Below are 143,735 nucleotides of genomic sequence, written 5' to 3'. Positions count from 1 at the left end.
GGCTTACAAACTTGGGGTGAAGCTCCATGATGGCAGGGGAAAATGGTGGTATAATCAGAGGATGGACATCACCTATTGGCCAACAGCATGGGGACCATAGCAACAGGAGAGTGTGCAGAACACTAGCAAGGGGAAGCTGGATATAACACCCATAAACCTGCCCTAACAATACAGTAGCTCCAGGATGCTCCAATTCCCAAACCTCTACCAGCTATTCCTATTCCTTTCCTTGCTCTTCCCCTAGAAGTAACTTTTCTTGATGGTTGTTGTAGTTAGCTCTGCCTTGAGGAAGTGAACTTCCAAACAGATGCAGTTCATGGGAGGAAGGGATTTATTTCAAGCTTACTGATCCTGGGGAAGTTACATCAACGGTGGAGGAAGCTGCTTAGTTCCATCCATCCAGACAGAGAAAAAACAGCTGCAGCAAGCAAAACACAACACCAGCAGCAACACACAGCATGAATCCCGCCAGAGGTCAAACTGCTCTTTCCATACTGGTGGTATGCCACCTCCAGCAGGTGGTTGGAGACTTAATCAGGAAGTTTAACCTTAATCAAAAAATAGCTGAGGTTATGGGGGATGTACATTCACATGTAAGCTATCATATTTTGCTCCCAGCCCCCATAGACTTATAACCATCCCACACTGCAAATTGCATTCAGTACAACTTCAAAGGTACCCATAACCTTCACTAACTTTAAGACTGTTCTAGTGCCCAAAGTCTCATCTGACATTTAAGACTGTCTCTTAACTGTGAGTCCTGTGAAATAAAAACAACTTACATACTTTTACTACATAATGGCACAAAGTAAACATTCCCAATGCAAAAAGTCATAACAAGGAGATAATGGACCAATACAAAATCAATAACTATCAGGTAAACATCAAACATCTATAGTTCAAGTTCAACATCTAGAACCAGTGAAGACGGTCTCTGGATTTCCAATTTCCATCTCTGACTGTGTTGAATAGACAGGGGAAAAACGTCAATCCCAAGCCAACAGTGCTCTGTGGTAGCTTTTGTACAGCCCTGGTGTATCCAAAACATCTTTGAATCTCCACTGCAAACCACAGTCCATTTTAAAATGGCCTTTGTAGACTTCAATACAATATAATTCTTCTTCTTGTGCCATATCTCAGCAGCAGCTCCTGGAGTGGTGTGTACTTTGCAACATACTTCCATGCATTTTTCATGCTTCTGAAACCAATACCAGGTGTACAGTGACACAGGCATTTTATTAGTCCCTGAAGAGCAGGTTTCTTCCTTTTATTCATCTCCTTTCAAAAGAGATTGCTCATTCAGCCTTTCCTTGGTTGACTTCACTGTAAGACATCTTTTCCATTGTTTGAATGTCAAGCAGTTGGCCCCACCTTCATGGTGGTAATCTGTTTAACAATAGCAGCTTTAGCAATCTAAAAATCAGACTCTGTGCTAGTAACTTTAAACTTGCTTGAAGTTTTCCAACTTTAAGTTATACATATTTCAGTTCTATATCTTCTGCCAAGCATACATCTATTACATTTAAATTCAACCTTGATCAAGCTCTCTGAGCATGGGCAGTAGAATGCAGCCAGCCTTTATGCCAGTAGCCCAGTTCCAACAAAGTTCTCTGTTCTCTCCCGCCCCCCCCCCTTTGAAAGTTTACAAGCCAACACAATTCCCTCTGCACTTAACATTTCCAAACTCTGACCAGAACAGCCCTCCAAATTTGGCTTACTGATCTATAAGGCTTCTGCAGTCACAAGTACTACCAAGTCCATGCACATTCCTCTACTACACAAGTTATAAATGACCACAATTCACATGGTCAGATTCATCTGCAGAACTACCTCACCTCTCCGTTACCAAAGCCTATTGTAGTCTGTTCTATGTTTCTGGGATAGACTTCCAAACAGACACAGTTTACAAGAGGAAGGAATTTATTTCAGGCTTATAGATCCAGGCAAAGTTCCATCAATGGAACTGCTTACTACCATACATCCTCACAGAGAGAAAACAATAGTAGCAAGTGAAACCTAATACCAACACACAACATGAATCCTGACAGAGCTCAAACTGCTCTCTCCACAACTTTGGGCTGGAATCACACCCTCCCCCCGTGACATGCCTCTTCTAGTTGGCTGCTGGAGACTTAGACAGGAGGTTTAACCTTAATAAAAAAATATTTGAGGCTATGGGGGACATAAATTAACATTCAAGTTACTACTGTGGTAAATGTGAGACGGTTACTAGGTAAGGCCAATTCTATCTTTTGGAGGGAACTGGAAGCAATTTCTGTTCTGTTACCCATGGGGAGTTATCCCCAGCAGCCTCAGTTCCACTGTTCCTGGGACTGTCCTAAGCCTCAGTTCCACTGTTCCTGGGACTGTCCTAAGCTTGAAGTTGTCTCAAGTACCAAGCTGCCTTTTGTCTGGAGCTGCCTCAGGTGCGGCACTGGACAAGCTGGTTTCTTGATCTGTCTCTGGTCTAGAGAAGTCTCCTTGGCTTTCTCTGTGAGACACATCTGCCAACTGGGCCTCTCCTGCAAATATAAATGATACCTTTGGGAGCATTTGACATATCTGTGTTTTATGTCTCAATCTGATTTTAAGTTGCCTTCCATGCCTCAGGTAAGAGCAGAAAGAATGGAGGGAAAGACATTATGAATTACAGAAAGTGAGAGAGAACCCACAAAGCAGTCAGACTTCTCCTGAGCATTGATGAGGGGCAATTATTTTCATTTTAGCACTTTCCCTACCAACTGCTTACTCAGCACAGCGGGATCATGAAGGTGCTGAGCTCTGGAAGTTGGCTTCCCCAGCATCTTTCCAAAAGACACTATTTGAGAATGTTCCCCCCAGAGAGAAGAGTGTAGAACAAGAAGGAGGTGGGTCTGGACTCTAGAGGATGATGTGTTCAGTGGCAAAAGCATGAGGCTAAGTGGGAGGGAGGCAGTGGAGCAGGCCTGGGCAAAGCTGGCAGACAAAGTTGTAAGAGGAAGTCTCCAGGGCAGGAGTGATCACGTGGTAAAACAGAGGAGTAACCGAGGTTCTGGGCATCCCGGGGATGACAAGGCGCTCGTGCAGCGTGCAGAGGTCCAAGCCACATTGAGAGGTTTTCCATTTGTATTGTCGGCCCTCCAGAGAAGCAAGGACAGTCCCAGCTCACTCCCGGCCTCTATGCAGGGACGTGTTAGCGCGCACGCACGTGTGTGTATCTGTGTACCCATTATGAGAACTAACTGTTAGACTGAATTTCTTTCTTTTTTATAATTAACAACTTCCATGATTGTAAACAATGCCCCATGATAATTCCCCCCCCCACTTTCCCCTTTGAAACTCCACTCTCCACAGCCCCTCCCCCTCTCAGTCTCTCTTTTATTTTGATGTCATCATCTTTTCCTCCTATTATGATGGTTTTGTGTACGTAGAGACAGGCACTGTGAAGTCATGATTTACTCAATATAGATAGAAGACTACCTATTAATATTATAGATAGGAAGGCGCAGGATTAAAGTCTTCTCACCGAGTGGGGAGTCAGAAGACAAGGGGGCACAGCAAAGGTGGGTTGTTTCCCATTGACTTAGTTGCTTGATTCTGAACAGTTTGCTTATATTCGTGTTTTCATGACGTCCTATCTCCACGTCAAAGCGTCTGTGAGCAGTGCTGCTTTCCCAGTCTATATTTACTCTTCCGTTGCATATTCCACTTACTTTTGTTCTGATTTCTTGGAGATTTTCTCAGTGATGTGGTCTGTCCCTTTTGCTGTTCTGTTCTGACTTTTGTATTTCTGACCGGCAAGGTGGCAATGAAATGTTCTGCTTTGAAATTTTATTTATTTTTTGTTTTTGAATGATTTTATTTTTTCTAATTTTGTAATTTTAATTTCCCATAGCACCTTGGCAATATTAAAAACAAATACAAATACAGGATGTTCAAACATTTTATGCATGGGCATGTGCTACACCATTCATCGGGGGACAGTTGTGACAACAGGAACAAATCTAAGCTATGGACAAAATAGAAGCCAGGTAACTGGTTCTGGCATCCTCAACCCCAACACTTAAGAGATGACACTCAAGGGACACCTGAATTGGTTTAAAAAATAAGAACAAATCAACATTGATGTGAATATTTCTTTGTATTACTCATCAGCGTTCTGTGCTGTAAAACTAAAAATGAAACCATTTCATAATACAGATAACTGAGTTTTACCTTTGGGAAGTATCTACTCAAGGATTCATAAAAAGTTGATATTTTTAAAAATAAACATTAAGCTATTAAATAATGAGGTGAACTCTAAAGCAGAATTTAAAATGTCCTCATTCAGCTACTGAAAACTGAGATGTCCACATATCTTCTTGAAAGCTCAGATTAACTATGAAGCATATGCCAAGTCTAATGAAATGTTCTGCTTTGAAATTTTAAAACAACTTCTTGCTCTTGTATAAAACATATGTCATTTTGTCGCATTTTTTTCTAAGGTTACGGCATAATTTCTCTGAAGTTGTATTGGTCCTCCTCATTGTTGGCCTTAACTCCATGTTCCTCCTACTCCATCATTTATTGACGGCCCGTGGCCTTTGACGTTCAGGTCAGACCTGAAAGCTTGGGGCCCTGGGCTGATGGTGGGATGGTTCTAGGTGAGAGTGACTTGGGCTATACCACAGAATGACCTGGACGCCAGCTGGTACACTCGTTAGAGACTTGCAGCAGGTAGTTTCTGTGGGTCTTTCCCCTGGGGCTGGCTGGTTTCCAGCTGTCCATGTGACTTGGATAGGGATGCTGGTGTGCTGGGTTTGGAAGCAGGACTGGAGAGCTCTGTCCAGAGCGCACGTCTGCTTTGGTTGCTCTTTAGTCTGGCCTTATCTGCTCTTCTCCCTGACCCTTGTCCCTGGGGTTTTGGTCTTTGGGGTTTAATTTGCCCAAAGAATAAGGCATCTGTGTCCTAGGTGTGGGTGGGGTGGGCCAGGGGTGGCTCCTTGTGCAGACTGTGCGTCACACCCTGGTTGCAGGAACGCTGGCCTTGCCACGGCGGCAGAGGATCCCACGGTCACCGTTGGCTTCAGTTCCCAAGGCTTCCCAGGTGCTGCGGTGGCCAGACATCTGCTCACTGCTCTGCGTCCTCAGGGCCTAGATGTCACCACTTTCCATGCCTTCTCCCGGCCTCTTCTTTCATACTGTGATTTGGGGTTAAAAAAATCTCTCGGTCTCACTGTTAAAAGTGAGACCTGCTCTTCTTGTTAAAAGGTGCTTTTTGTTGTTGTTGTTGAGGAGATGGGAATGGAAAAGTTTCGGCTCCAGATATTTAAAACTGGAGCTCCTCTATTTTTTTTTTTCTTTTAGTTTAAAAAGTGTAATAAGGCATTCATTCCTTGGGCTCCTCCATGCTTCTGAGTAATTCTCCTGTTCCTATCTCCCTTTTTCCTGAGGTGCTCTGGGACTTCACATGTTTGCACCATAGCATCCAGCTTTATGTGTAATCTGGGGATCCAAACCCAGGTACTCAGCTTGTATAGCAAACACTTTGTCCACTGAGCCATCTCCCCAGCCCCAGCATCTAACTTTCTTCACACAAGGTCTCTCAATGGCCCAGAACTAGCTAGGCTGGTTGACTGGTTGACCAGCAAGTCCTAAGAGTTCCCCTGTCTCTACCTGCCCCGAGCTGAGATTCTAAGCACATGCCACCATGTCTAGCTTTCTTCTTTTATGTGGGTTCTGAGGATTGAACTTGGGTTCTCAGGCTCATTATGCAAGAACTTTACTGGCTAAGCCATCTCCTCAGCCCAGCACAGAGGCTGCTGGGATGCCCATCTTGACTTCACTTTGGATGACATTGATGCCTGAGTGAAGCTCTCAAGTAACTTGTAGACCCTCCGTTGGACCCTGACATTCTGGTCTTCCTCCGAGGTTGACCAATTGCCTACCACTGATATCTCTCCTAATCTCTTGCTAAAACCAATATAACAGCTGTCTCTGGAGCACCCAGCCCCTCAGGATGAAGGGGGATCTGTTTCTTTTCCCACTGGGCATTTCCACAGGACATAGCCCTGCTCTAAGGAAGGGGCCAGCAAATTAGTGTTAGGCAGTGAGGTGACTCAGAAAGGACTATTTCAAGGGGGTGGATACTACTTAACTATCGTAATAAAAATGTACTCGAACACTTAAAGTAAAAAGTAATGGCAAAAATAAAACAGCGAAGAAACTGGATCCAGGAAAGCAGTGGAGGGAGAGGGGGCCAAAAAACCCTGTTTGTCCTCAGAAGTGAGAGCTTGTTCTGTTTGGAGCCTGTTGCCTAGTGAAATTCCACAACGGGAGCGTCACTTCTGCTGGACTTGGACTTGTCCAAACCTCAGGAGACCAAAGGCTTCTACTATTTTAATATATGGGTCAGTGGAAAACAGTCGGAAATCTGGTAGTTGGTTAATTTTTTTACTGGCTAGCCCTTGTTTGAATAGACACATTTATAATTCAGTTAGTGCTCTAATAAAACTATACTGAGTGGGGCTAGAAAATTTAAGCCCATATACTTTGGGGGCAGGGAGGAGAAGCAGATAGGTCAGAAATGTGTATCTGGGAGAGAGCTGAATGATCCCGTGGCCTTACCCCTTCCTTGCTGGTGATCAGGTGACAGACTCCAGACCAGCCTTTAGGTCTTTGGACTCCAGCTGTCACCTTTCTCTGGCATAAGTCACAACTGGAGGTCTGTAGGATGTGTTTGTTTTAAAGAAAATTCCCTGCAAGATTTTAAAATTCGGATTTTGGTAACTAAGTGATATTTCTGTCTTTTTCTGAAATGCTGAGAAAGCTGCCTGCCTTGGGCAATGAGGCGTTCTCTTGTGGACCATGAAGTTCCCACCTGAAATGATGAAGGAGAGGGGTGGGTCCTGAGAGGTGAAGGCTGTCATGAGAAACCCCGGACTTCCTATAGGAGATGGAGGTACACACACCTGTTCACCCACCCACCCACCCGCAACCACCCACGAGGTGAGAAGGTGTGAATGGCTAGAGGGGCAACTAGTGGCCTCGGCTTGGTTATCACAGGGACACCGTAGGGATGAGTAGAATGATGGTTGGCCTTGTTGATCCCCTGGAGTGACAGATGTTGGAGCTTTGGGGAAGAAGGGAAAGACATGGCCCATCCTGAACTACCAGACCTTGGATATACTCCTGAACACTCCTAAGGTTCCGGGAAGCTACAAGACACGTACCTCTGCTCCGTTAATGAGGAAACAGTGAGGAAAGACTACTTAGAGAAAACTTATAATGTGCTCAATTAACGAATAAACTGATTAATAAAAAAATCCATAATCTAGCTGGACATGGTGGCGCAAGCCTTTAATCCCAGCACTTGGGAGGCAGAGATAGGAGGATCACTGTGAGTTCGAGGCCACCCTGAGACTACATATTCAATTCCAGGTCAGCCTGAGCCAGAGTGAAACCCTACCTCGAAAAACCAAAAAAGAAAAAAAAAATCATAATCTTTCTTTTCTACAGTGATTTGCAATTCCTTACTATTCTAGCTATACACACAGCACTGTGCAAAGAGTCATTCAGAAGAGAAACTGGCGAAGTGTTCTGTGGACGGCTTGGGTCAGGAGAGGCAGCCACCTCTGAGAGGAGCAGCGGCGTGGCGGGAGGAATTAGCGCATGGCTTCTAAGGCGAGTGCTTGTCCGGAAGGGTCAGTCTGTGGAGAATGGCCTTTGGCTAGGCCTTTCTACAGTCTCAACAGGTTAAAGTCTGACAGGAAGGCACTTCTGTAGGGTGATCTAGTAGGGTTCCTCACATCTTTTACAGTGTGTGTGCATGCGTGCCTGCACAGATGTGCAAGTGCACGTGGAAGTCATCTTTAGGAGAGTTTGAGCCGGCCTCCCTCGCTGGCTTGGAGCTCACCCACTAGGTGGCCAGCAAGCCCCTGTGGTCCTCCTGCGTCTGCCTCCCCAGTGCTGGGCTTATGGGTGTGCATGTCCACATTCAGCAACTCTCCAGACCAGCCTAGAGTTTTCTGTTTTTTTTAGAGATGGCGTTGGGAGTGTGAGGAGTGTCAGATGTGACCTTTCTCCTGAGAAGTGACTCTGAAATCTCCAGGCAGTGTGAAGAATCAGAAGATAGTCACGTAGGAGATTTCAAATTCCTTTATCAGGCTGAGATGTTAAAACTGATTTGTGGGCTGGAGAGATGGCTCAGGTGGTTAAGGCACTTGTCTGCAAAGCCTAAGGACCCAGGTTCATTTCTCCAGGACCCACGTAAAGCCAGATGCACAAGGTGGTGCATGCATCTGGGGTTTGTTTGCAGTGGCTAGAAGCCCCGGCATGCCCATTCTTCCTCCCTCTCTCTCTCATAAATAAACACATGAATAAATATTTTTAACGAAGTGATTTGTAAAAGGTATGTGTACTTCATCAATGCCCCGCCCCCAAGGTAAGTTTCCTGCCTGTCCTCTTCCTGTAGCACTGAGCGGAACTCATAGTCCAGCACTCCCTCGGCTGTTGCGCTTGTCAGGGGGGTGGGGAAGCTGATCTGGGGCGGGCTGTGAACTTTGCAGGGGAAAGCTCTGTCTGTGTCACAGCACTGTGATGACAAGGAGCAGAACAGCACGTTAATGGTGACAGGGAGGCCTGCTGCCTCCATGTTTTGCTGGGCTATCCGGCCCTCTTGTAACCATGAGGCTCCTGGGAGAGAACAGCCCCAGCCTGGGCAGAGGAGTTCTCTTGAGTGAGGGCTGCCCTCCCTCCTAGCCTTAGCTCTTGTAGGATTTTCATGAAACACAGGTGACGTGGGTCAATTCCCATCTCTTTAGCTATGGCTAAAGTGGGATGGAGATAGCAATGACCCTGATTGCAGTCTCCCCCTTTCTGGCTCTCCCTGGGCTTCATGCTGCTTTCACTTCCCAGGGCTGGGGTCTGTTGTATGCTTAGCTCTGTTTGGAGCTGCCTCATAGCAGATGCCTGTATTTAAGAATTAGGGCCCACCTGGCCCATAGGGGAGAACTCCAGCCAGTGTGACTGGTGGACGGCAGACCCCAGTGCTAATATAAGCCAATGAAGGAAAAAACCCCAGTATGGGGTCCCCACGCTCTGCCCGGATATGGTGACACCCCAGATCACTCACGAGAAGTGGTCTTGATGCAAACTGCAAGAGGATTTTATTCCAAGCGCGCAGGGGCCCACAGTCGTACACCTCACAGGGGTAGAGGACTGCAGAGAGCCCCGAATGCAGGAACAGGACAGTTTTTATAGGGTTTCTAACAAAGCCTGTGCATTGGACCAATCATTTTTTAATATCAGGAGCCCACAAGGTGTTAGCCAGTCAGTTTGTGCCACCCCATAGTTTCTAAGCCAATTAGTTTAATTTGTTCAAGCCCCTCGTGGACCAATCATTCTCTTATGACCTTGGTGGTCAGCATTTGCGCAGGTCCTTGGGTGGGAGTAGCAGAGTGTGGTACCAGTCTCCTATGACCTTGGAGGCCAGCCTTTGCACAATTCCTTAGGTGGGGGTAGCAGAGTATGGTATCAGCCTCCTATGACCTTGGTGGTCTGAGGCAGGCTGCTACAGCTTATGGTGCGAGCTACTAAGGCTTACAGTGTGGGCTATTAAGGATTATAGTGTAAGGCTTATAGTGCAGGCTATTTACAGAAACCAAATAAGTGGTTCACTTCATTACTCATTTCCCATCCTTGAGGGCTATCTCATGCCCTTTTTACCTAGTTTTATATTAGGAGTGGGCTCTGATATAATGAGAAGAGGGATTCTTTACTTGCTTCCAACAGAGAGTAAAGCCTGGAGTTTGAGGTATGCAGGGGCTCGCTTAAGCTCCCCTTGGAGCGTGATAGTATTTCTGAGCTTCTGAATTCTTGGGCCTTTCACCAACATCCATCTTCCACCTGTCAGCTTCACCCAAGGTCACAAATGTAATACAAAAAGGCTCATCTATAGGCAGGTGCAACCAGGTTGACTGAAATAAGATGAGGACTACTGTGACTCAGCTAACTGGCTGTGAGAAACACAGTCCCTCATGAAATAGCCTATAGGAGGCCCCACAGAAGACGACAACAAAACGAACAATTACGCCTCAACTAGCACTGGAAAGAGCGGGGAATTAACTCTGGACCAGATGCAACACCTTCAGCCAAATTGAAGGACACATAACACACAAAAATCATCAGCAGCTTTCATATACTCCAACAATGAAGTTACTAAGAAAGAAATCAGGAAAAAGTATCCAATTCACACTAGGTTTCTCGCTGAAATAAAGAACACAGGAATCAGCCTCACTAATGATGTGAAAACCCTGTATAAAAAACTTTACGACATTGAAAAAGAAAAAGAATTAAAAGACGATACCAGATGTTGGAGAGGCCTTCCATGTCCCTGGACTGGCAGAATCAATATTATGAAAATGGTTCTATTACCAAAAGCAATCTACAGCTTCAGTCCAATTCTCATCAGAGTCCCAATGACATTCTTCTCAGAACTAGATAAAAAGATCCAATGATTCACAAGATCATGCACAGCTAAAGCAAACCTCAGCAGAAAGAATATAGTTGGAGGTATCACAATTTCTGATCTGAAATATAATACAGAGCCACAGTGACAAACACACTAGGGTACTGGCATGAAGACAGACAGACAGACAGACAGACAGACAGACAGACAGTCCATACCTTCCATCTGCACATGTCCTGGGATCTGAATCCAGCTGTCTCTAGCTCCTGGGATTACAGGCACATGCCGCCATGCTGCCTGACAGACCTGCCCATGGTGCTGGGATCTCAATTCAGCTGTCATGCTTGTTTTGTAGGCACTCACCATTTGAACATCTCCCCAGCCTGGAGCCAACTTTTTTTTTTTTTTTTTTTTTGATTTTTGAGGTAGGGTCTCACTCTAGTTCAGGCTGACCTGGACTTCTATATGTAGTCTCAGGTTGGCCTCGAACTCACAGTGATTCTCCTACCTCTGCCTCCCAAGTGTTGGAATTAAAGGCATGAACCACCATACCCGGGTCTCAATTTTTTTACTAACAACTTATATGATTATAAAAAAATATCCCCTGGTAATGCCCTCCCTTCCCCCACTTTCCCCTTTGAAACTCCATTCTTCATCATATCACCTCCCTCTCTCAATCAGTCTGGCTTTTATTTTGATGTCATGATCTTTTCCTCCTATTATGATGGTCTTGTGTAGGTAGCATCAGGCACTATGAGGTGGATCTTAAATTCTTTCTGCCCCCTCTTTCACACTGTGCCCTGAGTCTTGGAGGGCATGTTATAAGTCTACTTTAGTGTTGAGCTCTCAGCAGTCTCTGAATTTCTGCTTTGATGAGTTCTCATCAAAGTCTCCTTAGTGTTGACCAGTATCTCCTTGGAGGAAGTTGTCAGGCTAGCAGTAGGGGCAGCACTCATGTTTATCCCATAACTTCCTCTGAAGTGTTTCTGGGACCTGGCAGTTGTGACTTAAATGCTTGTCTCATGCTAGGAAGCTGGCTTTCTCTTCTTTTCTGTACTGATGAGGCTTGGGTCTCCCTGGTACTCACTGCCATTTGTAAAAAGAAAAAATGAAAAAAAAAAACAAACAAAAAAACAAAACAAAATCAAAAGGCAGATTCTCTAGCTGAGACTGAGAGAACAGCAAGGGCTGAAGAGGATAAACATAAACATTCAGAGGACGCTTAGCAGGGCCTGCCTTCTCCCTTCAGCCTAAGAACAATGGTAGCATCCCTCTAGGGTCTGTGACCTTCCCAACCATGGGTTTCTGACTTCTTTCTCAGGCCCAGGTATAGAAATGCAGCTTTGGTATTCCATATCACTCTGGTCAGAATGGCTATCATCAAAAATCAAGTGACCACAAGTGTGGGTGAGGGTGTGGGGAAAGAAGAGCCTTCATGCACTGTTGGTGGGAGCTCAAACTGGTGTAGCCACCTGGGATGTCAGTGTGGAGGTTCCTCAAAACTGTAAAAAAAAAAAAAAATCTACCATTTGAGTCAGCTATACCACTCCTGGGAATACACCCTTAAACTCTTTACTACAGAGATACTTGCTCAGCCATGTTTGTTGCTGTTCTATTCACAATAGCCAGGAAATGGAATCAGCCCAGATGCCCATCAACTGATGAGTGGATAATGAAGATGTGGTACATTTACACAATGGAGTTCTACTCTGCAGTAAGGAATAATTAAATCACGAAATTTGCAGGAAAAATGGATGGATCTTGAAAAAAAAATCATACTAAGTGAGGTCACACAGGCTCAGAGAAGAAAAAGCATTGAATGTTCTCTCTCATACATAGACCCTAACATAGAATGGTTTGATTTGCTTCCAACTTGTGGTAAGTAAGCACCAGCAGTATCAGTAAGGAAGGTAGAATGAGACTTGGCAGAAGAGGAGCAGGGAGGGGTGAGGGGAGGAAGACTTGACAGGAAAGTGGAAGAGTGGAGTACAGGGTGTGGAAGGGCTTTAGGGGGACTGGGGTAAGGGAGGGAAGGGGGAGGGAATACAGAGAACCAGTGATGGCATGAATCTGTATCATAGAAACCTTTCTCTTGATTAGCTAAGTGAAAGATATGACTCTTCTTTTTTTCCTTTTTTTTTTGCTTTAGAGAGAAAGAGAAAGAGAAAGAGAGAAAGAGAGAAGAGAGAGAGAGAGAGAGAGAGAGAGAGAGAGAGAGAGAGAGAGGGAGGGAGGGAGCAAATTGGCATGCCAGGGCCTCAGCCACTGCAATTGAACTCCAGACACTTGCGCCACCTAGTTGGGCATGTGCAACCTTGCACTTGACTCACCTTTATGGGTCTGGCTTATGTGGGACCTGAAGAGTTGAACATGGGTCTTTAGGCTTCACAGGCAAGCACCTTAACTGCTAAGCCATCTCTCCAGCTCAAAAGATATAATATTTTCTACTTTTCTTTTTAAAATTTTTATTAGATATGGACATATTTAGTTTGTAAACAACACATGTCGGCACCATCTTTTCCCTCCTCCCTGCCCCTGTTCTGAAGAGGCATTCCTTGTTGGGGATGAAGGTCAATCCGATGAGGATTGTGGGTCATGAATTATGGGGGTGGAGGAGAGGGAATGTCTCTGTGCAAAACGTCTCAACTTGTGGCTCTAACAATCTTTCCACTCCCTCTTCCACAAAATTCCCTGAGCCACGGTGGGAGCATTTTTAGTCTACTTCAGTTATGGGTACTTAGGAGCCTCTGGATCTCTGTTTTGGTAGGTGTTGAGTGTTCTCAGTGTCTATCTCCTTCCCCTTTGGGCTGATATCAGATTCACTAAGAAAGCAGCATTCTTGCTCATTTCTTCCTCTGTAGTTTCAGCTGGGACAGGGGTGGAGTGCGCTGGGTCGTTTGTCTCCTCAGGTTCAGCTCCTGTCTGATAAAGAGAAGCAGATTCTCCAATGAAGAGTGAAGTCAGCACTGGTTAAATGGGATAACCATTATTAATTTAGAGAGAATTAAAAGGGTGTAGATCCTCTTATAGCCAAAGGTTAGTGGGAGCTTTGCAATGGAAAGCAGAATCACTATCTGGATATGATTCTGACTTGTTTTCTAGTTTCAGATATGATTTTCTTTCTACTGAGCAGAGCTGTTAGCCAATCTAAGAGCAGTTGGTTACCCACCATACCATGGCTGTGTGCCACTATAGCACTTGTGTGAGCATCACATCAGGTTGGTTGCTTCTGAGTTCACTTAGATTTTGAGTTGCTTGGATAGATGTTGACCACCTGAAAGATATAACTCTTTTTTTTTTTTTAATATTTTTTGTTTCTTTCTTTCTTTATTTGAAAGTGACAGAGAGAGAGGGAGAGAAAGAGACATATATAGAGAGAATGGGCGCGCCAGGGCTTCCAGCCACTGCAAACGAACTCCAGATGCATGTGCCCCCTTGTGCATCTGGCTAACGTGGGTCCTGGGGAAACGAGCCTCAAACCAGGGTCCTTAGGCTTCACAGGCAAGCGCTTAACCGCTAAGCCATCTCTCCAGCCCAGATATAACTCTTAATAAGAGAGAGAAGGGAGATAGTTTGGACAGAAGTACCCTGCCAAAGTGGAGAAAACCTTACCCTTGAACCATAGGCTGTTGCTGGTAAGTACCAGTGTCAGAATTGTGTTACCTCCACCTGGGAACTCTTGGTCAGGGAGGCCCATGAAGCAGGTCATCACCAAAGCACTTGGTTACCCATAGGATCTAACTAGAAAGACCATGTTGCTGAAGACACCACAGGCTGCAGACACAGGACACTGAGCAACTACAGATCATACTGGAACTTAGATGGAAGCCAGCTCCTTGCTGGCTAGATCTCATCATGCTGAAATGCTATAGGAGCTGCTGGGGGATAAATGCCACCAGCAGTGTAAATAAGCCATGGATCCTGTAAGCTACAAAATCAGCCAGCCAGGCAAGGTGTACACATTTGTACAATAGTGTCACAGAAGCTACGGGGGTGATCAGTTGCTCTCTGATTGGATATAAGGGCTGCACAGTGGGAAGGAGCAAGCATATTTTTTATTTTATTTTTTACTTTTTATTGACAACTTCCATACATATAGACAATATACCGTGATGATGATCCCCTCCAACCACCCTCCTTTTTCCCCATCAAAAATACCCCTCCTATATTGCAGGTATTAGGTAGGTATTGCCTCCTATATTGCAGGTATTATGTAGGTAGCATCAATTACTATGAGGTCATGAATATCAACGTTACTTTGTGTCTGGAAGTCAGTATTGTAAGCACTCGTTTCCTTTCTTTGACTCTTACATTCTTTCTGCCACCTCTTCTGCAATGGACCCTGAGCTTTGGAGAGTGTGACAGAGATGTCTCAGTGCTAAACAGTTCACTATCACTTATCAGCACTTTGGGGAGTTTTGAGTCACCCCAGTGGTTACCACCATGTGAAAAGAGAAGTTTCTCTAACCAAAGTTGAGAGCAGCATTAATATATAGATATAAACATAAGTATTTAGAAGGCAGTTTGGTGGGCATATTTAGCCAAACAACAGTAGTAGTTTCCTCCCTAGGGCTTATGACCTTCCAAGTCATAGGTTTTTGACTAGGTTTTCAGTACCAGGCAGGAATTCTCTCCCATGAAGCTGGCTTCAGGTCCAATCAGAGATCAGCTGGTTTCCCCCATAATAGACATGCTACCATTGCTCCAGTTGGTACAGTTCCCCTGGCTGGCCAGCTATAAAGCTTGCAGGGTCCACTGCTGGTTAAGACCATTGATGCCTTTTCTCTCCAAACAGGCTGCATAGCTCTTTCTGGCATCATGACAGCTAGTCAACAGGGAGGAGGTTTCCAGCTCAGCTCCAGCTTGATGTTTCAGTGTCCTGCAGCCCAAGCATGTGGAGGCTGTAGAAAGAGGGTCTCACCATCTAGTTGTAATGGCAAGTAGGAGCCTTGGCAATAGCCTGTAATGTGTTGCATATATCAGGGACTCCCTTGTCCAGCAACTTGCTGGAAGCGGCATTTAAAAAATTTTATTTTTGAGAGAGACAAAGAGGGAGGGAAGAAGGGAGAGAGAGAGGGAGAGAGAGAATGTGTCTCCAGGGCCTTTCAGCCAGTGTGAATGAACTCCAGACACGTGTGCCTCCTTGTGCACATGTATGACCTTGCACACTTGTATTACTTTTGCCTCTGGCTATGTTCAAGCATGCATTCTTAGGCTTTGTAGGCAAGCCATCTTTCCAGGCCAGAAGCTGGCACTTCTAATGTGCTCTCAGGCAATGCTGGAATGTGGCTGTGAAGGGAGGGAAAGTCTCAGTCAGATCAGCTTCTTAAGACCCTCCCCCTAAAGTGCTGAGCGGACAGGGGAAAGAGAGGCTTAGCAGCCAGGGAGACTTAAGGAGAATGCCCCTGCTCCTGGGAGCTATAGGGTTAACTGCAGTGACAAGACCAGGCTCCCAATGGCACAGACAGGCTGGAGTCAGCATGACAGGGGGCCATAAACTATATAGATAAGTTTGAATAATAGTAGTCATCCCAAGGACTAGTGACCATCTCTCTTAGTTAGATTCTTAATAAATAACCAGGGACAATCTTAACTCCCCCTTTAAGCTTATTTGTTTGTAATCTGCCCATTACTAACAAATTTCATGACTAAACATGTTTTCAAAACTTGTAGCCCACCAAAAATGTAAAAGACTCAAGGTGACATCTGTCTGCCTGCCAAACAACCTATGAAAAACACCAACTTATCATAATTGGGGGCGGGAGACATTGTAGAGCTTGGAGCTCACGTCAGTCCACTGGTGTGAATAAATTAACTCTCCATCTCTTCCAGTAATGCTTGGATTCCTTGCTGACTTGAACCCAGATTTTTTGCAACATGGCCAGCTGGAAGTTGCCACTCTGCTCAAGGCCTCCTTAGATATTATTTAACTCTGAAGTCTCATCAGTTCCTCAAGCTTTTTCCCTGCAAAGGCTCTTTCCACTCCAGAATCTGGATGCTACATCACAGTGAACCAGCACGTCAGAATGTGGGACGTGGCTGGGTCTAACCACACTGGTCTCTAGAAGTTGAGTGGATGGGCATCACGGGTCTGATAGGTAGCACAGAGCTGACCCCTGCCTACCAGTGTGCTAGGCAATATGAAGCATCTTAAATTGAGGGTCTGGGAAACACTCACGGGCAAGTGCCACTGTTGTGCTTATTTTACACACTTCCCAGACTGGGTGAGGTTGAATACCTGGCCGGGTTACTGCGGTTTTGATTCAGATCTTCTTGCTCACACCTACCTTAGTTTGGCTCTCTAGAAGCAGAGGGAGGGTTGAGTTCTCCTGCAAGTGGCTGATCCAAGGTTGCCCTGGGAGACCTGACAAGGAGTAGACCACGGAAAAGGCAAAGTGTCCAAAGTGTGAAGGGGTTCAGGTGGAGTGCAGCTCAATAGAGCTCTGGAGCACACACCTGCACCCCAGTCCCAGGAGCTCTGAGCCTAGCCAGGACAGTCCTTCAACAGGGATGCTCCTGGACTTCCTCTGGCCTCCAGAACCCTGAGTGACAGCCAAGGATAGGCATGGCCACCAGGTGTCTCTCTCCAAGCTACCTGGAGGTCCATTCCTTGGAGTCTGAAGAGTGCAAGGGACGTCCTGAGACTCTGAAAAGCCCTTCCCCCACATGGAGGACCACTTTGTGTTTGTTGAGGATCTTTTGTTTATGCCTGGTGTCTTTCACCCCTGATAGGGTCTGGCATGTGTAACTCTCAGGTATGGCTTGGTTGTATGAATGAATGAATGAATAGCCACCCTTATTACTACCAGGTTCCTGGTCATACTGCTGCCTGGAAAGTCTATTAGGAAAGATAGGGTTCCTTACCTACTTCTCAGTCTCTCTAGGAAATGGGCTGCACCTCTACTCTTCCAGAATTGGGGTGGGGGGAGATCTGATGCTTATCTTGTATGTCTTCTCAAGTGGGGGTGTAAGCAGTACAGGTGAGAAGCATTGGGGCAGTTTTTTGGGTGCTCAATGACCCTGCCCAGGGCTGGAGGGTGACTCGAGACTTCACAGGGAAGCTCACCATTGGTGACAGTTGCTGTTTGTAGCTTCTTAGCCATCCGTGACTGCAGCCAGTGGAAAAAGGACTTCATCCTGAATCAGTGGCAACTCTTGCGAACAGCTTTCACGAGCATCTCATTCACTTTGCCCTAAGGGAGGGTGGAAGTGGAGCTGGAACATGGCACATCTATGCCATTTCCTAGGCACAGTGCCCAGCCCTCTCTACTCATCTCAGGATGCCTCATCGACCCCCAACTCAAGGCTGCAGCCCCTCCCTGTCTGCGGCCACCGTGGGCGACTGGGAGGTGAGCCTGGCTCCACACTTACTCAGTGCCGTGTCATCCACCGGGGCATGTCCCCACCCGCCTATTGATGGTCCTCCTGTCCTGGGATAGCCTTTGAGGGAACCCAGGTTCTTACCTTTCTATCCCCCCAGAGGCTTCATCTATTGCCTCCCCAGGGTGCCAGACATTCTCTCCCATGTGTACTTGACTCCCCCGCCCCAGTCCTGTTTATTATCCCAGTGGGCACTATGTGTAAATGGTGTCTGTCCTGTCCAGGAGCCATAGTGCACAGGGTGGAGACACATGGGAGTGCCTCGCTGACCTCCTGCAGTCTTGGTGGGAGGGACTCGCCCTGCCCAGCTTACCAGGGAGGTGACAGTGGAAAGTGTTCCCAGCAGAGAGCAGCATGGGTGGCTCCGTGTAAGTTACATGTGCCGGAACGTCCTGTGGTCTTGGAAGCTCTTCTACCTAACTACTTTCTCTACTCCTCTCCATGACAACCCTGTGAAACCTCCTTTTCCTGTAAGAATGCAGGTCGAGTGACCAACTTGGAATGCCATGGCCCATCACTGGGAGAGCTCTGTCTGCAGTTCTTTCCTCCAGTTCCTGACCCCTGTCCTGCCCCTGCCTGGGTGTCCCATTGCCTGGTCGCCGCATGTCATCACCGCTACCTCATGTCGTTTTGCTCCATCTCGTCACAGTTCGTGTTAATCTCCTCACTTCCCAGCTTTTTGTAGTATTTTTCTCGAATCTCTGATCTCTTTCTCTGTAGAGTTGTCTTCTCAGACGGAGTGTGTACATGGGGTCTCATGTGACCTCTTGTGCCTGCATCTCTCTCTTAGCGTGAGGTTTTCAAGGCCCAGGTTGTAGCATTCTTTTCCCTTCTTTTTATAAGCATTACTGTTTACTTATCTATTTGTTTAATGTGCGTGTATGTGTGTGTGTGTTCATGTGTGAGTGTGGGCAGGCATGTGCCATCGTGCGCATGTGGAGGTCAGAGGAAAATTAATTTTGGGGGTGTTGGCTCTCATTTACCTCATGTTGGAGGCAGGTTTCTCTCTTTCTCTTTAAGACATTTATTTATTTATTGGCAAGCAGAGAGAGATAGAGAGGAGAGACAGAGAGAATGGATGCTCCGGGACCTCCAGCTGTTGCAGACGAACTCCAGGTGCATGCACCACCTGCGCATCTTCCTCTATGTGTGTACTAGGGAACGGAGCCCTGCTCACTAGGCTTTGTGGGCAAGCGCCTTGGCTGCTGAGCCCTCTCTCCAGCCCCGAGGCAGGTCTCCCGCATGCCCTTGCGGTTGTCACGGCCGCGCTGGCCAGGGTAGCTGGCCTGGGAGGCTCTGAGCTCTGAGACAGCCTCTGCCTGTCAGTGTCAGCACGCTGGGATCACAGATGCCCCCATAGATTCTGGCTGTTGGGGATCACACTTGGGTGCTCAGCCTCATGCAGCGAGTGCTTTCTCCACGGACTCGCTTTCCTAGCTCCGTGTTGCGTTTTGGTGGGTGACTGATAATCCCTTGTGCAGCTCCCACACCTGTGTTTATTCACGCATCACTTGCTCACACTGATGTTACTTCCTCTCTGGGCTCTTACTAATAAAGCCATCACGAGCATCCGTGAACATACTTTGTGTGGACATCTGCTTGTGAGCCGAGTTGTCAAAAGGTATATTGAGGAGCTGCCAGGCTGTGTTTTGAAGTGGCTACCCCCTTTCCCTTCCCACCCACAGTGCATGGGAATTCAAATTTAGCACATTCTTGCTGGTACTGACCATGTGAGCTGCGCAGGTGCACAAACAGGAGCTTCTCACTGTGGAGTCACCGTGCTTCCTCACGCCTCATGGCTGTTTTCATATCCTCCTTGAGAAGTGCCTATATAGGCCCATTCCCCACCTTTTAAATTGGGTTGTCTTTTTAATTGAATCACAAGAGGTTCATGATATATTCCAGCTATAATTTCTTTATCAGATATATAATTTGAAATGTTCTAACTCTATAAGGTGTATTTTCATTTCCTTAAAAATTTCTTTTGAAATCTGTTGAAATACAATTTTTTATGTTTTTTCTTTTGTTGACTTTTGGGGGTATGTGTGTATATGTTATATAAGTGCCCATGTGCTAATCTTAAGTTGTGAAGACTTACCCTGTGTTATTTTTTTATTTTTTTTAATTTTTATGAACATTTTCCATGATTATAAAATATATCCCATGGTAATTCCCTCCCTCCCCACCCCCACACTTTCCCGTTTGAAATTCCATTCTCCATCATATTACCTCCCCATTACAATCATTGTAATTACATATATACAATATCAACCTATTAAGTAGCCTCCTCCCTTCCTTTCTCCACCCTTTATGTCTCCTTTTCAACTTACTGGCCTCTGCTACTAAGTATTTTCATTCTCACGCAGAAGCCCAGTCATCTGTAGCTAGGATCCACATATGAGAGAGAACATGTGGCGCTTGGCTTTCTGGGCCTGGGTTACCTGACTTAGTATAATACTTTCCAGGTCCATCCATTTTTCTGCAAATTTCATAACTTCATTTTTCTTTACCGCTGAGTAGAACTCCATTGTATAAATGTACCACATCTTCATTATCCACTCATCTGTTGAGGGACATCTAGGCTGGTTCCATTTCCCAGCTATTATAAATTGAGCAGCAATAAACATGGTTGAGCATGTACTTCTAAGGAAATGAGATGAGTCCTTTGGATATATGCCTAGGAGTGCTATAGCTGGGTCATATGGTAGATCAATCTCTAGCTGCTTTAGGAACCTCCACACTGTTTTCCACAATGGCTGGACCAGATTGCATTCCCACCAGCAGTACAGAAGGGTTCCTTTTTTTCCACATCCCCGCCAACATTTATGATCATTTGTTTTCATGATGGTGGCCAATCTGACAGGAGTGAGATGGAATCTCAATGTAGTTTTAATCTGCATTTCCCTGATGACTAGTGACGTAGAACATTTTTTAAGATGCTTATATGCCATTCGTATTTCTTCCTTTGAGAACTCTCTATTTAGCTCCATAGCCCATTTTTTGACTGGCTTGTTTGATTCCTTATTATTTAACTTTTTGAGTTCTTTGTATATCCTAGATATTAATCCTCTATCAGATATATAGCTGGCGAAGATTTTTTCCCATTCTGTAGGTTGCCTCTTTGCTTTTTTCACTGTGTCCTTTGCGGTGCAAAATCTTTGTAATTTCATTAGGTCCCAGTGGTTAATCTGTGGTTTTATTGCCTGAGCAATTGGGGTTGTATTCAGAAAGTCTTTGCCAAGACCAATATGTTGAAGGGTTTCCCCTACTTTTTCCTCTAGCAGTTTCAAAGTTTCCGGTCTGATGTTAAGGTCTTTAATCCATTTGGACTTAATTCTTGTGCATGGCAAGAGAGAAGAATCTATTTTCATCCTTCTGCAGATATTTATCCAGTTTTCAAAACACCATTTGCTGAAGAGGCTGTCTCTTCTCCAATGAGTATTTTTGGCATTTTTATCGAATATCAGGTGGCTATAGCTACTTGGGCTTACATCTGGGTCCTCTATTCTGTTCCACTGATCTACATGTCTGTTTTTGTGCCAGTACCATGCTGTTTTTGTTACTATGGCTCTGTAGTATAGGGTAAAATCAGGTATGGTGATACCACCAGCCTCTTTTTTGTTGCTCAGTATTATTTTAGATATTCGAGGTTTTTTGTGATTCCAAATGAATTTTTGGATTATTTTTTCTATTTCCATGAAGAAAGCCTTTGGAATTTTGATAGGGATTGCATTAAATGTGTAGATTGCTTTAGGTAAGATTGCCATTTTCACGATATTGATTCTTCCAATCCAGGAACAAGGGATATTTCTCCACTTTCTAGTGTCTTCTGCAATTTCTCGCTTGAGCGTTTTAAAGTTCTCATTGTATAGATTCTTTACTTCCTTGGTTAGGTTTATTCCAAGGTATTTTATTTTTTTTGATGCAATTGTGAATGGGAGTGATTCTCTGATTTCATCCTCTGTGTGTTTGTTGTTAGCATATATGAAGGCTACTGATTTCTGTGTATTTATTTTGTATCCTGCTGCATTGCTGTAGGTTTTGATCAGCTCTAACAGCTTGCTAGTAGAGTCTTTAGGGTCCTTTATGTATAGAATCATGTCATCTGCAAATAATGATAACTTGATTTCTTCCTTTCCAATTTGTATCCCTTTTATGTGTGTCTCTTGCCTTATTGCTATGGCCAAGACTTCCAAAACTATATTAAATAGAAGTGGGGACAGTGGACACCCTTGTCTTGTTCCTGATTTTAGTGGAAAAGCTTCCAGTTTTTCCCCATTTAGTAATATGTTGGCTGTAGGCTTGTCATAAATAGCCTTTATTATATTGAGATATGTTCCTTCTATTCCCAGTCTCTGTAGGACTTTTATCATGAAGGGATGTTGGATTTTGTCAAATGCTTTCTCTGCATCTAATGAGATGATCATGCGATTTTTGTCCTTCAACCCGTTTATGTAATTTACATTTATAGATTTGCGCATGTTGAACCATCCCTGCATCTCTGGGATAAAGCCTACTTGGTCAGGGTGAATGATCTTTTTGATATAATCTTGTATTCTGTTTGCCAATATTTTGTTGAGAATTTTTGCATCTATGTTCATGAGGGAGATTGGTCTGTAATTTTCTTTTTTGTTCTATCTTTGCCTGGTTTTGGTATCAGGGTGATGCTGGCCTCATAGAAGGAGTTTGGTAGAATTCCTTCTTTTTCTATTTCCTGGAAAAGCTTAAGAAGCAATGGTGTTAGCTCTTCCTTAAAAGTCTGGTAAAATTCAGCAGTGAATCCATCCGGGCCTGGGCTTTTTTTAGTTGGGAGATTATTGATAACTGTTCGGATCTCCATGTTTGTTATAGGTCTATTTAAGTGATTAATCTCATTTTGATTTAATTTAGGTAGGTCATATAGATCAAGGAAATCATCCATTTCTTTCAGATTTTCATACTTTGTGGAGTATATGCTTTTATAGTATGTCCCTATGATTTTTTGAATTTCTCTGGAATCTGTTGTGATGTTACCTTGTTCATCTCTGATTTTATTAATTTGTGTCTCTTCTCTCTTTCTTTTGGTCAGATTTGCTAAGGGTTTATCAATCTTGTTTATCCTTTCAAAGAACCAACTCTTTGTTTCATTAATTCTTTGGATTGTTCTTTTTGTTTCTATCTCATTAATTTCTGCCCTAATCTTTATTATTTCTTCCCGTCTACTAATTTTTGGTTTGCCTTGTTCTTCTTTTTCCAAGGCTTTAAGGCGAAGCATTAGGTCATTTACTTGCGACCTTTCTAATTTCTTAATATAGGCACTTAAGGCTATAAATTTACCTCTTAGAACTGCCTTCATTGTGTCCCAGAGATTTTGGTATGTTGTGTTCTCATTATCATTTGACTCTATAAATTTTTTGATTTCCTTTTTGATTTCTTCATTGACCCACTCATCATTTAGTAGTGTATTGTTTAGTTTCCATGATTTTGTGTATGCTCTATAGCCTTTCTTGCTACTGATTTGTAGTTTAATTCCATTGTGGTCAGATAGAATGCAAGGAATTATTTCAATTTTCCTGATTTTGTTAAGATTTGCTTTGTGTCCTAATATATGGTCTATTTTAGAGAATGTTCCATGTGCTGCTGAAAAGAATGTATATTCTGCAGCCTTTGGATGAAATGTCCTGTATATATCTGTTAGGTCCATTCCTTCTATGACCTCATTTAGTCCAGATGCCTCACTGTTTATTCTTTCCCTGGATGACCTGTCAATTGATGAGAGTGGGGTGTTAAAGTCACCCACCACCACTGTGTTTGGTGTTATCTGTGACCTTAGTTCTAATAGTGTTTGTTTGACGAATTTGGGAGCCCCCATGTTAGGTGCATATATGTTTAGGATTGTAATGTCCTCCTGTTGGAGTGTGCCCTTAATCAATATAAAGTGACCTTCCTTATCTTTCTTGACTAACGTCGGACTAAAGTCTACCCTGTCTGATATTAGGATAGCAACCCCTGCTTGTTTTCTAGGCCCATTTGCTTGAAACACTGTCTTCCAACCTTTCACCCTAAGATAATGTCTATCCTTTGTAGAATGGTGAGTTTCTTGGAGACAACAAATTGTAGGATCCTGCTTTTTAACCCAGTCTGCAAATCTATGTCTTTTCGTTGGGGCATTGAGACTGTTGATATTAAGAGATATTATTGAAAGGTGTGTATTTATGTTTGCCATTTGTGTGTGTGTGTGTGTGTGTGTGTGTGTTACTGGTTCTACCTGTGCTCTCTTCTGTTAACTGGTATTTGAGTATAGCTTGTTTTTTCTAGGTTCCTTATATGTGTGCTTTTCCTTTTGTTCAGCATGGAGGATTCTATCAAGTATTTTCTGTAGAGCTGGTTTTGTCTTCAAATACTCCTTTAACCTGCTTTTGTCATGGAATGTCTTTATTTCTCCATCTATTTGAATGGATAACTTTGCAGGATAAAGTAACCTTGGTTGACAGTTGTTATCTTTCAGAACTTGGAATATATCACTCCAAGCCCTTCTGGCTTTAAAAGTTTGTGTTGAATAATCTGCTGTAATCCTGATGGGCTTGCTTTTGTAGGTAACTTGATTTTTCTCTCTAACTGCTTTCAATATGTTTTCTTTGGTTTGTGTGTTTGGAAGTTTGATTATAATATGGCGAGGGGAGGTTCTTTCTGGGTTTTGTCTGGCTGGGGTTCTAAAGGCTTCCTGTATCTGTATTGGCACCTCTTTCCCAACTTGGGGGAAATTTTCCTCTATGATTTTGTTGAAGATGCCTACTATGCCTCTGGAGTGGAGTTCTTCTCCTTCTACTATGCCCTGAATTCTTATATTGGATCTTTTCATAGTGTCCCGAATATCTTGAAATTCCCACTCATACTTTTCTATAAGTTTGTCTTTCTCTTTGTTGGACTGCATTAGGTCTGCCACCTGGTCTTCTAGCTTATATATTCTGTCCTCTCCCTCATCCATCCTACTGGTGAGATTTTCTACAGAGTTTTTTATTTCATTAACTGTGTTCTTCATTGCTAGTAATTCTGACTGGTTTTTTTTTTATTATTTCTATTTCCCTATTTATGTCTTGTATTGCCTTCTTTATTTCATTAAATTGGTGTCCTGCCTCTTCTTTGATTCCTTTGATTTCCTCTTTGATTTCTTCTTTGATTGTTTTCATGTGTTCTTTGACCTCTTTGTACATATTTATAATTATTCTTTTGAACTCTTTCTCAGGCATTTCCTCTAACTCTTTCTCACTGGAGGACATTTCTGATGCATTAATACTTTTAGGTGGATTTATATCGTCTTGCTTTTTAGTGTTTCTTGTGTTATAATGTATATATTTTTGCATCTTGGATTAAGTTAATGCTTGGATTTTCTAGCTAGCTGTGTATTCTTAGCTGTATCAATTGATTTGATGTAATATATTTTCAGGGTAGGACCTTAAGGTATTAGGTGTGGCTCTTAAGACTCTCAGAGTATCTACAAAGATGTTCTTAGGGGTTGAGTTTCCCTGCTTTAGGAGTATTCAAGCAGGCTGAGTGGAATAAAATACAGGTAGATTCTAAAATTTAACTAAACACTGTACACATTCAATCAAAAACAGCCCCGAGTATGTATGCAAGAGTAGTTATTATAATGACCAGATCTTCTATCAACAAAGAGGTTTAGATTTCTGGTCTGTTGAGGGATCCAAGTCAGCTTGTGACCAAGTGAGACCCTTCCCTGGTGCAATCCCAGTTACCTTGGGTGATTTTGGTCTCAGTCAAGTTGCTGCCTGGGTCGTAGGGCTGCTGTTCTGATTTCTGGAGCTGGGCACTTGCTTTTCCTACGGGGCAAACCGAGTCGCTGCTGCTGCCCCTGCTGCTGCCGTAGCTGCCACCACCGGAGCCACCACCGCTGCTGAAGCTGCCGCTGCCGTGTCCACCGCCGTTGCTCCCCCCAAAGCCGCTGCTGCGGGATCTGCCACCGCTGCCGCTCCTGGGTCCGCTGCTGCTGGGGCCGCTGGTACCGGTGCTGGAGCCGCTGAAGTTGCTGCCGAACTCTGCTCCTGCTTGGGTCCCGCTGTCAGCCCAAGTTGGCGTGGCCAGGTCCCTGGCTGCTGCTGTGTTCGCTGGAGCTGGGCTCAGGCGGTGGGGGAGGGGAGGGAGCCGCGGCTGCTCTGGTTCTCTCGCTGCTCCACGTGTTCTTCTACCTCGCGGTCTTCTCCTCCGCCGCTCGCTGCCGCTCTCCCCTCACGTTTCCCGAGTTGCGGAGAGCGCGGTGTGAGGGGAAAATCCCGCAGCTGGCTTCTCCTGCGGCTCGAGCCGAGAGTGTGGCGGTTTTCTGCTGCGCCACGGCTGCGGCGGTTGGCCGAGCTGCCGGAGCCGCTTTTCCGCCTGTGCAGGCTCTGGATGCTCTATAACTCTTCTACTTCTCCGCTGCCGCCTCAATTTCCTATACACCTCACTTTTTAGTAAAAGTGTGTATTTTGCTGAGTTTTTTTGGTCTTTTTCCCCCCTAGGCTGCTTTGGCGTGGTACCTACGCCACCATATTAACCGGAAGTCCCCACCCTGTGTTATTTTTAAGAGTCTTCTGATTTTAGAGTTTATATTTAGGTCTTTGATTAGTTTTAAATTAATTTTTGTATATGATGTGAGGTAGGGGTCTATTTTTGTCTTTATTTTGGCTGTACGTATCCACTTATCCTATTCTTCCCCCTTGGAATTGTTTTGGCACCATTGTTGAATGAGGATGTGAGACTGATTTCTAAATTGAACATAAACAGGGTTTATTTCTAGACCCTTTGGGACTCACTGAGTCCATATGTCTATTACAATACAAATTCCTACTTTATCACTGTTGCTTTTTGGTAAGCTTTGAAACCAGAAAGGTTCTTTCTAAAAATATTTGGGATCCTTTGAAATCCTTATGAATTGTGGAATTAATTTAGCAATTTCTACAAGAAGTTAGCTCTTCCTTTTGTTATTTTAAAATATTTGTGTGTGTATCTATGCATACGTGTGTATCTAGGCATATGTGTGTGTGTCTATGCATACATGTGTATCTATGCATATGTGTGTGTGTCTATGCATACGTGTGTATCTATGCATATGTGTGTGTGTCTATGCATACATGTATATCTATGCATACGTGTGTATCTATGCATACGTGTGTGTCTATGCATACGTGTGTATCTATGCATACGTGTGTGTATGGGTGTGCATGAGCCATGGCTCACATGTGGGAGTCAGAGAACAACCTGAGGGTATTGGTCTTCTCCTTCCACCTTTTCAACTTTCATGACTATACATAACATGCCATGATCATAATACCCTCCAACCACTCTCCCTTTTGCCCCATTGTTAACTGCCTTCTTTACAACTAGCCTCTCTTCTATTTTGAAGTCATTATTTTTTTCCTCCTATTATTGCAGGTAATGAATACTGCAGCCACTTTGTATCTGGAAAACAATATTGCTAAGCACTCCTCCCCTTCTTTTGGCTTTTACATTCCTTTTTTAATATTTTTATTTATGAGAGAGAGAGGCAGATGAGAGAGAGAAGGAAACGGCTCACTAGGGCCTCCAGCCACTGCAAACAAACTCCAGATGAATGTTCCACCTTGTGCGACTGGTTAACGTGGGTATTGGGGAATTGAACCTGGGTCCTTAGGCTTCATAGGAAAGAGCCTTAACCACTAAGCAATCTCTCCAGCCCTCCCCTTTCTTTCCTTGCTGTCTTGCCTCACACTTTTTAAATCAGGTTGATTTTTAAAAAATATTTTATTATTTATTTATTTGACAGAGAAAGAGGGAGAGAGACAATGGGTGCACCAGGGACTCCAGCCACTACAAACAAACTCTAGATGCATGCGCCCTCCCCTTGTGCATCTGGCTAACGTGCATCCTGGGGAATCGAGCCTGGGTCCTTTGGCTTTGCTGGCAAATGCCTTTACCACTAAGCCATCCCTCCAGCCCGGCTTTTACATTTTTTTCTGCCACCTCTTTTGCAATGGTCCGTGAGCCTTGGTGTGTGTGATAGAGATGTCTCCTTTAGTGCTGAACACTCTACTGTCACTTCTTCTCAGCACTTTGGTGAGTCTTGAGTCATCTCAGTGGTCACCACTATCTGAAAAGAGAAGTTTCTCTAACCAAAGGCGAGAGTTGCGTTAATATATAGGTGTAAACACAAGTATTTTGGGGGGGGGCAGTTCGGTGGACATAATATGTTTTTAATAGTAGTTCCCCTTTAGGCCTTATTACCTCTCAAGCTATAAGTTTTTGATTAGGTTTTTAGAATTTCAGGCAGGAATTTCCTCCCATGGAGTGGGCCTCAAGTCCAATCAGACAGCAGTTAGCTTTCCCCATAGCAAACATGCCACCCTTGCACAGTTGGTGCTTTTGGCCTGGCTGGCTAGCTGGAGAGCTTGTAGGATGCACTGGTGGTTCAGACCATTGGTGACTTTTCTTCCCTCACAGCCTGCATCAGTCTTTCTAGTGTCCTGTCCTTCCACCACCTCTGAGACAGAGTCTCTCTTGTTTTGCTGCTGTGGAGATTGAGAGCAGCTGGCCCGTGAGCTTTGGGATTCTCCTTGTTCCGCCTGCCATTGCCCTTAGCGTGTTGTGAGCACAGATGTGTGCGCTGCTTTGTGTCTGGCTTTACATGGCGCTGGGTGGTGAATTCAGGTCAGTGGACTTGAAAAGCAAATGCTTTTAACTGCTGAATCATCTCCTCAGCCCCTCTTCCTTCTATTATGTGGATCCAAGCTTCTCATACTCTGGGCTTTCTTACCACCATAAGACAGCTCAGGCTGCCAATGGGAGAAGTGTTAAGGACCTCAGATGCTTTGGAGGCCAAGAAATGAAGAACAAGGGCAAGGGTTAAGGGAGTGGCCCATGATGACAGACTCCAGTGGTGTCCAGGGCACAAGCTTACTTTGGCTGGGTGCCTCTCCAGGGACATGGATTAAAGGTCAGAAGCCCCAGAGCCTTATGGGGCTGTTCAATATACTTTGCCACAAGTTCTCACAGAACTGTGGACAAAACTGTGCTTATTTGGGGGCTAACAGGAGAAAATATTTGTTCCCTGCCCTGAACTTATTTTACCATTTTAGATAGGGTCTCATATATTCTAGGCTGGCCTCAAACTTGTTACTTGTACTTGAGAATGAACTTCCAGCTCATGATCCTCCTGCCTGCATCTCCTGAATGCTGGGATTACGAATATCCGTCACCACATCCAGCTTGTGAACTGCTGGGGGTTGAATCCAGGACTTCATCCTCTCACATGCCCTGCTTTTAAAGCTTCTATGCCCTACTTGAGTTCCACACGTTTATTCTTGTGAAGTCTTGTAATCCCAAACAAGGTTCTGAAAAAAATGTGTACAGTGCTCTCTGATCTTGTATGGACCCAGTGGTTGGATGTGCCCTGTGACCCAGTGTCCTTGTAATGACGAGGATGTCACGGGGCTGTCACCCAGCATCCTTGTGATGACAGGATGGTGTGAGGGAACAGCTGGGGCTGATATGTCTCATGGAAGAAAGATCTACCCCTGGTGTCTTCTCACAGAGACCTAAAATGTTAAATACAGTCTCACTTTGAGGCTAAAAGCAAGCAGACTAGAGTGAAGCTCAAGTGTTCTTTTCAGGGAGTTTGTGTCCAAGGATGAGAGCAGAGCAACCCACGGAGAACCACAGAAGCAGGTCACGAAGCCCTGGGACTCTCGGGGCCTGAGATTCAGGAAGGTTCTGGGCTAGCTAGCTCTGCTCTGCCTCATCTTTTCTCACCTCAGTTTTCTCATGTGTAAAGTGAAGGTTCGGTGCTCGATGCTCAGGTGGGTTCAAGCCCTCCAATTCCATGCCTGGACAGAGTGGTGTGGCTTGAGTCTCTGGCAGTCATCAGGCCAAAGAGCAGGCTGAAAGGTTTTGCTGCCTGCTTGTCCCCTGCCATGTCTGCTTGAGATGTGAGGAGATGATTTTGATCAGCTAGGTATGTGAAGTGATCTTAGCAAACATCATGGTGTCTTAGAAGGAGGGGGAGGGAAAGAGTATTGAGGGAAAGAGTGTTGGGAGAACTATGTCTGCCTGGAGCTGGGGGCGCCCCATGCTGTGATTGTCAAGCACCTTTGGGTCTGAACTCTATGGGTCTCCCTTCAGGAGGTTGTGTAGGTTCAACAGTCTAGATTCGAATCTCAGCCACATCACTTATTAGAAGGATGAGTGTGGGAAAATTTCTGCTCCAAGCTTCCTTATAAGCCAGTGTCAGGTGATAGTGGACCCTGAGGCAATCCTGTGAGGTTGGGTGATGATCCAGTGCTGGCTGTTGTCAAGTGAGGGAATAGCTGGGGGTCCCAAAGAGTGCTCAGCACTGGCCACAGGATGCTATGTGATCCTGGGGCCCAGGTCTCTCCATAGTGACTGAGAACACAGGGACAAGTCAGGGAGATGGCTATCTGATCCTGGGGCCCAGGTCTCTCCACAGTGACTGAGAACATAGGGACAAGTCAGGGGGATGCTAAGGCAATGTAAGCGGCATTTGTCATACTCTTGGAAATGCTGTATTCCCATCCAAAAAATGGTAGTAATGACAGAATGATTCCTGGGCTGGCTTGGTATTTAGGACTGTTAAAAATGATCCCAGATGGGGCCGGAGGGATGGCTTAGCACTTAAGGCATTTGCCTGCAAAGCCAAAAGACCCAGGTTCTATTCCCCAGTACCCACGTTAGCCAGATGCACAAGGTGGTACATGCATCTGGAGTTCATTTGCAATGGCTAGAGGCCCTGGCACGCCCATCCTCTTTCGCTCTCTCTCTCCCTCTTTCTCTCTGTCAAATAAATAAATAAGTAAATAAAAATATTTTTAAAAAAATGATCTCAGATGTCCATTGTCAAGATGTTCAGTGGGAGAGGCGTCCAGAGGTGGACACTGGATCTGCTTGGTTGGGTTGGGGAAGTTCTGGGACCACAGCTGTGGGCGATCCTCTCACAGTGTGCTTTGAAGTAGATTATGTTACAGGTTGATTGTGAACAACTTGCACACAGGACTTATACAGGAAATTGATACTTCAGGCTTGAATCATAGCTGCTGAGTGACTTGTAAATCTGCTTCTCTTGAAGTTTTTCTAGAGAACCCTAAAGCTTACAAGGTGTTATCAGTTCAAACAAAGCTCATGGCCTTAGGTTTTGTGGCAACCCCACCAATGAGGCCCCACCATAGTTAGTATATTATAGAATGCCTTCCATTTTTCTTCAGGTCTTCTCAGCATGAAATATAATCCTAGTGTATCTATCACCCTAATAAAAACACCAGCTCACTAGCTTTTAGTTGTATATTTATCAATACTATCTGATTTACAAAAATATTAATTACTGGGCTGGAGAGATAGCTTAGCAGCTAAGTGCTTGCCTGTGAAGCTTAAGGACCCCAGTTCGAGGCTTGATTCCCTAGGACCCACGTTAGCCAGATGCTCAAAGGGGCATGTGTGTCTGGAGTTCGTTTGCAGTGGCTGGAGGTCCTGGTGCACCCATTCTCTCTCTCTCTCTCTGCCTCTTTCTCTGTGTGTCTGTCGTTCTCAAATAAATAAAAATAAACAAGAAATTAAAAATATTAATTACCAACATTTAAACTATGAAGGTTTGCTTATGAAGGAGTGCTTATGGCTTGGATAGTTAAGTACTAAGGACAGTGGCGAACCCAAAGGTGCACCAAAGGGGAAATGAAACTGATTAGTACTTCGGACTAATGCAACAGTTTTAATATGCATTTTTGTGAAGACCTCACATTAAGTTATTGAAGCAAAAAGAGTTTCTAGGTTACCATGAAAGCAAAGTCAAAAATGAGTGTTCTCTGGGTGGCGGGTGTGGCATGTATGTGGTATAGGTTCTGACACTGCAGTCAAGAGTCCTCTAGCAAGTTGCCCTGAGGATCACCCTGGGAATCAGGAGCAGCTTTGGGCTGGCTGTCAGGAGGGACTTTAATGTTACTGCACGTGGGCCAGCCACGCAGGGCGCAGCCGCCACGCAGGGCGCAGTCGCCCAGGCTTTTACCTGCAGCAGTGTGCTCACATGGATACTTTGCTTGAGGTTTCCCTCTTGCCACTGGAGGAAGGGGAAGCAGTAAGATGGCTTCATCTGCAAGGTAATGTCTGGGCTTGTTTGTCTGCAGAGGAAAGTAATCTTCACAGCCTTGCTTACTGGGGATGACTGATTTTTGTTCCTCTTCTCAGATGTCAGTCTAATGATTTGTTTGAAGCTGGAGCCAAAATTATCACTGTGTTCCAACCACAAGGATGTATCTGGAGTTTTATGTCCTCTGTTCTTTAATTTTAATTTATTTAGTATGCGGATCCAGTGATTGGAGTTTGGCCCAAAAAGTTGACTTGTTCTCATTCTTTGTTTGACACTTGAAAGGGAGACTTTGATGGATCAATGGCAGAAGGATTTGATTTGAGTATTTTTAGCAGCAATACATGAACACATTTTAAAGAAAATGCTGGTAGGTTTATATTTGCTAAAGGTGACCCTGGGCATGCTCATGTGCCTGTACCACACACATATACACAACACACAGACACAGTCAACACACACACCACATACCACATACACCACATTACATACACCCATCTGCCACACCACCCACAGTCACATGTACAAATCACACACATCATATACATACTATGCATGCCACACACACTGGACCCACACAAGACATACATCATACACACAACACAGACTACACACACAAACACACACACACAGAAACACACACAGATATCTTTCCCTCTTCAGTGCTAAGGAGTGAACCCAGGGCTTCCCACATGCTAGGCAGCACTCCATCACTGATCTCTATCCTTAGCTCACCACCTTATAACAGTTACTTTTTATTGCAGGGTCAAAACACACAACCAGGAGCAGCCTATGGAAGGAAGGGGCTTCTTTCAGCTTACAGTGTCTAGGGGAAGCTTCAGTGTGGTGGGGAAAGCATAACGTGAACAGACAGCACAGAACCACGTCTTGTCATGTCAGCTGTGGGGAAGCGGCAAGGATGAGTTAGGAGAGAGCCTGCGGCACGGCTGGACTAATAAGTCCCAAGGGCCGCCCCCAGCCACACACCTCCTCCAGCAAGGCTCCAGCTTTCCAAGCTCTGCTAATGGGGACTAAACATGAGGCTTCACCACAAATACATGAGACCATGGGGGACAGTTTATATTCAAACCTCTACCCACGTACTCTATTTCAAAATTTTTATTTTTTTGTTCATTTTTATTTATATGAGAGAGAGAGAGAGGGAGAGAGAGAGAGAAAGAGAGAGAGAGAGAGAGAGAGAGAGAAAGGGAGAAAATGGGCACGCCAGGACTTCCAGTTACTGCAAACAAACTCGAGACTCATGTGCCCCTTTGTGCATCTGGCTAATGTGAGTCCTGGGGAATTGAGCCTTGAACCAAAGTCCTTAGGCTTCAAAGGCAGGAGCTTAACCACTAATCCGTCTCTCCAGTCCACGTACTCTATTTTAAATAACACTTTAAATTAAATGGGAACCTGAGCTGCACCGTGCTACGTCGATTCTGTGAAAATTTATTATGATGCACAGGACAGGTGATGTGCTATGCTAATACCAAGTAGAGTCACTTTTTTTCTTTTTCTTTTTCTTTTTTAGAGAGATTGAGAGACAGAGGGAGAAAGAGAGAGAATTTGCATGCCAGGACCTCAGCTATTGCAATCCAGTGCCAAATGCTTGCACCACCTTGTGGGCATGTGTGACCTTGTGCTTGCTTCACCTTTGTGCATCTGGCTAACGTGGGATCTGGAGAGTCTAAATGGGTCCTTAGGCTTTGCAGGCAAGCACCGTAACTGCTAAGCCATCTCTCCAGTCTCCAAGTAGAGTCATTTTGTTCAGAAAGTGAATACCTTTGTTAGAAGTTTCAGAGACCTCAGTTCAGAGTCTAGGATGCATATAGAAGACCAAGCAGGCTATGAACATGTGTGTTTGCGTCATATTTAACCCAAGAGGCACAAACTGGACACATTTCAGGAAGAAAGAGGGCATGGGAAGATGCATTAGAAGGAACTGTATTCCACCATGTCCAACACACAACAGTTGCAGCCAGCTCCTGTGGGCTGAAAACAAGTCCCTCAGTCACAGTGGTTTTCCATCAGACATCAACTTCTTCCTCATGTTATGGGAATGTGTCTGTAGTCGCCTTTAGCAGCTTGAGTTCATGCACTCTGGGGCCTGGAAAAGCCCAGCTTGGAGAAGCAGCCCCTGTGTTCGACATGCTGCGTTTGTACAGAAGATAATTGGGAGCTGGGAAATCTGTGATGTACTTCTCCACATCACATTGTACCATTTACTTGCTGAGCTGGTCACACACTCTGGCATATTGTGCGATGGGATACTGGTGGTTGATTTCGGTGTTTCCCATAAGCTTAGGTGTTCTGATGTTAGGTTTCCAGCTGATGGAGATTTGGGAATTAACACCTCCTGGAGGCAGTGGTTTTTTGGGGGTGGTATTATGGATATTAGAGCCAGTGTCCCCTTGCCAGTGTTTGGCACATTCTTCTGTTGCTATTGTCCACATTATGTTGGCCAGGGGGTGATGCCCACCCTCTGCTCATGCCATCATTTTCTCCTTTCATCATGGAGTTTATAAGTTGAAACAAACCTTTTTCCCTAAAAGCTGCTCTTGGTCAGATGATTTCTGCCAGCAAAGTGAACCTGACTGCAACAGTAAAGTTTGTACTAAGGAGTGGGATCCTGACTCTGTGGCTTTGGCCTTTTGGAGATGATTTTCAAGAGGAATGTGGAAGGACTTGAAACATTGCCCTAAGAGATGCCTTGCAGTCTGTAAGTACAGCTTTATGGACTATTCTGGTCTGAGCTGCAAGACCTGAATGCAGTAAGAACTATGGACTGTGATGTTTGGCTTGTTAGGGTGAGAAAGAGCTTTGCCTGGGCTGGACTAGAAGCAGTTTGTGTGAGAAGCTTGCTGTTATGGCCATGTCCTGAGAAGTTGTGCAGGGTTGCATTGCATAGAAATGGACTGGTGTGAGAAAAAGGATATGCCACAGAGAAAAAAAATGAATAAACTCTTTGGGTGAAACTTCTGTCCATTCAGCTGCAATGGAATGATTATAACCATTGAGATTGGGTCAGCTGACTTGCACTGGGACAACAGAAAAGAATGCAGACTCTTTTGAAGGGGCCTGAATGCTAAAGGAGTGCCCTGTTCTTCAAAGTCTGCTTTATTCCCCCTTGGATTAACAAATTGGCACCCCCTTGGTATTACGGAGTGTAAGAAATGCAGGAAAGAGAGGGTCATTGAGTTTGCAACACAATCTTGTGTTTTGGAAATGACCATGGGCACTGTGAAGCAGGTTTGCTGGATGCCTGCATGGAGACCCGATGGAACTGTGAGGATGAACCGTGAGTTGCAGTGGAGACCCAGTGAAGATGCCAGGAGCAAAACATGGTTGCCAAGGAGAGCTGCCTGCCCCAGATGCAGTTTTCCAGGACTGTGGGTAGCCCAGATGTAGGGGCAGAATTGGAACTCCAGAGACTTGTTGCTGGGTAGAATTATCAGACTTGGAGATTTGTTACTGACTAGAGTTGTTGGACTTGGAGCTATAGAGTTTGGTATTTGCCCTAGTTATTTTAAATCTTGTAGTGGTTGAATATTTCTTTGTTATGCCCAGTACCATCTTTTGTAGTGTGAATGTTTACTCTGTGCCATTCTGGGTTTGGGGGGATTTTTTTTAGTATTATGGCTCAGTTAAAAAACCTCTAACTATGGAGATGTTTGAACATCATTAGGATTGATAGAAACTATGGGGACTTTTAAAGTTGGACTGAATACATTGTATTTTACATTGGGATGGTTATCAGTTTACAGGGGCCAGTGGCAGAATGTGGTGGTTTGATTTGGGAGTCCCCCATAAACTTAGGTATTCTGAATGCTAGGTTCCTAGCTGATGGAGACTTGAGAATCAATACCTCCTGGAGGCAGTGTATTGTTGGGGGTGGGCTTATGGGTGTTATAGCCAGTTTCCCCTTGTCAGCGTTTGGCATACTCTCCTGTTGTTATTGTCCATCTTATGTTGGCCAGGGGGTGATATCCACCCTCTGCTCATGCCAATGTTTTTCCTGTCATTGTGGAGACTCCCCTCAAGCATGTAAGCCAAAATAAACCTTTTTACCCACAAGCTGCTCTTGGTTGGGTGATTCCTGCCAGCAATGTGAACTTGACTGCAACAGAGACTCTATTAAGGTGGGCTTGCCAATTTAGTCATGACTTGGGAATGTCTTCCTCTCCTGGGAGAAGAATGAGTAGAGGGACTAAAAACACAGATTTCTACTCTGAGGGCTTTAGTGCCCTTGCTACAATGGGAGAGGAATGGAGCAAAGGTTGCTGGGAGTTTCAGATGGTTTTGTGGTGGAGCTGTGATCCTTGGCGAGTCCAGTGCCCATGCTCAATGTGGTTGGTTGGAAGGATTAAAGAATGTGGGAGCAGGGACTGGGCGATAACTCATTGGGTTAAGTGCAGGCCTTGCAAGAATGAGAATCTGAGTTCAATCCCCAGTATCCATGTAAAAGTCCAGGCATGTGGATGTGTGCCTGTAATCTCACTGATGAGGAGACAGAGACAGGAGGATCCTGGGAGCTTAGTGGTCAGTCAGCCTCACTGAGTCAGTGAGCTTCTGGCCAATGAGAGGCCCTGTCTCAAAAGGGTGTGGCCAGCATACCTGAGGATGACACCTGTTGTCCTCTGGGCTCTACATGCTCTGTACACATATGTTCCATAACACAAACGAATGAGGGAACACATGTCAGATAATCATGTGCCATGTTTTGGAGGAGGTCTGTGTGATAGGTCTCTGATATTTTAAAACAAAAGTGATTGTGAATTTTAATGACAATGAGGCATGTTTGGGGAGCAATTCTCAGAATTATCGTTTGGATTTCTCTAGCCAGAAAATTTTCCTTGGTTAGAATTAATGAAAAGCAGGTGTCTCAAGCAACACTTGGTCATTTTGGAACCCTTCCTTCACTAGTCCTTAGCCTCAGAAGAAGCACCAAGAGCACCTTGTGGGGTATTAACCATGACACAGCTCTAACAACCCCCAAACAGCAGTCCTGATCCCCTGCTCCCCACGTGTGAACGTTGCACGCTGTTCGCAGCATGGAAATCCCCTCAAGTTTGAGAGAATGAGGTTTCCAGGCAGTCATGGAATAAGAATAGACAGGAAAAACACATTCGAAGGTGGGCTGTAGTTGTGGCCGTCTCCTGCGGGAGAATCCCTGACTCCGAGGGAGCCAGACCTAGGAAGCCACACTGCAGTCACTACGGTCACCTTGCAGAGCTGCTCCGAAGGGTGCCATGGATTTCCTGGACACGCGGGCTCTTCTTTCTCTCTCTCTTTTTTTAAACAATGAAAATTGAACAGTCATTGTGTTTAAGTTTGTGCCTAAAATCTTTTAACTTTAGGCCAAAAAAAACAAAAAAAAAACCCTCTCTCCAAATTGAAAAGTAGTCCGTTGGGAGCAGTAAACATACTGTTGCTAGAAAGCCCATTCTCAATCTCCTACCCTTTCATCATCTTGGAGAAATTGGAAAATGAATCAAAGCTAAAGCTATGCTGATTTTCACCCCAAGTTTGCCTTTTTCCTTCTACAAAGTGGATCACTTTCTCTTTTCGTATAAAATCTGGCAAACCTGCATCTCACCCTTCCCCAACCATTTTCCCGGGTGAAGCTCATCCTCCATTGATCTGCACGGTGCTTGTCTGTTCCGCGTTGTCTCTGTCTTCTGTCCGCCAAGCTCCTTTATCTCACAAGCATGCTGTGAGTGTGGCCACTAAGTCGTTATTGGCTGCCATTCTGAGAACCCATCATGACCGCTTCTTAGTTTCATGCCTGGCTATGAACTCATGCCTCTTCTCCTCTTAAGCTCCCCTCAGTCACCATCAAAAATGGTAGCGCCATGTTTTCTGATCTTTGCCCAAATGACTTTGATTTTGTACCTCTTGAATAGGCTATAATCTTCATGATGGAACCAGAGCCACCACAGTCCAATTACTTCCCCCAGCCCCATCTGTGTGCTGGGGATCAGGCCTTTAACATGTAAACTGCCCAGGGAAATTTTCAGATCCCAAACTCTCATAATGCTACCTAACATTTGTTTTTCTTTTTAGCATCCAGTAAGTTTTTAGTATTTTCTTCTTGTTAGTGTTATGAAAGTCTCAGGGCTCTGTCCTGGGGAGGATTCCTCCTCCCTCAACCTCTTATTGCTGTCTGGACACTCACACGCTCCAGTTCCACTCTCTATCACGTTATGTGTTAATCTCTACCCTTCTCTCTTCCAGTCACTTCTGTTTTGCTGCCGTCATACCTCCAGATGCAGTGAATATCCAATTCCACTGATATCCTCATTAGTCTTCCCCAAACTTCTATTGAGCTAATTTTTTTGCTATGTTGCCTTTAATTCCTGAAAGATTTCTTATCTATAAATGTTGTCCTTAAAAATAACATTCTTGGGCTGGAGAGATTGATTAGTGGTTAAGCACTTGTCTGTGAAGCCTAAGGACCCTGGTTCGAGGCTCAATTCTCCAGGACCCATGTTAGGCAGATGCACAAGGGGGCACACGTGTCTGGAGTTTGTTTGCAGTGGCTGGAAGCCCTAGTGCGCTCATTTTCTCTCTCTCTCTCTCTGCTTCTTTCTCTCTCTGTCACTCTCAAATAAATAAGTAAAAATGAACAAAAAATAAAAAAAGAAAAACCCAAAGTTAATAAAAAAATAACATTCTTTTCTTGTTTCATTTATGTAGTATCTTTTCTTTCTTTTATTAAAAACATTTTTATTTATTTATTTGAGAGACAGTGAGAGAGAGAGAGAGGCAGATATTGAGAAAGAGGATGGGCATGCCAGGGCCTCTGGTTGGTGCAAATAAACTCCAGATGCATGCACCACCTTGTGCATCTGGCTTTATGTAGGTCCTGGGGAATCAAACTGAGATCCTTTGGCTTTGCAGGCAAGCCACTTAACCACTAAGCCATCTCTCCAGCCCCTGAAGTATCTTTTCTTTTTCCATGTGAATATTCACAAGCTTCTTCTCCTTTTTGCATTATTGGTTTCCACCAAGTTCATTCCTAATTTCCTTCCCTCCTTCCTTTCCTCTCTCCCTTATTCTCTCTTCCCTGTCCCCTTCTTCCTCTCATTCTTCTTTTCCTATTGCTTACATCTCTGTTATTCAATTAGGAATTTTCCTAGAGGCTTTGACTGGCTATTCATATTTAGGAAGGAGGCGCTAGAAAGGCCACCGGAATATCTGCACTCAAGGAATAACCTGTTGGGTAATGGAGTTTCCAGTTGGGTGAGGACTTACCTATATTTTAGGGGCCTCGTATACCAGTACTTTCTATCTTTATTTAAGTCCAGTCTGCTTCTCCACAGTGAGCACCTGTACTTCTGCTGATAGGGCACTATGGGTTGAATAAATGTGTTCAAGTTCCAACACCCAGTACTTCAGAGTTTGACCTTGGAAGCATGACTACTGCATATGTAATTAAGCAGTGCTGTGGTCATAGTGGAGTGGCTGGGGCCCTGATCAAAAATGGTGCTTTCCTAACCAGGAGAGAGAGGCACATGCAAGAGGAGACCCATAGTAGGGAGCTGTGTAATGAGGAAGGTAGTCACCAGGTGGCGCTACCATGGGCTCAGGAGTACCTGAAGTCACCAGGGCCTGGAGGCAGCAGGAAGGACCCTCCTCTGGATGCTCAGAAGGGCTCTGCAACACCTGATTTCAGACTTGCAGCCTGTGGGATTCTGAGACAACAGGTGTCTCTTGTTTGATGGGCCCAGTGTGTGGCACCTTGTCCTGGCAGGTCTACAAGTGAATGCAGAAGTTTTGCAGCTCACTGCTGCTTGTTGCACTTGCCATGTGGAAGGGGGTCAGAGGGAGAAGCCCTGCCTATGCAGTGGCCTGGGGTAGCCCCATCCCCCATGTCTCTTGTCAGTTTAAGATTTTGCCTTTGCCTTTATGTGCCTGCTGCCCCTGGATCTGGAGTGTCTCTCTGGTTTAATTTCTCCTGAAAGCACTGGAGCACAGATCTAGGGTCCTGTGTCCCCCTTACACAGATCCCTAATGAATCCCTGCACTTTCACCCTCAGCTCACATTTTGTTTGTATATGTGTGTGTGTTGTATGTATGTTGTATGTGTGTATGTATGTATGCATGTTTGGGGATAGGGAGTTCTCAGAGGAAGAAATACAAATGGCTAACATACACTTAAGAAAGTATTCAACATCCCTAACCATTAGGGAAATGCAAATTAACACAACTATGAGATTTCACCTTACTCCAGTAAGGATGGCAATCATTAAAAAAAAAAAATCAAACTACAACAAATGTTGGTGAGGATGTGGGGAAAGAGGAGCTTTCAGTTACTGTTGGTGGGAATGCAAACTTGTACAACCATTATGGAAATCAAAATGGATATTCCTGAAAAAGGATGAATATAGAACTGCCAACAGACCCAGTTATTCTCTTACTGGGCATTTATCCTAAATGCTCCATGCTTCACTACATAGATATAACCCTCAGCAGGAGTATAGGGGGAGTGCCCAAAAAGAAGGGCCTTGGAGAGGATGGAATAAAGCCTAACCTAAAAAAAAAAAATGGTTCTGACCTATAACTCACAGTACCAGAAATAGATGCTACCAACATTGAGCTGTTGATTAGAAGAACTATGAAGTCCCCCAAACAAGACAAGCTTATGTCAAAGCACTTGATTACCTGCCTGAAGTAAAAGGCAAGACCCTGCTGCTGAAGCCACCACATGCTGCTGACACAGAGCACAGAGAGACCTGGCTGGAATCTGGAAGAGAGACAAATTAGCCCGTCTAGTACTAGAAAGCACTACATGAGCTAGTGGGGAAAAGTGGCCAACAATGCTGTGAACAAGCAGGGCTCTAAGCTACTGAGAAGCAACCAGCCGGACAAGAAGTCCACACCAGCGCAGTGGTGACACACAACGATGGTGGGTAACCAATGGCTTTCTGACCGGCTAGGAGATCCACTTAGTGGAAAGGAACTCATATCTGGAACTGGGAAACAGGTCAGAATTATATGGAGAAACAATTGTGTTCTCCAGTGTCAAGCTCCCACTAGTCGTTGGCTAAACGGCGGCCGCATCCATGAAACTCTCCCTAAACTAATAATGCTTATCCTGTTTAACCTGTGTTGGCTTCCCTTTCTGCTGGAGAATCTGTTTTTCTTTTTTAGAAGGTAGCAAAAGGCCAGAGGAAATAAACCATCCCTCACATTTTAGGCAAAGCCCAGTTGAAACCACAGAGGAACTGGGGAGACGTGCAAGAGTGCTGCTTCCATGGGGAACCTGACAAGCAGCCCCAGGGTGAATGAGATAGATGTTGAGGATACTCAACACATACCAATGCAGAGATGCAGAGGCTTCTGAGAGCTCATCACTGAAGTAGACTTAAAACACCCCACCAAGGCTCAGGAATATTGCGGAAGAGTGGGTAGAAAGATTATAAGAGTCACAGGTTGGGACATCATGCCCAAAGCCTTGCCTCCCTGTAATAACTGACTGCTGCTCCCACAATGCATAGCTCACAACCCCATGGGGAATACCAGCAACCCCACTGAGGAGGGATCCCTGAGTAATGGGAGCAGGGTGGAAGGAAAAGATGGTACCAACACATGATTTATCCATACAAATGTTCTTTTTTTTTTAAATTTAATTTATTAGTTTTCTTTTCAGTAAATACAGGCAGTTTGGTACCATTATTTAGGCTCATCTGTGATCTACTCCCTCCCATTAGACCCTCCTTGTTAATGAAAATGGGTCGTGCATTGTGGAGTTAGCCCCCTGTTATTGGTATGATAAATGTCTCTGCAAATCATGACCCAACATGTAATTCTGACATTCTTTCCGCCCCCTCTTCCGCAAGATTTCCCTGAGCCATGTTGGGTTCATTTTTGGTCTGCTTCAGTGCTGAAGTGTTGGGGGCCTCTGAGGCTTTGGCTCTCTGATTTGGTAGGAGTTGATTTTTCTCTGCGTTGATCTCCTTCCCCTTTGTGCTGGTATCCGGTTCACAGGAAAACATCACCCTTGCTTATTTCGCCAGTTGTCCTTAGTTTCAGTTGGGCCCCTTTTGAGGTATGTTGGGGCAGCTCTCAGGAAGTGAAATTTATCCATACAAAAGTTCTCTAAATGAAAAATAGAAAGATCGATCCTAAGGCTATGATTATTAAAGACAGAATGAAAACACCCCTCCTTTACAAATGGAAACTTATATTTCTAACTGAAAAAGGAAATTTTGGTATAGACCTATAATTATAAAACCAAATATCTTGCTAAAATTCTTGAATTCCAATCAACTACAAAATGTTTCTCAGCTCCTCCCACAGTTTGGTTTGACATCCTTAAAATTAATCCACCCAGTCTGGGCTATAGCTCACAAAGTTCTAGAAAGAATGCTATATTTTTAACTGGGCAATCTTACACCAATTTTCCTAGAGACCTCTCAATGGTGACATATTAACTTCTATTCAATGCAATTTCCTCATGTCCTCAAAAGGAGGAGTTAACCTGCCATCCCAAAGTTACTGATTTAAGAGAAATGTAGAGTTCCTTGGCATTTGCTTTTGAGAGAATGCATATTATTATGCAGAACTTTCCATATGCTGAAGTCAGATTCATTTTAGGGTTCTGACCTGGTTTGATATGAGGTGTTCTCCTAATAGGCACAGGTTTAAGGCTTGATTTCTAGTGAAAAGGGTATTAGGAGGTGGGGCATTGGGATATGAGTGGGTCATTAGAACTCTGCCTTCATAGGGGGCTAATTCATTGATGGGTTTATAAATCAAATAAGCTGTTGGGAGGTGACACAACTCTGGAGGGTGGAACCTAGTTGGGAGAATTGGGTCACTGGGCAAAGCCTACAGAGATAAGCCTTGTCTCTGGCCCTTCCGATGACTCCTGCTCAGTCTCTTGGCTGCCATGGAGTGGGCATCCCTGCCCACCACGCTCTTCAGCTGTGGGACTCTGTTTCACCACAGGCTCAGAAACCGGCACCCGCCTGGCTGTAGGCTGAAAGCTCTGAAACTATGACCCAGATAAAAACTATGACCCAGATAAGTCCTTTAAGTTGCCTTTTCTAGGTATTTTATCATGGCATTGGAAGTTGGACTAACATAGATCCCAGGTTCTTGAATGTCAAGTGTCCTTCACAGGCTCATGCGTTTGAACACTTGGTCCCCAGATGGTGGCACTGTTTGGGAAGGTTGTGGAAACTTGCTGGAGACAGTCAGCCCCCCACACCCTCGGCCTCCCCAACTCAGACACTTGCTGGTCTCTCTCTTCCTTCTTGCTCTGATGCAACCTGACTATGATGGACACTACGCTTTGGAACTGTAAGCCAAAATAAGCTCTTTCCTTCCTTAATTTGCTTCAGGTCAGGTACCTGTCCACAGCAGCAAAAAAGTCGCTGCCGCCTTGTCTTCCTGGCTGGCTTTGGTGTCTTCTCTGACACGTGCTTTACCTTCCAGGCTTTCCTGTCACTCAGTGACACAAAAATTTGCCTCCTTCCTGCTTTGATTCGAAATGTCAAGATGGAGGACATTTTACTATGGCAGAAGAAATCATAGAATTAATTGCATCAGCAGTTATTGTGACTTCCTGACTGACCTGCCAGACTAGGACACATTTTGTAATTAGTCCTCTTGGAACCATTTTTATTAGAGCACTGTGCAGGACCCGTCTGATGTAAGTGTTGGGAACCTAACTTGCATTACTATAGAAAATGAATTTATTTTGGCTGCTATAATGAAAGGCAGAGTTGAGTTGGAAAGGGTAGGACCAAACTCTAGGGTAGGCCTCTCATTAGAATGTCTGGAATCTGGAAGCCAGTGGTACATTCTAAGTCTCCCCTCCCTGTTTTCCTTTCTGGCTGGTTTTCTCCAGAGCCCAGCAACTCCCTGTATCACATAAGAGAGGGCCTGGGTAAGCATAGAAGCTCACAGTGCCAAATCAGAGAGGGCCAAGGCTGGCTGTACACGCAAGATAGAAGTCCAAGGGAGGTTCTGATTGTACCACTCACATGATGGGTCAATCCTGGACCACTCACAGGGCTGGTTCTGGGTTGTCTGAAGGACCTGTGAGGAAAATAGACGAAGGGTGTCTTCCCAGTTAGGGGAAGAGTGGGTCTCAGCACTACCCAACAGGCCCCACCCACCACCTGGTCTGTGTTCTATTTCACAGCAGCTGTGTTTTAGAAGGTTAATGAGGACATGTGATTGTGCCCTCCCAAACTGCCCAGGAATAGCAGAGCTTGTGCAGCAGAGAGAGTTGGGGGAGATCCTCAGAAGTGTGCGCAGAGTGCTTAAGGAGCAGAGAAGGACGCTGCTGGGCCCTTTCTGTCCTTGTCCCCAAGCCCAGGGTCGGGCTACATCCAGAGCTGGAATCCAGAAGTGCGCATGCTGGAACTGAGACAGGAAAGGTGAAATGTGAGGTAGAGGCAAGGGAGCTGACAACAGGAGGATTATTAAAGGTGGAACATGGACAAGGGTTTCACCCCTGGGAACTTCTGGAATCTTCCTCCTATTAGCTGGTCCTATTAGCTGGTTGTGAACGATTAAATTTTCTACTCCTAAGGTGTCTGCCAACATTTCTTCACATTCCCACAAGGTCATCTCCACTGAGATGCCCTTGGTAACCTTGTGGTCCTGTGAAGGACTGGGTCCTATTGTCTGCCTTCTCTTCTCCATGCGCGTGAGCTCAGTATGCTACGTTAAATGGATGGTACTTGAGGACTCATTTCATGTTTCTTTTAAGAATGAACTTGAATTACATGTCAGTGCATTCTCCCTCACTATATTATAGTACGTGAGAGCTTGAGGTATATCTAAGTAGTCTATCTGCACAGATTGGATTTATGTGTGGGCTAGCATGAGTCCGACTGCTGGTCTCAGGTGGGATCTATTTAGGAGAAGGGTTCAAGGGATGAGGGAGTTCAGGTGCAGAGAGGCCATGAAGTGACAGAGCTGGGAATGACGTCTTACCGCTCCTTCAGAGCTGTCGGGACCATTAGAGCTTCCTGCTTGCCGGTGGTGAGATGCATGTCCGAATAGACTGGTAGACCTGGATGGACCTTCAGGGCAGTTCCAGTTCAGTACGTCAGATTTCCAACAGGACAGGGACCTCTCTTGCCCTGTAAACATAATGAGATGCATGACCTAGAGGTGGTTGGAAGTCTGGAAGGGGAGACATTGAGCTAGCTCTCCAGGAATATGTCCCAGGACCTCCCAGCCTCAGCTCTCTGCCGCCTCGGGAAAATAGAAGGCTGCATTGAGACTGAATTTAGGAACCCCCTTCAGGGGTACAATGCAGGGGCGGGTGACTGAAGATTCGGGCCCTCCTCAGAAGCTTCCTGGACACTGGAGTGTCAAGTCTGGCTTTTTCTTCAGTTATCACGACTCCTGACATCTCCCTAAAGTTAAGCAAGAGCATGAGAATGCTGGCCCTGGCTCCCACAGCTTGCTATTATCTTCCAACATCCAGGAGCCTGGAGTCCTCAGCATGGGCTTCTGTAAAATTCTAAAATTGTGTGGTGTGTTTGAACCCTGAGACTGTGGGTGTCCTATACAAGTATTGCTGATGGAGAGCTTCCAAGAGGATCCCACAGTGGTGGGGGAAGGAGGATGAGGGCAGGACAAGAAGACAGGGTATGGGCAGGAGGTCTCATGGGGTACGCGCGCGCGCGCACACACACACACACACACACACACACACACACACACACGGTCCTGAATGAAGGGAGGTCTTTATTTCTTTAACTCGTGCTCTGATTGGTTCTCACCCTTGTCACTTCAGTGATAGTAGTTTCTAATACTGAGGATGTAGCTATTTACAAAACTGAAGTTGCATTCATACTTGAAAAAGGGAACCGCGAAGTGTTGGTTCATTTGACCTCAGTGAGCTGAGCTGCTTGGAACACAGCTGTCGTTAGAAGCCATTATTTGCAGCAGGCAATATGGCACCACTGGAGTTGCTCTCCTTGCACTCAACAAGGGGGGGACAGCAAGCGTCCTGGTGCTCCATGGGCTGGCGTCCAGTGAAGACAGGATTCAGGTGGGAGAGGCTGAGCCCTGCATGGAACGTGGTCCTCCCCACGCCACATGAGCAGCGTTGTCCCCTACTTGCAGCCTCTGCTCCGTTTGTCTTCACCTAATGGTAGTAGGCAGAGACCCCTCCCCAACCCAGGTCTCCATGGCTGTTGCCCACTCCACACCCAAGACAGCCACTAGAGGAGCAGAGCCCTTTACAGAGGAGCAGGAAGCCCCCGGAGCTGTAAGGAGCCCATATTCTTCCTGGGGTCCTGGCTCCTTTTCTTCCCTGAACTGGAAGGAGATAATGTGTGGGAAAGAGTTGGTGATTTCCTTTTACTTTTCACTTAGGAATTGTCTCAAAATTAGATACCCTTTGATTATCTCTAGGTAGCTTGTATTTTCTGACTTTTAATGTGGGCCATGTGATGGCTGAGTGATAAGTTTAGGGTATCCAAGGTTTGGGTTTTGATCTGAGCTCTAGTAGAGCAGACATGGGGACCATGACAATGTCATTTTTTTCTATCTGAATATGGCATGACTCATCTGTAAAATGGGGCCATAATTTTACTCAACACAACTTAGCATCTATCTATGTGAAAGAGCTCTGGGCAGGGATGTTTTTCAGATATGAAGACAGAGAGAAACATGTTAAAGTGCTTTGAGGGGGCAAGGCACTGTAGAAGAATTTTTATTCAAGGTTTTCTTGAGCGTCTGAGCCAATGCCACCCCTCCAACTCCCCCAATGTGTGTCCCAGAATGAGATCCAGCCTCATAATCAGATTCATTATATATAGAACTTTTTAAAAAAAAATGTACTTTCTCTTTCTGGCCTATTCGCTGGCAAACAGAACTTTGGTTAGTGGCAAGCCAAGGAGACCATGTTAATTGCTGGTTTTGACATTTGAAAGGGGGGATTATTAAGAGAAGTCTCAGTTCAGAAACTTCAAGAAGAAATGGGAGGGTGTGGTGAGGGTGGAGGGGGGATTGCATTTCCTGTTTTCCATTCAGACGGTGGTGAAAAACCATGGATACCCACAAAAAATTCCAACATTCATTCTTTTTGCTGCCAGAGTCCTGGCCCAAAAGGTGATGGGTAGAAGTGGTCAATGTTTTATTTTTTGCTATTGAATAGAGATTTTATTACAGAATATTGGACTCGCAGATGCTTGGGTGAGGAGAAAGAGATTTGAGGCACAGCCATCCATCCACCTACTTTAAAACATTGCCAGTTTGAAGACTTACGAGATACTTTTCTGCTCATCTCTTGGCCAGTCCCTTTTCAATAGATGAGGTCTAAAAACTAGAAAGCCCGCCAAAAGTCACTTAGTAAGCAACAGAGTCCGGACAAGTGTCCCATCTCCTGACTGTTGTAAATGCTAACAATGGCTTCAGAGGGTCGAGCCCCAAGTCTCTAGAACCGAAGGTTAGAAATAGAGGGGCTGTGGCACGTGCTTCAAGAGGCTTTTTGACTTTTTGCCCAGGGATCATGAGGCAAGGTTTCCAGCCGGTCTCTTCAAAGTTCTGAGAAAAGATATGAAGTGATAAGTGAAGATTTCAGGGAATGATTAGCACAAAGCCTGATGTAAGGTTGTTGTTGGGGGCGGTGGGTGGCGGGGAGAAGGCTTTGGAAAGCTTTGTGGGAAGCTGGGCCCATGGCAGTATGTTTCCCTCACTCCGTTGTTTTTGGCACAGAGGGCATAGTGGCTAGAGAGTGGCTTTGGACTCACACACACCCTAATTCAATCACTCGAGGTGGCAATTACAAGCCCTTGGCCCATTATTCCAATTCCTTAAGCCTTGAGTATCTAATTTCCAAATGCAGACCATGATACACCCCACTCAGGGGCTTCTGATAATTAAATATTGATAATTAAATTAAATATTGAGCAGCTCATCCTGGGCTCGGTTATTTGAGGAAGTTATTATTTCTTAATCACTATGAAATGTCCGGATCCAAGTCCCATTTTACTTCAGCAACAAATAATGGAACCTTACAATTTCTTCTAACTCATGGCCTTTTAAAATTTGTTTATTAATTATTATTATTATTATTTTGTGTTGAGGTTTGCAGGAGTGGAGCTAAGTGCTTGAAGGGTGAAGGCGGTGCTCAGGAGTGACATCAGCTTGCAGCACGGGCCAGAAGCAACAGAGCCAGGGTCTGGTTTTCATTTACAGTTTGGGTCCGTCCTGTAGCGGGAGGGGAGTAGAGGGTCGGGAGGAAGGGAGGAGGAGAAGAAGGAGGAGGAAGAGGGAGAAGGGAAGAGGGGGGAGGAGGAGCCAGGGAGGAGGAGGAGGCGCGGGAGGAAGCCCTGACTGTACCCCTGGACCCCATCCAGTTTGGAGCTCAGTCTTCCACCAAGAGCTGCTCAGTTCTACGGGCTCCAGCCTCCTACAAGGACTGCAAGGGGAGCTTGCCTCCTCTGGCCCCAAGTCTCCTCTCCTTGGTGGGGAAAGGTTGCAAGAAGACAAGGAGACAGGGAGAGACAGAAGTATGCGTCGTGGTGAAGCGTAACTGAATCTAAAAGCCCAGGGTCACGCGTCTTCAGGTTTTCTCAGGGTAAGGTAACTTCTTATGTTTCCCTTTTGTGGGCACCATAGAAATGCTTTAAATGGGACATGACCACATTAGTGGCTCTTATGAGCACCCGGTCTGAATGCTGCTTTTTTTTCCCTTTGAGGCAAACTGGATTTCTTTAACCTGGCGAAGGGCATGGCTACCCAATTGTAGGAAGGAGTCCGTGTGTCTGGCTGCAGTGTGCACCCTGTGTGTCCCAACTGTGGTGTCTTAGCCTGGTGGTTTATTTGAAGTCGTCTCCTCCTCAGCTGGAATCTGCTTTGCTTGCAAAAGTTTCTGGAGAGAAGCACAGGGCTACCTGTACGGCAGACCCCTAGGGATGTGACCAGGCTCCCCAAGGGCCATGGGCAGGGTACACTTGATGAAGTTTCTGTCCGGCCACTCCCCAGAAGGAAGGAGCTGGTCAAGCATGGGTAGGGTCTTTTGTGGTTGGGGAGGCCCTGGTACCAGGCTCAGGGATGGGGGCTAGTCACAGCTACTAACTTAGCCATGACCATCAGCTCTTTGTCTTTTCAGGAATCTGGCCACTGTGGGAGACTCTGTTCTTTAGGGGTGCATAAGAAAATGTTAGGCCTAGAGGAGGAGGAACGTGATGCTGGGGCACCATGCCCAGTGGATAAGGCAGCCTGGCCTGGATTGTCCAGTCGGGAGGCCTGTGACAAGCTGAGAGGCCCAAGGGCTACTCCTTGGCTGAAAGGATGCTGGGTGGGGCTCAGGCTCAATTGTGTTGAATATGGAAGCTGTCCATGGATGGGTGCCAGCTTGTTTGGGGACCTATTTCAAGTTCCCATGGGATCAAGACAAGGGTGGGGTCATGGAGAAGGGTCCTGTGGAGTATTAGGGAGTGGTTAAAGGGAATCCATTTCATAGGACATCCAGGGCAACTTACGTGCCAGTCTGGACCCAAGAACGTGGTTTTCTGAGTGTGGGGAGAACCCTTTACTATGGGAAGCAGGAATGTCACATCGTTCCAAGCAGCTTCTCTCCCTACACAGAGCTGACTCTGGACGGGAGCCCCAGGGTCTCTCAGCCCTGAGGGTACCCAGAGAACCTGTGGGCAGTATCCAACTCCCCAGGGGACCCTTTTAACTGCCACAAAAACTGAAAGTAAAAATGGCTTTAAAATCACAATCGTATTTGTTCTAACTAAAGCAATGTGGGAAGCAGCTGGCTGGATGTTGCTGACAGCGTTGGGCTTTACTTGTTTGCTTGGGGACTTGGAGAAAGCTAAGCTTGCCCAGTGGTCTGTGTTGCCACCCACTTCCATGAGAAATTCCACGTTTAAGACTGAAAATGCATCAGCAAGCCACGGACTCTGTGGCAGGAGACTTTCAGCAGGCACGCTAGCAACTTAAAAAAATAGATTTGAAAAATTAGTTATTGTCACTGCCTTGTGGAAGAAGCTGGGCATTTTGTATGGTCTGGGGAAGAATGGCAGGTGTTGTGTGGTTCTGAACGGGGCAGCGTACAGCAAGGAGGCTTTCCCACACTGGCCGACATGAGCGGGCTTCACGCGGTGCCCTGGCCATGGCAGGAAGGTGGTAAAGTCACCGCTGCTACATAACTAGCTGGTGATCTGAGGGGCGACCTGACATTTACAACTCCTCTCAGCAGCTGTGGTTCAGAGACCCTCAATTCACAGTGCTTCAGGGTTCAAAACAGGGCACTTTAAGGGGGCCTGCGACTCCAGGTGGTTAGATCAGACCACAGGGGTTCTCCCCGCTCTCCTGCTTCTACGTAGTGCTCTGTGAGCCCACTGTAAAACCCCAAGAGATCACCCTACTTTTCAAATGTAAGCCCTGGCTTGTCCCTTCTCAACCATGGCATGGTGTCTTCTTCTCAGGAAGCATGCGTCAGATCCTGACATGGACAAAAGGGATCTTCGTTTCATTCAAAATTAGCATTCAAAATTGCCATTTTAAATGCATCCTGGAATCCCAGGTCTATTTTGGGAAGGATATGCAAGTTTGAATGAGCCATTCATGGGGTGCATGTTGGTTTCTTTCCTCTAGGGGGCGGTGTGTCCCTCTAAGCACAGGGACAGCAGCCCTCAAGGTGGCTTCCAGTTTCTGAGGGTGGGTTTCAGGGCTCCTGAGGAGTCAGTGCATTTGCATTTAGGATTGACCTAGAGCTTGGTCAATACAGAATAGTATTTGAGAGATTCTGTTTGTCTTCCACACTCGTGTGTGAGTTATTTAAGTAAATGAAGCCTTACAATGAGGCATTATGTGCTCTTAAGCAACTACATTTCAACAACATGAGGCAAGTGAGAAATTCTGAAGAAAACATTTGTACTTAAATTACAAATGCTTCCAGGAAGTCAGGTGTGTGGAGACTAAGGCGTATTTGCATATTCACGATGTGTCTGCACAGTTTTTTTAATTCCACCCCTGGAAAAATGTCTTAAGATTTGCTGATCCTGCAACTTCCAAAGTGTTCATTACATGCCTTTGGCCATTTGCCCCAAAGGACAGTTTCAATCTATTTTCAATATGTTCACACAAATTATAGTGGTGACCATCTAATTTAATGATATGTTGATTAATACACGTGACTGACTCTCTGTCATGATTATCCGCCTGAGATGACGGCTCGGAGCCCAGCCAGCTCTTGGTCACTTGCTCAGTGAGACTCGCCATTCCCCGGGACGCCGAGCTTCAGGGTCAGGGTGGGGGACAAAGAGGACTAAGACATTACAAGAAGAGCAAACACTCTTCTGTCAGGTGAGGATAGTGCTTCTGGCTGGTTTTCTGAGATATCAACAAGTTATGACAGGAGACAGTGCAGCAGACCAGTCCTGCCAGGCTGGGCACCAGGCACTTGCCACCCGTGCATTAAGGGCGACAAGGTCACGTGGAGAAAGGTACCCTGCATTCACAGGGTCTTGTTTGGAGCTGATGTAGTTGCATTTGATGTAGCAGAAGAGTCATGGTTATTTTTTTTATTTTAATCTGGAAAAAAAAAAGGAGAGAAATGGAGCAAATACAAAAAGTTCTGCCAACTCCTGTCCCAGAGGCAAAGCACTGGTCTTGCAGGACCTCCACCCCGTGCTTCAGCTTATCGCTCACCCAGCACAGAGAGGCCTTCTGAACAGGGGAGAGGCCCGTACACCTCCCTGGGAACTGCCCGTGGAACCCCCAGTGCGTACAGCTGGCTCCCATGGACCCAGAGTGGCCATCGGGAACCAGCCTCTGGAAAGAAGAGCTCATGGGCTGGTTTAATTTTAAAATTAAAAACTGATCAGCAGCTGGGGATGACTCAGGTCTCAAGGGAGACCATTCCAGGAAAGTGGCTTTCCACTTCTGGAATCTTCAGTAGTTGATTCAGCAGCCAGTGCTGGTGCCCGGATCTGCACCCCGCTCAGCTAAACCCTCCTACAGTGCCACAGGGCCATGCAGGGTGCCTAGGGCATTTCCAGTCAGACGCTGGGGTGCAGATTTAGCACAATGGTCCTGTTTATGCATTTATTTTATTTTACTCCTGAAAAGCAAGTCCAGGAGAGATTACAGAGAAATACTATAAGGGGATAGAATTTTACAAATATTTTATTTTAAAGTATTTATTTTATTTTAAAGCCTAAGTTTCTCTTCTACACTTCATCATATTTTTATTTATGAGATTATGTGTGTGTGTGTGTGAGAGAGAGAGAGAGAGAGAGAGAGAGAGAGAATGGGTGAGGAGTTAAGGTCTCTTGCTGCATAGAAACTCCAAACGCATGCACAACTTTGTGCACTTGGTTTTACGTGGATGCCGGGGAATCGAAACCTGGCTGGAGGCTTTGTAAGCAAATGGCTTTAACCACTGAGCCATCTCCCAGCCCTCCTGTACTCTTTTATGAATCAGAAAGCCAGCAAAAATGTGACTTTTCTTTAGGATGTGAGAACATTGTAACTTCTTTGCTTTTGTAATTCTACCATGGGACACCATGGCTTCTAAGAGGCCTTTGGAACCCAAGTAAGTCCCTGGCCAAAAACTGTAGAGATAAATAAGTTGGGGGTGGGGTCAAGCTCCCAGCTAGATGCAGCTGCATCCCCCACTGAGGCTAAAGCCAGTGTCTGCTTGTGTCCTTGCTCTGGGAGTGTACACGGCTGCCCTTTGCCCAGTGTTGTGCCAGGGTAGCTCTGCCTTAGGCTTATAATTAACAAGAGCAATGGGTATAAAGACCCTTCTGGCTGCCACATATTTTGGAACATAGAATGCTTTTTTTTTTTTTTTTTTTTTGGTGGCCTCTAACACAACAGATATGAAACTCTCTGCTTCATGGTTATTATCTTGGATACCAGAAATATGTTTGTAAGCAAATTTTCAAACATCTGGACAATTAATGTGGCGTTTTCTTCTCTTTTTATTGAATTTTAACTTTTTAAAAAATATTTTTTATTCATTTGGGTTGGAGAGATGGTTTAGCCATTAAGGCATTTGCCTGTAAAGCCAAAGAACACAGATTTGATTCCTCAGTACTCATGTAAAGCTAGATGCATAAGGTGGCACATGAATCTGGTGTTCATTTGCAGTGGCTAGAGGCCCTGGTATGCTCATTCTCTCTCTCAGCCTCTTTATCTCTTTCCCAAATAAATAAATAAAATATTTTTAAAAGAATTTTAAAGTTTTTTATTTATTCATTTGGAGAGAGAGAGAGAGAAGGAGGGAGGGAATGGGTGCATCAGGACCTCTTGCCAATGCAAACAAGCTCCAGATGCATGTACCACTTTGTGCATCTGGCTTAATGTGGGTCTTGGGGACCATCAGGCTGTGCAAGCAACTACTTTAACTGATGAACTGTCTCCCCAGACCTAATTTTAACTTTGAGACAGGGGACTTATATTAGCCCAAACTGCTGGGATGACAGGAGTGTAGAGTGTACCACCACACCTGGTGCTAATCTGGGGTTTCTTGAAGCTGCCTCTATAGGAACAAGGGGCTAACATCTGCAGAGCTTAGTGGATGCCAGGGCTATATGGTGCTCTTCTTTACCTGGGCAGCTCCCACCAGTGATGGCCCCTGAGCTGCTGAGTGGGCAATTTGATTTGTTAGCTTTTTTTATTTTTTATTTTTAACCAGGAGGAGCCAACAGTACCCAGTGTTCAGTGCTGGCAGGTGACAAGAGGGTCACGTTATCATGACCAGGCATAATCAGAAGAGTTGACAAACTTGCTGTCATAGGAAATGCACGCAGACTCCAGCAGATCGCTGTCCTGTAGTGTTTTGTAGTGTGGACATGCAAGACCAGAGCTGGGCATAAGCGGAGCGGCCTCTGACGTGCTTCTTCAGAGAAGGGTTCTTCCAGATATTCCCGATCACTTGCTTTTGAGGATTTCTGCACCGGCCTTTCAAACAGCAAGCGATGCAGATAAATCCCACTGTCCTCTTGCCCCCTCTGGGCACCCCAACCATCTTCCCTTAGTTTTCTCTCTGGGATCTAGGAAACAGGATGGGGGGGGAGGAAAAGGGAGGGAACCAGGCACTTCGGTTCTTCAAGTCAAGAAAGGGGGTGACAAAGGAGAGGACAAAAGAGTGAACACCCCAATGCATTGAGATTTGAGCTTTCATTTCACAGTGGATATGTATGGCTAGGCTCTCATGGTGGTCTTTGGTGAGCTCTGTAGCCCTAGTTTGAACCAGACAGAAAAGAGTTAATAGTAGTCTTAGAACTCTAGAGGAGAACAGCCTGGTTTTACATAGCAGTGCTTAGAGAAAACCAAATAAAAGACTTCAGAATGGGAACTCTGGATGTATTTAAGTCTTTGTTTTAGAATGATTTCCTTGCGTGCATGTGTGTGTCTCTTTCTTTAAAAAGATTTCCAGACGTGGAAAATGAAAATGCTTTTGAGGAGGCTTAATGAAAACTAATTTCACAGAATTGCAAAATAGCTTGGGAAAGTCTGGAATACACAAGTTGAAGGCTGCAGAGGACAACTGTTGAAATAAGAGGTGTCTTTTTAAATTTCATGTGTGCAGGAAATAAATGGAAAAGGCACCTCAAATTCTTTTGAGGTTAGGGAATTAGACATGCTGCATTGAAATATGGAATGCCACTTAGTGAAGTTCTCTTTTTGAATCTCGCTTTGAGGACATAGAATCTCTGACAAAGGACAGCCCACCCCACCCAGCCCATGGGTGTCACACAGCCAAGTCTGAATTCTATTTTTCATGTTGCAAAGAACAGACCCAGACATTCACCAGCACCAAGGAAGTCTATTTTCCCCAAAGACATGGGGAGTGTCTTCATGATCTTGACCAAATCCTGCCCAGCCTGCATGGTTTCCTGGGGTTTGTCCCTTGGGCTTTGGAACGCAAATTTGGGTTTGATGTTACTTCTCTCGTGTTTTATCTATGTGACCTTGGCAGGTCACTCTTCCTTACCTGAGTTAGTTTCTCATCTTTAACATGGGGAAAGCGGCCATTGAATTGTTGGGATGGTGATAAAGACTGCCTTTGAGATAGAAGCCTGGTAGATCTGCCTTCTGTTCTCTTGTCTGTCCTTCCTGGGAGTGATAGGGGAGTGTGTGAGAGGAGGAAGGAGCAAGGCTGCCTTTATTAAAAAGACCATGCTAGGGGATCCTCTGGTGAAACTGATGTTTGACATCTTTAGAGTAGTAAAATTTCTCCACAGTTGGCTACCAGGGAATTTGGTTTGAGACATTGAGACTCTAGGGTACGATGAACAGTAAAATAGATTTAATTGCAAATAGAAGTATTAGTAAATATTCAACAGCTGGGGTAGGAACAATGGATCCCATGACCTGCTCCTGCATATGCTGGCAAGAAAAGAACCAGGAATGAAGGCGGGTTTTCCCACCTGGGAATTCAGCTAGTCCGTTCATCACCAGTGGGGGTGCAGATGGCACTTCATTCTGTGGCTTCCCAGAGCTGAAGGAGCCTCTCCCTCCCTTTCCCTCAATACCTAGATCCCCTTATGTGTCTTACCGCCCTCTCACCACCTCTGATGCCCTTCTTTCTACAACTTCCCAGTGCACACCACTGAGGAGAATGAAGCCCCTTTCGTCAGCCATCATTCCCATTCCAATTAACCCTTCACGGAGGGGCGGGGCCTCACGAGCCCCACTGCCGGGACCACTCTTGACAGGTCTTGCACATGTTACCACAGCTGATGTGCTGTTATGAGTGCAATGACCATGTCATGTCCAGGCAAGTGTTCCGCATTACTGCTCCCCATCCTCCAGCTCCAATGTTCTTCTAGATACTAAGGTCAGGGAGATGAACATATTAACTTGTGCTGTTCAATTGAGTGGCATGCCATTTCCTTAGAGAAGTTAACATAGCTGATGGCTTAGAAAGGCTTTACAGATTCCATGGCATCTCAAAGGCTAGAAATGGAGTTTGGAATTGTTTGACAATGACCACTAAGTGACTGACAGAATCAGTGCATTCAGAGGAGTCCCCCGTGGGACATACAGGAACAGTTAACCAACCATGAGTGAGCACAGTGTGACTCACAGTGCTCTGCTTTCTGTCCGTGTCGCCTGTAGACACATCAGAAGCTCTTTCTGTCCTCCATCTAGACTCAATAGTGGCCAGACAGACTGTGTCTCATGCCACACTTGTTCCAACATGGACATACAGTCCCAGGCTTCTACTCACTAAGGCTTTGCCATATTCTTGTGTTCTAAATCTCTAGAAAATATTATAAAAGTCATGAGTGTCCTGAATAGATCAAACACTTAAGATAACTTAAGTGTGTTTCACAGAAGATCTGCTTGAAAACTTTTGACTGACCTTGTGATGCTTAAATGCCTTTGGAGGGAAGCGGGAAGGTAGTGGTATAGCTGACCTTTAGAGTCACAAAGAAATGGATGCTATGCCTGGGACACTCCACATTCACAATACATGCACAATTGTGGGAGAAGCATAGACCCTTTGAATTTGTTGATCCCATCTTAAAATATTGGTTTGGACCAATTATAGAGTCACAGGTTGTTTTGGAAAGAACAGACTATATTCCTGGAAAAGATCAAGTAGAATGGTGATTCTTGATCAAGTCCCATGATCAGCTTTGGTAGAAAGACTCAACAGCATGTGTACATGTGTACAGTACACGTCTGTGTCATTCTTAAGTGCACATCATTAATGAATTGAGGACACATGAAAAATCTCAGTCATAGCATAGTGGTTATGTTTTTTTTCAGAAGACAACCTAAATCTTAGCAATGTTGGGAAAGGACCAAAACTTGATGGATGGAAGGGTCTGGAAGATTCCCAGGGTAGAGCAGAGCTGCAAGGATTTCTAGACAGTGATGGGCCATGGTTATAGTGGGCTTGTCCTCAGTGAAGGCCAGTGATTTCTCCTCTGCTTATAGGGAATGCCTGAACCCACTGTGGTGGACACTTAAATAGGACATGGGCACACAGTCCAGCTGCAGCACTGAGCACTGGAGACCCCTCCTCAGTATTGTGTATTTTTATGTCAAACCAAGATGACATGTGCCTGTGCCATGTTGCCTCAATCACACACATTGATGTTGCTTCTGTGCTGAAAGAAAAGTGTTTTGAGTATGGCTTAGATCAATGTCCCCTTCCCATTGCTGATACATTTCCATGACGAAGCTGCACTGACAGATGGTTCTGTCTTAGTGGAGCTCAGGTCCCCAAGATTTCAGAGTTGGAGCCATAAGGCAGGGTTTTGAATCATAAGTGGTACTTTACTGTTACATTCCTTGGAAATCCAAACCCATGGTGGATCTGGGGATTAATTCTCCTGTTGATGATATTATCTTTTATCCTCCCCAGCCTATGAATTTTGGGCAGGACTTGTGTATTAGTTACTTTCTTGTTGTTGGGACAAACTATCTGGCCAGAAGTAGCATAGGGAGGAAAAAGAAGTTAATTTGATTTAAAGCTTCAGAGGGTAGAGGCCATCATGGTGGAACAAGCATGAATGGCAGGATGGAGAGAGAGAGAGAAAGAGAGAGACAACAGGAAGTGAGCGAATGGGGCTGGACTGTTACACCTCAAGGTTCCCCCCAACCCCAGTGACATGCTTCCTTTAGCAAGGCTCTATCCTTTAAAGATTCCACAACCTTCTCAAACAGTGCAGCTGGGGACCAAGTACTCAAACCCTTGAGCCCATGAGGGTACTTTATACCCAAACCACCACACCATGCCTCCCTGAATTGTCTCCCTCTTACTCACAGCTGGCCTGGAGCTGGCAGGAGGTTTCAAGGGCAAATCCATGGGTAAGCTCCAAGCCTTCTGTACATCTAAGCATTTCTCTGTCCTTGGGTGGCAGCCTTGGAAAAGGGCTTTTCTCTCCTAATATACCCTGTCATCTTGCTAAGGGGACCCTCCGGACACCAGTCTCCTGCCTTGTTCACAGAGAAGGTCCATCACCAGTCAGCCAGCCAGACTGGCCTGTGCCACTGATCTCTGATCTCCCAATGACAAGACTGGGGACATGAGACCATCCTTATGTGAAAGTGGCACTCTTGCATCATATGACAGAGAGCCATGAGCGGAACCACAGGGTCTGAGGCTCTTTTGTGGACTTCAGCCTGGGAAGCTTTAGCTTAGCTGGAGCCCAAGTCATGCTCAGAAGATGCTGGGCAGGGTGGATGTGACCCTTGCATCAGCCTGAATGTGCTTATCAGATTCTTCTTGTAAGACTCATGTCTTTCCCCTAACTTTATCATTTTACTTCCATAGATCTCCCTTCTCTTCCAAGTGTTGTTTAGAAGCAAGGACAAATGTGGTGTTATTTGAATACTGTAATAGAAACCCAGTATAGTTTTCCCTTGAGAACTCAATGCTGTCACACCTCCACAGCAGGGCACATTTATATGATTTGTTAAATTTATGGCTGGATTCAAGGATGCATACTTATCCATACTTTTAAAATCTGACAGGTGATATTTACTGTCCGAGGCTCTAGTCCAATAGGGTTAACTATACCTACTTTGTTGTGCCATACATTTCTGAAAGCTCTTGATCTTGAAAATGAGCTGCATATCCATTGAACATCAGCACCTTCTCTCATTCCTACACCCAACATTTATTCTCTTTCCAAGAGACTGACTACTTTATATACCTCATGTAGCAGTTAATGCCTTGTCGCTGAGGACCAGCTTGTGGAAGGAAGGAGTTTATCTCAGTTTACAGTTTCTGAGGGGAAGTTTATCAGAGGAAAGCATGGCATGAGCATACAGCTGGGTGTTTCATCAGCAGGGAGGCAGCAGCAAGAGTGAGCTAGTTGGCTAACATGGGCAAGCAGGGCTGGAATATAAAACCCCTTAGCTTACCTCCAGCGACACACCTCCTCCAGAAAAGCTCCACCTCCCATGGGCTCCACCAGGTGGGGATTAAGTATGAGGATTATGGGCTGGAGAGATAATTTAGTGGTGAAGGTACCTGCCTGTAAAGCCGAAGGACCTAGGTTTGATTCCCCAGGACCTATGAAAGCCAGATACACAAGGTGGTGCATGCATCTGGAGTTTGTTTGCAGTGCCTGGAGGCCATGGTGCACCCATTCTCTCTCAATCTGCCTCTCTTTCTCTCAAATAAATAATAAAAAAATATTTTTAAGAAGTATGAGGGTTATCACAAACACATGAGGATATGGGGGATATTTCACATTCAAACCTCCATATTCAGCCCCTGGTCCCCATAGAGTCATGGTCATCATATGATGCAAAATACATTTAGTACAACTTTAAAAATGGTTTATAGTCTTTTGAAACTGATTTGTTAGAGGATATGAACTTGTTCACATTTCTTTCCATGCCAAACTTTGTATTTTTCATATCCTTCTGCTCTATTTTACTCTGTCAAATGCAAGTCTATTACTTTAAAATTCAATTTTTCCCCAGTTATTGGGACATGGGCAGAATGCAGCCAGCATATCGTGTAAACTGCCTCTGGCCCAGTTCCTAACAAAGTCTTTTCTTTCCCTTCTGAAACCTCATAAACTGCACCTCCCCTGTACACACTTCTTTCTGTATTCTTGTAAGGCTTCTTTAACCCAAAGTTACCCTTTCATATTCCTCTAGCAAACCAGTTTCAAAGAGTATAAAACGATGTAAATATATTGCTGCAATGACCCTGCTTCTTAGTACCAATTTTCTGTATCAGTTATCTTCTTGTTGCTATGACCAAACACTCAACCAAAAGTAGCTTATGGGAAGAATTGTTTATTTTGGCTTAGAGTTTTGAGGGGAAATTTCATCATGGCAGGATCAGAGAGCCAGTGTCATATCTTGCTGCACCAGCAGGAAGGTAGTGGCAAGAGTGAACTAGCCATCTAGCCTTGGTAAGCAGAACTGGAGCATGCAATCCCAAGGTCCACATCCATGGCACACCTCATCCAGCAAGGCCCCACTTCCCCATAACTACATCAGCTAAGGACTGAGTATGAGGCTTAATTACAAACACATGAGGCTATGGGAAACATTTTATATTCAAATCACCATAACTCATAAGAGGGGAATCACACACTCTTTGATTGTTTTGTGACTGGCTTATTAGCATAATGTCCTCAAGGTTCATTCACATTATAGCATGTGACAGTACCTCCTTTAAGACCCAACAATTATATTATATAATTATATTATATATAGTATTATACTCCATGATTTCTATAAAAAGGTCATTGATAGCTTGAGAAGACCTATATTTTATTTTCTTTTGGTATTTTTCCTTCCATTTTGGTTTCAAGATAACAAAGTAAATCTCAGTAAAGGTGAGGTTCAATGGAAAATTCTATCAAATATTTAAAGAAGAATTAATGTAAATTTTTCAAAAATTTGAAGAACAGAGTTTCTAAACTCATTTTATTTGTCCAACATTGTCTTTAAACCAAAATAGAAGGAAAAAAGCTAAAGGGAAAAAAATGCAATTCCCATCGGACTCTCCATGGCAGCTATGTCAGTTCTGAGTTTAAATTTTTTAATCAGCTCTGCTTGGCTGTATATTTGTGGAAATTTATCTGTGTTTTCTAGATTATCATGCTTCCTGGAGTGTCCTCAGGCCTTCACACTCTCACACAATCTATCAGATTTTCCTAATTCACAGTGACAGGATATTGTGCGACCCATTTGTATGCCCAATTTGTTCTCATTTCCCTTGTCTCCCTCAGGGAGAGCCAAACCATTCCTGACATAAGTGTTGCAAAACCAATTTGGAAGCATTTGGGCTTTTGTAATAATAAGATTTTTAATGTTGCATTTGAAAATCTGTCATACAGCTGGGTGTGTTGTTGTACACATATAATCCCAACACTTGGGAGGCTGAAGTAAGAGGAGTGCCATAAATTTCAGTTCAGCCTGGGTTACAGGAGAGTCACGGGTCAGCCTGGGGCTCAGAGCTTCTGTGTGTTCATATATACTGTAATTATTCCAGAAATGGTATTCTCAAATTCTGTATTTCATAGAGAGCCCCTCCTCTCCCTAGAGCAAGTGTTCCAGGGATTTTTATCAGAAATGCTGACAAAATCAGCCTTGAAAGAGAATTGTACTTAGAATTCATCCAGCATCCATTCTCCATCAGAAGGTTAATGAGTCTGTGGTGTCATCCTCAGAAGATGCTGGCAAAAGATATGCTACCAGCATTCATATAGATGAGGAAACAGGCTGAGAGCAATGAAATGACCTTCCCATGGGAGGGAATGGTAGATCCAGGGTTCAGACTTACCAACTCTAAGCATCTTGTCTTCCCAACACCTCTGGCTCCTTATTAGCTTCCTAAGGAACCCAAATTGGGGACACTGAAGTTTACATATAGTGATGGAGTTGTCAGAGATGTAAAGTCAAAGCTTTTCTTATCTCACTAAGCATCATATGCTGTATTAGTTACCTTCTAGCTGCTGGATAAAAATACCTTATAAGAATCAGTTTAAGGGAGGAAAGGTTTATTTCAGCTTGCCTTCCACATGGGTGAAGCATGGTGGCAGGAGCTTGCTGCAGAGCTGGTCACATCCAGCCCACAATGAGGAAGCAGAGAGCGATGAACACTGGTTCTCAGCCAGTGCTCCTTTTTACACAGCCCAGGACCCCAGCCCATGGAGTAGTGCCACCACCGTTAAGGTGGGTCTCCTCACTTCAGTTAACCTAATCAACATAATCCCTTATGGGCTAATTAATTCTCCCTGGGCTTGTTCCCTGGTGAGATTAGAAACTGGCATATAGCAGGGAAAATTCTGGCAAGCAAGAAGGGAAAAGGCCACATTGGCTTTGTTCTTGCAATGACTTTGGCAGAGCTCCCCTCTTCCCTTCATTGAGGACAGCTTCTCTCAACCATGCTTTAAGGCTAACCTAATCTATATAACCCTTCAGAGGTGACTCTAGGTCTGGTTAAGTTGAAAATCAACATAAACCATCACAGATTCTATTTGCACACCAAGGTGGTTCTTACTTTGTGTGACTTGGGTTACTTACACTCCAACCTCAGTGTCTTCAGTGTAAGTACAGAGACTATCATCTACCTGGAAGGCTCACATGAAGATAATGGGAGAAATTATGAAAAATTGGCATACTATAGATGCTGAACAACTTTGATAGCATAACATCGAAAACAGTGATTTGAAGCTATTCTACTCTATTAGTGTTTCCAATATCCGTCTTCCTCAATGCTGTTACCCAAACTCCTAACCTGGGAACCCCTGGCCAGGGAGCCCCTAGCAATATGGGCAGGAGTCACTGTCACTCATAGTTGTAGGAAGGGTGAGCTGAGTCATTTATGGGATCAGTGCAAACTGGAAGCCAGATGTCCAAATGTTACTCTGGATCCCATGACAATAGCAAAGATCCAGCTAAGTGCAGGGCAAATCTGAATACCAGGTACTGTTGCAGCTCTGACTGTGCCACCAACGACAAACTCAGAGGAGACTTGTGCCTTGAGCTACAGGTGGGGGAGAGAGAAGAGTGATTGTTTTAGCAAGGAACCTTAGCCTGATTTCATTGGATGGGGAGAGACAGGTGAGGAGGTTGATGTGGAGCTTTGAGGTAGGAAGGGAAGGAATTTTTGGCAGGTCTGATGATACAGGCTGTTAAGCCCATGTGACCCTGCGCCTAAACTTGGCTGCCTGGATGCCTTGTTTGTAGCCACCAGCTGGTGCGCAGTGGGGAACAGTGCAGCAGGCATTTAGCCCTTAGTTCACGGCGATGCTAATTAAATCTCCCTGGGCTTGTTCCATGGTGAGATTAGAGACTGGCATATAGCAGAGAAAATTCTGGCTAGCAAGAAGGGAAAAGGCCACATTGGCTTTGTTCATGCAATGACTTTGGCAGAGCTCCCCTCTTCCCTTCATCGAGGACAGCTTCCCTCAACCATGCTTTAAACAGCGCTTACAGCTGGATCTGGCTGTCACACTTCTGCCATGCCCTGTGTTTGTGAAACCCTTCACTCCAGTGACTTTTTCATCATGTCATTTGCTCGAAAACATATCATTTCCAAATGGATGCTTGACTCAACTTGGAAGGAAAAATAGGTTTAATCCTGTAGTTTTACCTGTGGCCAAAGTAATACAGTCATTAGAACCAAGGGTCCTTACTTGCCTGTCTAAAGATACTTTTCATTAGAGGGCCACATATTGTAGTTCATTACTTAGTAATTTGAATAAAGAGATGCTTTCAGGTTATGGAGAAATTACTATGAAAGTCCATTAAGAAAATATTGGGCTAGAGAGATGGCTTTGTAGTTAAGATGCGCTTGTCTGTGAAACTTAAGGACCCAGGTTCACTTCCCAGGTACCAATGTAAGCCAGATGCACAAGGTGGTGCATGCATCTGGAGTTCATTGGCAGTGGATGGAGGCCCTGGTGTGCCCATTATCTCTGTCTCTCTCTTCAATAAATAAATAAATAAACCTCCTCTTTTCCTCCCCTCTCCTCTCTTCTCTTTTCCTTTCCTCTTCCTTCCGCCTCCCATCCCATCTCTTCTCTTCTTTTCTCTCTCCTCTTGATAGTACTGAAGATGGAACCCAGAGCCTCATGAAGGTCAGGCAAGTGCTCTAACATTGAGATATGTCCCCAGTCCTCTTTTTGTTTTGAGACAAAACCTCACCAAATTGCCCAAGATGGCCCTGAACTCACTCTGTAGACCAAGAAATCCCCCTGCCTCAGTCTGTGCAGTACCTGGAATTCCAGACCTATGACACCAGGCTCTGTTCACCCCTCCCATTCTGTAATTCTTCCCTTCCTCTTACATCTAGATATATATGTGTATCTATAGTCACGGGTCACTTAATGGTGAGATCCTTTCTGGGAAAGCCATCAGGCAGCTGCCATGAGGTAAACAGCAGTGTGTACTCTCAGAAGGCCACGGCATTGCCAGGCAATATAGGACCTCTGTTGTCTGTAGGTCCTCTGCTGACTGAAACATCACCATGTGGTATCATGGATATCTGTTTATACCTGCTTGTCTACCCAGCATCTGCTTACTTACTTACCTGTCTGTTGCTGGTTCAAGGAATGATGTCCCTTTGGAAGTCTAAAAAGCACACTGAAAGCATTAGAAGTTGGGGAGTTTCATAGCACAAGAGTAAAAACCTGGTGCTCTCATCTGTCCTGGTTTCTCTTTTAGGTTCATACTTGGTGCTTAGACATTGAAAATGAGGAACCACCGACCATTGCCCCTGGTGGCCATCCTGAGCCTCTTCCTCTCAGGCCTCTCCATGACTTATGGCCAGCAGCAAGCAGGTAAGCTTCAGTTTTGTGTAAAGGACTAGCCTTCTTTGATTCTAGAGCTTAGGCATCTGGAGCTGAGCGCTGAGCCTCTGAGCGCGGAGAGCCGGCACAGCCTTGGGTTGTAGGTATCCATGTACTCTAAGACTTCTCAGAGATCCATGACAGAGTTTTGCTGACACCCGAGCTTCCTAACTCAGAGTGGGTTTGGGTGTGCATACTGGGTATGAATAAAAAGTGTCCTTCCCAGGAAGTTTGCCAAATGAAGGTCTTTTCCACATTTCTGGAACTGGTTGACAGCAGGGAAATGATGACAGAACAAAAATGCTTTTCCCTGAAAAATAATTTTTTTCACCTTACTTCTTTCTGTGACTTTATCCATAGAAAGACACTTTTCATCTGGAATCATTGGGTTCTTATAAAAATGTTTCCCTCAATTACTTAAAAAATAACATATCCTGAAAGGTTCTAATATCCCAATTAAGAATTTGCTTTGAGTTTTAGGAAAGTGAGAGGACTTGCTCCTCTCCTTGCCAGGGGAGCTGGGCCTCTAACAGGGGACAGGGCTCTCTCACCAGGTGGGGTTCTTTATGTGGAAGGGAAGGAAAAGGAGCAAGGCTTGGGGTCTCAGGTCAGCCTGAGCTGAGTAGAGTCCAGGAGCCAGCCTGGAGACAGTTGATGAGGGGCTCCTCCCTGGCTGTCGGTGGCTTGACGCCCCAGGTTTCTTAGACCGAGAGGAAGCTCACTTCAATGTGAACAAGGCTGGCCCTTTAGCATCTAGGAAGGCACATATCTATTCTTCACATGCAAACATGTGGAAAAGTGAGACTTTTTCTCTCCATAAGTTTACACGGATCCTTCTCACTTAAAGAGCCTCTTGCCATATTGATGTTTCTCGCAAGTTTCCTGAAACATTGAGGGTGAGTTCATGGGAAGCAGCCGTAGTTTCCACAACCTCTGCATAAGGCTATGTCCTCACTGCATGCTGCAGAGAAAGCTGATAAAATGATGGCTGTCACGTTTGATGAGGGAGTGCTTTGGTCTGGTCAGGTGGGTACAGGGGTCAACTTGCCATGAAGAGTCACACTTCAGTTCAGAGATGCCCAGAAACTTTCTCCCAGCCTGGAGCAGGCTGGTGGCCCCTGAAAAGTGGTCTCTCAGTATGGAACCTGGGTGCTTGCTGAATGTCGCAGATGCTCAGTTCATGAGCATGGCCCTGCCACTCAGGTAAGTCTCGATACTTGCCCTCTGTAGGTTAGCTGTGAACTGTTTATAAAAGCACAGTGGTGCCTTAGCTTGTTCAGAAAGGCTTTGCATGGATAAGAAGTCATTGAACAGTAGAAAAACCTAAACCAATGTCTTTTTTTAAAGATGTCAAAAATGGTGCCGCTGCTGATATAATCTTTCTAGTGGATTCCTCTTGGAGCATTGGGAAGGAGTATTTCCAACTTGTTCGAGAGTTTCTGTATGATGTTATAGAGTCTTTAACTGTGCGAGAAAATGATTTCCACTTTGCTCTGGTCCAGCTCAACGGAAACCCACATACTGAGTTCCTGTTAAACACGTATCATACTAAGCAAGACATCCTTTCCCATATTTCCAACATGTCTTACACTGGGGGAAGCAATCAGACTGGAAAAGGATTAGAGTATGTAATTCACACTCACCTCACTGAGGCGGCTGGAAGCCGGGCCAGGGACGGAATCCCTCAGGTTATCATAATGTTAACTGATGGACGCTCGGAGGACAGCCTCGCTCTGCCCTCAGGGGAGCTTAAGTCTGCTGACGTTAACGTGTTTACAGTTGGAGTTGAGGATGCAGATGAAGGAGCGCTGAAAGAAATAGTGAGCAAACCGCTCAGTCTGCATGTTTTCAACCTAGAGAACTTTACCTCCCTCCATGACATGGTAGGAAGCTTAGTGTCCTGTGTGCGCTCCTCCGTGAGCACAGAAAGGGCTGGCGACACGGAGAGCCTGAGAGACATCACAGGTAATGGCTGTGCTGCCAGGCTGCTCCTGCCCTGCTGCCAACGAGCTTAGCAAACACAGGCCTCAAGCAATGCAGTGGCTGAGAGATGCCGGGGGCTTAGGGAAGAGATGTTCTCGGGCTTAAAAACAAAGGTTTGACCGCCCTCCCGTTGTCTATCTCAAGTGCAGCCTTCGCTTACACCCAAGGGGAAGCTTTGTTTTGAAACAGACAGTATCTCAACTTTACAACACACATATTCTGGCCTGGGAAGATGGCTCCGTGGCTAAAGGTGTTTGCTTGCAAAGCCTGCCGACCCAGGGTTCAATTCCCCAGTACCCACCTGAAGCCAGATACACAAAGTGGTGCATGTGTTTGTCTGCGGTGGCAAGAGACTCTGGCACGGTCATACATTTTCTTTCTCCTCACAAATAAAGAAAAAGCATTCCCCCACATATTGACACAATCCTAGGAGTGAAGCACTTCTTTTTTTTAAGTAAGAAAGCCTCCTTTTTCTGGGGCAGATATCCACCCAGGAGTAGAGAGCTCCAGGAACCACTGAGTTCTATTTCGGGCTAATAGTGGAGAGCCCCTCTCTTCTGCCCCACGGGACTCATTTCAGAGACTTAGTAGAACCCATGGGAGAAGCCTCAGCTGTGCTCTGTTCTAAGTCTTTTCAGCTGGTGAGGGGGGCAGAGCTGAGGCTCGGGGTCTGGGCTCAAGGCCTGCGCCGCTGTGTGTCCCTCAGGCTCTGACTGTGGTCGTGCCCATGAGGACGCTTCCGAATGGAATGCCAGGCCACCCTGGAGGTATTGTCAATGCATGGTTGTCACTTTATGGGTCATTGCACAGTGACACTTGTGGACCTCAATGGCTGGTGAGTGGTTTAACCAGTCAAGTCCATCAGCTGAACTTCCAGTGCTCAGAAGAGCCATGAGGAAGGAAGGTGACGAGTCCAACCTCAAGGATACTGCATCGCAGTATATTGCTGAGTGTCCAGGACTGGCTTCCTCATTATCCATGGGCAGAGTGAGGGACACCTTGTGTTAGAGACAAGTCCATGTGGCCACTTGACAGTGGAGAACAGAGAGTTCCAGGCACAGTGGGTCGGGGGCTAGGAGGAATGAGAGTGGTGCAAACTCTGGCTGGAGGGAAGGAAAGAAAATGGGACTGCATCTCTAAGATTCCAGGTGGACAGGAGGGAGATTGAGGACACTTAGGTGGAGAGGGCATGGGCTTCTTTATAAAGCCAGTGGTCAAGGGGGTAGTGGGGACCCTGAGGATTTGGGGCCACTAGAACAACTATTGTAGGAATATGGCAAAGGCTCATCTAATAGTCAAAAACTGACTGGTGACTGCAGACTGGCCATGACGCCCAGCTGGAGTCAGAGATTGCCAGCCAGTGGTCAACTCCACCAACATAGACCCCGGCTTTCTACAGGCACCTCAGGCACTCCCATAGTCAAAGGAACTTCCAGATTTGGGATTTTCAAAAAGGGAGGCCCAGGGAGAAGATGCAGAGCAGAAGCTGTTAGGTTCCTGCTGTCATGAGACATCAAAGCAGATGGAGCTAGAGTGGGTGGAGAGACCTCTGAGGGCCAAAGCATGCTCTTGCCAGGAGGAAGAGAGCCCTTTGGCAGCTGAGTGCATGGCAGGGGGATAGTGCCAGTGTGCAGAGAGGGGGCTTTTGGGGTTACGAGGCTGGCGGAGCTGCAAGTGAAAGCTGGCAGAGTTACCCATACATGACAGGGGTAGATAGGTAGGTAAGTAGATGACAGATGATATTTAGAAGGTAGATGGTAGATGATAGATGACAGAATACCTCTAGGGAGGTGCGCCTGGCACAGGTGAAGTGCTAAGAGAGCAGGATTCGTGGGCAGCTTTCCTCCTCTGTCTTTGGAGGAGGTGACCACCGCACATGCAGAAATAGTAGGGAGGAGGCCAAGTGGCTGGTGGAGTCAGTCTTCAAAAACTAAATGTGGAAGGTGAGAAAGAGAGACCGTGGAGACTTGGAGGCATGACTTGCTCTCTCTAAGGAGCCATGTGGGAGGACCTCAGGGGAGAGGAGAAGGCTGGGGAAAGGCAAGCCTTCTGAACTGAGCAGACAATGGGAAGTGACGCTAAGCAGAATTTCATCCCCAGGCTTCAGAAGGCAGGGGATGGAGAGGGAGATGGCAGGTGTCGGCAGGAAGAAACCAGCTGTCATAGCTAGAGCCTGGGTAGACATGAGGCTCTGGGATGACCCATACAAGGTGCAGCATGGTTTCCCCATGGTTTCCTGCCACTTCTACTTGGGTTGAAGGAGGTGCTATCTTCACCAGCGTCTACTGCTCGGTGAGGAAGGGACAGCCTGGATCACGTCTCCTTACCCTCAGGGTCCCTTGTTTCCAAGGGATAGGCCTCTCCTCTAGTATTGTGATGCAAGTGCCCATCCCGCTAGGTGACAGGAGAAGGTGGGTGTCTTTGAGATGACCCTGGGCCGCACACTCCAGGCACCCAGGGAGAGACAGGAGGACATCTACACTGAGCGGGGTGGCCTTTTCCGCTCTGTACAGCAGCCTCCATTGCTTCTGGAGTCAAACCAACCTACATCCTTTCAGAATACAAGCATAAGGACAAGGTCGTCACAAAACATGAAAGGGGACCTGGGGAGATGGCTGTTAGTAAAGTGCTTGCTGCACAATACTGAGGACGTGGGTTCGGATCCCCAGCACCCACGTAAAAGTGGAGCACATGTCTGTCAACCCAGATAGGAGGGTCCCTGGGGCTTGGTAGCTAGTTTATCTGGCTGAATTGCTGAGATTCAGATTCAGGGAGAGACCCTGTCTCAAAAAGTAAAGTGCCCTCTGGTCTCTACATGTGTGCGCACACACACACACACACACACACACACACACACACACACACCTGCACACACATGCCCACACCCATGTGAGCATGCACACCGCACATTTATACACATGAAAAAAAATGTGAAAGGATTGTCAGAGAAAGGCACAGTGTTTAAATTGATATTTTGGCAAAAAAGAATAGGTGAGTTTGCCTTTTATGTATCACCATTATATAAATGGTCAAAACTGACCACAGCAAGTGCCAAGCGGGTCTCCCAACCCACCATGTTACTACACAGATGATGAAACCTTTGTCTTTATGCCAAGAAAGCATCTCTGTCTAGCAGTATGCAGCCACTGGCAGCACCAGGGTGGAGTATTAATCTGGTTGTTTGCCGTCTCTAACTGCACTCGTGACTCCTGACACCATGTCCTGCTGCATGTGGCACAGCTGGCAGAAAACACAACGAATATGAACTCACACCAGGCTGCCTCTGTGCACAGCTTTGGGGAAAGCACGTACGAGGTTCACATCAGGGTCACCGATAAGCTAGGCTTGTTTTTTCTTATCCCCTGTCTACTAAGCATAGGTTCCTTGCAGAATGTTCTTGGTCGTAAAACACGAACTCTCTGCACTACATTAACGGTACCCACCGTTCATCGCAAACTCTGCTCACGTGGTCAGTCTCTAAGTGTTGCATGCTTGCACGAAGATGCAACCAAGATATAACCTTCATTTTAAATCAACAGCTATGGGCGGTGGTGAGGATTTCAGCATAAACTTTCTTTTCCCGAAAAAATACAAAGGCTTCAAAATTTGTGAAGCATATATACCATGTTGTGCCTTGCATAGGAAATAAGAGTGTGATGGTTCTGTAATGAAGGGAAGCGCCACGTGAGCTACGGAAGGTGTCAAGAGCTAGGAAAGCAGGGCTTCCGGTACTGTTGAAGGATCCCACACTTCCCCAGGCATCTGGAAAATTCCCACAGAAAGTGCCAGAGAGGGAGCGACAGATGCGACATCAAAGCCAAAACCCAGACAGCCCCACACACTTTAAAGTTCAGGCAGCCTGATTGCCCTCGGGGTTAGTCCTGGCCGTTGGTTTGCCTTGCTGCACACAGAGCCCTGGGCACCTGGAGCTCTGCGAGGCTTCGGCTCTCCACATAACAAAGCATGCTCTATGTGTCCCATGATCGTGTGTGTGTAAGAAGATGGTGTTTTTGGCTCAGTGATGACAGATTATCCAACATTTTTATGACCTATTCATACTCTTTGAAAAATGCCTTCGGGCTCTTTTGTCCTGTTGGCATTGTTATCAATTACAGCCAAAAGGGTACGTATGAACTCACAGAGAATAGAGCCATGCGATGGCTTAAGTGTCATTTTAGTACTGGACACTCTGATCCTCATTAACTGTCTTTTAAGTGTCACGATGTGGCAAGTGGCAGATCCTTTCATGTCCCTTAGGGTCACTGGTGCAGACGTAGAAGTTTTGGGTTTTGCGATGTCCTTTATGGAACCTCTAATGCTTGCCAGGATTTGAGCCACTTCTGTGTTATCCTATGCCACTCCCACTCCCTGACTCTGCACCCTACCAAGATCCTTCAGGGGTCTCTGTCGGGCCTGAAGACTGGTGAACTCTTGGAAGTTCAGTGCCCAGGCCCACTCTTAGCAAAGGCCCTGTCCTCATTATGTCTTACATGAAGGATTGTGGTAGCAATTATTGCCACGTCGCTACCTTTCCCTGTGCAGAGGGTTAATCTGTGAAGATGATGTCAGGGGCTTTGTACCCTTAGGGATGAATGACAGTGTTACTAGAAACGGCATTCCCTGCTCCGGCTTGCATGACAGGAGTTTGCAGAAGATTGCCATGTTTCTAGTGCAAAACATGTCCATTATATGAGATGAGGTTCAATCCTTCACCACAGTAAGAATAAAAATGATTTTACTGATTTAAGGAAAATTAATTTCAAATATAAAGCATTTACTGACAGTAAAAGATGAGCATGAATGTTCTTACATACAGCATAACAATTATGCCTCAGATAGAGCTTCCCAGAACCCCAGAATATGAATATGCGTGCTCAAGTTAAATCTCTTCTTGTCCTTTCTGGTTTAAACCAGCCCTATACAAATGTTCTAGGTGAGTCTTTGAAACCCTGCCTTGATTGGCAGTCTTACTTGTGGCTGTTCTTCCCAGCACCTCTGTGCGGCTCCATTCCCAGCAATAAACTAAGGCTCGAAGCCTCCATCATGGGGAGGAGAAGAGGTCTCTGGCAGCCTTTTATGTTTCTTGTTTGACTCTAGATCTAATGATTAAAGCTTCATCAGATGCTCCCAGTCCTGCTGGCAATCTACCTAGGGTGTCATAAAAATAAGATTGGATAATTGTGTCATGACTGGTTTCATGTCATTCTGCTTAACATTGTTCTGCATTACTTGATTGAATATCGAGGCAATGCTGAAAATCAGCAAGGCACCTTGCCTGGTTCAAGACCTGCATTTGAATTCCACACAACTTAACAACACGTGAGAAAGAAATATCATACCAAACTACATTGAAGTGTTTTTAAGTTAGGACTCTGAATGCGGCTTTGAGTTCCGACTCTCAGAGTTATGCATATCCAGCCATTTTGGTTTCAAGAAGAAAGAATGTGGACAATAGTTACACAGAAGTTCAAGTAATCTTTTGGGACAATGAGTCTCAAAGCCATGACCTGGCGCTGTCTTTGTAAGCTATGCACTAGTATAAAATAATTACAATCACTTGAGGAAGTGGGAAAAATGTCCAAAGACCAGAAAAAAATTGGATTTTTGTTTACTTATTTGCTTTCTCCTATTTCTCCTATTTCTCCATTGCACTGCCCTCTAAATTCAGTAGAAAGTTTCAGAATATTGAACCAAATTTTCTATTCTGTGATGTTTTGAGATTCAAGTACAAAGATATCACAGATGAACACTTGATGAACTGTATCTACCTCACACATGGTTCATGAAAAGTTGCCTCTTATCCATTCAGAATGCAGAACTAAAAGAGAACCTCACATTTCTTAATCAACATTGTGTTTTGTTCGTCCATTATTTCGTGTTTCTTATTGGTTCCCAAAGAAACATGTCAGAACACTGAATGATGCATGTGGTCACTTGTTCTAATGCTTTCACATTTTCTGTTTTTTTTTGCATTTCTCTCTCTTCAAAGCACAAGACTCTGCTGACATTCTTTTCCTTATTGACGGATCAAACAACACCGGAAGTGCCCACTTTGCTGTCATTCGCGACTTCCTTGTAAATCTCCTTGAGAGACTTTCAATTGGAACCCAGCAGATACGAGTGGGGGTGGTCCAGTATAGCGATGAGCCCAGAACCATGTTCCCTTTGGATGCCTACTCCTCCAAGGCTCAGGTTCTGGATGCAGTGAAGGCCCTCCGCTTTGCTGGGGGGGAGCTGGCCAACATTGGCCTGGCCCTTGACTTTGTGGTGGAGAACCACTTTACACGGGCGGGGGGCAGCCGTGTGGAGGAAGGGGTTCCCCAGGTGCTGGTCCTCATAAGTGCTGGGCCTTCTAGTGATGAGATCCGTGACGGGGTGGTAGCTCTGAAGCAGGCTAGCGTGTTCTCATTCGGCCTCGGAGCCCAGGCCGCCTCCAGGGCCGAGCTACAGCACATAGCTACTGATGACAACTTGGTGTTTACTGTACCGGAATTCCGTAGCTTTGGGGACCTCCAGGAGCAATTACTGCCGTACATTGTTGGCGTGGCCCAAAGGCACATTGTCTTGCAACCGCCAACCATTGTCACACAAGGTATGTATGTTCTTTTCGCCATCTCTACAGGAGGGGGGTGTGTTGTGTGATGGTTTTCCTAGAAGTAAGGTGGGCCCTGAGTGAGTCTCCTTGGAAGAACCTGTAAGTACCCACAGTTCAGTCCTCTGGTGATCTGGTGATGTATCAGCTCCTGGTTGCCCTGTCTGTGTGTGTTGTGGTGTCAAGAGATGGAAAGACCAGTGAGCGAGTAGAAAGCTCTCGTAGAACACACAATGTGGGGGAGTGCGCTTTGCTGGGTAACTCAACAAAGTGCTATGTTGAGCTATTAGTAAGCGTCACTGGGTTATTATAATCCTGTCATATTAACATTTATTTGAGGGATTCATTACAATTCTAAGAAAACTGCTCCAGGGTAAAGTTATTATAAACCTGTATGAATTTCTTGAACATTCTCTTTTCAAAACCAGAGGAGAGTAGCATCTGCTGTTGTCTCTCAATGTGGACACTGAGAGGTCAATGTCTCCGTTAGGCATGGTGGAGCACTTGCCTGATGGAATGTTTGTGGAGAGCCATTTCCATAAGTCATTGTTCTGAGTGGGCAAGTTTATGATGCACTCTTGCAGAGAAGAGCTTTGGCACACAACTATCAAGTCACTAAAAACACATACCAAAAGTCACATAAATAATACTTTTAACAACCACAGGACATTGTGGGGACATCAGAAAAGCTCAGGTTCTCCTACCTGGTGGGCTGAGATGCCAGTTACTTTCAGATGGCTTAAATTTCATGACTTTGGGAAGATCATATGGATGCCATTCAGTACGGTAGGCACATAGCTGCTGCCACAAGTTTCCCAAAACACCCAACTCCCTTCCTGGTGCTGCCCGAGTTCCCCTTCCATGACCTGTCCAGTCACACAAGAGCACCATCTTCACGGTTCTTCCAGTGCCTCAGCAGAACGCAGGCTCAGAGCACATGGGCACAAGGGCTGCTCCTGGGTGACTCTGGCAGCCATCCACAGCTCGTGGTTCATTTCCCTGTGTGGAGAAACACCCTGCACATGTGGGCTTCCAGGTCTATGAGGACAGGGTCGAGATCTATGGGATGACTACTGCCAGAAGCATTTTTCACCATTGTATCATTGGGTTTCCAGATTGGTTCTCTTTGAGAAAGCAGTGTCAAGAGTTGAAAACATAAACCTTTTACTGAGCATGCAATTACATGAAATTAATTTGCAAGTTCCTTCTTGGTTCATACATGGAATGGACCTGTTCTTCATTGCGCTGGCTGCTCAGTTATTGCATAGGAGGAAAGTGACTTTCCAAATTTCCCTAAACATGTAAAATTCACCAGAATCAGCACAAGTTTTTCTAGCTGATTTTTTTTGTTTTGTTTGTTTTTTGAAATAGGGTCTTGCTCTAATCCAGGCTGACCTGGAATTCGCTATGTTGTCTCAAGGTGGCCTAGAACTCATGGCGATCCTCCTACCTCTGTTGCTTGAGTGCTGGATTTAAAGTTGTGAGCCACCATGCCAGGCTATCCCAGATGATTTTAAGACAGTGCTTTCTCTTAATGACATCTATGGGTAGAAGGCTCAGAACTACGACATTGTTACCTGATTTGGACACCAGAACTGTGTCCTGGTGACATGGTTAGGCATGAGGATGGCTTTGCAGAGAAGGCTCCTGGAAAAACTGAGTTCAGAGAGGCTGGGCTTTTTGCAGCATGCATTCTCCCCAGCTCTTCCACCCTTGATGGGTCATAGACCGGAGTGAAACCCTTCAGTAGAGAGAGGTGGGGCAGCAGTCTGAGGAGAGTGCTCTTAGAGAAGTGGGAGTGAAGGACAGAGGAAGGGTGTGCCTGGACCCAGCAGGGCTCTGAGCTGCTCACATCTCTCTCCATCATGCTCCATTTACATGCCCAGCACTTCAAGAAACAAGCTAGGTTTTTCTGGATCTGCATGCTTTTGGGAGTAAACTAAGGTTTTATGAACAAAGTAAGTATCATGGCTGTGTCTTGGGGCATGTGGCTCTGGTACTGAGTCTTGTGTTAAGCAGTTGTGTGATCCTGGGTAGGTCACACCACCTCTGTGGGCTCTGACTTCTGGAGCTCTTGTCAAGGAAGTGACACTAAGTGGAGATCACCTTGCTTTAGGTGAAGGTTCAACCTCTTCATTAACATGGGACCCATATTGCCTCACTTGGATTTCCCATGAGCTTTAGCTACTTGCTTAGAAATATCACTTTAGTCTTAGTAACTGACTTGTAAATATTCACCAAATATTTGTAACTATCTGATATGGACCAGGCACTATGCCAGGTGCTGGAGACACAGCTGTAGTTTTTGGTCTGTTAGTGTAAAAATGGAGAAAAGAGAATAGAACATGAACCAGTGACCAAACAAAATACAAGTGTGATTAGTTACGCAAGGTCACTAAGAGGGCTGTGGCTGTGCGGGGGTGGGGGAAGCAGGGAACTCAGCAGGCCCATCTGAATAGCATTGAAGCAAAAGAGAAAGGAACACAGAAAGAGCAGAGGAAAGAGAGCTCCAGGCAGACGGAATAGCAGGCCCTGCAGCAAGATGGAGGAGCTTGGTTTCCTTCTGGAGCCATCATCATATGGGGCTGGGGGTGATGGAGCCTCCAGTTCAGGCTGATCTGGTATGCAGGTATGCAGAGGCTGGAGAAGCCACAGGCGTGGGGGAGGAGAATCAACAACTATGGGTGAGTCAGGTCAGATCCTCTGTGGCAGTGACCCTGGAGGAGGACTCAGGAGAGGGAGAGCAGTCACTGGTCCCTGCAAAACAGGGAGACCAAGTTCCTGAGAGTAGTGTACACTGGCATGCTGGAGTAGCTCTTGTGTATGTTCTGGGGTTCCATGAGTGGGACACAGGATTCCTCACCATGGGGTTTCTTCAGGAATCTCTGTGTGTGTGTGTGGCCCATGGAGAGGGAGGATCAGCATGGAGGCTTTGCCAGACGGCCTAAGGGGAGCATGACGACAGGGCAAGGGGTCAAGTGACTTAGAAAGGCCGTGAGGATGGGCACAGGTAAGGGTGCAGAGGATGGGGCTTTACTGAGGGAGGTGAAGTCCTGAGGGCCATAGCTGAGAACCCACTGTGACTACAAAAGTACAGGGTGTCAGTTGGCTGGAAGGAAGGGTGCTGGGCAGAGGTAGGATGTATGAAATATCAGAGGTGTGTATCTATGGCAGTCATAAAGTCATAAGGTGTGGCCCTAGAAGCAGGTGCTAGAGTGGACAGGAGAACACACTTTAGTGGGGGGTCAGGGCCTCAGATGACTGGTCTTTAAGCCCTTCAGAAGACTGAGTGGAATGAACAGGAAGATAGCCCTGGGGAAGAGGATGGGAAGGAGCCAGGTGGACAGGACACGAGCTCTGAGGATGGGCATAGGATTGGATGCTTTGGGGATGGTAGTGGAAAGAATGAAGACAGACACCCCAAAACTCCTGGCTCTGGAGGGAGAAGGCCTCCAGGAGATACGCTGGTGCCAGTTCACAGGGGTGAGGGTCGAAGAGGATCAGGCAGTGTAGTCAGCCAATTATCAGGATCTTCAAGTTCACCTTTTAAGAAGGTGCTTGTCTGGGCAGAGCAGTGGGAAGGAGGAAAGATGACTTCCTGTAGGCTGGCATTTCAGATCAGGTGAAAGATGCTGACATAGTCCCCAACAGTCAGTGTGACAATCGCAGGGTTACTAACTGAACTTGAGGAGCCCATGGGGCAGCCAAAACAAATGCCCAGAGAAAGCATGTGGTTCTGCAAAGCTGGCAGGCCAATGTCAGGGGCATGCAGAAGTCATAAAACCCATGTACTCCTGAGTTGTGTGGGAGTTTCTCAGTAATTACTGGATTTGTCCGAGCACAGTTCTATTGTCTACCTGGTAGTAGTCCTCAGCATCTTCAACCCAAACCAGACCTAAGTAAGCTCGTCCATAATCAAAGTGGACTTCTGCTGTGGAACCTGGGGGATTCTGAGGTGCACTGTAGATTTCACAGAGCAGCACCCATACCTCACAGGTTCCATATCCCTCCATGTGGACATCTGTCCTTCCATAGCCTTCTGGTAGAATGTAGGGGTGCTCCTAGAAGAGGTTCTAAGCTCTGGGGGGTGGTATGGTATTTATCAGGTGTACCTGGAGACAGCTGTCATAAAGGATGACACTTCTCAGGGGACCATCATGTGTTTATTTGTCTGCTGTGTGTGATAGGCATGATAAGCACATGTGATACAGACATGCTATATTATGTATGCAATATACATTTATACACACGTGCATATATACATTAACCCTAATGAAATAAAGATACAAGAGTCCAATGTATATGTGTACGTTAAGTTTATCTGCAAAGACATTTTAAACCCAAGTCAAAGGTGCAAAGGTGAGCCCGAGAGAGCACGAGCTCTGAGCTGAGGGAGGATCGGTGGTATCCTTGAGTGGATGTTCAGAACCAGGCCCGCAGCATATTGAGAAAAGGCAAAATGCCATTCCACACACACGGTTGCACTGTCGGTGACTAGGTACTGTACTAAACATGCCGGCACACAAACACTACGCTCCTGTAAAAACACAGACCTCCTCTAGCTGCCTAGGGTGAGGAGAGGAGGTGCGAGTCCTAAAGCCATTCCTTATGGCACCCCTCCCAGTGACTCTGACACCACAGTCCCAGGCTCTAGGCCCTGACTTCCATCACTAGAAATGAGCTGTGTTTTATTTAAACTGCATCACAAGAGGTAGCTCATTGTCAGGGCATTCTTTGTGTGTTTCTTCCCAACCTCCTTTCTTCTGCCGGCTGTTTGCTAAATCACTTGTCATACTGGCTGCATGTAAGGGAGGCATGGGGCCCTTTAGAAACACCCTCTGTTGTTCAGACATCTGGGTACTCTTACAGGTCTTAATGCCCCTCCAGGTTTGTAGAGCAGGCTCAGAAGTCTGATTCACGTTCCTGCCCCTTGGGCAGGCTGTACCCACTCTGGGAAAGTCAGTCGCCGTGGGTAGGGATCTGCCTGAGGCATTTTTGCTTTGTGCTTTCTCTGAGACGTCCCAGTTGAGGCTGTCACTGAGGACGTTCACCACTAAGGACTCTGAAGTCAGACACGGTGGCAAGCCTTTGTTGGCTTTGAGTCTGATTTTGTTTTTCAACTCTTAGGTCATTTTTGACAAATTGTACCTTAAGAAGAAAGCCAGGGATTATAGAATCAAAGCACAAGGGTGTCCATTCCCTTTCAGATTTTGCATTTGGTGATATGTGATGTTTTGAAATCAGGTTTATGACACAATGGGCTTCCTGAGCAAATATGAGATGTTTCTTTAGTTATTCTAGCTATGGCTTCACTCTGGCCAAGTTACAGGTTTGTAACAGTATAGAGCCCTTTGAGTGGTGGCATATAAACAAGGTGGCTACTGCCATCAAGCTTGTTTCTGTGAAGTTGTTTGTTTAAATGATAAGGCAGGAGGGGAAGGAGCCACCCTCCATACAATAGGGAAGGACGAAAATGTCGCTAGCAAACGTGGCGTTTCCTCTGGGGCAGCCTCTGATGTCACCTTGGCCAAAGCAATGGAAGAATCTTGTGCATGGTGGCTCTGTAGAGGTCACTGATGAGTGGTGGCTAGATCAATCTACTCACCTTTCCATGTTGCTACCTACAGTCGTGGAAGTCAATAAGAGGGACATCGTCTTCCTAGTGGATGGCTCCTCCAACCTGGGGCTGGCCAACTTCAATGCCATCCGCGACTTCATTGCCAGGGTCATCCAGAGGCTGGAGATCGGACAGGACCTGATCCAGGTATCAGTGGCTCAGTACGCAGACACTGTACAGCCCGAGTTCTATCTCAATACCCACCCCAGCAAGAGGGAAGCTGTAACGGCCGTGCGCAAGATGAGGCCCCTGGAGGGCTCCGCCCTGTACACGGGCTCCGCCCTCGACTTCGTTCGCAACAACCTGTTCACCAGCTCGGCTGGCTACCGGGCGGCTGAGGGGGTTCCCAAACTCCTGGTGCTGATCACCGGCGGTAAGTCCCTAGACGAGGTCGGCCAGCCTGCACAGGAGCTGAAGAGAAGTAACATCATGGCCTTCGCCATTGGGAACAAGGACACCGACCAGGCTGAGCTGGAAGAGATTGCGTTCAAACCCTCCCTGGTGTTCACCCCTGCTGAGTTCCGCCCTAGTCCTTTGCAAGGCCTGCTGCCCACCCTGCTGGCGCCCCTCAGGACCCTCTCCGGAACCACGGAAGGTATGGTGGCCTTGGCTCAGGCATGCAGGAGGGAGAGCAGGTAGAACATTTGAGAAAAATCCCAGTGGTGGTGGTATGCTTAGGTGACAGTCCAATGGTCAGTGATAAAAACAACCACAGCAAACAGACTTTATGTCGACCTTTACTTTTCCCTGGTGTCGAGAATTGTTGACTACAGCAAACTTGTGACTAAATTGTAGGACCATAGGTTCTCCTCTTTATATAGTTCTGGCCGAGAAGGACACTCTCATTTCTTATTTCTGGTTAGGACCTTTTCTGTCTCTACAGGTGGCCCTGTCAGATTGTTACTCCCCACCACTAAGGACCTTCATTTCCTGAGGCGATAGTGCCTTTATTCAGGGAAGATGCAGTGTCCCTTTAGCCCCCTGCTTTCCTTTCACAAGAGATTTCCTTCACTGGGAAAGCACATTGAATGGATGGGTGTGAAGACCAAAGCCATGGTTCTTCAAATCCTTCATCAGTATGACTGGTGGTGAGAGGTAGTTTAGAGGTACTATGAAGCTCTCTGAGCCTGTGAATTGGGTGCATGTGACTCTTGGTCCTTGATGAAGAGAAGATGAATATCTTAGAATGTGGCTTGCCTGCCTCACAGCCCTCACACTGCAAGATGGCTCAGTGCATGACCCTGCTGCATTAGGGTCTGCCCTCTCCTCAGACTCTAGGGTCTTGGGAGTAATAAAACCATTCTCTCTCTCTCTCTCTTTCTTCTAACCCACTCTTATAGCCAAGTTCAACTTGGTAACAGAAGGAAGTGTAAGTGACAGTGAAGACCAGGGGAAAGTAGGAAGTGCAGTCTTTCAAGGTGCAGGGGGACAAACAGATGTCCTTCAGCATTCATGGAGGATTGTCCAGGCTCTTCCTTGTTACCATGGATATTCAAGTCTCACATCACATGCTGTAGTGCTTGCATGAAATCTATGCACATCTTCTTCCTCCCTACATTGCCTGTGGTGCCCGATGCAGTGGGAATGCTGGTAAATAGCATTGCACTACATTGGTTAGGGGATGAAAGTTATGCTCATGTTCAGGACGGATATTATTTACTTCAGGTATTTCTGGTCCAGCCTTGGTTGGTTAAAGCCTCAGATATGCACTCTAACTTGAGAACTATGCATTTTCATTCCTTGTGAACATAATCTTGGCAAGAGCAGAATTTCATTTGTAGTTCACTGGCTACCAACTGCACTAGTTACTTTCCTTGTAGCTGTGATAAAATACCTGACAAAAGCAACTTAAGGACTGAGGAGAGGTTTCTTCAGGCTCTCGGCTCGAGGGTATGCCCATCATGCTGGGGAAGGCAGCAGCAGGAGGCAGCGGGTCACACCGCATGCGCAGTCAGGAGGCAGAGAGGTGAGCGCTGCTGCTCAGCTCTCCTTCTCCTTTTTATTCAGTCTGGGAGCCCAGCCCATGGGATGCTGCTGCCCACAGTCAGGGTGTGTCTTCCCATCTTAATTAACCCAATGAGAGATGTGCCCTGAGGTTTGTCTCCTGGGTGATTCCAGACCCTGTCAAGTTGACAATATTGACCATCGTACTTACCATCCTGTCCTATCCCATTGGAAGAACTGCCCTGGGTATCTAGTTGGATTATTGCCCAGCAATGCAATGACCCCAGATAGGACAGGGGTACAGAAGAGACTGACAAGGGGTTGCCTGAGGATGTGCAGAATGAGAACAGCTGGCTTTTGACTGGCATTTAGTCATAAGGAAAGAGTGTCCCTAGGTTCATGTGGGCTTGCTGCTCTCAGCTGTCATTGGAAAATGCCCTGTAGTGCTCTTGCATAAGACCCAGAGGGCCCAGGCTCCTGGGCAGCACAGACCATCTAGCACAGGTGAACCCACTGTGACTGTGGGTCAGAGACAGGAGATGCAGGAAGCCACCAGCCTTGTGGTATTTACACTGTGTTTCAGAGATGTGGTAACTTTGTTGGCTGTAAACATTCTAACTTGGTCACTCTGTGAACTGCCTTGGTTTCATTCACTTGGCTATACATGTGCTATGCAAATGCAAGTCACTGTAAGAGAAAAACATGCAGCTGCCTATCATATTTTGCCAGAAGGACACGCTGTGCCACGCTGACCTCCTCTGTGCTCTACGTGTTGGCATGTGTGCCCCATGACGGGCACACATGGGAAGCCCCATGTGTCTCACTGTTTTCTGTGCTTCACTGCAGTTCACGTAAACAAAAGAGATATCATCTTCCTCTTGGATGGATCCGTCAACGTTGGAAAAACCAATTTCCCTTATGTGCGCGACTTTGTAATGAACCTAGTTAACAGCCTTGATGTCGGCAGTGATAATATTCGTGTTGGTTTAGTGCAATTTAGTGACACTCCAGTCACGGAGTTCTCTCTAGACACTTACCAGACCAAGCCAGAGCTGCTTGCCCACCTGAGGCGCTTACAGCTCAAGGGGGGCTCGGGCCTGAACCTGGGCTCTGCCCTGAGCTATGTCCATGCCAACCACTTCACGGAGGAGGGCGGCAGCAGGACCCAGGAACATGTGCCACAGCTGCTACTCCTGCTCACGGCCGGGCAGTCCGAGGACTCCTATCTGCAAGCTGCCAATGCCCTGGCACGTGCAGGCGTGCTCACCTTCTGTGTGGGGGCCAGCCGGGCGGATAAGGGCGAGCTTGAGCAGATTGCTTTTAGCCCGAGTCTGGTGTATCTCATGGATGATTTCAGCTCCCTGCCAGCTTTGCCTCAGCAACTGATTCAGCCCCTGACCACATATGTTAGTGGAAATGTGGTGGAAGTACCACTCGCCCAGCCAGGTAAAGCTCCCGTGGGCACGGGGTCCTCTCCCTCCTCGGACACTTCCCTGAACCTGAGAGCTGTGAGCTGTAGATGGATTGAAATGGTTGGGATGGGGGTTGAAGACACTGGACCAGCAAATTTAGATTCTAAAGAGTGTCTGTTATGCAGGTATAGCTACATCTAGCTTCTGTCCTGTTCATGTTATCTGAAACTTTATTCAGAAGCCTGTGAACACTGAGGAGTGAAAAACCATGTGGAAGAGAGGGAGGGAGGGAAAGGCAGAGGAAGTATAAAGAAGTAGAGGGAGAGAGAGGAAGGAAGGAAGGGAGAGAGGGCTGGCTCATACATGAGCATGCTTTGGCATTATTTAAAAATTGAAATTTTCTTCTAAAATGACATCCACTTAGATTCTGCTCTATTTAAAAACCATCTTTGTACCTTCATGCAACAGTGTTTTGGTTCCAAAGTTAGTCTGAATTTCTACTGTTGTCATATTTACTAGGACTCCAAGCTATGGGGAGATTTCTTCTACCAGCTTGTGGACTGCTTACAGATGGGTGGATGGGAAGACTGAACCAGAGGCAGTCTAGTCAAAATAGTTCTCAGAACTATTTGAATTGGAAATGACATTTGTGAGACATGGAGCCACCTCATTCTGGCTGTCACCAGTGTTTTCTGTGGTCCAGTTACAGGGACTTGAAAAGTACTTGCCGAGGCCTCTCACGTTAACAATGGCAGACATTAATTTGGGTCTTAATCCATGGCCTGAAGTTACTGATAAGATGTTTGGGTTAGAGCAGGTACATGACCAGGCCGTGACCCATGGGGAATTGATGTGCACCCACCTCTGTTGCTAGAGGTGGAGGTTAATTTTTTAAGCAAAAGTATAATTGGAAGCATCTCTTTGAGAGTTTTCTTTTCTCTTTTTTAAGTTTTATTTATTTATTTGCAAGGAAAGAGAGAGAGAGAGAGGGAAGAGAGATAGACATAGAGAGAGAATTGGCATGCCAAGTCCTCTGGCCACTGTAAACAAACTCCAGATGCATGTGCCCCTCATGCAACTGGCTTACGTGGGACCTGTAGAATCAAACCTGGGTCCTTTGGCTTCATAGGCAAATGCCTTAACCACTAAGCCATTTTTGCAGCCCAAGAAATTTCTTTTTTTTAAATTTTTTTTGTTTATTTTTATTTATTTATTTATTGAAAGTGACAGACAGAGAGAGAAAGAGGCAGATAGAGAGAGAGAGAATGGGTGTGCCAGGGCCTCCAGCCACTGCAAACAAATTCCAGATGCGTGCACCCCCTTGTGGGTCTTGGGGAATCGATCCTGGGGTCCTTAGGCTACATAGGCAAGCACTTAACTGCTAAGCGATCTCTCCAGCCTGAGAATTTTCTTTATAACAATATGAAAATACCCTCTGTCCTGGAGTGACTCCATCAGAGGCAAGAGCAGGGCCTGCAGGCTTTCTAGTGACTTCCTTTGTCGAGAAAGCACAGCCTTGAGCTGGCTGGACCAACCTAGTGCAGTCCCCTTTGACGTGATGTGGCAGTGCTGGCTCCTCATCCCTTGCTGGGGCAGTGATCTGCAGCTGGGTTTCAGGAAGGCCCACAGTACATGCTGGTGGTGCTGGGCTGCATCTGCTTCGTGCCTTGTCAGGACCACTCCCCTCACTGTGTCCCATCTGCTTTCCTCATAGAGAGCAAGCGAGATATTCTTTTCCTCTTTGACGGCTCAGCCAATGTTGTGGGCCAGTTCCCCGCTGTCAGGGACTTTCTCTACAAGATCATCGAAGAGCTTGATGTGAAGCCAGATGGGACCCGGATCGCGGTGGCTCAGTACAGCGATGATGTCAGGGTGGAGTCCCGCTTCAATGAGCACGTGAACAAGCCTGAGATCCTAAATCTTGTGAAGAAAATGAAAATCAAGACGGGGAAAGCCCTTAACCTGGGCTACGCCCTGGACTATGCGCAGAGGTACATCTTTGTGAGGTCGGCCGGCAGCCGGATTGAGGATGGTGTGCTGCAGTTCCTGGTGCTGCTGGTGGCTGGGAGGTCCTCGGATGCTGTGGATGGGCCAGCAGGTTCTCTGAGGCAGGGTGGAGTGGTGCCTTTCATCTTCCAAGCCAAGAATGCAGACCCCACTGAGCTGGAGCAGATCGTGCCATCCCCTGCCTTCATCCTGGCTGCGGAGTCCCTCCCCAAGATCGGAGACCTCCAGCCACAGATCGTGAATCTCCTGAAATCGGTGCAAAATGGGGCGCAAGCTCCAGGTAGGTGTAGCAATGTGGGTGCCCCTACAGGCAGAGGTTGCTGGCTCTGAGGCCTCAGGGTGCAGCCCTCTCCGGCCTTACGTGAAGATGGGAAATGGACATGTGGTTCACATGGGATCTAGAGAACATGATTTTCTCACTTTGACTTTCTATCTTCTCTCTTGGGTGAGACAGGAGGATCTGGGTAATTAATTTTGAAGGATATCAGAATATTCATAATATAATATGTTATACAGATTTAAATATTTATAGTTTAAATCTTTAAAAAAATACTTTTTAAAATGTATTTTATTTTGAGAGAGGGAGAAAGAGCCAGATAGAAAGGGAGAGAATGGGCGCACCAGTGCCTCTAGCCACAGCAAAGGAACTCCAGATGCATGCATCACCTTGTGCGTCTGGCTTACATGGGTACTGGGGAATTGAACCTGGGTCCTTAGGCTTTGTAGGCAGTGTGGTACCTTTCCTTCTTTCTGCTGTCACCTCTCTCTCTAGATCTGACCCTCTTGATAGGCTCTTTAAGGATACTTAAGGGTCATGTCATGTTTTATGCCCACCTGGACAGTCTGGGACAATATTTATTCCCTGATGCTTTGCTTAATCTCTACAAAGAAATTTCCACAAACTCAGGGGCTGGAGTTGGACCTTCCCAGAGGGTCATTATGTTGCATACCCCAGCAGTGTGACGTTGCCTCTCATATCCTCTGAGAGTCACCGGTGTCTTCATCCAGTTTCAGGTGAAAAGGATGTGGTGTTTCTCATCGATGGCTCTGAGAGTGTTCGGAGTGGCTTCTCCCTCCTGAAGGATTTTGTGCAGAGAGTCGTGGAGGGTCTGGATGTGGGTCCCGATCGCGTGCGTGTGGCCCTGGTGCAGTACAGTGACAGGACCAGGCCTGAGTTCTACCTGAATTCCCACATGGACCAGCAGGGAGTCATTAATGCTATCCGCAGGCTCACCCTGCTGGGCGGGCCAACCCCTAACACAGGGGCCGCCCTGAACTTTGTCCTGAGGAACATCCTGACCAGCTCTACCGGTAGCAGGATGGCAGAAGGTGTCCCCCAGCTCCTGATCGTGCTCACAGCAGAGAGGTCTGGGGATGACGTGCGGGGCCCCTCCGTGATCCTGAAGCAGGGTGGGGCAGTGCCCATCGGTATTGGCATTGGGAACGCTGACATCACAGAGATGCAGACCATCTCCTTCATCCCCGACTTCGCAGTGGCCATCCCCACCTTCCGGGAACTGGGCACTGTCCAGCAGGTCATCTCTGAGAGAGTGATCCATCTGAGCCGTGAGGAACTGAGCAGGCTGCAGCCAATTTTCCCGTCTCCGCCCAGCCCAGGTGAGGGTCCTTCCTTGTGGTCATTGGGCTGCTTCTATGGAGAGGGTGGGCTATGGAGCATTCAGTCTTGCAACCTCTGCCACGTAGAGTGGACAGCTATGGCTGCGCGAAAACTTGGGGGCCTTCCTTTGGAGATGCTCAGGTTCAAGTTATTGGTCAAATGGAAGCTTTTGGCAGAAGTTCAGGTGGCTTAGTAGAGTCAACCTCTGCAGAAGAATCTGAGAGGGACACTTCCAAGTGTGAGTCCTGAGTGGCCCTGGAAGCAGCAGCTTTCTGCTACCAGGATTAGCCTGGCCACAGGTGCTCCGTCAAAGGGGTATGACCTCTGAAATACCAGCATACATATTACCAACGTGTAAAGGCTACTTTTGAATTTGCTTGGGGCTGAAAGGTGCCTTAGCTGGGGGAAGACTGCCTGGCTCTTATGAGCAAAGCTTATTGTCTCCCATCCCTGGCACAGCTTATTGTGGAGGAGCCCTGGTTATACCTTCCTGCAGTGAATGCCAGCCTGAAATCCATGGACACTTGGGCTTGGTGGCCATGGGCAGATAAGTCCTTGTGGTCTTATGCTGTGGTGAGAGGATCAGTGAGGGAAAGGTAGAGATTGGGAATGGAGGAAAAGAGAGGAGCACAGGCAAGTGAAAGGTAGTTGGAGGCAGAATGTGTGCCCTGTGGGTACTGAAGGGTGAGGGCACCTGGCCTAGTGTGCTTGGGGGGGGGGATCAACTTCTCATCACTGGTGTCCAGAGAGAGTGATATGCCCTACATACATCCAAAGAATGTTTTAAAGTGCTCAGAGCCACATAAATTTGGGAACAGTGGTACAAAGTAAAGAATTCTGTCTCTCTCTCTCACACACATACATTGATACAATAGAACACAGAATTTCTTTTTATATTTTTAAAAATATTGTTAACATTTTTATTTTTATTCATTTATTTGTGTGAAGGGGAGAGAGAAAGGTGGGGGAGAGAGAGAATAGGTACACCAGGGCTTCCAGCCACTGCAAGCGAACTCCAGATTCGTGTGCCACCTTATGCATGTGGCTTGCATGGGCCATGGGGAATAGAACCTGAGTCCTTTGGCTTTATAGGCAAGCACATTAACCACTAAATCATCTCTCCAGTCATAAAATATTTTTATTTATTTATTTTTAAGGAGAGAAATAGAGAAGAAATTGAGAAAGTGGGTGCCCCAGGGCCTCTTGCCATAGCAAATGAAGTCCAGGCACGAGTCACTTTGTGCGTTTGGACTTATGTGGGTACTGGGGAATGGAACCTAGGCTGTCAGGCTTTGCAAGAAAGCACCTTTAACTACTGATCAATCTTTCTGGCCCAAACACAGCATTTATAAGCCTTGTTTGACCACAGAAGTCTCTGGAGCTGTACCTTGAGGCTCCAGTGTGGCTGAGAAGGCACACCTAGCTTGTGTGCATAGCATCTTTCCTGCAAACCAAATGTATTGTGCACTTCTAGAACAATTGGTGCCTGACCCATTGGCTTTTCCACACTTTAGAGTGGCCTCCTCTCTTCCCATCTTCCTTCCTTCCCATCTCTCCCTCCTTGGCTTGCCCTGAGCTGGTGATCTAAGCCTCTGAGAAGTGACAAGTAAGTCCAAGAGAACATCTGGCAACTCTGTTTGCTCCCTCCTGGCAATGGTGTTCATGCCTCATCACTGTTTGCTTCCTGGACAGCCAGCTTCTTCCTCTTTTGCTCCTGCTCAGTGCGCTGGCCGCACTCCTCATGTCCATTCTCTGCTGCACCCCACAATTCCTGTTCTGATAAAAGTGCACTGCTGCCCAATCTCAAAAACTCTCAACATTCTGTTGCGCCTCTGGCAGGACCTGCTCCTTTTAAAAGACTGCCTGAGTACTGTACTTGTTCCCCTTTTGTCCTCTGTGGCTTCACCCTGACCTGTTGCTCACCCTTGCCCTTCCTCAGAAAGTGCCTCTGTCTGCCCAGGTATCTCTGTCTGGCAGAGCTCAGTGGCTGATTCTCAGCCAATCTAACTGGGTCTCTGAGCAGCTTCTGCCACAATTGGTGCTTCCTGCCTGTGACACTGTCCCCATTTGGTGTAGATGCAGCTCTTGGTTTCTGCCTCCCTTAGGGGCCCCCTCCTGGTCCTTAGATGGCTCCTCCTCTGTGATGTGTTATTGCTGAAATGTAAGGAACTCACACTATGACCTGGTGTTTTATTCTAGTTGGTGGTAAGAACCCTTGATCATCAGGCAAGCTAGGAGGTGCCTCAAAAAAAAAAAATGTGAAATTTGGTGCCATTGCAGAGTGCAGGTGAAGGCTGTGGTCCTGTTTGCTTTGCAGGTGTTGGTAACAAGAAGGATGTGGTCTTTCTCGTCGATGGGTCCCTGAATGCTGCCTCTGAGTTCCAGTACATCCGCGCCCTGATCGAGAGGCTGGTGGAGTATCTGGATGTGGGCTTTGATACCACCCGGGTAGCGGTCATCCAGTTTAGCGAGGACACTAAAGTGGAGTTTCCTCTGAACGCCCACACCAGCAAGGATGAAGTCCAGAGTGCTGTGAGGCGGCTGCGGCCCAAGGGCGGAAAGCAGGTCTACATTGGGAATGCCCTGGAGTATGTACTGAAGAACATCTTCCAGAGGCCCCTGGGGAGCCGTATAGAAGAGGGCGTCCCCCAGTTCCTGGTCCTCATCTCCTCAGGGAAGTCCGACGACGAGGTGGAGGAGCCGGCCGTGGAGCTCAAGCAATTTGGTGTGGCCCCTCTCGCCATAGCCAGGCACACAGACCAAGAGGAGCTGGTGAGGATCTCCCTGAGCCCGGAGTACGTGTTCTCAGTGAACACCTTCAGGGAGCTGCCCAGCCTGGAGCAGAAGCTCCTGACCCCCATCACCACCTTGACTGCCCAGCAAATCCAGCAGATCTTGGCCGACACTCGATATACCTCTCCAGGTAAGATCCACTGAGGCGGTTGGGAGTGGATGAAAAGCTCTTGTCATGCAAGCCTGAGGACCCGAGTTCAGATTTCAGGCACCCATGTGGAGTCTGGGTGGATATGGATAGGGTGGGATGTCTAGAGCAAACTGGTTAGCTAGATGTCTAATCAGTGAGCTCCAGGTGCAGTAAGAGATCTTGTCTCAAATGATAAAGTGCAGAGCAGTGGAGAAAGACACCTGATGCCAACCTCTGTCCTCCACATCATATGCATGCACTTGTGCCACACGTGCCAATACACATGCAGATGCATACCACACACACCACCCATTACATGCTCATATAGATCACTATGAATTACACACACACCACACATAGATTTAAACACACCACATGCTCACATACTGCACATAGATATGCATATCACATGTATAACACAAACACACAAATGTGCAAAAAAAATAATCTGCTTACAAGCCAAGATATTTGTAGTATGTTGATTTCCAACAGGGCACTGCTCCTGCCTCTTTACGTAACCTGAGACCACCAGGGCACACGTGTGCTGAGTAAAGTGGCTTTGTCACTTTTGTGTGGCACAGGGTGATAAGTTGCTTGATGAGAGGGTATTGAAGGTCTGAGCTTTGGTGGGTAATTTAGTAGAAACCTCAAGGAATGGACTTGGGCATGGTTGGTTGTTGCAAGGAAGTAGGAGCAATTCCACCACTGGCTGTTGGAATCAGTGTCGTCTGGAGGGAGGAAGGGTTGGACAAGAGCAGCTGCTGGTGACCACGTCCTCCACCTCATCATCAGACTTCCCTGAGGAGAGGTGGTGGTGTTCTCTTTGTGTTCCTGTGTGGCTTCAGAATGCTCACTTCTGCTTTCCTCCACCCCAGTCAGAGGATCCTGCATGCCCCCTTCTGCAGGGGAGCCCAAGGCTAAGTGTGTCCAAGATGCTCCCCAGTGTGAAGGTTGCTTTCCTTTTTCTCCGTAAATGGCTCCATCCCATAGCTAGCTCAACTTTCACTGCAGTGTTTCCACTTACACAAGCTCACTGTTAAAGGGGGAAAGGCTGAAATTGATTTAGTGCCAACATATTAGTATAATCAAATGGCAGCTGAGAGGCCGTTAGAATTCCAATGGGAGAATGTGGATCATCTTTCTTAGGATGGTGTGACCAATTTTATTCAGGTTGAATGCCCGTTATTGAAAATGCTTGAGACCAGAATTGTTTTGGGTTTATTTCTATTTTGGAATATTTGCAAATATGTAGTAATGAGGTACCTTAGAGATGGGATCCAAGTCTAAAGATGAAATTAAATACCAAATGTATGTAGCCTGAAGATAATTTTATTTAATTAAAAAGTAACTGCATGAGTAAAAATTTATTGTGTGGAATTTTCCATTCGTGGTGTCACTTAGCACTCAGAAAGTTTTGAATTTTGGAATTTTGTATTAGGAATGCTCAGCCAACTCATGTGTAGAAATTGGGGACTATAATAGCCAAAAGATATATTATGTACAAATATTTCAAAAAGAAACACATCAAATCCAGTATCTGGGGAGTGTTAATGTTGAGCTTTGACATACAACACTGCATTATGGGACCTCTGCCCCCATGGGTATAAATAGGGCTACATTTTTTAAAAAATATTTTTGTTCATATTTTATTTATTTATTTGAGAGCGACAGACACAGAGAGAAAGACAGATAGAGGGAGAGAGAGAGAATGGGCGTGCCAGGGCTTCCAGCCTCTGCAAACGAACTCCAGACGCGTGCATCCCCTTGTGCATCTGGCTAACATGGGACCTGGAGAATCAAGCCTTGAACCGGGGTCCTTAGGCTTCACAGGCAAGCACTTAACCGCTAAGCCATCTCTCCAGCCCTGCATTTTTTTTTTTGAGGCTGTGCTTCTCAGGACTGTTACTAGTGATGGCTGTGGAGAGAGCCAATATGCTTCATGTCAATGATCTCTCTTTTCCTGTATAACAAAGGTGCTGAATCTGTGATCCTAGTCCCTTCTGGTAGCTGTAGCTCATGATTCTGCAGGACTCATTTTTGGATGCTGTGTACATCTTTAAAATTTGTAGGAGTCCAGACACAAAGCCAACATTTAAAGAGAGTTGCCTTAGAGAAAGAAAGTTTTAGATAACTTAAAATATATTTCAGTAAGTGTAAATTGCTTTGATCTAGAAAGTGTAAATTTTAATAATAAAATTTAAAAATCCAAGAGACAACAGACACATATGAGAATACAATTTTAAATATTTATTTATGAGAGAGAGAAAGAGCGAGAGAGAGAGAGAGAGAGAGAAAGAGATAGAGAGAGAATGGATGTAACAGGACCTTTAGCCACTGCAAATGAACTCCAGATACATGTGCCACCATGTGCATATGGCTTATGTGGGTACTGGGGAATGAAACCTGGGTCTTTAGGCTTTGCAGAAAAGCGCCTTAACCACTAAGCAATCTCTCCACTGTAGAATGTAATTTAATGTTGCTCACATAGTGGAACATGGTGAAAAGTTCAGATACAAGCAGAATGAAAAGCAGGAGAGGCCAGCTCACCACCTGAACCTCTCTTCCTTCTATCCGCAGTAGCTGGGAGTGATGCTGCCGACATTGTCTTTCTGATTGACAGCTCTGATGGCGTCAGGCCCGATGGCATTGCTCACATCCGAGATTTTATTGGCAGGCTCGTTCGAAAGTTCAACATTGGGCCCAACAAAGTGAGAATTGGGGTTGTGCAGTTCAGCAACGATGTCTTTCCTGAGTTCTACCTGAAGACCTATAAATCACAGGCCTCTGTGCTGGACGCCATAAGACGCCTGAGGTTCAAAGGAGGGTCTCCCCTGAACACGGGGAAAGCTCTGGAGTTTGTGGCCAGAAACTTCTTTGTGAAGTCTGCTGGGAGCCGGATAGAAGATGGGGTGCCTCAACACTTGGTCCTAGTTCTGGGTGGAAAGTCCCAGGATGATGTTTCTAGGTACTCCCGGGTCATTAGCTCTTCAGGGATCAATACTGTAGGAATAGGAGACCGGAATATTGACAGAACGGAGATGCAGGTCATCGCCAGCGACCCCAGGCTGCTCTTCACCGTGCGAGATTTCAGAGAGCTGCCCAACATAGAAGAGAGGGTCATGCTCTCATTTGGACCCTCTGCGGCAACTCCTGCCCCTCCAGGAGTGGACCTACCCAGTCCTTCACGGCCAGGTATGAGTTGTGTGACCCAAGGTTGTAGAGTGGCATATGAATTTTTTAAATTAAAAAAGAGCTAGCTTTCTTTGTGGTAAATTTCTTCTCTAAGGGTGGTCTCTGTAGAAAACATTAAAAATTAAATGTTGAAAAACAGTTCTGTTGAAACTAAAGGATACATAGCCCTCAAAGCACATGGCCATTGATCCTCCATCACTCTGGGGTTACCCAGAATTCCACTGAAAGTATGTGCATCTCTGTTGTGTGGGAGAACAACATACTTCCTGTGGCCAGCCAGTCCATGACCTGCTGGACTTAGCTTTGAAGTCAGGTCATTATCAGTGGGGGGCTACCCATCATGCTCCAAGCATACCTCCTTTCTTGGACTGATCTGGTCATCAGAACTGTCCACTTGCATCTTCTTCTCCCAAGCTCTGAGTTCTCACTAGTGGAACTGCCAACAGGAGGTAAGGCCTTCTATAGCCTCTCATCTCCTTCTCCTTCTCTGGGTGGTGGTCACTCATATCTCCAGAGCACACTGGCAAGGCTGGTGCTCCTGACAGATCCTTCCAAACTGGTGGTGACATGTCCCCATCTCTCACAACGTCTGCACTTCTCCTTCTCTGAAGTCTCGTCCACACCAGCTGTCTAGAACCAGGAAACTCTCCTCACATGCCACTGATTTTCAGCAGCTTCCACAAAGGTCTCAGACTGCCTTGAAAAGTTTATGGGATCTGCTTCCACTTTTCCAATCTGCCTCTGACAAACCTTTCTTGCTCTGCCCCTAAAAAATTTCTTCCTATTCCTATGAGATGTTGTATTTTACTCTTGATCAGAAATAAAGGGAATGATGGCATTTCATAAAACACTTCATATCAGAGACCTTTGAGTTCAGGTCCCTACTGTACTCCTGGCATAATCCATTTTGCAATGGGCAACAAAGACTGGTCCACTGTACTCTCATGTCTCCTTTCCTATTTGCTTAGATGATTTGTCATTTATCTTTGAACTTTTAATGTGAGGTTTGATGAAGCAACTAGAGAGGCACGGGGCAGGATAGAGATTTTTCTTGGGAAATGCTATTTAGTTATCTCTGTTTAAAAAATTGTATGTACATATATTGTGAGCATGGAGACTCAAACTTTCCTCATCTTCCCTGTGATCACTTGTAGAGAAGAAGAAAGCAGATATTGTGTTCCTGTTGGATGGATCCATCAATTTCAAGAGGGACAGCTTCCAGGAAGTGCTCCGGTTTGCATCTGAAATCGTGGACACGGTCTATGAAGAAGGCGACTCCATCCAAGTGGGGCTGGTCCAGTACAATTCAGACCCCACAGATGAGTTCTTCCTGAAGGACTTCACCACCAAGAGGCAGATTATTGATGCCATCAACAAAGTGGTCTACAAAGGGGGGAGGCATGCCAACACCAGGGTGGGCATTGAGCACTTGCGGATGAATCACTTTGTGCCTGAGGCGGGCAGCCGCCTGGACCAGAGGGTCCCTCAGATTGCCTTTGTGATCACTGGAGGAAAGTCCGTGGAGGATGCTCAGGATGTGAGCCTGGCCCTCACCCAGAAGGGTGTCAAAGTGTTCGCGGTTGGCGTGAGGAACATTGACTCTGAGGAAGTGGGAAAGATAGCATCCAACAGTGCCACGGCATTCCGGGTGGGCAACGTGCAGGAGCTGTCCGAGCTGAGCGAGCAGGTTCTGGAGACCCTATATGACGCAATGCACGAAACCTTATGTCCCGGTGTGACCGACGTTTCCAAAGGTAACCCCATGTGCACATTTCCAGTCCTTTTCCTGCCGATGTCCAAGTGCTTTCTGGCCTGGCCTGTGGATTCCTCAGCATGGTTTTCTTCAGACACTTACTTCTGACCACTTGGGCTGCTCCATGGTGCTCACCTGACCATTGTTGCAGGAGGTGCTTCCAGGATAAGTGTGGAAGGCTTTCTGCTCTTATAAGCTTTAGTTTTTCTTCTATTAAATTCCCCAAATAGCTGGGTGTGGTTGTGCACACCTTTAATCCCAGCACTTGGGAGGGTCACCAAGAGTTCGAGGCCACCCTGAGACTACATAGTGAATTCCAGGTCAGCTTGAGCTAGCTAGAAAAACAAAACAAGGCAAAACAAAACAAAACAAAAACAATACAAAACAAAACTCTCCAAATAATGCAGATACATCATCTTGTTCAGCTCTGTGGAGCTGGCTCCGTGTGTAAAGTGCCTGCAGCACAAGTACAAGGACCCCAGCACCCCTACTGAAAGTTGGGTGTGGTGGCACACGTCTGTAATCCCATAGCTGGGGATACAGAGACAGGGAATCCCCAGGGCTCACTGGTTCCAGGCCCATGTGAGATTCTGTTTCAAAAAATAATGTAGAATGAGTGATCAAGGAAGACATCCAGTGTCAACCTCTGGATCCCACTTGCATATGTACACACATATTCACACACACACACACACACACACACACACACACACACACACACACAGTCCAAAAAATGAAAATAGTTAAACTTGTTTCGAGACACCGTCTGCTCTGGATCCCAGCCTGGCCTGCAGCTCATGATCCTCCTGCCTCAGCCTCTCCACTGCTAGGATTTTAGCATGCTTCAGGTTTTCGATTATATGTTTACTGGATTAACTGCTTGAGATCAGAGCATTTGTGTTGTAAAGCACATTTAGTTTAAGTACCAAATGTACATTATTGTGCTAAAATGATTGAAACCTCAAAAACAGCAGACATATACCAGAATGGCCCACAGTTTTGAGTCTGAACAGCAACCTTCATTTTTTTTTTTCCCCCATGAAGGAGATAGTCTAATAGTTTCTCTGAGGTCATGAATAAAAGATACCGTTTGTTTTGGGGCGCAATGCCATGTTCCACGTCCCAGGGTTGTGCCTGTGGCTAATATAAGTAGAGTTCTCAGAAGCTCACAGCCTGCATTTCTCCTCTGCAGCCTGTAACCTGGATGTGATTCTGGGGTTTGATGGATCAAGAGATCAGAATGTATTTGTGTCCCAGAAGGGCTTTGAGGCCAAGGTGGACAGCATTTTGAACAGAATCAGTCAGATGCCAAGAATCAGCTGCAGTGGCGGCCAGATGCCCACCGTGCGGGTGTCAGTGGTGGCCAACACACCCTCAGGGCCGGTGGAGGCCTTTGGCTTTTCCGAGTTCCAGCCGGAGCTCCTGGAGAAGTTCAGGAACATGCGCAGTCAGCATCCGTACATCCTCACTGCCGACACGCTGAAGCTCTATCAGAACAAGTTCCGGCAGTCCTCTCCCGACAGTGTGAAGGTGAGACCGGCCAGCCCGCGCTCCCTGCGCGCTGCAGGGTTTCCCTGGGGAGCAGGGCTCAGGGATGCCACAAGGCACTGCCGCGAAACCCTGCTTGTGGGTCCCAGCTGTTAGCACCTGTGAGGAAAGTTTCTCACTTATTAACTACCTGTAATTCCATGTAGTGTTTCTTCTCCTTGCTGGCTTTACGTAAGGCTTAAAATTATCCTAGAAATTAGCAACTAAGCTGGAAAAAGCTTGAAAGAGTTGAATTTGTTGGTAATTCATGTTTAATTATAGGCCTGACTATTAAGTAATAAGGAATGCAGTCTGCTTATATTCTCTCTCTGTTTGCATCTGTGCACACATGCACATATACACACATATTCTTACATGGAGTGTGCATGAACTGTATTTGTTTGCTACGCCACAGCTGTTGCAGCTTAAACAACAGACTTACTTCTCATAGTGCTGGAGGTGAGAAGTTTGATGGTCAAGACGCAGGCAGGCTGGTTTTCTCTGAGGACACTACTCTCTTTACTCAAAAATGGCAGCCTTCTCTGTGGATCCTCTGTGAGTGCCTGTGGCTGAAGTCCTTTCCTGCAGAGACACCAGCCAGACTAGACTAGGGGCCGTTCAATGACCTTACTTTGCTTAGTTTCCTCTTTAAAGTCCCAGCCTCCAAATGTGAACTTCTTGGAGTTAGAACTTCAGCATACAGCTTTCAAGAGGACCATAGTTCAGCCCAGGATGGACCCACTTATGCACACAAATCATTTCTAAAAATTGTGTCACATAAACATGAGAAGATAAACATTTTATGTTGCAGTTGCTTGTGGGTTTTCTAAAAGTATACCAAACACTAAAACATATCTCTTTATTGTACATGTCCTTGGCCTTTAGTTTTCTAACTGTAAAATGATCCATTTGAGTGAGCCAGTGACCTCAGTTCCCTCCCGACCCTCCATGGCTGCTGTGCAGCCTGAGCTGGGCCCTGACTCCCCTTTTGCTTGCAGGTGGTTGTTCACTTCACTGATGGGGCCGATGGAGACCTGGCTGACTTACACAGAGCATCTGAGGAACTCCAGCAAGAAGGTAGATCCCAGGCTTCCCCAGCCTGAGCAATAACCCCGGGCCAGGAGGGCTTGCCCCTGTGCTGAGAGAAGGCTCTGTTAATGGAGTCCCAGTGTGGGCATCTGTCAGAGCTCTTCCCCCAGCATCCTGGCCCTGCTCTCTGTTTGGTATGGGTTGTGGGGTAGGCTCATGAGATGTCTTCTGAGCCACAGATAGCTTTATTTTGAGTCTGGCCCAGACAGACAACTTTGAAGACCCACTCACATGGCAGGACAGGAGTGGGATGGACGGACCAGCAGAAGAGAGGGTTCTGCTTTCAGTTTGTAGTTATCACAGCTCAGTGTGCAAATATGTACATCAATATAAAATCACACGCACCCATCATTCAAATTAATATACACACAACTAACATAAAACAAACCTCATAAGCACACTTGTCGAGTATATGATGGCTGGATAGGCATCTGTGTCTGTGGTCAGGTGTGCAGCTGCTCTGGAATGTGGTAGCAACAACTAGCAAAGAAAGTAGATGCCAACACCAGAGGGTCAAGAAGAATTTGTGGGAGCATGAGTTATCTAACCACATTCTATTTATCGGCTTATATTTTCCCAGCAGCAGAGGTGACACTGCTGTGACTTAATTTTTGGAGGTGTCATTACCTCAGTTCTTCCTGGGCATAGGCAAGTAGGGTCGGAGCTGATGAACCTGCTGTGATATAGTTCACAGATGTTGCTTCTTATGTCTAAAGGGATGTATGTTGGAAGTGACATCTACTCTGTGAATAACTTACTCAGAGTTTGCAATGCCAAAACTTCAGAGAAGATAATCAGTGCAATTAAACTTGTTTAGGGTAAAGCAAACGTTTATGCTGAGGCTTCTGTTTTCAAAGAAAGAAGGACTGGTCTGGAAAGGTTGCTCAGTGGTTTGCTTCTGAAGCTTGCCACCCTGGGTTGGCCAAGGTTCAATTCCCCAGTACCCTCGTAAAGCCAGATGTACAAAGTGGCGCATGTCTTTGGGGTTTGTAGCAGCAAGAGGCTCTGGTGAGCCATTTCGTACTCTCTCTCAGCTGTAGATAAATAAATTAAAAAGTTTTCTTTTTATTTTCAAGGTAGTATCTCACTCTGGCTCAGGCTGACCTGGAATGTACTATGTAGTCTCAGGGTGGCCTCAAACTCATGGTGATCCTCCTACCTCTGCCTCCCCAAAAAAAACTTTTTTAAGGCAGAGCTAGGGATATAACCTAGTGTAAGTAAGTGTGCTTGAGTGCATGAGGCACCGGGTTGGATTCCTAGCACCACTGATGACCATTCAGCACACCACGCCACACCATAGCCAAGTCAAGCTAAATCAAAGCAAACCCTAGTCAGGAAAAACAATGTCATTTCTCAAATGCCTAAGTGAAGCCCATTAAATGTTTCTGTCTTCGCAGGTGTCCGAGCCCTGATCCTGGTGGGCCTTGAACGAGTGGCCAACCTGGAGCGGCTGATGCACCTGGAGTTTGGGCGGGGGTTCATGTACGACAGACCCCTGAGGCTAAACTTGCTGGACTTGGATTATGAACTAGCAGAACAGTTTGTGGGTTTTTATTTAAAGTTTTTATAAACAAGCTAATTTAGACATAGTTTTTGACAGCTTAAGGCAATACAGCCAAATATGGCTTGGTGTTGAATGGGGGAGGGGGTGTCTGGGCAAGTAATTTAATACAGTTAATTCTTCCGGGACCTGCCTTATGGCCAGAACCTGTGAGGGTCCTGCACGTGGAGCTGGTGGGTAGCGAGAGCTGGAGGATGGGTCTGTGGGTGTGCTCACCATCGCAGTGCTTCCAAAGTCCCTCTGCTCCCTTCAGAAGCTACTACTTTGTTTAATGTCCTTTTGTTCATAAGATCCCTGAGAACACGAAAGCCTAAGACTAACCATGCAGACAGGAAACCGTAGTCACAGGATCCGTGTCTGTGATGAACCCAAGGACATACAGGAAAGAGGGCTGTGGAGAGCTCTCCAGTACAGGGCTTGCTGTGCAGGAAGTTTGACCCCCAGAACCCATGTGAAAAACAAGCTGGGTGTGGTGGTGCATACTGGTAACCCCAGGGCTGCAGAGGCAGAGATAGACTGACCTCGGGAGCTTGCTGGTCAGCCAGTCTAGACTAGTTAGCAAGTTCCAGACCAATGAGAGACCCTGTCTCAAAACAGGTGGATGTCCCTCATGTCTGTCATACTTGAGGAATGAAAACTGAGATTGCTTCCACATGCACATATACATGTGTGCATGTATACACAAACACATTATAGACAAGCTCTGTTGTATTTGGTTACTCTTTTCTGTTGCTGACTTCTCAACTTCCCAACTGTCCAGGACTGGGCCCTCGCCAAGGCCAGCCCTTGCGACAATGGCACCCAGTGACTTCTCACACATGCAGCAGACTGCAAGTGGTACCAGAGGGTGGATGGTTTTCTTGCTAGGCATTCTTGGTGTTTGATCCTTTTGTTTGTTTGTTTTGTTAGGACAACATTGCTGAGAAAGCTTGCTGTGGGGTTCCCTGCAAGTGCTCTGGAGAGAGAGGAGACCGCGGTCCCATTGGCAGCATTGGGCCAAAGGTACGGTGGCCATACTGTCTTCTCACACCTGAGGCCAGACTTCACAGTCTAGCATCACTTCAGCTGCAGGGAGGTGGGAGGGTAGGACCCTTGCCATGTTATCAGACCTGGGTTCCAAGTTGTCCATGAACTGTACTCCAAAGTCAAGTGTCTGCCACATTTCCCTCTTCTATGGAATGGGAGAATCTACCCTTTGACAGATAAATCCTTCATTTAATAAAACAATTTGGAAACCCATGTGCACCCACAACTGGCATCTTAACTGCAAGTCAGCAGGATTCTTAGCATTTGTCTCAAACCAGGCAATCTCCAGAATCTCTGAGAGATCTCCAACAGGAACAACAGTCACTGAATTAATAGTCACACTAAGCTTTAGCCCCCACTCTGCCTGAGGAAGGGCTGTGGATGTGCTCCTTGAAGAACAGACAACACAAGGTAACTGCTGAAATTCATGTGCTTTGTTTCAGGGTATCTCCGGGGAAGATGGCTACCGAGGCTACCCTGGTGATGAAGGTGGACCCGTAAGTAATGGTCAAGCGCTTACTGTTCCTGTCCTTCACAAGTGGGGCCCGAGCTGGGAAGCTCAAGGCATGTTCATATTTTGATGGATTTCTCATTGGGAGAAAAATGATTTCCTAACTTCCTTAACCATTTTCTTCTGATTTCTACACTATGCAAAATGCTGGGGTACTCTGAGTATGACATAAGTGTGAAGCACAGAGATTGGACTTGGTCTGATTCTAAGTGGGGGAGGACTAGGCAGAGGGCCCCCGAAATGGAGTGCCTAGTGCTTACCACAGATGTGAGCAGAAGCTGGGTGCAGCGGCCTCCCAACTCTTAAGAGACCAGTGCAGGAAGATGACAAGTTTGAGGCAGCCTGAGCTACATGGTAAGGCCCTACAAGTCTACAAAGCTTTGAGAACCTAGAATAAGGTCTAGCCTTGGGATGGGGGATAGCTAGGGCCCCTGGGCAAGTAGATGAGGCCTCCAGGCCACCAGCCTGGATGAGGATGTCAGAGCTGAGCTTAGTTCCATGGGCTAGCTGGAAACTGTGACTATGAAGAGAAGTGGTCAGGCAGATGGAGCCTCCATGGAGTCCAGCACCCGCCCATCGAGCACCAGGGCTGCCCCTCCTCAGCGTGCCAGGCTGCCCCAGGGCGATGTGGTGATCTTAGCATCCTCTCCCTCCATGGAAGTGGAGGCTCCCAGCAGGCCAGAGTCAGGCTGCTGAGGACCTCGGCATGGAAGCCAGGCCATAGGGAAGTCTGCTGCCTGCTAGTCTCCGTGAGGCACGGCCAGTGCAAACACAGGACAAGGAACTCCAGCTTACAAGGTGCTTTTGTTTCCCCGACAGGGCGAGAGAGGTCCACCTGGTGTGAACGGAACCCAAGGTTTTCAGGGCTGCCCGGGCCAGAGAGGAGTTAAGGTGAAGTATGGAGGGAGGGGTGCGGGCAGCTCTTGCGGGGACGGCAAACCCGGTCAAGTGCTCTGCAGCAGGAAGCTGTGGGCGAGGGCTTGTCCATTCTCAGTGCCAGCAGCTGGGGCCTCTCAGGCAGTGTGGCTCTCCCGTTGGGTGGCTCAGGAGTCCAGGGCACAGGCCGCAGTAAGAAAGGAGCCTGAGTGGAGAGATAGTTTTCTGTGGAAACTCGGAGCAGCCAGGGACGTGGCAGGGAGGCTGGACCAGGCCGCCAGGGTGGGGAGGGGCAGACTGGCCAGAGCGTGGGGATCCCCACGTGCTAAGGACCTTTCTCCTCTTGCTGCCATTAAGAGCGCTGAGAGAAGGTGCAGAAGGGAAAGCCCGCCTCACTGCAAAAAATAGTTGGCCTTTGACTTCTGAGCCTCTTTCCCTGGCTTTTGGAGTTACCTCTCCTTCCCAGGGAGCAAGACCACATGAGTGTTTAGCTTCAGGCGAATTTACTTTCTAACACTCCATGTGGTGGTGAGAGCCAGAGCCCAAGACATGCACCCCGAGTAGTGATCTTCAGACACTGGGCGTTAAGGGGGGGGGGGGACTGGGGCATCCCTTGGGTCTTCTGTCTCCAGGGACCAGCCATGGGTGAGAACTGATGTTTCCCTGCCCCTTTGCCTTCCAGGGCTCTCGAGGATTCCCAGGAGAGAAGGTATTCAAGCTCATTTCTGCCTTTTAAGCTGAAAAGCCCCCAGTGTTTTTCCTCTTCCCTGTTGCCAGCATAGCTTGCTACACTCACGGTCTGTCTTGTTCCCTACTCAGGGAGAACTGGGAGAAATCGGCTTGGATGGTCTGAATGGCGAAGATGTGAGTGACTTTATTTTCTAAGTTCCAACTGCTGATGCCACTAAAGTCTCAGCCACCCATGAGTGAATCTCGGGGAGCATTGTGACAGCCTCTCATTGTCTTTGCAGGGAGACAAGGGGTTACCTGGTTCCTCTGGAGAGAAGGGGAGTCCTGGGAGAAGGGTAGGTATGCCCCCACTGTACTGGTCACAGGAAGAGCATGGCACCTCCTCTAGGAACTAGTTAGTTTCTCTGCTCAGCCTTTCGTGTCCCCTTCGTCTGTGTCTAGGTCCCCTGTCAGCTTGGACATCCTTCGTGGTATTTCCTGGCTGGAGAGCATGTCCCGTAGGGTGGGAATTGGGTTTGTTCTGTCATAAATACATTCCCAGTGCCCAGCACTGAATGAGTTAGTGCCCAGTAAATATCTGTGCATTAGTCAAACACATCAGAAAACTTAGAAGGAATTTTCATCCAGGCTGGGAAGACGGCACTTGCTGCCCAACATGAGGACCTGAATTTGAATCTCTAGAAGCCACATAAATGCTGAGTGGGCTTGATGACGTGTCTGTGGTGCTAGAACTTGATAGGTCAGGACAGGGTCTCCCCGAGTGAGCTTGCTATCTAGATTAGCAGAATTGGCCAGCTGTGGGTTCAGGTAAAATAAAGAGGGGAGAGGGATCAGGGAAGACACCTGCTGTCAACCTATGGCGTCCACATGTGTGAGCGCATATGCATACGCCCATGCAAACATGTTACCTCATACACAAGTAACCAAATAAAAAAAAAGAAGAAAAGAAGTGACTTTTATCTTAATTAGCAAAGAGCAATCAATACATATTCTATTTAGGATTTTAATTGTTTAGGATTTATGAGTGGCAAAATGTGATTTTCATAGAAAAACAAAATGATAATGAGCAGTTTGGAGATCCACTGTTCAGCATGAGGACTATAGCAGTTTTTTACAGATAATGAGTTGACTTCAGCTGCCTGATCATGGAGGTAAAGGGCTGTGTGGAGCAGCGCGCACTTGCTTCCTTCACAATAGCCTCCAGCAGCGTTATCTGACCCTAAAATATTCACAATAAAGTTAGCCCAAGAAACCCAAACCCACCAGGACATCTTGTTTTTAACTCCCACCTATGCAATTTACTTAGGGTGACAAAGGACCCAAAGGAGAAAAAGGAGAAAGAGGAGACACTGGGATCCGAGGTGACCCGGTAAGGAACACTTCCTCGTAGCGATTTCAGACCCAAGCCTGGGAGGATGCTTATGGCAGAGATGAAAAGAAAACCTTAACTTCAAGCATCGCTGAAAACGTGCTCATAAAATATACGTTTTGTCCTTTCCTCACAATTCTGGGGGTTTCCAGGGATGCGCTTGTTGCTAGCTATGAAGGGCTGGTACTAGTAGGTGTCCTGGGACGAAGACATGAGGCGTTTTTCTATTACAATCTCAGGACACTTTCAGCTCACTACACTCTCCTTGTTTCATGGCTCTGTAAGCCCTTTAAGCCAAGCCACTGCTGGCTCTCCCTACCTCTGTGATGGAGGATGGCGAGAGTCAGGCCAAAAGTATCCATCCTCCTTCCTGGGGAAAGATCAGTCCACCCCATTGGGTTAGAGGGGCTGAGGACATGGCTAGGCTTGTCAGCCAAAATGGTTGGGTCAGATGGGTGTTAGCTGGATGGGATGTGGCCTAAAGAACCATCCTTTGACGTCTTACCTCAGGTTGTCACCAGTAGGCTGTCACGAGTATTTTTTGCGGCAGTGGCTCCAATAGCAGTGGCTTTCCTTGCTCCTGTGGCTCATTCCCTGACTCATGTTGTTTTCAGGGTGACTCGGGACGGGACAGCCAGCAGAGAGGACCCAAAGGAGAGACTGGTGACCTCGGCCCCATGGTACAGTGCTCCATGCTCATAGACTACTCTTAGGGTCAGGGCTGAAAAGTGACTGATGTTCAGGGCCCATCAGCAGCTGCAGCCACAGTGAATGTGGCCCTGAATGCTGCAGGGCCCTGAGAGAGGGAGAGGGAGAGGGCAGCATGGTCTCCGCGTGGCTAGCTCCTGTGTTCCTGGGATGGAGATCTTGGGGAGGGGACAAAGCAATACTCCCCAAGTGGGGCTGCTTCTGGGCAGAGTCTATGTCCCCTCAGATATGTGAAGGGTGCTGGTGAAGCCAAAGGCTTGTGAGGGTGGCACTGAACCTAAACCTGATGCATTCTACACGTGCCTGGAGACACCAGTCTCCAGTAGCAGATCCCTACTCTGGGAATGGACCCCATCCCCTGGTGTCTTGGACCATACTCCAAGAATCTCATGCCAGTTTCCCCCACACCAGGGTCTTCCAGGCAGAGATGGTGTACCAGGAAGGCCTGGGGAGACTGGGAAAGATGTGAGTACTGCACCCGAGGTGCTGGGCTCGGTGGGGAAGCTGGATGCGCACGTCTGCTTGGTCCACTCCTGCCGGGTGCAGAGCTCCTGAGCAGCTAGTCACTGGGGGAACTTGGAGCGACTCTGAAACCACCTGACTTACTCTACTCTGAACTAATAGAATGCTCGAGAGGGAGATTTATAATGCATAAGTGTTCTAGGGGGTCTAGGGGTACAGTTCTATCACTGGACTATACTCCCACCCAATTTATTTTATACACAGTTCTGGAGGCTTCTAGGATGTTGAAGAGAATGACATACGTATCTAGGGAGGGCCTCCACACTCCAACATCCCATGACAGAAGGCAGAAGGGCAAGATTATGAATGGCTACCCAAACTGCTACATGTAGAAAATGTTATTTTTATAACTTACCATATTCCATATCTTCTCTCACTAAGTCCTAGTCCTTTCCTTCATATAATACACCAGATACTCAAATACTTAAAAATTATATATTTTGCTATTTTTAAATATTTGGCCAGTGTATATCTCATTCACTGAGTATTTTAAAAAATCAAACAGAAATAGAAATACTGTCTAGAATAAGGGGCAAAGAAGGTTGAAGATTGTGTATCTGTTGTTTCTATAAGTGTGTGTGTGTGTGTGTGTGTGTGTGTTACTGACTCATAACCAGGTGTAGTTTGTTTTGGCAGTTCACATTGTGTAATTGTGTCTTCAAGACACTTCGGGAATGCATGTGGCAGGGTAGTTCATTGCATGCCCGGCCTTGCAGTCTTGTTGAGGAAATGCTTAATGCAGAGTGACCGCTGTGGCCTTTATGAAGACATTGGAAAGCTCCCAGAGCTGAGGTGCGCAGAGAGCAGGGCTCTGACCGCTGGGAGAAGAAAGCCCTGCTCAGGGCAACAGTGGCCTGGGTCTCATGATCTTCGGGAGGAGTTCAGGGAGCTGGTGGGTTCCTAGCACAGGTCTCTGCTCAGAACTACCCAGAGCAGGGGAGCTACATATGGGCACTGGGCAGTGGAGAAGGCGCTGCCAGCTGCCAGGCCCAGCAGCTGGTGGTCAGAGGGCGTTGCAAGATGAAGGCTTTCCAGAAGAGTGATTCCCATACTTAGCTGGCCAGGTAAGGGCTGTACCATACTTCTCAGTTAATAAGAAAACAGTTTAAGAATGCCATCTTAAAAGGCTTGGCCATTTGTGTAGAGCTGTTGAGTTATCCAATGAAAAGGAACAGAGAGAGTTCCAGTTGTTGCAATGAGCTCAGTCAGAACCTGGCTCTATGAGATGACTTACGTAAGCAAGAATCTTGGGATGGAGTCTGGAGCACTCAGTTTAGTGGCTTGCTAAAGGGGCAGGAGATAGAACACAATAATACATTTGCAGCAAGATAAGGACTGACAAGAGATACCTCCTGTCCCTTCCCTGAGGACCCTGCAGGGCCACACTGATGAGGTCACCCCTCTGGGTCTCTGTAGGCTGCCACTTGCCGATAATACTATGAGTGTGATAGAACTCTACGCTGTCACTTTGGGAGGAGCTGGGCCAAATTACTGCACTGTGAAGGATGATGGGAGTGGTGCTCAAGCTTGTCCATGGAAGGCAGCTGGCACTGCACCGGCTGGATGGTTTTGGTCATGGAGAACATGGCTCCCAGGTTGACCAGCGGTGCATGGATGCTGCAACAGAGCCAGTATGCCCAGGCTCTCACACACCAGCCCCTGGTCTTGCAGAGACAACCCAACTCTCAACTTGAGCAGCTATGAGGTTGTAATTCATGGGTGGAAATTATTCTGAGCCTGTGTGCTTGAGTTGAGAGTCGCCTCTGGAGCACCTGGGAAGGGGCTGCCAAGACACAAGCTGACGCTCAGGCTCATGTGTCACTGCGGTTGCTTTGGCTGTATGTGGCCAGGAGAGTTTGAGAACATTTTCCAGCGCTGCTCTCTGCAGGGAGCAGTGGGCAGTTCACATTCCGGCTGCACATTCCTCTCTGGTAATTGGCGTGGATGCTGCAGCCAGAAGTCATTATTTTCCTTGGCGGGTCCAAAGTCATTCTCAAGCTTCCACTGGAGTTATTCGCAGGAGCAGCATTGAAGCAAGACTTGCCTGAGATGGCGAGAGGAAGAGTGTGTGGTGTGAGCGTCCCAGGGCTGCCTAGGTTCAGGGGTGGGTTTCTCACACAGCGGGTGTCAGCAATGGATGATTTTGGCTCAGCATCCCCATCCCCCTCTCACAATTATGTGACTTCTTCCACAGGGTGGTTTTGGCCGAAGGGGACCAGCAGGAGCTAAGGTGAGCTTTCGGGTTAGCATGTCTCTTGTCCTGTGTAGCTCTCTCCACGTTGTGTCCACATATCTGGTCCTCTCACCTGTGCCATAGGGCTTTAGGTCTAAAATATCCCTATTTACACCTATCTCCCAGCACAGGTGAGGCAAGTGTGAGAAACAGTTGTGCGGGTCAGAGGCAGGTACCCTGTGTGCATTGTCTTGTCTTTGTTGAATTCGCCACCTGTTACTGGGGAGGACCGTGTTTGCCTGGTCGTTTCTCCAGCTCATCACAGACTATGAAACAAAGAGCTGATGTTGGTGTAAAGCATCCTGACTCCTTTCTGCTTCTTTTCCCATCTCAAAGGGCAACAGGGGTGGTCCTGGGCAGCCTGGCTTCGAAGGAGAGCAGGGGACCAGAGGTGCCCAGGTCAGTACACCTGTCTTCTGCGTGCCTTGATATTTCCCCACAGGTCCTAATGTTTTAACTTGAGGTGATGGTCACACACCACAGAATCAGCTCTTTCAGTGGCAACAGTTAGGTAGCATGCAGTGTTTCCCTAATGTTGCAATGGTTTTAAAACATGTTTATTAACCCCAAAGGAGACGTTGTACAGTTCTTATCACCTTCCACCCAAGCCCCTGACCACCACTAATCTGCCTGTTTTGTCTGACTGCCCAATGTAGACATTCCCCATCAGTGGCATCACTGACTAGATGGATTTTCACGCTTGGCTTCTCTCACTTAGCATGGTTTTTAAAGCCTCCCATGCTGTAGCGTGTCAGAATTTCATTCTGTTCATGGCTGACTAACAGTCCACTGTGTAGATACAGAATATCTACCCATTCATCAGCTGGTAGGTGTTTGGATGATCTCTGCTTGGCTGCTATGCACAGATCTCATTCAGGATCCCTCATGGAATTGACTCCATAGTAATTACCCATAACCACAACCTTTTGCTCTTCAGGGCCCACCTGGTCCCACTGGTCCTCCAGGCCTGATTGGAGAACAAGGCATTGCTGGACCTCGGGTAAGTCCATCTCAGTGTGACCCTTTCTTTACCTAGACATCATTGGGTGTCTGTCCACACAAGCTGGGCTTTCTTGGAGGATGTACTGTGGGCAAATGGGCACTGAACCCACCTTGGTTCTTCTGGTGACTTGCTGCTTCATCCCAAGGGACTAAGAGACCCCACTTCTCAGTGTTCCAGTGGCTTCAGAATCCCAGTCTGGGAAGGATGTGCCTCATCCCAGAAGCATTAGGAAGGACCTGTAATAAATCTAGTTACTAAAATTCTTCAGTTATGCAGATTGCTTCATTGTGAGCCTCTGGCGATAGCCTAGGCTAGCCAGGGATGGCCCCTAACTTTACATAGAGTCTCTCATTCTCAAGTTCAACACAGGAGGTGTTCCTCAAGTAAGCCCTGACCTCAGTCATCAGCATGGATATCAGCTACTGGCCACGAGGGAGCAAAACATGTCCCTGTGGTTGGGTTGGGATCAGGCACAGGGAATTATCTATCCTGGGTCCAATATGGAGGGAGCTATCATGCCAGTTGTTATAGAAACTTACTCTGACCAGCAACCTGGTAATGGAAATGCACAAGAGGGTATCACGGGGAGGCTGGTGGGAGCTCGCAGGGCTGCTGCTTGCTCAGAAAGATGGCCTCTAGCTCAAGAGCTGGTAAATGCCTTCATTTAAAGCTTTTGCATTTGTTTTACATCACTAGCAGAGAATTTAAAATGGTATAAATGCAAAATTATTAAAATTGTCAATAAACAAGCCTAGAGACATGACTTGTCCTGCCCTCCGTATTAGGGACATTTCTGAGGTGTTCAGGCTTGCCCCATATTGAGCTGCCTTCATGTGATGATTTATTTGTTCACTTGGCAGTCGTTCATGTGCCTGCATATGTCAGCTGCTCATTTAGGGGAAACAAAGTCACATGAGGTCAATGGCATGCCTAGTTCAGAGCCTAGCATGTGGTACTGACAGCTAAAATATATATATTGTTTGGTGGAAACTGAGGGAGAGCCCATGCTTGAAGTTTGTAAAACCATTTCTATGCAGTGTGTACTTGCATTGGGTGCACAAAGTGCAACATGGGGTGTCCAGATTTGTAGGTAATGTGGATCATCTGCCCCTGAGGTCTGTGACTTCCCCACAGGGGAGAGACTGAATTCAGACACCCTAGGCCTGGGTAGCTGAAGACTTCATCCACACCTGTCACCTTGCCTTGCAGGGAAATGGAGGACCTGCTGGAGCTCCCGGAGAACGTGGCAGAACCGGTCCCTTGGGGAGAAAGGTTTGTCTGGAGAACAGGGGCCAGTCACACAGGTCCACTCAACATCACTTGTCCTACTGTCCACTGGCTTAGTTTGCATGTCCCTTTCCTGCTCCTGTTGGTCCAACTCATCTTCCCTGGGGGCAGCACCCAGGGCCACTGGCATTGTCCCATTCAAACCCTTCCATCAGTGGTGAGGTACATGATCTATTCTTGCCACAGCACATGTGGATACCACAGTGTCGTCTGCCCTGGGCAGCTGTCAGAGCTCTGCTGAGTTGCAGCATTGTGCAGAACACATGGTCTTTAACTGCAGGCCATGGCCATGTAATGAGAGCACCCGAGACCCAGAACGCACACCTGGGGATAATAGTTTGTGGCATGCAAGCTGGGCCTGCTTCCATCAGCCTCATGGAAGTCAGCTTTACACAGCGAGTGTGTAATGGGCATTTTTCCAGATAGGGAAACATGTCTACAATGTGCTCTTGTGGCATTGGGTTCCACTGCTGACGTCTGACACTTCCTGCCACTGATCTCCACTGTCTTTCTGCCTCTTTCCCATCAGCCTGGCCCCAGGCCATGGCAGTTACAAACACCAATCTCCCAGGATTCTCTCCAGAGCCCACACATAAATGTTAAAGGAGGGTTATGGGCTGGAGAGATGGCTTAGTGGTGAAGCGCTTGCCTGTGAAACCTAAGGACCCTTGTTTGAGGCTTGATTCCCCAGGATCCATGTTAGCCAGATGTACAAGGTGGTGCATGCATCTGTAGTTCATTTGCAGTGGATGGAGGCCATGGAGTGCTCATTCTTTCTCTCTATCTGCCTCTTCCTCTCTGTGTCTATTGCTCTCAAATAAATAAATAAAAATAAACAAAAAATAAAATAAAGTTGTGTTGACAGTTGTGGTGGCTCCTGCCTGCCATCTTAGCACTTGAGAACCTGAGGCAGGAGAATTGCTGCAAGCTCAAGACCAGTCCAGGCTGCAGAGTGAAACTCAAGAGGTCAGCCTGGACCTACATAGCAAGATCCTGTCTCAAAAAATTACATTCACTCCAGTGACTACTGTTCTCCTATCATGAGATTTACCAAAGTTGAGTTTCCTTGTGTGAGTGAGACAAACAGTATGTGCCTTTCTGTGCCTGGTTTATTGGAATAAAAATTACAGCATGGAGACCTAACAGGTGCAGTGGGGAGTCCCCACTCCTCCAACCTCCAATATCACAAGAGCAAGACAGTGGGGCTTGGTCCCTGTGAACCAGAAAACCTGATACCCTTTCCACCTTTGCTTCCTGCTATGTCTAGGGCGAGCCAGGAGAGCCCGGGCCAAAGGGAGGAGTCGGGAACCGCGGACCCCGTGGGGAGACGGTAAGGCTGCTCAGGGCCTTGCTTGGCTGCGCTAGAAGGTTCAGAAGCCAGGGCTGGTCTTCCTAACGGCACGAGATGCTTGCACTCTGTGACTTGCATTATAATGGAAAATGGTAAAATCTGCTCCTATAAATAGCCAGTGAGTTTCAAAATGAGTTATTTCACTGGCAGAATGAGGGAGTTCATTTCCTGGAAGTGAATGTGGGTGTCACTGAAGCTTGAAGCACCTTCGTGTTGTGCACATGACAGAAGTTTTTCTGCAAAGAAGCATGCGTCCTTGTGTTAAAGTGCAATTGGATTCCATAAGGTCTCAATGCAGGTGGAAACAATTTGTCTTCCATGAGTCATCCTAGGAAACGATACTATTATTGAAACAGCTCACTTTGGGTAATGTTATTTAAGACTACTTCAGCCAACCGCAAGCAGCACATTTGCAACCCACATTACTATTAGGAGAAAGGAATCTCTCTAGTCCTCTGGGATTTTTTTCTGAAGTTGCTACTCCTGGAGACTATAAAGGGATCAGCCCCCCAGCCTATTACAATCACCAAGCTTTAAAATATCAATACATATTTCCAATACAATTTGTCTTCTTCTTTGGGGATATGGTATCCATTCTGAATGTCCCATGTGAGCGTGGTGGGATCAGGTCTGAGCATGCTGGGTGGGTGTTTGAGAGGAGGCTATCTGAAGAGGATGCTATGCCAGAAAAGGAAGAGTTTGGGGACAGGGATGTGTGACTTGAGTAGCAAAGACTCAGGTGGCCTGAGAGGTCAGGACAGTGTCCTGATTTAGAATAGACTCACAGGATGACTCAAGAACACATGGAATCCAGAACGTCTAGAAACCTTGTTTACCTCTGGAGGGTGGCACAGGACTCGTAAACTTTCCTCTCTTGTACCTTTCACTGGAAACATTTCAGATATTTGCCTGCTGCTGAGGGTAACAATAGAGTGGCGTGGCAGCTGTTGGGTACCAGATACGGTGGCTTCAGTAACATTCTCTTTGCTGGTCTTAGGGAGATGATGGGCGAGATGGAGTTGGCAGTGAAGGACGCAGAGGCAAAAAAGTACGTACCCGTGGAAGCTTTTGGAAGAGCCCCTGTTGTTGGGGGATTCCAAAGACAACTTGCATCAAAATCAACTTATTTTAGATGAGTTGAAATTGAGACCCAAGCCTGACTCACTTATTTCTCTTTTACAGGGAGAAAGAGGATTCCCTGGGTACCCGGGACCAAAGGTAAACACCTCTGGGGGATGATGTGTCACCACTGTTTCTGGTCCAGTCTGGGGTCCCTGTGAACTGAAATCAGAATGTCTTGGCTTTAGTCTTGGGCTAGCCACTTACTAACAGGCTGTCCTGGGAAAGTTCCAGCCCTCCCAGGTGCTCCTTCTGGATGGAGCTGACAATGTCCACTGGTCATAAGGTTAAATGAGTAGGGCTGCAGTGAAAGACCTTTGTAGGCTGTAGGATGTTGAAACCCACCTGACAGTATTGTCATGATGAAACAAACCTGTGCTGTCTGCAAGTGGCATTAATACATTAGAACCTTTTGTAGAAGTGAGTCTGTTAACCAGTGTGGCTACCCTAGAAAGTATGTCTAAGACACCCCACTGGGGTTCTGTCCTAGGGACCCCAGAAGGGCCTTCTGATCTATAGCTTGGTATGCTACTTGATTCTCTTCCCAGGGCACCCCTGGTGAGCCTGGGACAGACGGACCTCCAGGACCTAAAGGTGTTAGAGGCCGAAGGGTAAGTTGGCCTGTGCCTTAGTGCAGGAGGGCTGGGAGGTCCAAGGCAGAGTCATGGAAACGCCCTCCTTCCCTTCCGCCTGCCCAGTGGCAGCATGGGGTGTAGAAAGGGAACCTTGAACCTCCAGCCAGTGCCTCACAGCCCACGGTGGTTGTGGTCTGAGCTGCCCTCCTCCAGCTATGGCCCCTTGTGGGAAGGCCCTGGAAGTCCCCTCTGCTGGCATGTCTCAAGGGTTACTAGCCTATGGGTTTATCCCAGCATGGTGCCAGGGAGGCTCAGGTCCCAGGTGGGGTGGTGTCAGGAGCCTGTACAGTTCCATCTGGCCAAGGTCACCTGAACAGTGTGGCAGCAGGTTTAATGAGGTGTGTGGTCTGCTTATGAGGGTGACAGCAACACAGGAGAGCCGGGCCTGGGCCACGAGCTCCTTGTGCACTGGCCAATGAGACCCTCTTCCTTTTACCACTCGGCTCTGGATTTTTCACTTCAGTGTTCAAATAGTTCTCTTTCATTTACCCTCCAAAGATTGTCCTGGGTCTCAAATTAAATTGTGATGCAGAAAGAGGTAAATGTTACTAACAGTTGTTTTTAGCCTGAGATATGGTTCATAACTATAAATATCTTTGTATTGTGAGTGAAGGCAGGCTGGGTCATTTACTAGTGAAGGTAGGGTTTTGGAGCACTGGACTGGTAAGGTACACAAACAGTTACCTAATTCATTGTCCATTCCTGCTTGTCCTGGGCCTCTGCAGAGGATGTTATCCACGGTTCAGGGCAAGTATCCCACATACCTAGGCCAGCCAGAGTGCATAGTGTGTGAGATGCTTTGAAGTTTTGAAAGAGTCATTTGTCCTTGTACCTGGGTTTTGGAAGATTCTGATGGTGGGGGAGGTTGGAATGGAGCCACTTTACTGCTTTTTCCAAGTGTAGGAGCTGAGAATGTCCCATTTTCTGCTCTGTCTAGGGAAACTCAGGACCTCCGGGGATAGTTGGACAGAAAGGAGACCCTGGCTACCCAGGGCCATCTGTAAGTACCTGTTGGTTCCAAGCTAGTTCCTGGGGGCAAGAAAAGGGGCTAGGTGCCTTGCCCTTGACTTCTGACAACAACCACCAACTCCTTCCCTCAAAAGAGAAAAGGCTTACCATGCTTCTGTTGTTATTTGTTTATTAACCCCTTGACTTCTGTTGTTATAATGAAGAAAAGCACTTGTGAGCTTAGAGGTGACAAGAAGCTTTGAGAAATGTGTTATGGAGACTAGGAATATAGCTCAGGGACAGAACGTGTGCTTGTCCTAAGGTACTGTGAACCCCAGCACCATAAAAGAGGCTGACAGACAGAAAATAAGTTCACGCTCACGTGTGTGTGTGTGTGTGTGTGTGTGTGTGTGCGCGCGCGCGCACATGTGTATGTGTGTTACTGTGAATTGAACCCAAAGCAAGCACTCTACCATTAAGCCAACCAACACGTAAGTGGCACTCTGTAGTTTAGGGCATATCATCATTTGTCTTTATAATTCCTGATACCAGTTTGTGTAGAGCAGAAATCACAGGAAGCAATTTCGATACTCCTTGCTTGTACCTTATGGAAGTAGCACAAATAGGTTAGATCTGGGCTTGGGGAATGTTTCTTTGGACCTATGAAACCCCCAAGGATTCATGGTTTAATCCCAGTGGTCATACCTTCACAGGGCCAGAAGGGCTCTTATCACTAGCATGGTTTCCCTATTTGGCTCTGTTCCCTACTGGAATCTATGAGGTTAGAGGAAGGATGAGCAAGACAACCTAGGATTTGGACAAGCACTCCCAGAGCAAAATGCAAGGGCTTGGGCTGACCGATGCAGGGGAAGAGAAAGCCAGGCCGGCGCGTACGATTTCTCCCGTCCAGTGGGCGGCACAATGGGCACTGTAGATGACCAGGCAGGAGAAGCAGTTTCAGGGAGAGATGGATAAGGGGGTAGTGTAAGACATGTAACGTGATTGCTTGACCATCCAGTTGGCAAGGAATCAGGACAAAATGCCGAGGGCAGTGTGAGTCTATCCTTAGAGCCCAGAGAGGAGAATTCTGCAGAGATGAGCTGTTTTGACATGGAGGGGACAGAGGCACAGTTCCTCACCATTGCTTCACTGGGGGACAGGCTGTACAAAGCACGCATGGCTTGAGGAAGCTTTCTTCTGAGGACAAGCTGTGCTTAAACTCAGGGACAATATGTGATGTGATTTGCATCAGTGGGTGATAAGGGTTAAAAACCAGCTCACCTTCAGAGCAAACGTTACTCCCCAAGTCGCCCAGCCACACCGTGCGTGCATGTGTATACATGGCCTCATGTGTGTGCAGGTGGACATTGTGTGTGGAGGCCAGAGGACAACCTTGGGTGCTGTTCCATAGGTGCCATCCACTTCTTGGAGACAGGGTCTCTCACTGGCCAGGAACTCACCAAGTAGGGTAGATAGGCTGGCCCGTGAACCCCGGGGTCCTCGGGTCTGCTTTCTCAGAGTCCTCCTCCCCTGTAAGTGCCATGCAGCGCACACTTGCAGCACCTCTCAGCCTTCCTTTGCTTGGTTTCACAGGGTCACAAAGGCAACCGAGGCGACTCCGTGGATGTAAGTAGCTTGTGTCCCCTGCAAGCCATTGCTCGTCTGCCTTGTCTGCGCTTCTTAATACTCTGCCATTTTCTTTGACAGCAATGCGCGCTCATCCAGAACATCAAAGACAAATGCCGTAAGTACATGAGTTCCCGTAGCAGTGCGTCTGCGGCACGTTGTCTCTTTGATTTACAGTTCTCATGTGGCAAACCTGCCTTTCACACTTCTCTTTGCTTCCTTTACAGCCTGCTGCTATGGTAAGTGGTTTGTTGGTGTGACTTTCTTCTGATGAGATGAAGATCCTTGTAGTGAGTAAAGCTTTTCTCTGAATCCCCTTCTCTCCAGGGCCCCTGGAGTGCCCAGTTTTCCCCACAGAGCTCGCTTTTGCCTTGGATACCTCCGAGGGGGTCACACAGGACACCTTTAGCCGGATGCGTGATGTGCTTCTACAGATCGTGGGCGACTTGACCATTGCTGAGAGCAACTGTCCAAGGGGAGCCCGGGTGGCTGTGGTCACCTACAACAACGAGGTGACCACGGAGATCCGTTTTGCTGACTCCAGGAAGAAGTCTGCTCTCATGGACAGTATCCGGAACCTCCAGGTGGCTCTGACATCCAAACAGCAGAGTTTAGAGACCGCTATGTCCTTTGTGGCTAGGAACACGTTCAAGCGTGTTAGGAATGGCTTCCTGATGAGAAAAGTGGCTATTTTCTTCAGCAATAAGCCCACGAGAGCGTCCCCTGAGCTGCGCGAGGCTGTTCTCAAGCTTTGGGATGCGGGGATCACACCCTTGTTCCTCACAAGCCAGGAGGACCGGCAGCTCATCAATGCCTTACAGGTCAGGGCTCTGGGCTCTGGGCTCTGGGATGTGGTGGCCCTGGTAGCTCTTGTCCCTGAGAAGGCTCTTAGATACATTGCAACTATGTGATGGGTTCATGACCCACAGCTTCTGTAAGGCCCTTGTGGGGCCGGGCTGGCTGAGGCCTCCTGTGAAGTTTCTGGGGAAGCCCATGCATCAGCGGCCAGATGCTCATAACTTATTTTGGTTCTGCCTCTCGTGCTGACCGCCATGGCCAGAGGGGGGGCAGCTTTGTCTTGGAGGCCAAGTTGAGGCTGTAGTGTGGGTGGACTCTGTCTTCCGTGGGGTGGGGTGTACGGGTGGGCTTTCTTCCTGAGGACGTGGAAGTTCGGAGAAGTTCTGGCTCCTCCTCAGATGGCTCAGTCTGTACTCCTGACCTATAATAGGTTAGTGAGCTCTTTGCACCATCAGCCCCGTCTCGTGTGCAAGATGAGGAACTCAGGTGATGAGGAGCCCCCGGGCCACTGGCCTCTGAAGTGGACACAGCCCTTCACCATACTCTGCATCCAAACAACCCTGGCCGGCTGTGGGGGCTTGTAGCCTCTCAGTGATGTCCCCAAATGAGTGATCCCATTGTTCCCAATGTGCACCATTAAGCAAACTTGGCTTCTGCCACGTTCTCAGTCCAGCCAGTGGAGAAGACCCACACCCTCCTCCCCACACTCTCCATCCTCCCCACACCCTTCCCTCAATTCCCCCCACTCTTCCCCACACCCTCCTCCCACACCCTTCCCCCAACTCTTCTCCACAAACTCTTCCCCACCCTCTCCTTTCCCACTCTTCCCCACACCTTCCTCCCTTCCTTGCTTCACTTGTTCAGTTGTTGAGTTGTTGCAATTGACCAATTACGGCTTATTCAGAACCACTTCTGGTGGCCCTCTCCAGGACACATGGACATTGGGCAGGCGACCCAGGCTGGAGTTGGGGCTCCTTAGCTTTTGTTCTCATTCCTCTGCTCAAAGACATGCCACCTAACCTCTCTGTGTCTTGATTTCTCTCCTGTAAGGAGAAGAGACAGAAAGAGTCTCCGGCGTCTTTCTCCCAGAATTGGGTTCTGTACCAGCTACTTACACATCCCCTAGGTGTTTATTCTGACCAACTACAGGCCAGTCTGAGGACAGAACAGGGGGACTAGGAGTCCGGCGTTAAGCTTAGGCTACTGGCCATCTGCTTTAGTGAGGGGCCTTCCTATGAGTCCCTCTTTGTGTGGGCACAGTGACCCCTGAGCCCACGGCGACTCTTCACAACATGGCTGCAAGGTCAACCGTGGATTCACTTGCTCCAAGTCAGCCACGCATCCAGTGGATCGAGGCAGATTGTGTGCCGGCCACTGTGACAGGGCTGCCTATTGCCATCTAGAGTGGCTTCCTCGTGGCCTTGCCACTGCTTAAACCTGAGAGGAATGGCTGAGGCTTGCCTTGAGTAGCTGCTGCTACTGACTTTACAAATACCCCACTCTTTTAGCTCCATTTGTTTGCTAGAGGATGCACCAGGCTCTTTACTTATACTATCTAATTTAATTATCCAAATATTTCAAACCCCACTGAGAATGCACTGAGCCATGGGGAAGCTTATCTTATTGATGTGACTTTGTCCTTCGATGCACATTTTTTTATATCAAATATCTCTTCCTCGTACATGCTCCCATCCCAAGCATCTCCCTTTATTTAAACCAGATCAATAACACAGCAGTGGGGCATGCTCTCGTCCTGCCTGCTAGGAGAGACCTCACAGACTTCCTGAAGAATGTCCTCACCTGCCACGTCTGCTTGGGTAAGGTGCTTCTCTGGGCATGGGGGGCACAGGGTTCTGTCCAGCTGAAGCTGCAAAAGGCAACATCCAGAGGGACATTTGAATGACGAGCTCTGGCCTGCTTAATGAGCTTGAGCTAAATTAAGGCTCATGTAAGGGCTTGCATTTACTAGTATAAAGACTGTGTAAGGAGCTTCCTACTTAAAGTGTCCCCCCATCCAACAGAGCTTTTCTTCTATGGGGGGATGACTGGGGCTGTAGGTGACCTGGGGGAAGGTGTGCACTGCCAAAGCTCTCACTTTGGAATCTAGAACCCAAATGTTTGGTTCAAGTGGATGTTAAGAATATATTTCTCCAAAGAATGGCAAATGATAAAGTAATGTGTTTTTTCTAAATGCCAGTATCATTGCATACTGCAAAGACTTTAGCTCCCTGATGTATTTTATCTACTAAGTGACAAAAACTGAAATCTGGGGAATGAAGCATAGGGTCCCACTAGGAAGCCCAGGACACTGCAGACTCATGATTCTCCTCCAGCCTTTGGCGTGCTGGGGTTACAGGTGCACACCAGCACACCCAGCCAGGTTTCTACCCTCTGACAGTTTAGTCACCTGACTCCCAGCAAGCGTGGATGCCTTGGGGCCACAGGATAATGGGTTGCTGCACTTCTCTCTAGACATCTGCAACATCGACCCGTCGTGTGGCTTTGGCAGCTGGAGACCTTCCTTCAGAGACAGGAGGGCTGCAGGCAGTGGCGTGGACATCGACTTGGCTTTCATCTTGGACAGCTCAGAAGCCACCACTCTCTTCCAGTTCAATGAAATGAAGAAGTACATAGCCTACCTGGTCAGGCAGCTGGACCTGAGCCCAGACCCGAAGGCCTCCCAGCACTTCGCCAGAGTGGCCGTTGTGCAGCACTCTACCTATGGGTCTGTGGGCAACGCCAGCGTGCCTCCGGTGAAGGTAGAATTCTCTCTGACAGACTATGGTGACAAGGAGAAGCTGCTGGATTTCCTCAGCAGAGGAATGACACAGCTTCAGGGAACCAGAGACTTGGGCAGAGCCATTGACTACACTGTAGAGAATGTTTTTGAGGAGGCCCCGAACCCGCGGGACTTGAAAATCGTGGTGCTGATGCTGACCGGCGAGATGCAGAAGCAGCAGCTGGAGGAGGCCCGGACAGCCGTCCTGCAGGCCAAGTGCAAGGGCTACTTCTTCGTGGTTCTGGGTATCGGCAGGAAGGTGAACGTCAAGGAGGTGTATGGCTTTGCCAGTGAGCCCAATGACGTGTTCTTCAAACTAGTGGATAAGTCCACGGAGCTCAACGAGGAGCCGCTGATGCGCTTTGGGAGGTTGCTGCCATCCTTCGTCAGCAGTAAGTTCTTCATTGTGTCCTCTGACTATGGCTTTAGGCTGGTCCATGTCCTCACACCGTGCAGGATGGGGAAGCAGTGCTGGGAAAAGATATCCATGTGCTGATGTGAACTTGTTTGTTCATTCAACAAATATATAAGGGCATCTATCATGTGCCCAGCATTAGGAACCAGAGTCAGCAGGGAACCAGCAGACAATGCCTCTGTCCTTATTCATTTGCTTATTCCACCAACCTCGGACTGGGCACCTCCTAGGCATAAGGCACTGTTGATGTTCCAATGAGTTCATACACTTGTGGGCAAATGGATCAAGCTCACATTACTGTGTTGGTGTCTTAGAGAAAAGTGTATTCTGTTGGAGGCAATGAAGAAAGATTCTAGAAGGAATTGCATTGATTGGGAACTAGTCATCAAGCCCATTCATGTTTCCTCTGGATTGTGTCCATTGGTGTGCTCTCTTCCTAGGATGGCCTCTCCTTTGCCTTGGCCACAAGATCACATTCATCTTCAAAAGTCGTTTCTAGCACCTCCCACTCACTATGGGTTCTCTCTCTCCCCTTGTTGTGGACCTGCACTATACTTACAGACCATCAGCTGTTTGGCCTATTGGCCATTTGTTTGTGGATCCACGGTTCCCAGAGCAGCACCCTCCTTGGGGAGGTACAACCCATTATGCACCCCAGGGTCTGGAACAGTGCTGTGGGTCATCACAGGTTGCACCACAAACAAATGAGGGGTTCTATAAGACAAGTAAATAGCTTCATAATACCATTTACTATTCAAGGGAAAGTTCAGCTCTGTGAACACAGGATCCAAGCTTGTAAAGTGTGATTCCTAAAAGATTCAGGGAAAAATGTGAAGCAGAAAAGGTTAGCCTCAGGTTCACCTCAGGGCTTTTGCTTCTGTCTTCAGAAGATTAAAAGTAAATGTTGTTCAATAAAATATCGAGACAATATTAAATTTACTTGGATTACAATTTGATGTTTAACAAATCTAGGACTTGTTAAACTTGCAATGTGATTTTTCTCCTATTCTGATGTACGTTCTTGCACTGAGGAAACACTGTCTTTAAAATAGTCACCCATATGTCAAATAGAATGCATTGGCTTAAGATATTTTGTGGATCAAATGTCATCATACTAATATTTAAAAATCAATGGCTTAGAGATTCTGGTAGAATTGGTTAAACATTTATTTATGGGATAAATGAGTATTGTGTGATCAATTATCTCATTAGTATATTAATTTTGATTTCCATAAGATTCACAAGCAGTTCACATACTTTAAAAAATTTTTAAGTTAACACACAAAGTAGCTTTTCTTTCTTTTTTTCTTTTTTTTTTTGCTTTTTCAAGGTAGGGTTTTGCTCTAACCCAGGCTAACCTGGAATTCACAATGTAGTCTCAGGGTGGCCTAGAACTCATGGAGATCCTCCTACCTCTGCCTCCTGAGTGCTGGGATTAAAGGTGTGCGCCACCACGCCGGGCACAAAGTAGCTTTTAAAATGACATTTTCATACAAATTTAATTTTTGTTGGCCCTCCCCATCTCCTCCCTCATCTCCATGGATTTCTACATATAGAAGAATGAAACTAGATCCTTCTCTCTCTCCCAGCACAAAACCAACTCTAAATGGATCAAAGACCTTAATATAAGACCCAAAACTCTGAAACTATTAGAGGAAAAGTAGGAAAAACACTTCAAGATATAGACATAGTTTAGGGCTTTCAGGAAATAATGTCAAGACTTGACAAATGGGACCTGATAAAATTGAATTGCTTCTGTATAGCAAAGGGAGGGGTTAATTGTGTGAGGAAACAGCCTAAAGAATGGGAGAAAAGCTTTCCCAGCTATACATCTGACACAAGATGGATATCTAGACCATATAAATAACTCAATTTTTTTCCTTTTTTTTTTTTCTCCAGGTGAAAATGCTTTTTACTTGTCTCCAGATATCAGGAAACAGTGTGATTGGTTCCAAGGGGACCAACCAGCAAAGAATGGTGTGAAATTTGGTTACAAGCAAGTGTAAGTGATTATAATTACTATTCTAAAGTGTGTAGTGCTACGTTCTTGCTTTAGAACAGCAGGAATTGAGAGGTCCTCTAACCAATCCCTAGCTTTAAGGATAAGGACAATGAAATCTAGAACGTGTGACTTTCCTAATAGAATGTGGTTCATCCTTAACAAATCTTTTTTTTTTTAATTTAATTTAATTTTATTTTTAATTTTTATTAACATTTTCCATGATTATAAAATATATCCCATGGTAATTCCCTCCCTCCCCACCCCCACACTACAGGCCAGCTTTTGCTGCATAACAAACTACCCAAAACCTAGTGGCTTAAGGTGAGGACAATTAATGTGCAATTGTGTGGGTCAGAAATGTCTGGCTAGGTTCATATGGTGTTCTTAAGGCCTCTACTGGGCTTCCTCGTGTTCGTGCGCTTCTACCTGTCAGCTGCGGACTTGCTAGCCTAGCACAGTCTTGGCTGGAATGGTTCGTTTCTGTTCTGCGTGGTCTTTCGTGCCACAGCGGGCTAGCCTAGGTTTGTCCACAAAGTGACCAGGTGCATCTCATGAGAAAAGCTTGAAGCAATAAAGGTCTCTTGAGAGTAAGCCTCACCTGGTATATGGTCACCTTCTGCCATATTTAACTGGTCGAAGCATGTCCGAAGGCCAGCCTAGATTCAAATGTGGGGAGTGAGACCTGAGGTGAGGATCTGCCATGAAACCTGCATTACACAGGAAATGGGCACAGATCATCCAGGACTTACGTCCAAATAATCTATCAAATCTGGGTGATTTGGGTGATCTGGGTGATTACATACGGGGGGGGGGATGCATAAACAGAGGGCCCTGCGTCTTTTTCAATCTGCTCACGCAGTGGTGACAAGATGAACGACAGTCGGCACATGGGTGAGTGTGATCGCCCCCCCATGGCACTGCATCTTGGTTGGTCCTGTTTGATCTGGGTTCAAAGGGTTATTTTTCTAGCTTTTAACTGACTATTATTTCTTGGAATATTCTCTAAAGTTGCCTCAAACTTCATATCTTTAGGGAAACAGGTTAAGCAAAGTGACTTAGGATTTGACATTTGATAGTATCAGCTTGAAAATGTGCTGCACATTATGCGTACCATGAGATACCGCTAAATTAATTGAATTTCCCACTGAAAGCAAACACAAAGTATGGGTCTTTGCTGTTTTATCATTTGATGATTCTGTTAATATTTCTGGGAATTCATAACAGACAAAGAATTAAGAATCACATACATTAAAATTAATTCCACAAAATGTATACACTTCTAAAAATAAGCCAAAGTAGTATGTTTTATTACTTTGATTATCATGAATTATGAAGTAGTTGAGTTCATAATTCTCCAGCTTGACAGTTTGTTCATAGATTCTTTCTTTTCTTGTTTTCTTTCTTTCCTTCCCTCCTTCCTTATTGGGACAGGGTCTTTATAGTGAAAATACATATACTGATTTAATTTTATTTGTAGTATTTTTGTTTCAAGTATTAATTTGTTAAATCAGAAAATTGTTTAATATTGTTCTTCTGTTATTTTTAATTCTTTCTTGTAGGTTGTAAATAAGATACCATGCATGTTTATAATGTAATGTAGCTTCACTTTGAATGACTATATTTTTATGTACTGGCCAATATCATTTTTAGTGACATAGATTTACAAAATTAAGAACTGAGACATGTACATAATTGTATAGAATGTATAAAAGTTGGTGCATGTGTTTGGTAAGATGACAAATTTCTCTGAGCTCATAGGATTATGACTGTGACTAATTTAGATAGCATGAAAAACCATGGGTACAGGTGATATTTATTTTTAACAGAAACACTCCAAATAATGTCACTTCAAGTCCTGCATCCAAATCAATGACCACAACGAAGCCAGTGACCACCACCAAACCCACGGCCACGACGAAATCAGCAACTATTATAAATCTGCCGCCTGCCAAACCAGCCCCTCCCAAGCTAGCCCCTGCCAAGCCTGCCTCTGCCAAGTCAGCTGCTATGAAACCAGATGCTTCCAAGACGGTGTCCACCAAACCTGTGGCCTCCAAGCCCATGGCCACCAAGCCCATGGCCACGCACGCAGCCACCGTCAGACCCGCAGTGGTGGTGAAGTCAGCGGCCGCCAAGCCAGCAGCAGCAAGGCCCGCTGCAGTGAAACCCCCCGCTGCTGCTGCTGTGAAGCCAGCAGCCGCCAGGCCAGAGGTCCCCAGGTCACAGGCCAAACCCACTGCCACCAAGCCAGCTACTGCTAGACCCGTGGGTAAGAAAGATGGCTAGAGCCACCATGTCTTATTCCCTGATTTCCTACTCCAAGGACGTGTCCCGTGAAGCCTGCTTTCAGAGTCAGAAGAATTAGGGCACAGGTTTGAGGTTTGTCTATCTGGATGACATATTTTAGAAGATGCTGGTCTGAGCCTGGGAACTGTCAAAACATGTCTTTTGCTTTTCTCTGTGTTGCAACCACCTCGTGGCAGGTAAAAGTCCTTCCAGCCAGCCTGCCCCAGCCCTGCCTGGGCGCGGGAGGGAGCTCCCATTCTCCCTGGGTTTCAGCACACACAGCCTCCTTACCTGGGAATATAGTTGCCCATGTTAAAGAGATGGGTGAGGCTCTCAGTAGAAGGTTTACATCCTCCACAGGGAGTAGGGAAGAAGCAGTCTGGTGTTCCTTCTTAGGCAGCAAATAGGTGTTTCTTTGCTTTTTCAGGGGGTAGGGAAAAAACCTTCCTTAGATTATGACTTGGAAAGATCTAAGTGGGTCCTTTGGTAATCACAAAATTTGTTCCTCATACAACACACATGGCCACAGAAAGGGAGCCCCACACTGACCTTTGGCAGTATGGGGGGGGGGTATTTCATCAAATTGAAAAGTTGCACTCCAGGCTTTCAGCCATTCCTCAGAGGCTGACCTGCGCATTTTGTTCTGTCCATGAGCAAAGCCCATTCCCAAATGTTAGGTAGGAGAGGTCGCTGGGTTAACGAAATCCAGAGAGTCATGGGTTTTTTTTTCCTCAAAGATGAAAGAAGTTACTGTAGGATGTCATGAGTTATAAAGGAAGGTAAGGACAGAAAGCAGGGATCAGGAAAAGGTGGAAATTGTCCTCACTTCATGAGCAGAGAAAAGAGCAGAGCTCTCTTAGAATCATTTTGTGGCATGTCCTGACACTTCTTGACCTTGTACATCACAGGGCTCAGTTTGTATTGCACACTTAACTCCCTGCTAGCATGCTGGACCTTGCATTTCAAGGTAGCTTCTCAAGAGGAGAGTTTTCCAATGGAAAAGTGAAGTAGTTATGCACCTTACTGGTGAATAATGAGTCCTTTCCTTAGCACGAGTTTCCATGCCATGCATGCAGACAGATGTTAACCTGTTTCTCAGGAGACTGAACAAGACACTAGTTCCCTTCCTTGGCTGGCCTTTGGATCAGCTGGCCACTGGCCACTGTCCTTCAGCTCCCCTTTCTCACCTGTGTCTTCTGGGTAGGCAGGAATTTTTACTTGATCTCCATACTCTGCTTGGATGTCTTACAGTTAAGGCTCTCCGAGAAGTCCAGGTGTCCGAGGTCACGGAGAACAGCGCCAAGCTGCACTGGGAGAGGCCTGAGCCCCCCAGTTCTTACTTTTATGACCTCACCATTACCTCAGCTCAAGACCAGTCCCTGGTTCTGAAGCAGAATCTTACGGTCACTGACCGCGTCATTGGGGGCCTGCTGGCTGGACAGACATACAATGTGGCAGTGGTCTCCTACCTGCAGTCACAGGTCAGAGCCATCTACCAAGGAAGTTTCAGTACGAGTAAGTATGCAGTCGGTTGATTTCCATATGGAAGGTCACACAGGACATATATTTATTTATTGAATTACCAACAAAATTAAAAACAAAAAGCAGCAATCCTAGATACTTTGGTCACATTTGAAAATCAAAAAATGAATGGAGGCTGAAGTTCTGTGTGGACCATAGTACTGGGCTGTGTGTGTGATGTGATTGGTGTGACATGCTGTGATTGGTGTGGTGTGATTGGTGTGGTATGGTGTAACTGGTACGGTGTGATGTGATTGGTGTGGTGTGGTGTGATTGGTGTGGTGTGATGCGATTGGTGTGATGTGGTGTGATTGGTGTGATTGGTGTGATGTGGTGTGATTGGTATGGTGTGGTGTGATTGGTGTGGTGTGCTGTATGTGTGCTGTTCCATGTGCTTGCCTACAGTGCAGAGCATTCCCCTGTAGTGGAGCAGAATGTCTGGTGTTCAGCTCCATTGTTCTTCCACCTGGTCTTTGTTTTGAGCTGGGGTTTCTTGACTGATTGTGGAGTTTGCAGGGTTCTGACAGCTCTCAGGTCTCTGGTCTGCTGAGGGCCTGAGGTTCCAGGTGCATGTAGCCACACCCAACTCATGTAAATGGGATCTGGAGGTCCAAACTCTAGCCCCTTCAGGCCTTCATGCTTGCACAGGGAGTGTACTGAGCCATCCTCCAGACCTGGGCTACTTTATGGAGGACCCCAGATGTACTGGGCCTTAGCCCATCCAAGATGGCACCTAGGGAAACAGGGCTTAAATCCTCACAGGGGTAGGGAGAGGATAGTCTCTTGCTATCACCCTGCCCTTGTTTCTGTGCTCAGTGGATAAAAATGGCCAGCAAGTCTCTGACTCCTTAAGGAACCATGAAGAGTCTGCACTAAGAATTTCCCTTCCCAGGTCAGCCAGCCCCGCCCCCTGCTGCTCTGTAGCTCCTGCCTGCTCTGAGGCCTGTCTTCATATTCCTTTCCAGACTCCCTCTCCCTCCCCCCCTTTCCTTCTCTATTCTCTTCCTCTCTCTCTGAGACAGGGGTCTTATTAAGCTGCCTAGACTTCCTAAAACTATTGAGCTCAGGAGATCTTCTCCCTTCAGCTTTCCAAGTAGCTGGGACTGCAGGTACACACCACTGCGTCTAGCTTTTCAATCCTTTCTCAACCTCAAATGGTCTCTCTTTTTCTCTTATGGGTTCTACTCCTCTTCTTTACCCTTCTGCTCTAGGAGTGTGTGTGTGGTGTGTGTGTGTGTGTGTTTGTGTGTGTGTATGGCAGGGCTGGGGATGGGAGACATGCTTCATCTCTTTAGTTCAGCACAAGTCAAATGGTGGAACCAGGAAAGGAATTTAAGGAATTTCTACCAGCTGTCCTGGGCTCAGCCCATCATGATGGGAACCCAAAGATTCATGCACCCCAGGCTGCTGTTTCCCTGGTTGGAAAGTGAATGATTTCCTTAATTTGTTTGTTACTTATATAGATTCAACTTGCATACCACAGCCTAAGTATAGACTTTTTGCATCTCCATTTCAATGGCACCCAGCCATGTAAGGAATTAGTTATGAAAAACAAGCCTGTATCTGAGGCTTTGGCTTCCTCAGCCTCTTGTTCTGTGACTTACCTGGATGCATTTTTTTTTCTTTCCCTCTTATAGAGAAAACTCAGCTTCCACAGCCAGCTCGGTCAGCCTCTAGTTCAACAATCAATCTAATGGTGAACACGGAGCCATTGCTTCTTCCTCACAGAGGTGAGTTGTGAAAACATTAGGTCTATGAATGCAGCTAGAAAATTATTCTTCAAGAAGTTTGGCTGGAGAGATGGCTTAGTGGTTAAGGTGCATGCCTAAGAAGCCTAAGGACCCAGATTCGCTTCTCCAGGTCTCACATAAACCAGATGCACATGTTGGCTTATGCATCTAGAGTTCGTTTGCAGTTGCTAGAGGCCCTGGCGTGCCCATTCTCACACACTCTCTCTCCCTCTTTCTGTATCTAATAAATAAATTAATATGATGGAGAATGGAATTTCAAAGGGGAAAGTGTGGGGGGGAGGGAGGGAATTAACATGGGATATTTTTTATAATAAAAATTTAAAAAAATAAATAAATTAAAAATTAAAAATAAATAAATAAATAAATAAAAATTTTTAAAAAGATTTTTTTTTTTTGGGTTTTCAAGGTAGGGTCTCACTTTAGCCCAGGCTGACCTGGAATTGACTGTGAATTCTCAGGGTGGTCTTGAACTCACAGTGATCCTCCTACTTCTGCCCACCCAGTGCTGGGATTAAAGTGTGCACCGCCACACTGGGCTTAAAAAAAAGAAGTTTTTGAAGTCTAGGTCATCTCTTTGGGCTGAATCCTTTGACCTGTGTGGAATAAGTTCTGTTGGCACCGAGAGGCCCTGTTCCAGGCTGCTCTTCCCAGGTTAAATGGGGCTGTAACTTGCCTGCCGCCAGACTCAGAGGAAGCTGCTGGATGGGCGCTGTTTCTGAGGCTGTAGGCCTCGTGCTTCCTCTGTGCCTCACACAGGGACTAGGCTTGACTTGTGGCCTGTGGCTCAATAGAAGGCGGGTTCGCTTCTCATAGTGTTGTGTGTAGTAAGAAACTGTCAGGAGAACACAGGCCTCCTAGACCCGAGCTCAAAACACATGGGTTTGGATATGTTTCACGGGATGGCTGGTCCCAGGTTCCCTAAACAGCACTCTGGCTTGGTCTGGTATACCACTGTCCTGGGTGACCCACATTGTGCCTATTTGTGATGGACAATGCATGATTTGGTAAATGACAGCTGTCACCAGCCATTCTGGGCAGTGCAAGTCTGAGAGACTTATCATTCCTCCTTCAGCATGGTGGAGGTCTGGCTTGCTTACCCCAGGACAGTTGTTCTTGAAGTGGTCAATGTGAGGCAGAAGATGTTTGTATTCACATAAAAACTAAAAATTCCTTAGAAATTTAGATAGGATATTGTTTTATAGACCCCAAAGCAAGTTTCTGCTAAGCAAGGAGATGATGTGTTGATTTTCGGTGTGTGGTTCCCAGTCAGGGAGAGGAGAGCCTCTTTCACAGCCCTGCTTAGCTCTGTGACTGGTTATGATAAAAGGCCTCTGGCTGGAGTTAAGTGCAGCCATGGCCGGTTACTACGCAAGCAAGTGACATGTGTTCAGTGCGCATTGTCAGAGCAGTGGCCCTGTATTTTTTGTGCTGTCATGGACACTTTCCTCTCTTGACTCCCTCCATTGTGAGTTTTCAGGGAGATGTTCGTGTGTTGGTCTTAGCCTTCTGGGGTGTCTGTGTCCCATTTCATTGGTGCTGACATGCAAGTAGGTGGCTCTGAACACTTCCTAACTACACCACGGGGCAGTCAAGGCCTCCTGGTTCTCTCAGACTGATAGCGCTTGCTCCCATGCTGGACCTCCCCCGTCTGTGTAAACATATCTATGCGGCCACAATCCTACCCTGAAGCCACGTCCCGTAGAGCCGTTGGTATCAGGAGTCATTTTGAAGAAAGCAACCAAGCCAGTGAAGGGACTGTGGAACTGCACACAGGTCACTGTTTGCTAAGGGTCAGTAAAGGACCTCAGTACAGAACCAAAGACGGTTAGAGTTTGGTCCAGCTTAGGACTGTGTTAGATGGACATGTAGTTTTCAAACTTCTTCCTTCCCCATGGTGAGACTGGTAGGAAACTTGGATACTCTCTCAACATACATTTCTGGAAATAAGTCATCATCCATGGTAATTACGTTTTACCTGTGCTCCTAAACTGTCCTGCTAAGGATGTCCTAACATGAAGACTGACCTCAGAAGGAAGTCATGTCTCCATGGCTGGGTTTTCATGGAGTTTCCATTGCCTTTTCCTCTAAGAGTCCAGTCAGGACCCAGTATGTGCTTCAAAGGCCTTAGAAACTGTGTGAAGCATTCCCCTCTTCCTCACCAACTTTGCATGCAACAGTGTGTAAAGTATAAAATTTCTAGCGAAGTCTTGCTTCATTGAGAGAAGATGGCTTGGAGTAACTCCTAGACAGCAGATCCGGGGATGTTTTAGTTCTCTTATGTGTGGTCCAGAAAGACAAGGATATATAAACAGTGCTTGCTTAGTGTAAACCACATAATCTTTCAACATGAGTCTGGGTTAGGCTGTTCTGTTTTTAAACTTGGAGATGGGAGCTACAGAATGAGGGAGGTGTTTTCCACCCAGACATGTAACCACATGTCTCCTCCCACCATGTGATAGAGAGCAGATTTTATTTTTAAATTAGAGAATATATTTCTATCAAGGTTATAGGGATTTTTTTAAGAGTGACAGAGAGAGAGAGAGAGAGAGAGAGAGAGAGAGGGAGAGAGAGAGAGAAAGAGAAAGAGGCAGATAGAGAAAGGGAGTGAATAGGCACGCCAGGGCCTCCAGCCACTGCAAACGAACTCCAGACGCATGCGCCCTCTTGTGCATCTGGTTAACGTGGGTCCTGGGGAATCGAGCCTCTAACCGGGGTCCTTAGGCTTCATAGGTAAGCGCTTAACCGCTAAGCCATCTCTCCAGCCTGGTTACAGGGATTTTGATGGAGGGGAATCTAAAATCTGTCTCCTTTACATAAGTAGATGTACAGTAGCCAAACTGAGGGTGTGTGAGAGTGTACATATGTGTACATATAAGTGTGCACATGCCTATGCATACTTCCCAACCAGTGATTCGAAGCAGAGAGAAGTTATAGGTTTGCATTGTTCTTAAAAGCAAGCCCAGTGTGACTGACCTGTACCCATAGGCCTCTGAACACTGTGGGTCTCTCATGCTCCTTGCCTTTACAAGTTTGCTTATCTGTGGTGACAGTGAAGCTGACAAAGCCTAAGCAGTGATTTCCTCCGGAATAATGAAGGATAATGTAGGAGCTATGGAGTTCACTCTGGGTAGTTCCTGGGAAGGCCAGCAGGCTAGGAGAGTAGATCCCAATGGCAGTGTGGCTCACAGAGAATGTCTTGGGGTGTGGGTGGACTTCTCGTGTCTGCTTCTGAAGAACCTGGGACATGAAAAGGGAAGTGACCAGGACTGAGGACAATTGGTGGGGAACAATGAGGGCCCTCCTAGGGGATACTCTGGAAGTAGAGAAGAAAGGGTCTTTCACCTTACAATGCATCTTGGTGGCTAAGTAACACTTCCCCCATGTCATTCCTTGGAAGCCTGGCATTTCTCTCTGGGTACTGGCACACTCCAGAGAAAGGGGACTGCTTTTGTTACTTGTCCAATCCTTGTGCTGTGGCTTCCCTGGCTTCTCCAAGTGTATTTTGGTTTGCAGGCCTCCTGATACTCTGGAAGTGTCCCAGCTAGAAGGCATTGTAGTTGTGAGGTCACTCTCTTTCACGCATGGGTGACAGCCCTTCCCCCACACCTTGAAACAAATTCTGAGCCCCAGTCCTGCCAACCTTTGAGTTAGGTTCATTATGGCTGACCAAATTTATCACCACCCTAAAACATAGGTTGTCCTTTCTCTTTGGGGTTCAATAAGGACACCCCTCTGTGGCAGTGTACAACCTGCCCTGCAGGGAACAAAACCTAGAGGTGGCCCTTTGTGGAGACAGCTGGGTGGGCCAGTCTGGTAGCCATTCCCACAGCACTCAGCATTATCTGCCACAGGAGCTCTGTTGCAGGAAGACTTCAATGTCCAGGCATTCAGATAAGTCCTGACATGCACGCATATTTCCCAGCACACGCCGAAAGTGTTTGTCAGGAGGCTCTGTAAACAGAAACCTCGCTGTGCATGAACTGTAAACAGCCTTTCTCTTCAGGCATCAAGAGGGCCCTGGCGTTACTTTGCAGCTGGTCTGCATCAGAAGTGTGTATTGCAAACACCAACTTCCTTAACTGGGGAAAGACCACTTCTAGCTCTCCCAGATAGCATTGCAGTGGGTCATTTCTGCTGCTGGTTCATCTCCTTGATACTCCCTTGTGCAGGTTTTCCATGCCAGGTAAGGATGGCCCTACACTCCCAGCAGAATGTGGGTCTATCCACACTTACTTGCAACCTACTAGCTGTGTGGTATGTATAGCCTTATTTTTGAAGTATATTCTGTTTTGCCAAGTAGTAGAAAGGTCTTAAAGTTCCTTTTCTTTCCCTGGAATCAGAACACAAATGGCCTAGAGATGGGCACAGTAGGCAAACCAGTTCATTTCATTTTCAATTATTTAGTGCTGACTAATGTTTGGAGTTCTGAGTATAGTTAGTGAAGTCTGTCCATAGGTATGATTTTAAGTATCCCTTGCAGAGCTGTCAGTGATTAGTATGTATGACGGGCTGAGACTTGTTCACCCACAAACCCTTCTCTCTGCATCATGATCAGCCCGCCAACCCCAAGGTGGAGTTGGGTGGTTGCGTAGCCAGCACCATCTAATTGACGTTCTTTTCCCATCTTGATATTATAGATATATGTAAGCTACCCAAAGAAGTCGGAACTTGCCAGAACTTTAAACTAATGTGGTACTATGACTCGAATACCAAAAGCTGTGCGAGGTTCTGGCATGGAGGCTGTGGAGGGAATGAGAACAAGTTTGCGTCACAGGAAGAATGTGAGAAGGTCTGCGCCCCAGGTAAGTGAAACCGGTTGTGTGCTCACTGGTGCTACAGAGAGGGAGGCCTGGCTACTAAACTTGCCACTGAGGATGATGTGAATCCAGGGACTGTAGTGTATTTGAACAACAAGGTAAATCACATCTTCAGATAAAGTGTTCAAAACGAAGACACTTTTTAGTATTTTATTTTTATTTATTTATTTGAGAGAGAAGGAAAGAGGCAGGGGTGGGGGGATCTGGACATGCCAGGGCCTCTAGCCACTGCAAATGTACTCCAGACATGTATGCCACCATGTGCATCTGGCTTACGAGCATACTGGGGAATTGAACCTGGGTCCTTAGGCTTTGCAGGCAAGCACCTTAACCACTACGCCGTCTCTCTAGCTCCAAAAATTTTAAAATTTACAAAAAAATTCACATAAAACTAATTCTTTCATTGATTGATGTGTGTGTGTGTGTGTGTGTGTGTGTGTGTGCACGCATGTGCACACTGTGTGGGAAGGGGGCATGCATATGTGTAAAACCAGAGGTTTATGCCATGTGTCTTCATCAATTGCTCCTCACCTTATTTTTGTGAGTTTTTTTTTTTGTTGTTGTTGTTGTTGTTTGTTTGTTTCTCAAGGTAGGGTCTCATTCTAGCTCAGGCTGACCTGGAATTCACTATGGAGTCTCAGGGTAGCCTCGGACTCATGATGATCCTCCTACCTCAGCCTCCTGAGTGCTGGGATTAAAGGTGTGCACCACCATGCCCAGCCTTGTGAGATTATTTTGTTTTCTGAAAACATATTTGCATTTTTCCGGTGAAAAAAACACACAGCCAACACTTCGGAAATGTAAACATATCCCCATTACTTATAAAATATCTCACCAAAAAATTATTAGAAAAATAGCATAATGAGTAATTAAAAAGAAAACAAAAGGCAAATTCTCCCCATACTCACCCTTAAGCAATTTTGCTTCCGATAAGTCATGTTGACGCTGAGACCATCAGACATCTCCGTTACACTGGGGAACTCAGCTGGTTCATAACATAGCAGCACCTTTGCACAGGGCCCAGGGACAGCCGGAGAGTGGGGAGGAGTCTGGTTATACAATGGACTGGGCAGATTCGGGCCACTGGAGTGGGCTCACATTGCAGCAAGCCCAACCCTGACGCAGGAAGGGCTCAGGAACCAGTGACAGGATGGGGCAGGAAAATGAGAGAGACTAAGACCAGAGACTGTGGGTCATGTCATGATGAATACAGTGTCCTTTGCACCCAGTAATGGCTCATTTTCCTATCCTCTTCCCTCCCTCTATGCTTCCTGATGGCCAAACCCAGACTTATTAGCATGACAAGAACCTAGGCACAGCCTTCTGGCAACACGTACCTCTGGGAGAAGAAGGAGGCAGCCATTTCCAAACTCGTCTTTGTAGACGCCCTGGCACTGTGCCTTCCCACGCTTTGACTGGCACTCAGCTGCTGTGTGACCTGCCAATATGGTGCTAAACGTGTCTGTGGACCCTCGCTCTTCGTCTCCAGGCAGTTTGACGGTATACTTGGAACCTTGTGTAATCGTCAGCCACTGCTGGTGTTTATGTGAACATTCCTAGAAATTCAGATTCCTGCTGGAATTCTGCGTGGTGCCTGTCCAGGGCTGAATGTGCCATCTCAAGAACAGCCCAGTGCCACAGGGACGCTGTACTTTTGCTTGGTTCATTTCTGCCTTTAGTCGCATGGCTTAGCTGAAGAAACAAGATCTCAACCTTCTCATCCTCCCAATCCCCCGGTTAGCTTCCCGCGGCTTTCTTCTTCCGCGTCCTCTGGCAGCCGAGCTGCGAGAAGGAAGCAGCAGCCTGCCCTGTGTGCACTGTTGGGACCAAAGCCGTCATTAAAGAGTTGAGAGAACATCGCGGTGGAGAATATCCTGGCATTCTTCTGAAGTTGTGGTTCGTTATTACTATTTTTTTGGAGTGTGGTTAATTTTAAAATTTTTAGGAAATTTATACAAAGAAACTTTTTAATAAAGTATATTGAATGTGTCATGGGCTTGGTGCTTTCTGATGTCTTCTTTCTGTCACATTTGTTATAAGAATCCCCCCTCCCCCCAGCTCAGGAAATTTGGCCCAGCCCTCTGGCTCCTGAGTTGTAGCGAAGGGCAGAGAATCCGATGGGACAGCGTCTTAGTAGGTCAGCAGGAATGGAGCTCCTTCTGGGAGGATCCAGCCCCTCGACAGCACTCCAGGGTCAGGAGCGGCATGTCAAGTCCTGTGTGAGGAGCTCCGGAGCCTTGCTGAGGGGTGTTTCTGGCTTGGGAGAGGGCTGGCTCTCACTTTCTCCTCGAACTTGCTTGATCCCACAGCCTCAGACTCTCAACTGTCCCACTCTGTACTGTGATTCTTAGCCTAACAGTTGGATTGCCCCTGCCTCACCGTGGCTGAGATGGGATACTTACCTTTGATCCCTATCCTTTTCGGATATTTTCTTGACACTTTAATCTAAAATATCTCTTACACACACCAAATACATTTTCAGGTGGCACCTGAAAAATCCCACCCAGGGAAAAAAGTGGGTTTTCCAGCTAATTTGTGGGGAGGGCACAGAGGAGGAGGGAAATGGGGTGTGCAGAGCCTGAGAAGTGAGGGGAGACAGTGGTCACAAGGACCAGTCCCAAGACACCTGCAAGATTGTCAAACAACATGTCAGCTCTCCAGAGTGGGCACAATTTTACAGAAACCAGGGATGAGCTGAGCCCTGTGCCCATATTGCTGTGTGAGGCATGAAATGTGGAGTGGCACAGGGAGCGATCTGTTGGGAATTTGTGGGCAACTCTGGATCCAGGGCTTCATGGGTCATGATGTTGGGCGTTGAGATGTTCTTCCCCTTGGAGTGACTAGAGGGTATCTTCGTTGCTTCAGGGAATGGCAAAGCTTTGAGGACTCCTCATGAGTCCTGTTAGTCAGGTGCTCTCCTTTGGTCTTTGAAAGACCCTTGGGGTGCCTCTGTCCAGCACTGTTCTGTGCCCAATAGCCTCAGGGGGACAGGCTCTTTCATGTAAATATTCCTGCATGCCTCCCTTGGGCTAAACATGTTTAAGCCAAGTTCATTCCATAAGAGCAAAGGGGAGCCTCTGGTGCAGTGAGTGGAGAATGCAACAGGAGACAGTCTGCATGAGTTTGCTGTGGCCCAGGTAACAAATGCTTCAACAGAAGGTTATTTTGTTACAGATCTCAATAGTGGCAGAACTGTGCTGTTCCTGAGACATTTAGGGGAGAGGCCTTCCTTGTCTCTTTCTTCTCATGGTTACTGTAAGTCTGAGCAGCAGGACCTGAGTTACTTGGGGGTCAGGAGCTTCTCTTTTCTTGGAAAGTAACACAGTTCAATCTCTACACAGCCTAACACTTCTAATTTCAAGGTACCAATGTACCACTCACAGCTAGGTGGCAGCTCCATTGATAAGACCACAGCCAAATCCCATCATTTCCTTGTCATTCTTGGCTCCCGTAACAGTTACTATTGGGTTTTAAAGCTGGGCTCTGTCCATTTTAAAATTTAAATCTCAGATCCTAGACAGCATTTTCTCTTAACCCCAGTGCAGTCTCAGCTCTTGGCTCTGGATTGAGTGTGAATAGAGAAGTCCAGGGCCTTATCTCTCATGCCTCATCTAAAGCAACACACTGGAGCTCCGAAAGGGGCATGTGAGCTGATGTCTGCCAGTTGCTGCTGCTCTTGGCTCTTGTTGTGGGAGGTCCCCACCCTGGCAAACCCTGGCTAAACACACATTAAGTCTCTGGAGGAATCTTGGGGACTTGCCATTGATAAACTTCCCACTTTTCTCTTGTGTCTCTGTAAAGGAGGCCACCACACAGGCTCTGGGTTCCTTGATCAAGGAGGCCATCCTCTGGGAGATAATAAGAAAGTTAGCTCAAGGCCATCTCTTTCTGGGGTCACTTAATTGATTGCCAGTCCATCTGGCACTGCCTTTTTCTGTGTTCCTTCTGTAGCTGTAGAGATTGGGAGGGTGGTCATTGGAGAGGTCATACATAGAACTTGACTCATGATAGTGGGAAAGAGTGGTCCAGGTCTCTCCCTGTGCAACTTTGAGAATCATCATACCACCATTTAGGGCCTTGGCTTAGAGGAAAGGATCAGCTGAATGCTCTCCTTCCTCCATAGGGAAAGAGAGACATCCTCGCCCTCAAAGTCCTCAGGGCCTGTTCTCTGCTCTCCTTTCTCCCTGGGAACAAGGGACGCCATCGCCCTCCCAAGTCCTCTAGGACGTGTTCTCTGCTCTGACAAAGCCCCGATGCTCACATATAGCGTCTCTGAAACAGGGCAGTGGTTGGACCCAAAGTATATGGATGGGACCCTGTGTTTGTGACATCCTTGGAGGGTCTGCTCCAGGCATGTTACAAAGAAGCTTGGGTGAGCCTTCTGCTCTCTGTCTAATTACTAGCACAGCACCCCATCTCTGCCTCTGGGAACTGCTTCTCTGTCCCTGAGCTGCTCGACATTGGGAAATTCACACATCCATAGTCTTTCCTGCATCAAGAGAGTAGATGATAGAACCTTAGATGAGTGGCTAGGTGGGCCAGCTATGTGCTGGCAGACTTGTGGAGAGGCAATGTACTTGGTATGGATGGTGGGTTTTATGGATTTGACAGGGTCAGGGACTGAGGCGTAGATGGTCTCTGAGAAGCTACAAATTGGATGAGATCCATAGCAGGCGTGTGTTGTTGAGAGACTGATTAGATTGAGAGAGACGTGGTGCCAAGTAGGAATTATTCCTCAGGAGCCAGGCACGTGTGGAGAACAGCAGGATGAGGTAGATGCCACATTCAGGGTTTAGCTTTCATAACAGGTAGATTATTGTGGTTATTTTCTTCTGGCTGGCAACAAAACATCTGACCAAAAACAGTGTAAGGGAGGAAAGTGCTTATTTTTGGCTCATACTCTTGGGGAGGGGGTTCATGATGGAAGGGGAGGACATGGCATGAGCAGAGGCTGGGCATCACTTCTACCACAGCAGGTGGAAAACTGCAGCAAGAGTGAGCTGTATTCTAGCAAGAGGAGCTGATTATAACACCCATAAGCCTACTCCAACAGCATACCTTCTCCAGCAGGTCTCCACATCCCAGATTGCCATCAGCTGGGAACCAAGCTTTCAGTGTACATGAGTTTATGGGGGACTGCCTATTTCAACCCCCCACACTGGGGAACAGGCAATATGAGCACAATAAGAGAGTGTGTGGAACTGGGAATAAAAGTTGATGAAGCTTTTCTCTGTGCCTCCAAACTCTTTGCCTACAGTAAAATACACTCATTTGTGCACACAGACTTCTGAGTTTCCAGAACTAGCCCCACACTCATGATAGACAGCCTACATTCTATCATCCCATTTGGTAGGGGAGAGAGGGGCAGGCATGAGCTGAGGGATGGCAGGGATCCAGTAGGAAAAGAGAAAGAAACTGACTCCCAATTTTGCTGATGAAACTGGACTTCACAGGAGAGGAGGTGGGATCCTGGGGAGACTCTCGTGTCCACATGGGGCTGGTGGTCATAGCATTGTAGTTAAACTGTTCCCCTGTGGGTGTTATTTTTCTCCACTGGCGTTGGTGTAGACAAGGAATGCAGACAGCTGGCCTTCACCAGTGCTGGGGTTTTCCCAGCTGCACTTGATAACGAGAATGAAAAGTCAGGAAAGAGTCTTCAAAGAAGTGGAAATGGTGGTGGTTCTCAGAACCTCCCATGGAAATCTGCTGCTGCAATGGAGGTGGTGTGGGAAGTTTCGTCAATTCGTTACAGTTGACACGTGTGGCTGAGTAAGATGAGATGACAGTTGTTAGCAGTGAGGAGATCCCAGTATTGAATTGGAGGGATATGGCCAACTGGATTGCCTTTATGAGTACAGGGACTGAAGATGCTAGTACGAGAAGAAGATGGCAAAGAAGGGGGACAGGGAAGTCGGATGAGAAGTAGTGAGTGAAGGTTGTCCTGGTAGTGAGTGTCCAAGACCCTGGCAGTCTGCAGAACACACTGGCCATCTGGGAGGCAAAGCAGACACCCATCCCCATCTCTGGTCTGTGGTATGGGAGAGCAACAGAGCATGCAACCACTTTGAAGAGGGTCAGTGAACACTGTCTTGGTGGATGGGGCACGGGTGTGGGAGTATACACTATGAGAGAAATAGTGGGCAGCCAATGACCCCTTACTTCCTGGCAACCATATTGGTTTATGGATTTTCTTTCTTGTGCTGTTCATGTGGCATTCATTTGCCCCATCATAAGTCTTTTTAAAATAAGATTTATGTTCAATAAGATGAAATGCTACACAATACACAGGATACTCATTTATATATACTGGCTGCTGAGATTTGACAACCAACCCTTCATTCAAGGTAGGCTACATTTTGGCATCCCACGTGTCAGTGTATAGAAAGAGCATTTCAGAAATGCAAATTAAAGCTACACTGAGATTTCTTCTCCACCATCAGAATGGCTGTCATTAAAAATAACAACAATAACAACAACAACAAATGCTGGCATGGATGCAAGAAAAGAGGAAGCTTTAGACACCGCTGGTATGAGTGTGAACTAGGCATCTAGTATGGCGGTTCCTCAAAATACTGAAAATGAGATTACTTTATGACCCAGCTGTACCACTCCTGGGTATATCCTCAAAGGACTCTAAGCCAGCACATCACAGAGATACTGGTGCATCAATGTTTGTAGCTGCTCTAGTCACACTAATTAGGAAAAGAGCCAGCCAAGATTTCCATCAAGTGATGAATGGATAAAGAAAATTTAGTACATATACACAAAGGAATTTTATTCAGTTGTGAAGAATGAAATTATGATATTTTCAGGAAAATGCTTGGAACTGGGATCATTGTGCTAAGTGAAATAAGCCACAGTCAAAAAGATTCTGATCATGTGTTTTCTCTTGTATGTGAATCTAGATTTAATTTATATCTAAATGTGCACATTTGTATGTAGGACATGTAAGTGGACTAGTGACCATGAAAGGGAAGAGTTCAAAGGCATGCACACAGGAGATGGTTGGTGATGGGATATATGTGAGATGAGAACACAGAGAGGGCATTGGTGGGGAGGAAGGAGACCAGCAAGGGAGGGAAAGCAGTGAGTAGATGAGGAGGAACAAAGAATATGATGCTTAAGTATGTCCACGTCACAGTGAAACTTAGGACTATAAGTATAAACTTGAGGATGAAAAACACCTCAAGTTTTTGTAACTTCCTTCCCAGCAAATTTACATGTACCCATTTATCCTAAAGAAACATATGCTCAAAGAGATTCATTATGGAACTACTGGCCATGACAAAAATGTTAGGGATGATAAAAATAGCCAATTAAATACATCACATTGCAGTTGCAAGAGAAAGATATGAGATAGAAATTAAGCAGTATAATTTTGATAAATGGCTATGCAAATAACCAGGAAACACTTAGGAATACAATGTCAAAAAGACAAATATGTATACTTAATATGATAATTCCATGTGTAAGTAAATACTCACAAATACATGCTACTCTTCTTCAAAATAAATGAATAAATCCAAAAAGAAAATTCAACATGTCATCAGTGACTATGATAAAGTGACTTAAATACTCTGTAAATATTCCTACATTTAGTAATTTTTCACTATACTATGTTACCTCTATCAATCAGTTATTTTCAACTACAACCTACTTTCATATAGAAATTACACCATTTTTGAGTTAAATTGTTTTATATCTTATGATGTATATATATATATATATTATATATATACAATATATGTATATATATATATATATATATATATCCATCCATGTCTGAAGTATTCATTGCTACAAATATTGTTATTAGAGTTGATCTCTAATTGCTCCCTAATTTATTCCTAATACTATCAATAACCCTGTTGCAGTCAGGTTTACATTGCTGGCAGAAATCACCTGACCAAGAGCAACTTGTGGGAAAAAGGTTTACCTTGGCTTACAGACTTGAGGGAAAGCCCAATGATGGCAGGGGAAAATGATGGCATGAGCAGAGGGTAGACATCACCCCCTGGCCAACACAAGGTAGAAAATAGCAACAGGAGAGTATGCCAAACACTGGCAAGAGGAAACTGGCTATAACACCCATGAGCCTGCCTCCAATATACTATCTCCAACAGGTTTTAATTTCCAAATCTCCATTAGCTGGGAACCTAGCATTCAAAACACCAAAGTTTATGGGGGATACCTGAATCAAACCACCACATTCCGTCCCTGACCCCCATAAAGTGATATCCAACCATGATATAAAATACAAGGCATTCAGTCCAACTTAAAAGTCCCCATAGTTGCTTGGACAGACATTGGTCGTTTCCCCCAGTTGCCCATGTAGCACCTTCTGGCACTAGACACACTGACTGTCTGGGGCCCAAGCAACTCATGGTCCAACCTACTTAGCAGCAAATAACCTGGTGTGATGCCCACACAAGTGTAATAGTGGCACACAGCCATGGTGGGGAACCAACTGCTCTTGATTCAGCTAACTGATACCCTCAGTGGTATGAGACCCATATCTGGAGCTGGGAAACAAGTCAGAACCATATCCAAACATAAGAGCACTCTCCAATATCAAGCTACCACCAATCATGGGCTACAAGAGGGCCTATACCTATTAAACTCTCTATAAAAAAAGTAAGGGATATCTCATTTGTTCTGGTGCTAACTTACTCTCTGTTGGAGAATCTGCTTCTCTTTTCAGATAGATGCAGATCGTAAGGAGAGAGCCACCCCATCATACCTCAAAAGGGCCCCGGCTGAAACTAAGGAAAATTGGCGAAACAAGCAAGGGTGCTGTTTTCCTGATGAACTGGATACCAGCACAAGGGGGAAAGAGACCAACACAGAGAAAAATCAACTCCTACCAAATCAGAGAGCCAGAGCCCCAGAGGCCCCCAACACCTCATCACTGAAGCAGACCAAAAATGAACCCAACATGGCTCAGGGAAATTTTGCAGAAGAGGGGGTGGGAAGAATGTCAGAGCCACATGTTGGGTCATGACATACAGAGACAATTATCCTACCAATAACTGTGGGCTAACTCCACAATGCACAACCCATATACCTCAATAAGGAGGGGCCAATGGGGAGGGGTAGGTCACGGATGAGCCTAATATTGGTACCAAACTGCCTGTACTTGCAGAATAAAAAACTAATAAAAATAAATAAATAAATAAATAAATAAGAAAAGGAAAACAAAAGTCCCCATAGTTTTTATCAAATCTTTATAATGTTCAAATATCCCCATAACCCAAGGCATTTTAACTGAGCCATAATACCAGAAAAAAAAATCCCCCCCAAGCCTATAATGGCACAGATTAAACACCCAGACTGCAAAAGATGGCACTGGGCATAGCAAAGAAATATTCAACCAATAGAAGATTTAAATAGGGCAAACACCAAACTCTGTAGCTCCAATCCAACAATTCTAGTCTCCAAGTCTGATAATTCTAACCAACAGCAAGTCTCTGGAGTACCAATTCCGCTCCTCTAGCTAGGCTATTCACAATCCTAGAAAACTTAATCTGGGGCAGGCAGCTCTCCACTGGGCACCCACTGCAACCCGTGGTTCATCCTCATGGCTCCATCAGGTCTCCATGTAGGCATCTAGCAAACCTGCTTCACAGTGCCCATGGCCAGTTCCCAAACACAAGATTGTGTTGCAAATTCAATGACCATCTCTTTCCTGCATTTCTTATACTCTGTAATACCAGTTAGAGTGCTAATTTGTTAATCCAGTAGGGAATAAAACAGATTTTGAAGAACAGGACACTCCTTGAGCATTCAGGCCCCTCCAAAATAGTCTACATTCTTTCTGTTGTCCCAGTGCAAGTCAGCTGGCACAATCTCAATGGTTGTAATCTTTCAATTGCAGCTGAATGGACAGCAGTTTCACACAAAGAGTTTATTCATTTTTTTTCCTCTGTGACATATCCTTATTCTCATGCCAGTCCATTTCTATGCAATGCAACCCTTCACAACTTCTCAGGACATGGCCATAATAGCAAGCCTCTCACACAAACTGCTTCTAGTCCAGCCCAGGCAAAGTTCTTTCTCACCCTCACAAGCCAAACATCACAGTCCATAGTTCTTACTGTATTCAGGTCTCTTAACTCCCAAAGACCAAAGACACATAGTTAGGTGTCTAGCAGCAAATAACACCACTCTTCAGTACCAAACTCACTGATGCAGTCAGGTTCACCTGACTGGCAGAAATCACTGGATCAAGAGCAGCTTGTGTAAAGAAGTTTTAACTTGGCTTACAGACTCGAGGGGAAGCTCCATGATGGCAGGGGAAAATGATGGCATGAGCAGAGGGTAGACATCACCTCCTGGCCAACACAAGGTGGACAGTAGCAACAGGAGAGTGTGTCAAACACCAGCAAGGGGAAACTGGCTAAAATACCCATGAGCCTGTCCCCAGTAATACATTGCCTCCAAGAGGCATTACTTCCCAAATCTCCATCAGCTGGTAACCTAACATTCAGAACACCAAAGTTTATGGGGGATTCCTGAGTCAAACCACCACAAACCCTAAACCTACTTAAAACCCTAATTATAACCCTAACCCCTGCCCCAACCCTAGTCCTAAACCTAGTCTTAATCCTACTTGAACCCTAATCCTAATCTTTTCCTAAGCCTAGCCATAGATATAGCTCTAACCATAACCCAAGCCCTATTACAAGTCCTAGCCCTAACCTTAACCCTAACCCTACCCAAACACTATCCCTAATCCTAATCCAAACCATAACCTTAACTCTGACCCTAACTATACCCTAACCCTAACCTATGAAAAAACCCAAATGCCTCAGGAGAACTAGAAAAAACCCTGATGCCTCTGTAAGGACTTGGCAGGTGGAAGAGCTGAGGACAGCAATCATAGAAACTTTCCCATATTCTTGTTCCTCTCCTGTTCTGATGGAGCCAGTACCTGCAAGGCCTGTAGGAGGGAAACCCTTATGACCACAGTCCAGGGATGCTCAGTCAGGCTGCTAGGAGAGGCCTCCTTGTCACAGACACTCCTCACATGGTGCTGCTGACCTTCCTCAGCCCTAAAGCTGTCTTCTCCCATGCCTCTGGACTATCCATGTCCAAACTTGCTTTACACATAATAAGTGTTCTGAAATGGAGTTTAGGGCAACTAGTGGGCTCAGCCACCCCAGGCTTTGAAGTTTACAGGAAGCTTCTATATCCACATAATTCTGTTTTGTCCAATAAAGACAGACATTGTGGTGGTTTTAATGCAAATGTATGACCCCATAGCCTGAGGTATTTTTGATTAAGACTGAACTTGCAACTTGAGTTTCCAGCAGGCTGAGATCCCTGCTGAGGAAGAGGTGCATCATTAGGGGCAGATCTGACATCCAGACCTACTAGGTATAGTGAGCTAGCTTTGAGCTCTGGCTATTTGTTCTTGCTAGCTGTGGGTGGTGTCTCTCTGCTACGGATCTATGGAAGTGAGCCAGCTTCTCCCACTATGATGAAGCTTCCCCTGGATTTTGTGAGCCTGAAATAAGCCTTCTCTGAGAGATGATGATAGCTGTGGGGACACGAGGTGAACAAGGGAAGAGGGTCAGCATGTCTAATGATCTACATGGTGGGGCACCAACTACATTTTTCTGTGTGAGCTTCAGTAGAGGAGGAATACAGGGAGGCCCATGGGTGGCCTTCAGCAACTATAGGAAGGAACCTGAAGGGTCATTAGGGTGGTAGAAAGGGTGGCTTTACTCAGCAGAAGGAGAGCTGCTCAGTTGCTTGAAGAAGAGGTAGGAATGGTCTGCCAAGAGTGCTAAAGGACCCACGGTTGCTGTGTATGGCAAGGCGTCAAGATAGCCAGACAGAAGCAGGGACACACACAGGTCCAATGCCAAAGTTCAGTGAGACCAGAGTGATAGTAGAAAAACTACTACTGGGTGGTGGGCTTTTGACTCATTTTGATCCAACACATGTCAATGACTAACACGATTGTCGTGTTCAGGTTGTGTGTGTGTGTGTGTGTGTCTTGTCCTGCAAAGCAAATCCATCCAAGCCCTTGGATCACCTGTGCTGACATTGGGCTCAGTAGTGTGACCTGAGCTGCAGCTGGCTGTGTTCCCTATCCATGACACGCCCTCTGTGCATGACACATCCTTTCCAGACCACCTGAAGAACTCGACTCTTGGCATGTCCCTGACTCCTATGGTCCTCTATCTCTCTTTGGGGCACCTTCTGATCAGGTTATATGGAAGGTGGCTAGAAAATCAGTACCCTTTTTTTATATTGAAAGTGTAGCAGACAGATTCAGGTTCGCTGAGATAAACTTCCAGACAAGGCACAGTTATGGAGGAAGGGATATTTATTGAAGCTTATAGATCCAGGGGAAGTTCCATAATGGCAGAAGAAGCTGGCCTGCCTTCACAGGCCCAAGGAGAGAGAGAGAGAGAGAGAGAGAGAGAGAGAGAGAAGTACAAGCTTAAAGGTCAAAAGCCAAAAGTCATATAGCACACTTCAGCTAGGCACACTTTGCATATCTTTAGATTGAAATCTGAAACCCACCACCACACCTTAAGATCCACCCAGTGACATTGTCTAAGCCAGGTGGCTGTAGATGCAAACTACAAACGAACAACTGAATATATTGGGGGCCATCTATTCTATTCAAACCACCACAGTAAGAAACAAATTTCTGTTGGGCTCATATACTGAAGCATTGGGGCTGTTCTAGCATTGGTGTGACTTTGATGCACATGTCACCTCTGGTGGCAGCCCTGAAATCTCCACAGCAGCATGTGGTTCATGCACACTGTCCCAAATGATGCTGGTTAGAGGCAGCCATTACCTCATTGTGCACATGATGAAATAGAAGGTCAGAGTGGTCCAGTCCATCATGACCCAGCAGCTCTCCCAGAGCTCCAGGGCATACTAGTTCCCAAGGGATCTGCTGCTCTCTGAAGCTTCCAGCTGCTTCTCTGAGGTCATATCTGAACTACTTCTCTCTGAAAGAAGTACCTTCCTGTCTCCCAACTCTCCCTGGGCTCTTCTGTCTCTCCCTCAGGAAAGGAGCATCTCCACCCTCCACATCCTTTTACTGTGATCCTTCCCATCCCCTTTCCCTCATCCTGAGCTGCTCTGCCTTCCTTCAGAAGGTCTCCTGGAAAAGCTGGTCATGGTGGTGCATGCCTTTACTCCCAGCACTTGGGAGGCAGAGGTAGGAGGATTGCTGTGAGTTCAAGGCCAGCCTGAGACTACATAGTGAATTCCAGGTCAGCCTAGGCAAGAGTGAGACCCTACCTCAAAAAACCAAAATAATAATAATAATAATAATAATAACAGTAACTAATTAAAAATAAAAATATAAAAAGAAGTCCCCAGAAAAGCCAGGTGTATGGAATATGTCTCCGGCTCCTGCAGAAGCTGTCTGGGCTGAAGACTACAGCCATCTGCTTCCCTGCCTGTTGGCTCTACCATGAGCATACCTCAGTCTTTTCTTCAGAACCTCTGGAGGATTTTCAAAAGAAGTGCTTTCTACCTTTTAGTCATTAAAAAAAAGAATTTCAATCCATTAGAATGGGTGCAAACCTCATTGTGGGGAGCATATCTCATGAGCCGGGGAGGTCTACTTTAAATTTCTTCCCCATGGTGATTCATTTTGAAGGGATGGTTTATATTTCCTGCCAAGTCTCCCTGGTTAGACCTCCAGCTGGACCCGCCCATTGCGCCCCCGGAGCCAGGCTTTCAGGGCTCCAAGCTGGGTGTGGTTTCTGGGGAAGTTGGGAGCCGCCAGCCATGCTCAGCCATGGGCCACGCTCCAGGCATGGCCCTCGACTCCGCTCCTTCTTCTTTCCTTGCTGGTCTGAACTTGGATGCTGCAGTGTGCCCTGCCCCCCTATAGCCATTGCATTTGCAGGGGTCCTTGCTGCTTGGTTGGAATCTTGTGTAAGAGTTGGACTGTCCTTCAGAATTCCTGATTCTGTGACCCACACATGGGCACAAATTTTCTGAAAAGTGAAATAAGAGAGGAGCAGTCTTTAACATACAGTTGGGGCCCGTAGGTATTTGGTAGTGGGAGATGGGGGACAAAAAGAATAAAGGACTCTCTGTAAAGAGGACACCTTCCACGTTATACTCAGCCTG

General features: G+C 46.4%; 1 protein-coding gene across 6 annotated transcripts; it reads left to right on the top strand.

Moving 5' to 3' along the window:
* Positions 1-48,245: 48,245 nt before the first annotated feature.
* On the top strand, positions 48,246-131,615 carry Col6a3 (collagen type VI alpha 3 chain). 6 transcript variants are annotated; one of them, XM_045146925.1, is made up of 44 exons: positions 48,246-48,462; positions 64,008-64,123; positions 65,480-66,097; positions 72,105-72,707; positions 78,335-78,919; positions 81,115-81,714; positions 83,395-83,967; positions 84,696-85,304; positions 87,623-88,228; positions 90,806-91,420; positions 92,575-93,174; positions 94,366-94,703; positions 95,699-95,777; positions 97,187-97,332; positions 98,260-98,352; positions 98,820-98,873; positions 99,707-99,778; positions 100,446-100,472; positions 100,583-100,627; positions 100,735-100,788; positions 101,760-101,822; positions 102,437-102,502; positions 102,942-102,995; positions 105,247-105,282; positions 105,622-105,684; positions 106,223-106,285; positions 107,498-107,560; positions 108,843-108,905; positions 109,924-109,974; positions 110,109-110,144; positions 110,594-110,656; positions 111,618-111,680; positions 113,222-113,254; positions 113,336-113,372; positions 113,482-113,493; positions 113,582-114,075; positions 115,773-115,869; positions 116,525-117,223; positions 119,146-119,248; positions 121,075-121,517; positions 122,786-123,049; positions 124,693-124,785; positions 129,444-129,608; positions 130,912-131,615. In XM_045146925.1, the coding sequence occupies exons 2-44, from the start codon at positions 64,036-64,038 to the stop codon at positions 130,923-130,925; spliced, it is 9,543 nt and encodes a 3,180-aa protein (XP_045002860.1). In that variant the 5' UTR covers positions 48,246-48,462; positions 64,008-64,035; the 3' UTR covers positions 130,926-131,615. The 6 variants fall into 6 exon arrangements, with proteins under 6 accessions (XP_045002860.1, XP_045002856.1, XP_045002854.1 ...); XM_045146921.1 differs by lacking the exon at positions 65,480-66,097 and having other exon boundaries at positions 48,247-48,462; positions 90,809-91,420; XM_045146919.1 differs by lacking the exon at positions 65,480-66,097 and having other exon boundaries at positions 48,247-48,462.
* The last annotated feature ends 12,120 nt before the right edge of the window (positions 131,616-143,735 follow it).

Source organism: Jaculus jaculus, chromosome 4 (genome assembly GCF_020740685.1).
Source record: "Jaculus jaculus isolate mJacJac1 chromosome 4, mJacJac1.mat.Y.cur, whole genome shotgun sequence".
NCBI classification, from domain to species: domain Eukaryota; kingdom Metazoa; phylum Chordata; class Mammalia; order Rodentia; family Dipodidae; genus Jaculus; species Jaculus jaculus.
The sequence above is the reverse complement of the archived record's forward strand: the minus strand, read 5'-3'. Positions and strand labels throughout refer to the sequence as shown.

Coding starts and splice junctions, on each gene's coding strand:
- Col6a3 (XM_045146925.1), top strand. CDS start 64,036: ATGAGGAACCACCGACCATTGCCCCTGGTGGCCATCCTGAGCCTCTTC. Junction 100,473..100,582: donor GAGGATTCCCAGGAGAGAAG/GTATTCAAGCTC, acceptor TTCCCTACTCAG/GGAGAACTGGGAGAAATCGG. Junction 124,786..129,443: donor ATTGCTTCTTCCTCACAGAG/GTGAGTTGTGAA, acceptor TTGATATTATAG/ATATATGTAAGCTACCCAAA.